Genomic DNA, 144,179 nt, shown 5'->3' on the forward strand with positions numbered 1-144,179 from the left:
TATGGCTCTGGGAAGGAGGGGAGCGAAAAACGAAAACACAAAAACGAAAAAGGGCCGCGGGGTGAAGGGGTTAAGCGTTGCAACTGTTTTGGTGTGGCTGTGTCCCCTTTGGGTGCGGAGACTCCGATCCATAGATTTTTCAGACCAAGCACTTGGATCCCCCATGGCATCTCCATCATTTATAAATCCCTTCTTTCACACAATTTTGCAGAGAAGCTTCCATTTATGTCCACCTGGGAAGATGCCCTTGCGTTTAGGGCTTCACCTGAGGATTGGAGCATGGCTATGCTGCATCCTTCCAAATTCTCTTCGTGCCTCGGTCACCTCGAACAAAGCAAAAAGATTCAGCTCCTATGGTATTTCTCTCCTGTTAAACTATCTAAATTCTATCCGTCCTCTTCCCCCTTGTGTTGGAAAAATTGCAACATGCCTGGTTCGTTGGCTCATATTTGGTGGAGTTGCCCTCTTGTGCAAACATTTTGGCGCCAGGTTGAGGCGGTCCTTGCAGAGGTGACCCATCTCCCCTTCAACTTAACTGGGCCCTTAGCGGTTTTAGGTATATCTCTTTTAGACTTCCCACCGACTCTTCAGCCTATTATCTCCAATGTCCTTGTTGCGGCTCGACAGTGTATTGCAAAGCACTGGAGATCCTCTAACATTCCTTCCAAATCTGAATTAATTTCCAAAATTAATTTACACTTTAGTTATGAGTCGATTACTGCAGACTGTCTCACTAAGAAGAATAAGGTCCTTACGTGGTGGGATCCCTGGGTCTCTTCTTCCTTCATTTCCTCCCCTAATCACCATCCCCCCTCTCCTTCCAGTTGACCCGACTGTTTGCCACTATAAATATGTATGCACCTTTGTTTGGTACTTTTTGCAATATCTGTTTCAATTGTGTTCGTGGATATTTTATATCTATGTTATCCTCTTCCCCTCTCCCCCTGTTACATTTTACTTGTACTTTATTTACTCAATAAAAATTGAATGGTTAAAAAAAAGATTGATTTCAGTGATCCATTGAGCCCTGAGACACAATACCATCCACGAGTTTATTTGAAAAACAAAACAATTAAATCTTTATGATACTTAAATCCAATTTGCATAATAATTTGGAACACAGTGTAGTATTAGAGCGCAGTAAGTCAGGAGAAAGAAAGTTGTCGATTAACCCCATGAGAGCTGGATCCAGCACTGAAGATGTGCTGCTACAGCATGATAAAAGATAAGGGTACGTGTCCACGTTCAGGATGGCCGGCGGTATCGTCGGAGCTGCGAAGCCCCGCCCCCTTCTGGGACGCGATGATGCCGGATGTGTTAACTGTACACATCCGGGATCATTGCACTCCTCACATAGGGCCCTGTGTTATGCCTTGCGGGGACGCAGCGTCCCCGCAAGGTACACGGAAATGCTGCGATCTGAAAAGACGCGCAGCATGTCCGGAGTCGCAGGGCCGCCGCGTGCGGGTTTCCACGCATAGTGGACACGGGATTTCAAAAAATCCCCTCCACTATGCTGGAACATCTGGACGCTGAGTGTTTGACGCTGCAGCTCTGCGCAGCGTCGAACAAGCAGCGTTTAGTGACCGTGGATACACACCCTTATATTGCTAAAATAAACACAGTGGATGTTTTCAGTGGCGCATAACAGCAAGATTTATGAAAAAATAAATGTTTATTGTAGTGGACAACTTCTTTAAGTTAACACTTATAAAATGTGACCCCTCGTACCTTCAAACCGTCCCGGAGGTGGGACTTTCCTTCTTAATGAGACGCAGCACAGCCATCATTCCTACCCCCTTGGCACCGTGCGCCGCCTCCTCAGCATTGTTTGAATCTGTCCCGGAGCCTGCGCTGTTATGTTATCCCTTGGCCATGCGCAGTTAGCGCTCCCCGTCTTCTGACATCATTTGGTGTCAGGCTGGCTGTGCCTGTGCGGCCGCCCTGCCCGAGATCACGCCCCGCAGTGCCTTATTTATTCACACTGCGGGGCTGGGATTCATGGGCATGCGCAGTCCATATCTTCACCTTTCACTCATCTCCTTCCGCCTTCTTCAGACTGTGCAGCATCACGGCTGTGGCATGTGATTAGGGATCAGCTGACGCGGCACAGTATGAAGAAGGCGGAAGGAGATGAGTGAAAGGTGAAGATATGCACTGCGCATGCCCATGGATCCCAGCCTCACAGTGTGAATAAATAAGACACTGCGGGGCGTGATCCCGGGCACGGCCGGCCGCACAGGCACAGTCAGGCTGACACCAAATGATGTCAGAAGACTGGCAGCGCTAACTGTGCATGCCCAAGGGATATCATAACAGCGCAGACTCCGGTACACAAACAAACAACGCTCAGGAGGCTGCGCCCGGCGCCAAGGGGGTATAAATGACAGCTGTTCTGCGTCTCATTAAGAAGGAAAGTCCCGCCTTCGGGACGGTTTCACGGTATGAGGGGCCCAATTTTATAAGTGTTTCGTTCAGCATGTGCAAGGAGCATAATTAAAAGAGCCACCTTTCCTTGTGCAGCATTACTGCTGCACAAGGTGGCTCTTCTAGTTGCTAATACCTGGGGGGGGTTAAAGGTTCCCTTTCAACTTGCTCCAATTAGGCCTCAGCCTACACTCTGCTTCTCCTTTATTTCCTGGGCTCCAACACCGCCAGTTGCTGCTCAGAAGTGTCTTTGGCATGGGTACTCCCTCCTGCCCAGCCCGATTCCAGCACGCCAGCTGTTTCCTGTTAGTGTGAAGGTCACTTTGCCTCCAATACATTGTCCTGTCGTGTTGCGGTCGGGTTAGCCGACTCTATGGTGCCTGCAGTTTAGGTGCTTCCTATGTGGGCTGCGGGAACTGGCAATCAAGGCTGGTTCCGTAGTGCCAATTGGACAAGCTCCCCCTGTAGGACTGTGGATTTGTGGTAACTACGGCGGCTCGCGGCCTAGCAACTTTTGTTTTTACTGTGGACCTTCTGCTGCCTATCTGAGTTCCAGCACCATTAGCTGATTCTTAGGAAAACAATCTTGAATAGGTCCCCCTGGTTCCAGTACCGTCAGCTGGTTCCGGGCAGAGCCTTTGGCTTAGGTGCCTCCTTCTGGGTGTCCGAGTCCCACTAACGTCAGGTGGTCCTTGGTAGTGCTTTCTGGCACGGGTACCTCCAGCTTAGTAACCGGGTTCCAGTAACGTCAGCTGGATGTAACAAAAAAGAATAATAGGAAGAAGATGAAGAAGAAGATGAATAAGGTGAAGAAGAAGTTGATGTAAAAGATGCTGCTGCTGAGGATGATGATGAAGAAAGTGTCGGAGAATTAAAAAAGAAGGTGAAGAGCATGGAATTAGTGAAACATCAATATCTGACAAAATATAAAAAATCTTAACATAGTTAATATCTTTGTAACTCCGAACATCTTTTAAAAAAAATAAATTTAATTCCTGCTATTCTATTTGATTGGGCTAAACCTCTGTGCCTTTAATGTCTCCTCCACCTCCCCCAATACATCCTACATTATTCTTAGTTGTTTTCCTTCATGTAGAATGAACCTACAAGGAAAGAAAAGGTTTTTTTTTAATTCCGATATTTTGGTCCCATTGACTTGCATTGCTATCAGGTATTGGTATCGGTGATATCTGATATGTTTTGAATATTGGACAATCCAATCCGATACCGATACTTTTCAATATCGTAAGGTATCGCTCAACACTATTGATGACCCCCCTCACTGTAATCTCCATACTGTATGATGGCCCCCTAGATAGCCTCCGTATAGCATAATGCACCAAATAGTCCACAATATAGTATAATGAACTCGCTATAGGCAGACTATAGCATAAGGCAGACCCCATAGGCAGACACTGTAATAAGGCAGCACCCTCATAGGCAGACCCTGTAATAAGGCAGTACCCACATAGGCAGACCCTGTAATAAGGCAGCACCCCCATAGTCAGACCCTGTAATAAGGCAGCACGCCCATAGTCAGACCCTGTAAAAAGGCAGCACCCCAATAGTCAGACTCTGTAATAAGGCAGCCCCCATAGTCAGACCCTGTAATAATGCAGCATCCCTATAGTCAGACCCTGTAATAATGCAGCACCTCTATAGGCAGACCATGTAATAAGGCAGCACCCCTATAGGCAGACCCTGTAATAAGGCAGCACCCCTATAGGCAGACCCTGTAATAAAACAGCACCCCTATAGGCAGACCCTGTAATAAGGCAGCACCCTCATAGGCAGACCCTGTAATAAGGCAGTACCCACGTAGGCAGACCCTGTAATAAGGCAGCACCCCCATAGTCAGACCCTGTAATAAGGCAGCACCCCAATAGTCAGACTCTGTAATAAGGCAGCCCCCATAGTCAGACCCTGTAATAATGCAGCATCCCTATAGTCAGACCCTGTAATAATGCAGCACCTCTATAGGCAGACCCTGTAATAATGCAGCACCCCTATAGGCAGACCCTGTAATAAGGCAGCACCCCCATAGGCAGACCCTGTAATAAGGCAGCACCCCTATAGGCAGACCCTGTAATAAGGCAGCACCCCTATAGGCAGACCCTGTAATAAGGCAGCACCCCTATAGCACCTGTGCAGCACGTTCTTTTCTGGAAGGATCAATTAATGTCTCCATGTGGAGGGCAAATGGAGTCAAGAAAAACAATGTGCTGGAGCAAACAAAAATGTAAAAGTGATATTTTAAAAACAAGACAGCAAGATCCTTCCCAAATTCAAAGTCATAAGGCAAAATATCCTCTTTGTGTATGAGAAAGGAAGCAGCTTATTCAATGCACGGCTGCATATTTTAGTCACTTTTTGATAAGGGGAGCACGAAAACGCAGAAAACTGAACAGAAAAAAGGAAATAATTCAGCTCACCCTTATGATGGTATTCTCACAGCCTATGAGAATTTTGATCCGAGCACGGAAACGTCTCTGCTTGACGCCAGGTACTTGTGCATGAAAATGAAGGTATCCAGCTCAGGAAATAAAATCAAAAGTCTTTATTTGGACTTTTTTTTTGTAGATATATCACAATATTTTGCAGATATATCACAATATTTAATACATTATGTTCTGTTCCACCTCTTCCTATACTATTCTTCTATCTACCTTGTTATCTACCTACAATCTCCAGCCAGTAACTGCACATCAGCCCATTAGCTCACTTATGCTACTTTCACACTAGTGTTGGGCTCGGCCCGTCGCAGTGCGTCGGGCCGAGGTTACCGACGCTAGCGTTGTCTCCGCCGCACAACGGGGGCAGCGGATGCATTTTTCCAGCGCATCCGCTGCCCCATTGTGAGGTGCGGGGAGGTGGGGGCGGAGTTCCGGCCGCGCATGCGCGGTCGGAAATGGTGGACAGTCGGCACAAAAAAACCTTACATGTAGCGTTTTTTTGTGCCGACGGTCCGCCCCTGCACGACGCATCCGTCGCACGACGGGTGTGACGTGTGGCAATCCGTCGCTTAATGGTAGTCAATGGTGAAAAAACCCATCCTGCAAACACTTTTGCAGGATGCGTTTTTTCTGCAAAGCGACGCATTGTGACGGATTGCAGTTAACGCTAGTGTGAACGTAGCCTAAGGCTATTCATTCCACAGCGGTGCCGATCACATGACCCATTAGCGCTCTATTTCTAGCTCTTACACAGGGATACAGTCTCACTCCATGCTCAGCACCTGCAGCTGTACCACCACCAATTGTAAGTTCTCTGACCAGCTTTGGACCTCTCTTGTCTATTCTCATGATTTTTGAACTCATGCACCTTTACAAATGAATTCTTACTTCCCCTTCTTTAGGTTGGATATTCACAGGGCGGCTGCCTCATGGCGTATACGTAATAAGGTTATATAAAGAGAAGAATTTATCTCCAGATAATTGGCTAAACAGGTCAGGTATAAGGGGTGAAGGATAGGGACTGGGCACCATGATTTTACTAATCTCTCTAAAATCCAAGCATCGACGCCGCCCTCCATCCTTTTACCAAAAAAAAAAAAAAACCCACGGTGACTGGAGAGGTGCATGGCCGTATATGACCCTAAGGGCTCCTTTCCACTTGCAAGAAACACGTCCGTGTCTCGCATGTGAAAACCAAGCTGTGGCATCGGCACTCCAGAGCGGAGCGTGCGGCTGCATAGCAATACATACAGCCGCACGCTCCGCTCCAAAGTGCTGGCGCCAGAGCTTGGTTTTCACATGCGAGACACGGACGTTTATCTCGCAAGTGGAAAGGAGCCCGGGTATGTGTCCACGTTCAGGACTGCATCAGGACTTGGTCAGGATTTTTCATCAGTATTTGTAGCCAAAACCAGGAGTGGAACAATTAGAGGAAAAGTATAATAGAAACATATGCACCACTTCTGTATTTATCACCCACTCCTGGTTTTGGCTACAAATACTGATGGAAAATCCCGACCAAATCCTGATGCAATCCTGAACGTGGACACATACCCTAAGGGTACGTGTCCACGTTCAGGATGGCCGGCGGGTACGCCGCAGCGGCGAAGCCCCGCCCCCTTTCTGGGACGCGATCATGCTGGATGTGTTAACTCTTCACATCCGGGATGATCGCTCGCTCCCATAGGGCCCTGTGATATGCCTTGCGGGGACGCTGCGTCCCCGCAAGGTGTACGGACATGCTGCGATCTGAAAAGACGCGCAGCATGTCCGGAGTTGCAGGGCCGCCGCGTGCGTGTTTCCACGCATAGTGGAGACGGGATTTCCTACAATCCCCTCCACTATGCTGGAACATCTGGACGCTGCTTTTTTGACGCTGCAGCTCTGCGCAGCATCAAAAAAGCAGCGTTTCCTGAACGTGGACACATACCCTTTAGGGCTCATTTCCACATGCGAGGCACACGTCCGTATCTCGCATGTGGAAACCAAGCTCTGGCGCCGGCACTTTGGAGCGGAGCTGTGCAGCTCCATATGTTCCTATGCGGCTGCACAGCTCCGCTCCCAAGTGCCGGCTCCACAGCTTGGTTTCCACATGCGAGATACGGACGTGTGCCTCGCATGTGGAAATGAGCCCTCAGCCGGGCACTGGAAGGGGGTAACTAAGTGAGATTTCAGCATTTCAGCTCCTGGTGTGGAGTCCATAGCACAATCATATGCCGCCATATACTAGACGTCCGGTAACTGGTGATAATTCCCTCATGTGTGGGGTCTATTTGTCTCCAGAGAAATCACACGTTACATTCCACACATAACACTGTGTAGAAAAGGCGGCGTGAGGTAATTGTGCCAGTAGTGAGGGGAAATAATGGCGGGAATGTCACTGACTGAGGAGAAGCTTCCATGTAGCGTCTGCACTGCGGATATCATTCCCTGAGGACCCTGATCATGTGACCCCCTCTGACTCCTCCCCACCTGTGACCTCATCACAGGTCCGTCCTGTGCACACAGAGCAGCCATATATGTGGAGTGCGGCTCTGCAGGTGGAGGTAAGTGCTGGAGATTCCCCATAACTGAGCGCAGGGGGCATTAACCCCTTCAGTACTGGGACTCTTTTGGGGTTTTTGTTGCCACTTTATAGGAATCATTGTATTTTTGTTCTATTTCCTGTAATTAATACATACCACCCAACTATGGAGGACAGGAAGTGAGGGAGCGGATTGTTCTCACAGTACAGGGCCCTTTCTTGGCCCCCCACACAGTATAATGCCCCTTATGCAGTATATATGATGCCCCCACACAGTGTAATGCCCCCAATATGCCCCTTTTGCAGTATATATGATGCCCCCACACAGTATAATGCCCCCATTATGCCCCTATAATCAGGTGACCGGATACAACACACCGACAAACACAAGGCGGAAGTAACCAATATAATTATTTATTTCCTGATAATGGGAATTGTGGTCACTATGACAACAGTGAATAATGCAGAACAGGGTGATTACGAGGTGAAATATCCAATATCAGATACACAATGAATTCTCCGCCTCACTCTCACTAATAGCAGCCTCTAACCACATGTGACTTTAGCTACTGACAAGGGGGATTTTCCTGACACATATAGTCGACAACACTCTACTCTGCGAACACCGGCCATAGCGGGGTCTCCGCCTCTTCCCGTTAGGCCATAAGTCCTCCTAATAAAGCCTATCAAGGCTCCCTGGGCCGCCTTCACTTCAGTCATCTTTCATCTTGTCTCTTGTACACCCTGGACCAACACCTGTACTGACTCAACATAATGAAAGGGAAAAAGGAATTAATCAGTGCTCACCAGAGTATCACAGGACCACGGGTGCCAGGTTCAATATGGCTGGAATCAACTTGTAAATGCAGGCAAAGAAGAAAATAAACAGCACCAGGTGATTTCCATAAAAAAAAATCACATTTGTCTTTTTATTTAATCCATAGTTTGCAAAAAGTTAAAAAGATACATGTCATTAAATGTCAAGGGGCAAACATCCCCCACACGTCTAACGCGCTTCAGACTTTCAGTTTTTAACTTTTTGCAAACTATGGATTAAATAAAAAGTGACAAATGTGATTTTTTTATGGAAATCACCTGGTGCTGTTATTTTTCTTCTTTACCTGTACTGACGTCAGTGCTGGAAGCAATGGCCCTGCTCACTCGAGCCTCCTGCTCTTCACTGCAAGCATGTACTACTGAGTGGACTCTCCTCACAGATCTTCGGTGCTTGACCAAAGGCGGATGTGTCTTGTGCCAAAAGAAATAAGAGCTGTGACTCTGCTCTTGCCTGGCATAGTTTGGACTCTGGGTCTTGACCGGCGCAGGTCAGGTTCTCAGGCCTCGACAGTCTTATTCTGGACTCCGGGTTTTGACCAGAACAGGTCTGGTTCTCGGGCCTTGGCTGACGTAGTCTGGACTCCGGGTCTTGACCGGCACAGGTCAGGTTCTCAGGCCTTGACAGGCATAGTTTGGACTCTGGGTCTTGACTGGTGCAGGTCTGGTTCTCGGGCCTTGGCTGGCGTAGTCTGGACTCTGGGACTCATCTGGTGCCACCTGGGTTCTGCCTCCACAACCAACTGCCTCGGGCACTTTACCATGGCCTGGTACCTCAAATTCCTCCCTAGCACCCCATTGTTTTGCTTGGCACCAAATCTGTTCTGGCTTTGGGGCTATGACCTTCATAATAACAGGAAACTGTGTCATCAAGGTCACATGATCTGGTGTACCTCATAGACTCTTTCTTCCTGAAACTCTCCGTTTTCCCATTGATTCCGCAGGGTCCCTTCTGGATGGCTGATGGCAGTTATTTTGTACAAATGCAGCACAGCCATGACGATTCATTCTCCTTATGACACGCCATTTTACACCCCTTATACCAGAGGTGTCAAACTGCATTCCTCGAGGGCCGCAAACAGGTCATATTTTCAGGATTTCCTTGTATTGCACAGCTGAAAATTTAATCACCTGCACAGAATGATTCCAGCACCTTGTGGAATGCTAAGGAAATCTAGCAAATTGCCTCTTCTGAGAAAAAAGAGGACTTTACTCTATAGCGCCACCTATTGGAAGTAGCGATCCTACAAGTCACAATCAACCCTTTAACGAGTCGTGCAATATGACTTAGGATAAAAGCCAAATCAGTATCTCAATTCGCAGACACGGTGTTTCGGGCTGTTGGCCCTCGTCAGTGCGAAGCATGAGAACTGATTTGGCTAGGTGAGAGGCTCTGGACATGGGGTCTAAGGGGTATCGTTTCTCCTTATGGAGAGTGACATACCATCTCTGGCTTGTCAAGGTAAGGAGGCTTATTCGCCGTGCAAAGCTCCTCTGGGAATTTAAATATGCAAATTGCCTCTTCTGAGAAAAAAGAGGACTTTACTCTATAACGCCACCTATTGGAAGTAGCGATCCTACAAGTCACAATCAACCCTTTAACGAGTCGTGCAATATGACAAGGAAATCTTGAAAACACTCATGGTTTGAGGCCCTCGAGGAATGCAGTTTGACACCTCTGCCTCATACAGTATATATGATGCCACTCACACAGTATAAAGTTTCCACAGTATTAGCATGTCTCACACAAAAGATATTTCCACAGTTTCACCGTACCCCCACACATTCAGGTGCATCTCACAAAATTAGAATATCATAAAAAAGTTAATTTATTTCAGTTCTTCAATACAAAATGTGAAACTCCTATATTATATGGAGTCATATAGGATAATAGAGTATAATAAAGTAGTTATGGATGTGACTTAACTAACATTGTGCAGTGACTCTGCTTTCCATATAGTGACAGATATTTCTTGTTGCTAAAACTGATTTTTTTTCAATTTGAAATTTTTTATTAAACATCTCTCATCAGTGCGATCATACAACATGGGTCATTCCATGTCAAGTGGACCAGTGGTCCTCACTCGACCGTCTCCGATTTTGCTGAAAATTTATAAGGATGTACATGTATGTTTGAAAAGAGGTTCTGTACATTTTTAGGGCCAGATCTCAAATACATTGGGCACTGTTGACCTTTCACTGGAGGTTCCACCAAGCCTGCGGCTTCAGCTAAGAGGATTTTGCAAACTTTGGCACATAGCCATTAGAGTTCTATACTGGCTGTGATGCTGAAATTTGGCATACTAGCTCAACTTTTGCTGCTAAACACGATAAAATTATTACCGGCTATGACAAAACAATATATTCAAACCCTTGCGTTGGTCCATGGTGGTTATACCACAACCAGTTCCCTAAGAATTGGTATTATAATCCTATTAAGAATTGTAATAATGCTGTCTTTCGAGAATTGGCAGCCCCATCGCCTAGGAGCCATGGCCGATAGCCGTGCAAGGCGATCCTCGGGCGGTCTCTTTATTGCAGGTTCCGAAGCCTGAGGGTGGGTGTCTTTGCCAAGGATCCCAAGCCTAATATTTGGTATCTTTTGTTGGTTCCCAAGCCATAATGTTCAGTCTAAGTGGTCTGGAATTGTTGCTGAACTTGCAACATAATCGGTTCAGAGAAGCTGTATTGTCGGCCCATTGCTGTTGCAGCTGGTGCTGGAATTATTGCAATGATTGAGTGCTCTGGAATCCAGCATGTATCATTTCTCACAGGCCAGTGAAAGAAGCTAGCTGGTCCATGAGGATGCATAAAATTTATTAATGCATCATGCTCGTCGACTGAAATTTCAGAAATATTTCCAATCCACCAGTTCCTATCGTAAATGCAGGCAATGTATTGCCCTGGCTGGAGGTTTGCAATTGGCACAAAAGGCATTTCTGATCTGACAGATCTATCTACATGGGCAATGAAAGATGATGGGTCATTTGACACCCTTGAAATGCGAACCTTTTGGTCATCAATTGGCACAACTGGTGATTTTCTCTTGTTCCAGCAATTGTATGTCCATCTTTGAACCTTTCCTCTTGAACTACCCGTATTTCATCAATTTTTTTCTTTTGGAACAAAAAAAACCTTGATTCCATGCAGTTGCTTGTTGCAAAAGTTGAATAAATCCACCGGGGTCAGTATTTGGTTTTTAGTTGGGCGTTGAAGACTGGTACGAGCTGTGTTATGACCTGGTGGTTAAGGAGCAACATGGGACGAGCTCTGGGGAGGTGGTATCTGTACTGACCGCAGTTCCTAAACCTAACACAACACTAGAAGTAGCCGTGGAATGTTCCTGTCACTCCCTAGACATCTCGTCACAGCCGGAGAACTAACTACCCCTAAAGATGGAAACAGGAAAGCTATCTTGCCTCAGAGAAAATTCCCAAAGGATAGATAGCCCCCACAAATATTGACTGTGAGTAGAGGGGGAAACGACATACACAGAATGAAACCAGGATTTAGCAAAGGAAGCCACTTCTAACTAGATAGACAGAATAGGAAAGAATACTGTGCGGTCAGTATTAAAAGCTAGAAAAATCCACCGCAGAGTTTACAAAAAATCTCCACACCTGACTAACGGTGTGGAGGGCAAATCTGCTTCCCCAGAGCTTCCAGCTTAACTGAATATTCAATACTGACAAGCTGGACTAGAGAAAACATAAAATGAGCTGAACGATTAAGTCCACAGCAAGTGGACAACAAATGAACAAGCAAGGACTTATCTTTGCTGAACTGGACAGACTATCAGGGAAATCCAAGGAGAGATCTGAATCCAACCAAGAAACATTGACAGCTGGCACTGGCTGAAGATTAGAGCCAGGCTAAATAGCAGAGCAGGAGAGACGATCAGTGGAAGCAGCTGCTAAAGCTAAATCCAAGGAGCAGCAGTTCCACTTAAAACCACCGGAGGGAGCCCAAGGGCAGAATTCACAAAAGTGCCATTTACAACCACCGGAAGGAGCCCAAGAACGGAATTTACAACAGTACCCCCCCCTTGAGGAGGGGTCACCGAACCCTCACCAGAGCCCCCAGGCCGATCAGGATGAGCCAAGTGAAAAGCACGAACCAAATCGGCGGCATGGACATCGGAGGCAACAACCCAAGAATTATCCTCCTGACCATAACCCTTCCACTTGACAAGATACTGAAGCTTTCCGCCTCGAAAAACGAGAATCCAAAATCTTCTCCACCACATATTCCAACTCCCCCTCAACCAACACCGGTGCAGGAGGATCAACAGAGGGAACAACGGGCACCACATATCTCCGCAACAAAGATCTATGGAAAACATTATGGATGGCAAAAGAGGCCGGAAGGGCCAAACGAAAAGATACCGGATTGATAATCTCAGAAATCTTATAAGGACCAATAAACCGAGGCTTGAACTTAGGGGAAGAAACCTTCATAGGAACGTGACAAGAAGATAACCAGACTAAATCCCCAACACGAAGCCGGGGACCAACACACCGACGGCGGTTAGCAAAACGCTGAGCCTTCTCCTGAGACAACGTCAAATTGTCTACCACATGAGTCCAAATCTGCTGTAACCTGTCCACCACAGAATCCACACCAGGACAATCAGAAGGCTTAACCTGCCCTGAAGAAAAACGAGGATGAAAACCAAAATTACAAAAGAAAGGCGAAACCAAAGTAGCCCGATTATTAAGGGCAAACTCGGCCAACGGCAAGAAGGCCACCCAATCATCCTGATCAGCAGACACAAAGCATCTCAAATAGGTTTCCAAGGTCTGATTGGTTCGCTCAGTTTGGCCATTTGTCTGAGAATGAAACGCCGAAGAAAAAGACAAATCAATGCCCATCCTAGCACAAAAGGACCGCCAAAACCTAGAAACAAACTGAGAACCTCTGTCAGACACAATATTCTCCGGAATGCCATGCAAATGAACCACATGCTGAAAACACAATGGAACCAAATCAGAGGAAGAAGGCAATTTAGGCAAAGGTACCAAATGGACCATCTTAGAAAACCGGTCACAAACCACCCAGATAACAGACATCTTCTGGGAAACAGGAAGAGAAACATCTGGCTGACGCAACACAGGGGCAGAAGTAAATCGGCGTTTAAGCTCCTGAAAGGCCTCAACAGCCGCAGAGGACCAATTCGTCACATCAGCGCCTTTCTTCGTTAAATGGGTCAGGGGCTTAACCACACTGGAAAAGTTGGCAATGAAACGGCGATAAAAATTAGCAAAGCCCAAAAATTTCTGAAGGCTCTTCACAGATGTGGGTTGAATCTAATCATGAATGGCTTGGACCTTAACAGGATCCATTTCTATAGACGAGGGAGAAAAAATGAAACCCAAAAAAGAAACCTTCTGAACTCCAAATAGGCACTTAGACCCCTTCACAAATAAAGCATTATCACGAAGGATCTGAAATACCATCCTGACCTGTTTCACATGAGACTCCCAATCATCGGAAAAAATAAAAATATCATCCAAATATACAATCATGAATTTATCAAGATAATTCCGGAAGATATCATGCATGAAGGACTGAAACACAGATGGAGCATTAGAGAGCCCGAATGGCATCACAAGGTATTCAAAATGGCCTTCGGGCGTATTAAATGCAGTTTTCCATTCGTCACCCTGTTTGATACGAACAAGATTATACGCCCCTCGAAGGTCAATCTTGGTAAACCAACTAGCCCCCTTAATCCGAGCAAACAAATCAGAAAGCAAAGGTAAAGGGTATTGGAATTTGACCGTGATCTTATTAAGAAGGCGATAATCAGTACAGGGTCTCAAGGAGCCATCCTTCTTGGCAACAAAAAAGAATCCCGCTCCCAACGGTGACGAAGAGGGCTGAATATGCCCCTTCTCCAAAGACTCCTTAACATAACTCCGCATGGCGGCATGCTCTGTCACAGACAGATTGAAAAGTCGGCCCTTAGGGAACTTACAGCCAGGAATCAAGTTAATAGCACAATCAGTCCCTATGAGGAGGAAGGGAACTGGACCTGGGCTCATGAAATATATCCTGGAAATCCGACAAAAACTCAGGAACTTCAGAAGAAGGGGAAGAGGATATTGACATCAAAGGAATGTCACTATGTACCCCTTGACAACCCCAACTAGTCACCGACATAGATTTCCAATCCAGCACCGGATTATGTACCTGTAACCATGGAAAACCCAGCACAACAACTTCATGCAAATTATGCAACACCAGAAAACGACAATCTTCCTGATGTGCTGGAGCCATGCACATGGTCAGCTGAGTCCAGTACTGAGGTTTATTCTTGGCCAATGGTGTAGCATCAATGCCCCTTAAGGGAATAGGGCTCTGCAAAGGCTGCAAGGAAAAACCACAGCGTCTGGCGAACTCTATGTCCATCAAGTTCAGGGCAGCACCTGAATCCACAAATGCCATGACAGAAAAGTACGATAATGAGCAAATCAGGGTACCAGACAAGAGAAATTTAGGCTGTACAGTACTAATGGTAAAAGACCTAGCGTGTTGTGATTCGGTTTGTGGGCTCCCCCGGTGGTCTCTTGTGGTACTGGTGTCTTGTGAGCTTTGCTTTCTCAGTTCACCTGTTTCTATCAGGATGTGGGAGTATCCTATTTAGCCTTGCTCCTCAGTCATTCCAGTGCCGGCCATCAATGTATCCTGAGTAGTGTTGAGCATTCCGATGCTGCAAGTATCGGGTATCGGCCGATACTTGCTGTATCGGAATTCCGATACCGGGATTCCGATACTCTTGTGGTATCGGGTATCGGAACAACATTAATGTTAAAATGTGTAAAAGAAAGAATTAAAATAAAAAATATCGCTATACTCACCTCTCCGACACAGCCTGGACCTCCGCGAGGGAACCGGCAGCGTTGTTTGTTTAAAATTCGCGCTTTTACATGGTTACGTGAAGTCCCGGCTTGTGATTGGTCAGGGCGGCCATGTTGCCGGGCCGCGGACCAATCACAGCAAGCCGTGACGAAAATACGTCACGGCTTGATGTGATTGGTCCGCGTCCCGGCAACATGGCCGCCATTAACCAATCACAAGCCGTGACGTCACGGGAGGCTGGACTTGCGCGCTTTTTAAAAAGCGCGCGTGTCCAGCCTCCAGTGACGTCCCGGCTTATGATTGGTTGCGCCGCGATCAACCAATCACAAGCCGGGAGGCTGGACACGCGCGCATTTTAAAATTTTAAAATGAGCGCTTGTCCTGCCTCCCGTGACGTCACGGCTTGTGATTGGTTAATGGCGGCCATGTTGCCGGGATGCGGACCAATCACAGCAAGCCGTGACGTAATTTCGTCACGGCTTGCTGTGATTGGTCCGCGTCCCGGCAACATGGCGCCGTGACCAATCATAAGCCGGGACGTCACTGGAGGCTGGACACGCGCGCTTTTTAAAAAGCGCGCAAGTCCAGCCTCCCGTGACGTCACGGCTTGTGATTGGTTAATGGCGGCCATGTTGCCGGGACGCGGACCAATCACAGCAAGCCGTGACGTAATTTCGTCACGGCTTGCTGTGATTGGTCCGCGGCCCGGCAACATGGCCGCCCTGACCAATCACAAGCCGGGACTTCGCGTAACCATGTAAAAGCGCGAATTTTAAACAAACAACGCTGCCGGTTCCCTCGCTGAGGTCCCGGCTGCGTCGGAGAGGTAAGTATAGCGATATTTTTTATTTTAATTCTTTCTTTTACACATTTATATGGTTCCCAGGGCCTGAAGGAGAGTTTCCTCTCCTTCAGACCCTGGGAACCATCAGGAATACCGTCCGATACATGAGTCCCATTGACTTGTATTGGTATCGGGTATCGGTATCGGATTGGATCCGATATTTTGCCGGTATCGGCCGATACTTTCCGATACCGATACTTTCAAGTATCGGACGGTATCGCTCAACACTAATCCTGAGTCATTCTGTTGCATGTACCTGCTCCCAGTCTGCTGACCAGCTAAATTGGACACTTTTGTCCTTAGTATATTTTTGTATGTTTTGTCCAGTTTGCAGTTATGTGATTCTCTGCAGCTGGAAGCTCTTGTGGGCTGAAGTTACCACTCCGGTGTCATGAGTTGGCACATGAGTTTAAGGTAACTTCAGGATGGTATTTGATAGGGTTTTGTCGCGAAGTCCACTATTGTATCCTTCTGCTATCTAGTTAGTGGGCCTCGCTGTGCTAAATCTGCTTTCATACTACGTGTGTCTTTTCATCTGAACTCACCGTTATTATATGTGGGGGGCTACTATCTCCTGTGGGGATTTTCTCTGGAGGCAAGCCAGGTCTATGTTTCATCTACCAGGGGTAGTTAGTTCTCCGGCTGGTGCGAGACGTCTAGCAAAAACGTAGGTACGTTCCCTGGCTACTATTAGTTGTGTGATAGGTTTAGCATCGTGGTCAGCTCTAGTTTCCATCACCCGAGAGCTTGTCCGTTTTTCTATGTGTCCTGATGTTCCCCTGCCATTGGGAACCATGACACTAGCGACCCTCTTAGTACGCTTAGGGCAATCAGAAATAACATGAGCAGAATCACCACAGTAAAAACACAGCCTATTCTGACGTCTGAATTCCTGCCGTTCTGCTCTAGTCAAAAACCTATCACATTGCATAGGCTCAGGACTCTGCTCAGAGGACACTGCCATATGGTGCACAACCTTGCGCTCGCGCAGACGCCGATCAATCTGAATAGCTAGAGACATAGATTCGCTCAAACCAGCAGGCGTGGGGAACCCCACCATAAGATCTTTAAGGGCTTCAGAAAGACCCTTTCTGAAAATTGCTGCCAGGGCATCCTCATTCCATTTAGTGAGCACAGACCACTTTCTAAATTTCTGGCAGTATAATTCTGCCGCTTCCTGACCCTGACACAGAGCCAGCAAGGTTTTTTCTGCCTGATCCACAGAATTAGGTTTGTCATACAGTAATCCGAGCGCTTGAAAAAATGCGTCTACATTAAGCAATGCCGGATCTCCTGATTCAAGGGAGAATGCCCAGTCCTGAGGGTCACCACGCAGCAGAGAGATGACAATTTTCACCTGCTGAATGGGGTCACCAGAGGAAAGGGGTCTCAAAGCAAAAAACAATCTGCAGTTATTTTTAACCCCTTCACCCCGAAGCCTGTTTTCACCTAAGTGACACGGCCAATTTTTACAATTCTGACCACTGTCACTTTATGAGGTCATAACTCTGAAACGCTTCAACGGATCCTGCTGATTCTGACATTGTTTTCTCGTGACATATTGTACTTCATGATAGTGGTAAAACTTCTTCGATATGACTTGCATTTATTTGTGAAAAAAACAAAAATTTGTCGAAAATTATGAAAATTTAGCAATTTTCAAACTTTTAGTTTTTATGCCCTTAAATTAGAGAGTTATATCTCATAATACAGTTAATAAACAACATTTCCCACATGTCTGCTATACATCAGCACAATTTTGGAAACATAATTTTTTTTTGTTAGGGAGTTATAAGGGTTAAAAGTTGACCAGCGATTTCTCATTTTTGCAACAAAATTTGCAAAACCATTTTTTTTACGGACCACCTCACACTTGAAGTGACTTTGAGGGGTCTATATGACAGAAAATGCCCAAAAGTGACACCATTCTAAAACCTGCACCCCTCAAGGTACTCAAAACCACATTCAAAAAGTTTATTAACCCCTCAGGTGCTTCACAGGAATTTTTGGAATGTTTAAAAAAAAAAATTGAACATTTAACTTTTTTTTTCACAAAATTTTTACTTCAAATCCAATTTGTTTTATTTTACCAAGGGTAACAGGAGAAAGTGGACCAAAAAAGTCGTTGTACAATTTGTCCTGAGTACGCCGATACCCTACATGTTGGGGTAAACCATTGATTGGGCACATGGCAGAGCTCGGAAGTGAAGGAGCGCCATTTGACTTTTCAATGCAAGATTTGCTGGAATTGAGATCGGAACCCATGTCGCGATTGGAGAGCCCCTGATGTGCCTAAAACAGTGGAAACCCCCACAAGTGACACCATTTTGGAAAGTAGACCCTCTAAGGAACTAATCTAGATGTGTGGTGAGCACTTTTAACCCCCAATTGTTTCACTAAAGTTTAGAATGTAGCGCTGTGAAAATTAAAAAATCATTTTTTACCCTTCGCCACGACAGCACCCCACATGAGAGAGAGGGATCCGCCCATAGGAACAGGAAACCTACAGAATAAAAGGAGGCGGTCCCCTCTCCTCCTCAGTTTAGGTTTCCTGTTTCTATGGGAACCTCGAAGTACCTGCAGAGAAGAGGATTCCTGGGCCATGCACCCGCCTGCGTCAGTCTCTGGTGGAACGGCAGGGGCTGCGGTACCAGAGGCAGCGTCGGGGGAGCCACTGTTTGCAGCCTCCCCCCTCGTCTGATCGTCGCCATGGTCCGGGTTCGGTGCCGCTGGGCCGCCCGGATCCATGAGGACGCGCGCGCTCAGCGGCCGGCTTCTTATCCAGCAGCCGCCGCATGGTAAGGAGGAGCGGCGCGTCTAACCCGGAAGCCGCTGGAGCACTTCCGGGTTGGGTCCGGGGAGGCAGGAGATTCGGCGCCAGATTTAAAAGTGCAGCGCTAGCGTCGGCCGGTGTGTGTAAGTATGGCTTCACCGGCCGATGTAGCGCACTTGTCTGCAACAGAGCAGTCTCCCAGTAAGGAGACAAGCGCCAGGAGCAGCACCAAAAGTGGAGATCGATCCCAGGAAAAGCGATCTGCCACCAAACAGAAAGGTCTTTCAGCTAAGAATCCGCCTCCAGAACCGGTACCTGTCAGCTTCACTGGGTGAGTTTTTAAAAGAGTCTCTTCCCATATGCTGATATATGTTCCTCCTATATCCCCTTCCTCTAGACTAAGAAAAGGACACATAAAACCAAACACAGAGAATGTGCCTTATGCTTGCAACCCCTCCCGGACTCATATACTAAGAGGTTATGTGCGGAGTGCATCGTTCTGACCTTACGGCAAGAAAACGTAATGACTCCATCTGACGTTAGAGCCATAATTCGGGAAGAGATGCATGGTCTGGCCCATACAAGTAGCACCAGTACCCGCCAGCCTAGCAGGTCCCGATCTCCAGTAAGCTCGGAGTCAGAGGTAGTGCAAAAATCCTCTGATGAAGAGGAGTCCCAGCCGAGTTCATCAGAATATGAAGGAGGGCTTTGTCTACCAAATAGCGGTGTAGACAGTTTAGTCAAAGCCGTCAGGAGCACGATGGGGTGCCCAGAGGAGAAGGGAAAGAAGTCAGCGCAGGACATCATGTTCGCGGGGTTAGGACAAAGGAAACGAAGGTCCTTCCCCGCCATACCCACAATTAAGGAGCTGGTTAAAAAAGAGTGGGAGAAACAACATACAAGAGGATTTTTACCATCCTCTGCTAAAAGACGCTACCCCTTCAGTGATGAAGAACTTAATTCCTGGCAGAAGGTACCAAAAGTTGATGCTGCAGTGGCTTCAACTTCTAAACAGTCGGTCTTGCCTGTGGAGGACTCAGGGACGCTAACTGATCCGTTAGATCGGAAAGCAGAAGCCTTGCTTAAAAGATCATGGGAGGCTAATACGGGGGCATTCAGACCAGCCATCTCTAGCACCTGTACTGCAAGGTCACTGCTAGTATGGACGGAGCAGCTGGAGGAACAAATTAGAAGTGGAGCTTCCAGAAATACAATTCTGTCGAAAATCCCTCTAATGAAAGATGCAGTAGCATTTCTAGCCGACGCCTCGGTGGATTCGCTACGCCTAACAGCCAGGTCAGCCGGCCTAGTAAACACAGCCCGGCGAGCACTCTGGTTGAAGAATTGGAAAGGGGACGCACAGGCCAAAGCAAAACTTTGTGCGATCCCCTGCCACGGTGAGTTCCTATTTGGGAAAGCTCTGGACGAGCTCTTAAATAAAGCAGGAGAGCGGAAGAAAGGCTTCCCTAACCAGTACCTTCCCTCTTACAGGAGAGCTTTCAGGAGACGCCCCTTCACCAGGAATAAACCCACTGAGCAAAGGGAGCGCTGGGAGGCAAAGGATCCAAAACAAAAAGGTGCTCTGTTTTCCGGATCCTATAACCCAAAACGTAACAAGTACCGTTAATTATGAAGTGGGCGGTAGATTGAAACATTTCGCTGCTAAATGGAAATTAATAACATCCAGTCCTTGGATTCTGGACATTATTGGGAATGGATTAAAATTAGAATTTGATAGAATCCCTTGGGATTCTTTTATTGTAACATCTCCGAGAGGTCAACAACAACAAAAAGCTCTGGAATCAGAGATCCTATCGCTTCTATCTAAAAAAGTATTGATAGAAGTTCCCCGGGAGCAAGAAGGGAGGGGGTTCTATTCCCCTTTATTCTTGATCAATAAACCAGATGGTTCATTCAGAACCATCATAAACCTCAAAAAACTAAATTCCTTTTTACGTAACCACACTTTCAAAATGGAATCCATTAGTTCTACCATCAAGCTTTTGTTCCCTAGGTGTGTCATGGCCGGGATAGACCTAAAAGATGCTTACTATCACCTTCCTATACATGCCGAACACCAGCAGTATCTAAGAGTAGCGGTCATCCTGGAGGGACAGGTTCGTCACTTCCAATATGTAGCAATGCCATTTGGGCTTTCTATGGCCCCCCGCATTTTTACAAAGGTGATGTTAGAGGTAATGGCTCATCTACGCCAACGGGACACTTTAATAATACCCTACCTGGATGACTTTCTAGTAATAGGGAATTCTGTAGCTCAATGTAAATTGCGGTTGTCTAACACAATCTCATCCCTGCAGGAGTTGGGATGGATTATCAACTTCGAAAAGTCCAGGCTGAATCCAGACACTACTCAAATGTTTCTAGGGATCCAGCTAGACTCAGTAAGTCAAAAAAGCTTCCTCCCGCATTCAAAGAAAAGGACTATACAGTCAAAAGTGTCAGAAGCGGTTAAAAACCCCTACATGACTCTAAGGAAGGCTATGTCCTTACTGGGATCATTGTCCTCATGTATCCCGGCTGTACCATGGGCGCAATTCCATACCCGCCAATTGCAGTATGAAGTATTGTCAGCCCAGGGACGGGAAGGACACCTAGAGAGTAAACTAACTCTCTCTAGAGATGTCATAGAATCTCTATCCTGGTGGCTAGATATGGGACACCTTTCAGGGGGTGTACCATGGATAATAGATCCATCCAAAATAATTACTACGGACGCCAGCCCTTCGGGATGGGGTGCACATATGGAGGATGATATAGTCCAGGATACCTGGAATCAGTCAGAATCATCATGTTCGTCAAATTGGAAAGAGTTAACAGCAGTAGGGAAAGCCTTAAATTATTTTCTTCCACAGATCCAAGGAGCAGATGTAAGAGTTTTCTCAGACAACTCCACCACAGTGGCCTATGTAAACCGCCAGGGCGGTACACGGTCAGGAAGTCTGATGACCATCGCAGGGGAGATCTTCCAATTTGCAGAGACTCATCTTGCGTCCCTAACTGCCCTACACATCAGAGGAATAGAGAATACCAAAGCGGACTACCTCAGCCGAAACAGGCTGCGCCAGGGAGAATGGTCCTTAAACAGAGCCGTGTTCAGACTAATAACAAAAGCATGGGGAATGCCTCAGATAGATCTATTTGCCACAAGAGGCAACAGACAGGTAGAAAGATTCGCTTCCCTGAACTCCATGGATCACCCAGACATGCTGGACTCTCTACACCATCCTTGGAACTTCAAACTGGCTTACGCCTTTCCTCCAATGTCTCTAATTCCGCTAGTGATCAGGAAGATCAGGAGGGAGCAAGCAAGGGTAATCCTCATTGCACCCTTCTGGCCAAAAAGACCATGGTTCTCCTGCCTCCAGAGCATGTGTCTATCCGATCCATGGATTCTTCCATTGGACAAGGATCTACTGTTCCAGGGGCCGTTTTTCCACCCGCAAGTGAAAGGGCTTCACTTGACGGCGTGGAACTTGAGCGGCAATTATTAACTTCAAGGGGTTTCTCAGAACAACTAGTAAACACCCTACTACTAAGTAGGAAAAGATCTACAACCCTGATATATAGCAGGGTATGGAAAAAATTCTTAGACTTTCATACAGTACCATTCACTAAACAGGTTCCGATAACACCTATTCTAGAGTTCCTACAAAAAGGTAGAGAATTAGGACTATCAGTGAACACCTTAAGAGTCCAGATATCAGCGTTAGGAGCCTTATATGGATATAATATAGCCGCTGATAGATGGGTCTCCAGATTCATTAAGTCTTGTGAACGGAGTAACCCAGTACACATTCCCCGTCTACCTCCGTGGGATTTAAATCTAGTGCTAGAAGCCTTAACCAGCTCCCCATTTGAGCCTCTAGATTCTATACCTCTAAATGTCCTCACATATAAGGTAGCCCTCTTGGTAGCTCTGACCTCAGCCAGACGTGTTAGTGACATCCAGGCCCTATCAGTAGACCCACCATTCTTACTGATATTCCATGACCGAATAGTCCTAAAACCAGACCCCTCTTACCTCCCTAAGGTAGCATCCACCTACCACAGGTCACAGGAAATATTTCTCCCTTCCTTCTTTGATTCTCCTGTAACCCCTGAACAACAGAAATTCCACACCTTAGATGTCAGAAGAGCCATCCTGACTTATATAGAAAGGTGTCAAACATGGAGGGAGAGTAGGGCTCTGTTTATCTCCTTTCAGGGCCACAAGAAAGGACATGGGGTCACGAGAGCTACCATATCTCGGTGGATCAGAGATGCTATCTGCTTGGCCTATACATCGAAAGGCGAGATTCCTCCAGTGGGTATTAAAGCGCACTCAACACGAGCCATGGCTTCCTCCTGGGCGGAACAAGCGGATGTCCCGATCCATCTAATATGTAAGGCCGCAACTTGGTCTACACCTTCTACCTTTTACAACCATTATAGACTTGATCTATCTTCATCGTCTGATTTGACCTTTGGTAGAGCTGTGCTTAGTACAGTCATCCCACCCGAGTAATAACTCTCTGAAAGTCTCTCATGTGGGGTGCTGTCGTGGCGAAGGGTAAAAAGCCGGATTACTCACCGGTAATGCTCTTTTAATGAGTCCACGACAGCACCCATTTACAACCCTCCCTGATTATGCACAGCCCTTTCTTTAAATTCACAAATAATGGTTGTATAGAGTTTTTAAGATATTTTGCTGAATAAGAATTAATACTAAAGCTTTTGCGGTTCCCTTTTTATACTCTGTAAACTAAACTGAGGAGGAGAGGGGACCGCCTCCTTTTATTCTGTAGGTTTCCTGTTCCTATGGGCGGATCCCTCTCTCTCATGTGGGGTGCTGTCGTGGACTCATTAAAAGAGCATTACCGGTGAGTAATCCGGCTTTTTCTTTCCACAAAATGATGTTTTAGCCCGCAATTTTTTTTCCCCAAGGGTAACAGGAGAAATTGGACCACAAAAGTTATTGTCCAATTTGTCCTGAGTACGCTGATACCCCATACATTGGGGGGGAACCACTGTTTGGGCGCACGGCAGAGTTCGGAAGGGAAGGAGCGCCGTTTGAAATGCAGACTTAGATGGATTGGTCTGCAGGTGTCATGTTGCATTTGCAGAGCCCCTGATGTACCTAAACAGTAGAAACCCCCCACAAGTGACCCCATATTGGAAACTAGACCCCCCATGGAACTTATCTAGATGTGTTGTGAGAACTTTGAACCAACAAGTGTTTCACTACAGTTTATCACGCAGAGCCGTGAAAATAAAAAATATTTTTTTTCCACGAAAATTATATTTTAGCCCCCACGTTTTTATTTTCCCAAGGGTAACAGGAGAAATTAGACAACAAAAGTTGTTGTCCAACTTGTCCTGAGAACGCTGATACCCCATATGTTGGGGGGAACCACTGTTTGGGCGCACAGGAGAACTCGGAAGGGAAGGAGCACTGTTTTAGTTTTTCAAAGCAGAATTGGCTGGAATTGAGATCGGACGCCATGTCGCGTCTGGAGAGCTCCTGATGTGCCTAAACAGTGGAAACTCCCTAATTCTAACTGAAACCCCAACCCTAACCCTAGCCCTAACCCTAGTCCTAACCCTAGCGCTACTTTCACACTAGCGTTTTTTTGCATACGTCGCAATGCGTCGTTTTGGCAAAAAAACGCATCCTGCAAAGTCATCTGCAGGATGCGTTTTTTCCCCATAGACTAACATTAGCGACGTATTGACACACGTTGCAACCGTCGTGTTGTGTCGGTTGCGTCGTGTTGTGGCGGACCGCCGGCAGCAAAAAAACGTTACATGTAACTTTTTTTGTGCCGACGGTCCACCATTTCCGACCACGCATGCGCGGCTGGAACTCCGCCCCCACCTCCCCGCACCTCACAATGGGGCAGCGGATGCGTGGAAAAACAGCATCCGCTGCTCCCGTTGTGCGGCGCTTGCACAGTATGCGTCGGTACGTCGGGCCAACGCAGCGCGACGGCCCCGTACCGACGCTAGTGTGAAAGTAGCCTAACGGGAAAATGGAAATAAATATATTTTTTAAAATTGTATTATTTTTCCCTAACTAAGCGGGTGATGAAGGGGGGTTTGATTTACTTTTATAGCGGATTTTTATGATTGGCAGCTGTCACACATTAAAAGACGCTTTTTATTGCAAAAAATAGTTTTTGCATCACCACATTTTGAGAGCTATAATTTTTCCATATTTTGGTCCACAGAGTCATGTGAGGTCTTGTTTTTTGCGGGACGAGTTGACGTTTTTATTGGTACCATTTTCGGGCACATGACATTTTTTGATCGCTTTTTATTCCGATTTTTGGGAGGCAGAATGAACAAAAACCAGCAATTCCTGAAATTCTTTTAGGAGGGGCGTTGATACCGTTCCGCGTTTGGTAAAAAAGATAAAGCCGTTTTATTCTTCGGGTCAGTACGATTACAACGATACCTCATTTATGTAATTTTTTTATGTTTTGGCGCTTTTACACAATAAAAACTTTTATATAAAAAATAATTGTTTTTGCATCGCTTTATTCTGAGAGCTATAACTTTTTTATTTTTCTGCTGATGATACTGTATGGCGGCTTTTTTTTTGCGGGACAAGATGACGTTTTCAGCGGTACCATGGTTATTTATATCCGTCTTTTTGATCGCGTGTTATTCCACTTTTTGTTTGGCGGTATGAGAATAAAGCGTTGTTTTTTGCCTCGTTTTTTTTTTTTTTACGGCGTTCACTTAAGGGGTTAACTAGTAATATAGTATTATAGGTGGGGTCGTTACGGACGCGGAGATACTAAACATATGTACTTTTATTGTGTGATTTTTTTTTTTATTTAGATAAAGAAATTTATGGGAATATTTTTTCTTTATTTTTTTATTTATTTAGGAATTTTTTTTTTATTTTTTTTTTTACACATGTGGACATTTTTTTTTTTTTTTTTACTTTGTCCCAGGGGGGGACATCACAGATCGGTGATCTGAGAGTGTGCACAGCACTCTGTCAGATCACCGATGTGACAGGCACTTTGCAGAGGCTTGCCGGCGCCTGCACTCAGCAGCTCTCAGCAGGCGCCGGCAAGCAGGGTCATCTCATGACCCGGAAGGAGTCCCACGGCCATCTTGGATCTGGGGACTCATCGCGCTGCTCCGGTAGGAGAGCGCAGGGAGCCCCCGTCCCTGCGCGATCCCCCTCTATGCCGCTGTCACTATTGACAGCGGCATCAGAGGGGTTAAATACCCGCGATCGGCGATAGCGCCGATCGTGGGCATTGCTGCGGGGTGTCAGCTGTCATATACAGCTGACACCCACAGCCGATCACCGCGGCGCTCAGCGCGAGACCGCGGTGATCGAGTCGCCGTACTAGTACTGCGGCTGTCAGTAATGCAGTGCCGGCAGCGCAGTACTAGTACGGCGCATGTCGAAAAGGGGTTAAAGTTCAAAAACTTGGATCTGTCCCCAAAAAACAAATCAGGAGTAGGAATTCTAGGCTCTAAAGCCGGAGTCTGAACAACATAATCTTGGAAACTCTGTACCCTTGCAGGAAGTTGATCCAGACGAGAGAACAGACCCTGAACATCCATGTCAGCGCCAAAATCCTGAACCACCCAGAGATTAAGGGGGAAAAAAAGACAAAACAGGCTGCAGAAAAAAAAAATGGCTCAGAACTTTTTTTTTCCCCTCTTTTGAGATGCATTCAATACATTGCTGGCCAGCTGTACTGTTATGAGTTGGTGGTTAAGGAGCAACATGGGACGAGCTCTGGGGAGGTGGTATCTGTACTGACCGCAGTTCCTAAACCTAACACAACACTAGAAGTAGCCGTGGAATGTTCCTGACACTCCCTAGACATCTCGTCACAGCCGAAGAACTAACTACCCCTTAGGCCGGAGACACACTGGTGCGAGATACGGCCGAGTCTCGCTGGTTAAAAGCAAGCTGAGGCACCTGCACTCCGTAGCGGAGCGTGCAGCTGCATAGCAATACATGGAGCCGCACGCTCCGCTCCAGAGTGCAGGTGCCACAGCTTGCTTTTAACCAGCGAGACTCGGCCGTATCTCGCACCAGTGTGTCTCCGGCCTAAAGATGGAAACAGGAAAGCTATCTTGCCTCAGAGAAAATTCCCAAAGGATAGATAGCCCCCCACAAATATTGACTGTGAGTAGAGGGGGAAACGACATACACAGAATGAAACCAGGATTTAGCAAAGGAGGCCACTTCTAACTAGATAGACAGAATAGGAAAGAATACTGTGCGGTCAGTATTAAAAGCTAGAAAAATCCACCGCAGAGTTTACAAAAAATCTCCACACCTGACTAACAGTGTGGAGGGCAAATCTGCTTCCCCAGAGCTTCCAGCTTAACTGAATATTCAATACTGACAAGCTGGACTAGAGAAAACATAAAATGAGCTGAACGATTAAGTCCACAGCAAGTGGACAACAAATGAACAAGCAAGGACTTATCTTTGCTGAACTGGACAGACTATCAGGGAAATCCAAGGAGAGATCTGAATCCAACCAAGAAACATTGACAGCTGGCACTGGCTGAAGATTAGAGCCAGGCTAAATAGCAGAGCAGGAGAGACGATCAGTGGAAGCAGCTGCTAAAGCTAAATCCAAGGAGCAGCAGTTCCACTTAAAACCACCGGAGGGAGCCCAAGGGCAGAATTCACAACAGAGCTGCCAACCTCTTTGCTGTCCCTGCAATCCCATCACAGGGCGACTTTCCATGACTGGTACCAAAAACAATTCCATTCAGCGCTGATATTGAAATCAGCATTGTGGTGGCACAAGTTGAGAAAAATTTTGAAATGTTTGTACTGGGCTGCAGATCCATCGCTGAAGTAGTGGATATGATGAATCCCATAGATGAGTCTTGAGATACTCCACAATTACTGTTAAGAAAGTGTGGACTGCAACTGTCATGTCGTGAGCAATCACTGATTTATGCACAAGCTGATGTTCTGCGCAGCTTCACCATTTAACTCCTTGAAGTAAATTACAAATGGGTGTACTGTAGCTTGACTATTTTCCCAGTGGAAACCTTGAATGGCATCTTGAACAATAAATGAGTAATTTTCAGGAAATTCCATAAGGATCACAAGCTTTCCAGGTCTCAGATTTTCCTTCAACGATTTCAGATAGCAACTTTGATGCTTGGCGATGTAGTGATGGCTACAAAGTTTAGAAATTTTCAAAACCAATTCTTCAATGAAATCTTCTATAGTCAGTTGTTTGGTATCAAGAGTTTCTCGATCAGTGTGAATCCATTGTTTGAACTCAATAATATCTTCAGGGTCACTGTTGACAAACACATTGACTAGAAATTCTTTTAAAACTTCAGGACCCGGGCATTTATAACAACGGCCAAGCATACAGTCCTTGGATTCAATTCCACAGACAATTTTGCATTTGAGCTCTTTGTAGTCATCATTGATTGGGCATGCTGCAAGCATTAGTTTGACATTTTGGTGAATGGTACACACACAAACGGAATGTGTTCCAGCAGATCCAACGGTTACGCACCACTTTGGCCGAAGCTCACAAAACTTGGAAAATCCAATTTGAGGGCCATTCCGATCCCGATAGGCAACAAACATTTCCCTCATATTGCTCAGTAATAGTCGCTTTTAATAATAGCGACTAATAGTCGCTAAGGCTATATCAGATGAATTTCGGTGTCTCTGAACGAATGGTCAAACAAGCATGAAAACTTAAATGTGAACATGGGAGCTTAGCCTTCCCTAGAGTCAAGTGTAGCAAGAAACTTTCTGAGGAAGTGAAGAAAAAGGTGCAGGCATTTTTTGAGGATGATGAATTCAGTCGAATGTGCCCTGGTAAAAAAGACTATGTGTCAGTGCGAATAGCAGGGTAATAAAAGCAGATGCAAAAGTGACTATTAGGAAAAGAAAGGAGATCCAGCTCAACGATGCAGTGAAAAATCCATAACTTTATTCACTTCCAATAGTATAGTGTAAGGATAAAACATCAGCGTGCAATAGAATAAAATCCAAGATCAACGCGTTTCCGGTGGCACAGCACCCTTAGTTCATGACTAAGGGTGCTGTGCCACCGGAAACGCGTTGATCTTGGATTTTATTCTATTGCACGCTGATGTTTTATCCTTACACTATACTATTGGAAGTGAATAAAGTTATGGATTTTTCACTGCATCGTTGAGCTGGATCTCCTTTCTTTTCCTGTTCGTCTACGCCTTGACACAGCGGCTCCGTGCTCCGAGTCCTTGGGAATGTCAGTATGGTGAGCTGGACTTTGTTTATTTCTCAAAAGTGACTATTACTGAGCAATATGAGGAAAATGTTTGTTGCCTATCGGGATCGGAATGGCCCTGAAATTGGATTTTCCAAGTTTTGTGAGCTTCGGCCAAAGTGGTGCGTAACCGTTGGAACTGCTGGAACACATTCCGTTTGTGTGTGTGTACCATTCACCAAAATGTCAAACTAATGCTTGCAGCATGCCCAATCAATGATGACTGCAAAGAGCTCATATGCAAAATGGTCTGTGGAATTGAATCCAAGGACTGTATGCTTGGCCATTGTGATAAATGCCCGGGTCCTGAAGTTTTAAAAGAATTTCTAGTCAATGTGTCTGTCAACAGTGACCCTGAAGACATTATTGAGTTCAAACAATGGATTCACACTGATCGAGACACTCTTGATACCAAACAACTGACTATAGAAGATTTCATTGAAGAACTGGTTTTGAAAATTTCTAAACTTTGTAGCCATCACTACATCGCCAAGCATCAAAGTTGCTATCTGAAATCGTTGAAGGAAAATCTGAGACCTGGAGAGCTTGTGATCCTTATGGACTTTGCTGAAAATTACTCATTTATTGTTCAAGATGCTATTCAAGGTTTCCACTGGGAAAATAGTCAAGCTACAGTACACCCATTTGTAATTTACTTCAAGGAGTTAAATGGTGAAGCTGCGCAGAACATCAGCTTGTGCATAATCAGTGATTGCTCACGACATGACACAGTTGCAGTCCACACTTTCTTAACAGTAATTGTGGAGTATCTCAAGACTCTCATCTATGGGATTCGTCATATCCACTACCTCAGCGATGGATCTGCAGCTCATTACAAAAATTTGAACATTTTTCTCAACTTGTGCCACCATAATTCTGATTTCAATATCAGCGCTGAATGGAATTTTTTTGGTACCAGTCATGGAAAGTCGCCCTGTGATGGGATTGGAGGGACAGCAAAGAGGTTGGCAGCTCGTGCCAGTCTTCAACGCCCAACTGAAAACCAAATACTGACCCCGGTGGATTTATTCAACTTTTGCAACGAGCAACTGCATGGAATCAAGTTTTTTTTTTTTGTTCCAAAAGAAAAAATTGACGAAATACGGGTAGTTCGGGAGGAAAGGTTCAAAGATGGACATGCAATTGCTGGAACAAGAGAAAAATGACCAGTTTGTGCCAATTGATGACAAAAAGATTCGCATTTCAAGGGTGTCAAATGACCCATCATCTTTCATTACCCATGTAGATAGATCTGTCAGATCAGAAATGCCTTTTGTGCCAATTGCAAACCTCCAGCCAGGGCAATAAATTGCCTGCATTTACGATAGGAACTGGTGGATTGGAAATATTTCTGAAATTTCAGTCGACGAGCATGATGCATTAATAAATTTTATGCATCCTCATGGACCAGCTAGCTTCTTTCACTGGCCTGTGAGAAATGATACATGCTGGATTCCCGAGCAGTCAATCATTGCAATAATTCCAGCACCAGCTGCAACAGCAATGGGCCGACAATACACCTTCTCTGAACCGATTATGTTGCAAATTCAGCAACAATTCCAGACCACTTAGACTGAACATTATGGCTTGGGAACCAGCAAAAGATACCCAATATTAGGCTTGGGATCCTAGGCAAAGACACCCACCCTCAGGCTTCGGAATCTGCGATAAAGAGACCGCCCAAGGCTCGCCTTGCATGGCTATCGGCCATGGCTCCTAGGCGATGGGGCTGCCAATTCTCGAAAGACAGCATTATTACAATTCTTAATAGGATTATAATACCAATTCTTAGGGAATTGGTTGTGGTATAACCACCATGGACCAACGCAAGGGTTTGAATAGAGCAGTTACCATTCATTGCGTATTAATAAATAACACCATGTTCAGTGGCATTTTTCATTTCTTCAACGGAGAGACTCCAAAAAAAAACCAATGATCCTTGTAGAGAAAAATGTGCTCTTTCTAATGATATCAGAATTAATATATTTTAGGGGTACCCTTTTTGAGAAATTTGACCTAAAAATAGGTAAAATTCGTTTTTTAAGTTTTTCATCATATGTGGGTATGAATATTTCCACAAATACATATGCTTTGACCGTGATATTGCAGCAATGCAAAGTCATGTAGATGTTTGGTGTACAGGGCAAAGCACCAGTTACTATTGGTTTTTGGTCTTAAGTTATATATGGGCAAAGTTTGGCATAAATTTTATGCGACGCGTTTTTCAAGCTACTTTGACACAAAATTGCGGCCGAAATATTGTTTTGTCATAGCCGGTAATAATTTTATCGTGTTTAGCAGCAAAAGTTGAGCTAGTATGCCAAATTTCAGCATCACAGCCAGTATAGAACTCTAATGGCTATGTACCAAAGTTTGCAAAATCCTCTTACCTGAAGCCGCAGGCTTGGTGGAACCTCCAGTGAAGGTCAACGGTGCCCAATGTATTTGAGATCTGGCCCTAAAAATTTACAGAACCTCTTTTCAAACATACATGTACATCCTTATAAATTTTCAGCAAAATCGGAGAAGGTTGAGTGGGGACGATTTTTAAAACTGGTCCACTTGATGTGGAATGACCCACATACAAGACTCTGATGGCTTTGGTGATGCCCTGTACTACTGTAGTGCCGTGTATCATCTGCTGTCAGTGTAATACTAACGGCCCCATACACATGAGATAAGTGTTGCCTGAACGGTCATTTGGCAGCCGGCCATCTCTCCCGACTCCCCATACACACAAATATTCCAGCTTTCCTGTGGTCTGTATGAGAGAGTCGCCTCCAAACTCCTCTAGCAGAGGATTATCTAGATCCTTCTATGGCCTGACATCATCTGTCGGGAGGCCGCCAAATACATTATATAGTCAACCAAACCCCCCGAAATCAGTGCTTTCATTCAGCTTTAGTCTAATGTGTATGGGGGTGTAAGATGGCCTGCCAGATGAGTCCTTGAGGAGAGATATACACTCACTGGCCACTTTATTAGGTACACCTGTCCAACTTCTTGTTAACACTTAATTTCTAATCAGCCAATCACATGGCGGCAACTCAGTGCATTTAGGCATGTAGACATGGTCAAGACAATCTCCTGCAGTTCAAACCGAGCATCAGTATGGGGAAGAAAGGTGATTTGAGTGCCTTTGAACGTTGCATGGTTGTTGGTGCCAGAAGGGCTGGTCTGAGTATTTCAGAAACTGCTGATCTACTGGGATTTTCACGCACAACCATCTCTAGGGTTTACAGAGAATGGTCCGAAAAAGAAAAAAAATCCAGTGAGCGGCAGTTCTGTGGGCGGAAATGCCTTGTTGATGCCAGAGGTCAGAGGAGAATGGGCAGACTGGTTCGAGCTGATAGAAAGGCAACAGTGACTCAAATCACCACCCGTTACAACCAAGGTAGGCCTAAGAGCATCTCTGAACGCACAGTGCGTCGAACTTTGAGGCAGATGGGCTACAGCAGCAGAAGACCACACCGGGTACCACTCCTTTCAGCTAAGAACAGGAAACTGAGGCTACAATTTGTACAAGCTCATCGAAATTGGACAGTAGAAGATTGGAAAAACGTTGCTTGGTCTGATGAGTCTCGATTTCTGCTGCGACATTCGGATGGTAGGGTCAGAATTTGGCGTAAACAACATGAAAGCATGGATCCATCCTGCCTTGTATGGAGCATCTTTGGGATGTGCAGCCGACAAATCTGCGGCAACTGTGTGATGCCATCATGTCAATATGGACCAAAATCTCTGAGGAATGCTTCCAGCACCTTGTTGAATCTATGCCACGAAGAATTGAGGCAGTTCTGAAAGCAAAAGGGGGTCCAACCCGTTACTAGCATGGTGTACCTAATAAAGTGGCCGGTGAGTGTATATCATTTCAGCTATTAGCTGTGGTGATGTGAGCGCGGAAGCATGCTCCAGAAATACAGTGCTGAGAGAGTTATTAAGCCATTCCAGGGCCGGGTTTTACGAGCAGTCATAAGAGATGGGTGGGAATGACTGCCCGCATATCCCAACCCCAGGGGCACGATTTGGCAGATAAAATGGAGGCCGAGTCTCTCTTTCAGTGTCTGGACCTTAATGTGTGGATCTCCTGTGTGTTTGTCTGTGCTAAAGAATTGGACACTATCCTGAGCAGGCGGACCCGTTGTATGGACTTTTTACTTTATGTTTTCACTTTGTGTTCTGGAAAAGGCTGTTCTTTTGTTTTGCTATCCTGAGCACTTTATGAAGTTTAAATAAACTTGCCTGGACATTGGTGCAATAGCAATTCCTGTGCCTACCTCAACCTCAGCCGAGTGAGTACAGACCTCTACAGAGGTTAGAAAGTAACTTATTGGACGCTACCTCTGGCCCGGCCTAATAGACCTTCACACATTGCAGCCCAGACACCATTATTAGGTATGTAATTTTTGTAGTATCTAGACCGCCCCATACTATCGAGTACTTGGGGGCGGAGGGCATTCAGCCGAACTCTCTCACACCTTCTTAGATGCCATGTTTGCTTTTCACAGCAGCAAGTGGTTAAACTGCCAGGGTTTTTGTTGCAGCCGCTCCTGTGCCCTCTCTGCGGTCTATATCTATGTTCTGGGGCCCAAAATAGTTAATTTGTAAAAAAAGGTTTCACTTGTTAAAAAATAATAAAATATGTTTCCTTCTTTTTTATGTTTTTTTTATTTTTACAAGAATTGTTGGAGCCAATTTTCTTTTGAAACATTTTAATATCTGATTTTTCTGGTGTTTTTCTTGCAATATAGGAAAGCCTAAGGCCAGAAATAAACCCCATAAACACTGTACATGGAGACTTTGGGATCAGATAATTTCTGTCCATGGTGTTTGTGGAAACAAAAAAGCTTTTATTAAAGCCTCAAACTTCTGTGTGTGACTCAGAGCTGAGATCTAACGTGATAGAAGATTGCAGTGCGGGGAAGACGGGAAACCTTCTGTAGGGATTGGCTCAGGTGAGCAATGGTAGGGCCGCAGTAATGAGGCAACACACAGGCTTCTAGTCCAAACTTCAGTGGTTTATTGTCACTTTAAACAGTCCGAGACAGAAAGTAAGAGAAAAAACAAACATACTCCAGCTTGGAGAACCACTGGTCTCAGACTCACTCTTACACGGGACGGGCTTAACTAAGCGGCTGCCAAGTCAGCGGCTTCCGCCAGGTGCCATTCCCAGGGTTGCTAATAGTCATATCATGAACCTTTGTGACATGTGTGGGAGAGAAAAACAGTTCAGGCTCCTTCCAGCCTAGTTCCATCTTGCTGGGAGAAATATATCTTCCATCCAGCACTACACCTTTTACTGCACCACATACCTTCCCTCTTTGTTCAACCCTATGGGGGTGGACACATGACATACAGTGAACTCTGGACAGGGCATCTGCATTCCCCTGTAGTCTGCCTGCCCGATGTTCTACTGAAAATTTAAAATTTTGCAGGGACAGAAACCATCTGGTGACTCGTGCATTTCTCTCCTTAGCTTGACTCATCCATGTAAGAGGGGAATGATCTGTCACCAAGCGAACTTTCTCCCCAGCAAATAATAGCGAAGAGACTCAAGTGCCCACTTAATGGCCAGGCACTCTCTCTCCACAATACTGTACCTGATTTCGGCTGGGGTAAGCTTTCGGCTCAGAAAACTAACGGGATGCTCTTCTCCGTTAATTTCTTGAGACAACACGGCACCAAGACCTACCTCAGAGGCATCGGTTTGCACAATGAACTCTCTTTTGAAATCAGGTGTAATCAGAACAGGTGTACCACACAGTACTGATTTTAACTTTACAAAGGCCTCTTCTAACTGATAATTCCATTGGACCATCACACTCTTCCTCCCTTTCAAGCAGTCTGTTAGAGGCGCGGACAATGTTGCAAAGTTGGGAACAAATCGCCTGTAATATCCCAGTAAGCCTAAAAAGGCTTTTACCTGCTTTGTTGTGAGGGGACGGGGCCAGTTCTGTATTGCCTCCACTTTGTTTATTTGAGGCTTAAGGACCCCTCTCCCAATGACATAACCCAAGTACCGAGCTTCCTCCAACCCTATGGAACACTTCTTGGGATTGGCTGTTAGCCCTGCTTGTCGGAGTAAATCAATCACCGCCTGTACCTTGGGTAAGTGACTTTCCCAGTCTGCACTGTACACAACAATATCATCCAGATAGGCTGAGGCATAACGGCGATGAAGACGGAGAACAATATCCATTAGCCGTTGGAACGTCGCCGGCGCGCCATGCAAACCAAAAGGTAATACCTTATACTGAAACAGCCCTTCGGGCGTTACAAAGGCCGTTTTTTCCTTAGCTGCCTTTGTCAGGGGCACCTGCCAATACCCTTTTGTAAGGTCAAGGGTTGTAAAATACCATGCCTGCCCAAACCGTTCTATCAATTCATCCACCCGGGGCATGGGGTAAGCATCAAATTTTGTAACTTCATTAAGTTTCCTGAAGTCATTACAGAATCTTAGGGTCCCATCAGGCTTAGGTATTAGGACTATTGGACTGGCCCAGTCACTTTGCGACTCTTCTATGACCCCTAATTGTAACATATGTTCCACCTCCCGGGATATGGCTTGTCGCCGAGCCTCAGGCACCCGATATGGCTTTAACCGGACTTTGGCCTGTGGCTCCGTAACAATGTCATGTTGGATTATGGAGGTACGTCCAGGGAGTTCAGAAAAAACGTCCGTATTTCGGCTAACAAACTCCCGGACCTCCTGAACCTGTTTAGGAGACAACGTATCTGGTATTTTGACTGCAGACCAGGCTTCTTCTGACTCACTCAGAGGTAACGGAGCCTTCTCTACAGAAAATGCAGGCAGCGGACTATCCCCCCCAAGGTAGTCTCTGTCTTTCCAGAATTTAAGCAAGTTAACATGATAAACCTGCTCTGGCTTCCTACGGCCAGGTTGGTGTACCTTTATAGTCTACCGGTCCCACCTTCTCCATAATCTCATAGGGCCCCTGCCACCTTGCTAGAAATTTGCTATCCACTGTGGGCACAAGTACCAACACGCGATCCCCAGGACTAAAGGTTCTTACCCGAGCCTCCCGGTTATAGACCCGACTCTGAGACTGTTGGGCTGCCTCCATATGTTCCCGTACCAATGGTAGGACTGTCTCCATCCTTTCCTGCATTTTTGCAACATGCTCTATTACACTCTTGTGGGGGGTTGGTTGGTTCTCCCAAGCCTCCTTGGCTATATCAAGTAAGCCCCGGGGATGTCGGCCATACAATAATTCAAAGGGTGAGAACCCCGTAGATGCCTGTGGCACCTCCCGTACTGCAAACAACAAATATGGGAGTAAAAGATCCCAATCCTTCCCATCTTTAGAAATGTTTTTTTTTAGCATGCTCTTTAGCGTTTTGTTGAATCTTTCTACCAGCCCATCTGTTTGGGGGTGATAAACTGAGGTGCGCAACTGTTTGACATTTAACAAGCGGCAGAGCTCTTTCATTATTTTTGACATAAAGGGGGTTCCTTGGTCTGTTAAAATCTCTTGCGGAATCCCCACCCTAGAAAACATTCCCATGAGTTCTTTTGCTATGAGCTTAGCTGACGTATGGCGCAGCGGAACAGCCTCAGGATAGCGGGTGGCATAATCTAGAACTACTAGGATGTGTTGGTGCCCCCTTGCTGACTTATTGACAGGACCGACCAGATCCATTGCCACTCTTTCGAAAGGCACCTCTATAATAGGTAAAGGCACTAAAGGACTCCGAAAGTGTGACTGGGGACTGGTTACCTGGCACACAGGACAGGAATTACAATACCGTTTAACCTCTTCATGGACCCCCAACCAGTAAAACCGCTGCAAAATTCGGTCTAGGGTTTTCTTTTGGCCCAAATGCCCTCCGAGTACATGCGCATGCGCTAGGTCCATTACCAGTTTACGATAGGCCTGAGGTACCAATGATTGTTCTACCATTTCCCCACGTACTTTCTCAACTCGATACAACAGGTCTCGGTTTAGCTCAAAGCGTGGCAATTTGGTGGCTGCCCCAGGTTGTTGGGGTTCCCCGTTAATAAACAGTAAATTTTCCCTGGCCCGAGTCAAAGTAGGGTCTCGGAGTTGCGCTGTACCAAAATTATCGCTCGATACATTTAAATCTACCAATTCAGGTCCTGGCGGTAAGTCTTCCACATCCCCGGCCAACACTTCTATGGGAGAATTTTCCCCCTCCTCCACCGAAGGGGAGGTCACCCCTACCGCCAACTCTTCTTCCTCTGGGCTACCAGGTTCATGCCCCAGTTCTGGAGAATGTAGCCTGGTTGTCACCGGTGTCGGCAGGTGTCCACTGGGTGAGACAACTGTGGGCCAGAGTACAGAAAATAAAGGAAAATCTCTACCAAGTATCACTTCATAATGTAAGCTAACCACAACCCCCACCTCATGGCACCGCCTCCCCGCTGGCGTGTTTATCACCACTAGGGCAGTGGGATAGTCTTTTAAGTCCCCATGTATACATAACACCCCAATTTTCCGACCAGTGTACTCGCTGGACTGAACCAGACTGGCTCGTACTAGGGTCACGAGACTCCCTGAGTCCAGTAGGGCCACAGCTGGGGTACCCTCCACATCCACCTTACACAAATGTCCCATATTGGATCCCTCTTGGATACCTGTAGCGCAAATCAGTTCGGCATAATGGGATTGGCGATACCCAAAGTTTGTCTCCATGGGCTCAGTCAGGTGGGGGCAATCAGCTCTCAAATGGCCAGGCTCCTGGCACCGCCAGCAGACTATGGGGCCTCTTTCTCCTCCAGATAAGTCATGAGTGGCCTTCCTGGGCTCTGCTTGTCGAGCTAGGGGTGGAGATTTAGGGAACCTTCCGGACACCTTCCGGGGAGTTCCTCCCTGGAGCTCTTTGGTGGCCCCATATCGCTCTATCAGATCCATCATCTGGAGCGCATTAGTAGGGGACGCCTGCCCGACCCATGATTGGAGGGAGCGGGGCAATCCCCTCCAAAATTTATCAGTCACTATGCGGTCCAGTATGGCCACGGGAGACAGAACCTCAGGCTGCAACCACTTCTGAAATAAGTGCAACAGGTCATAATATTGGGAGCGAGCTGGCTTAGAGGGGGTTAAACTCCCACTGATGTACCCGCTGGGCCCGAACCAACACATTTACCCCAAGACGTGCCAGTATCTCACCCTTGACGACTGCGTAGTCCTCCCTCTGCTCAGGGGATAGATCTTGATAGGCCTTCAAAGGTCCGGGAGCCAGAAATGGAGCAATGACTTCTGCCCACTGGTCCCGGGGTAGTCTCTCCCGCTCAGCTACTCCCTCAAACATTTCCAAGTACGTCTCGACATCATCAGATTTCTCCATTTTGGGGATCGCTGTACGAACCACTTTCCGGACATCATGGATTCCCCGTGAAGTTTCTCTTGTCTGCGATGCCGTGATATGCTGTATCAACAGCTGGTTGGTTTCCTGCTGCTGCTGCGTAGCCTGCTGCTGTTGTCGCATAGCATCCACAAGCACTTTTATTGTGGCCTCCATTTCTGCAGAGTTCCCCGACTTGGTCTGCGCCACTACTTTCACCCAGGACATAAGCTGGAGTAAAAATAAGCAAAAATAGCCTGGCCTCACTGCGTATGCCCGCATTCGAGCACCAAATGTAGGGATTGGCTCAGGTGAGCAATGGTAGGGCCGCAGTAATGAGGCAACACACAGGCTTCCAGTCTAAACTTCAGTGGTTTATTGTCACTTTAAACGGTCCGAGACAGAAAGTAAGAGAAAAAACAAACATACTCCAGCTTGGAGAACCACTGGTCTCAGACTCACCCTTACACGGGACGGGCTTAACTAAGCAGCTGCCAAGTCAGCGACTTCCGCCAGGTGCCATTCCCAGGGTTGCTAATAGTCATATCACGAACCTTTGTGACATGTGTGGGAGAGAAAAACAGTTCAGGCTCCTTCCAGCCTAGTTCCATCCCCAGGATAACACGTGCCAAACAAAAGAAACTATTACATACATTCCATAACAGTCCAAAACTTATCTTGCTGGGAGAAATATATCTTCCGTCCAGCACTACACCTTTTACTGCACCACACTTCATATAGACGGCCGGTGGGGATGGAGTCAGTGACGGACTCTGGACAAATCTGTTCCTAGAGCCGTAGTAGAAGATGAAGATGTCGTCCTCACCATGAAGTCGTTATTTCTCCTGTCACGTGTAATGAATATCTCCTGCAGTATTGCTAATGCCGATTCCAGGGTCGGTAAATGAGACGAGAATTAGCGTTATGGAAGATGAGTCTATGAGAAACGTATTCAGCTGCCGACTCCGAGGGAGAAACTGCTTGTTGTCTGTGGCCTAAATATATAGGTTTTATTAGTAGATGGAAAGAAGAAAACTAAATACTGTAAAATAATAAATCTCCTCATATGTTTCCCTTATTATCTCCGGTAAGTGTATTACACTGGATTTTTATGATGTTACATCGGCTCATCTTCTCATTCAGGTCTCTACAATATCGGATCCTCTCAGTGAAGATCTTCTATAGAAGAGAATTTTCCTGATTTACCCATCAAGGATGAATATGGACAGAGACAAGATGGCGGAGAGGATATTACACCTCACCCTAGAGCTCCTCTTCCGGCTTACTGGAGAGGTGAGAGATTCTGATGACGTCACATTACATCATTCTTATCTATGGGAATAACAGATGGACAGAACTGGAGAGGTGAGGACTCTGGAAATGTCTGTAGTGAGATTTATTAATGTGTCTCTCCATAACCAGGATTACACAGTAGTGAAGAAGACCTCTAGTGAGCGCTGTCAGGACCCTGTGTCTGAGGGATGGGAAAGACCCCTGAGCCCAATCACGGGGCTTCCAACTCACCCCCTGTTACATGAGGACATCAAAGACCAGAAGATCCTAGAACTCACCTACAAAATGATTGAGATGCTGACTGGAGAGGTGACACTGCTGGGAATGCTGGGACATTATACAGTAAAACTATGAAGGGATCGGGGGATGATGATATCATTGTATGTGTCAGGTTCCTATAAGGTATCAGGATGTCGCTGTCTATTTCTCCATGGAGGAGTGGGAGTATTTAGAAGGACACAAAGATGTGTACAAGGACGCCATGATGAAGATTCCCCAGCCCATCACCTCACCAGGTAATAGACAGGACTAAATACACACGGCCTATAATTATCTGTATGTAAATAATTAGTTCAGTCCCTGTATGTGTTTCCTCCAGAACTATCCATTAAGAGGACAACACCAGAGAGATGTCCCCATCTTCTTCTTCCACAGGACTGTAAACAAGAAAATCCCAATGTTCCTCAGGATCATCAGGTAGATGGAGAGCAGATGTCATGAGATCTCCCTTATGATGTGTAGATGGCTGTGAAGGTCTTGTGAAGGTCTTGTTTTATCCACTAGTATATACTCGAGTATAAGCCGACCCGAGTATAAGCCGACCCCTAATTTTGCCACAAAAAACTGGGAAAACTTAATGACTTGAGTATAAGCCTAGGGTGGAAAATGCAGCAGTTACCGGTAAATGTCAAAAATAAAAATAGGTACCAATAAAAGTAAAAATAATTGAGATATCAGTAGGTTAAGTTTTTTTGAATATCTATATTGAATCAGGAGCCCCATATAATGCTCCATACAGGTCATGATGGGCCCCATAAGATGCTCCATATTAAAATATGCCCCATATAATGCTGCATAAATGAGGATTATGGCCTCATAAGATGCTCCATACAGACATTTGTCCCATATAATGCTGCACAAATGTTGATTATGGCCCCATAAGATGCTCCATACAGACATTTGCCCCATATAATGCTTCACAAACGTTGCTTATGGCCCCATAAAATGCTCCATACAGTCATTTGCCCCATGTAATGCTCCACAAACGTTGCTTATGGCCCCATAAGATGTTCCATACAGTCATTTGCCCCATGTAATGCTACACAAATGTTGATTATGGCACCATAAGGTGCTCCATGTAGACATTTGCCCCATGTAATGCTCCACAAACGTTGCTTATGTCCCCATAAGATGTTCCATACAGTCATTTGCCCCATGTAATGCTACACAAACGTTGCTTATGGCCCCATAAGATGCTCCATGTAGACATTTGCCCCATATGCTGTTGCTGCGTTAAAAAAATAAATCACATACTCATCTCTCGTCGCTTCACTGCCGCCGCTTCGTTCCCCGTCCTCTGCAGTGATTGTTCAGGCAGAGGGTGGCGCGCAGACACTAATCACGTCACTCCGCCCTCTGACCTGAGCATTACTGCAGAGGACGGAACGCAGCGGTGGAACGGGGAGCAGGTGAATATCATGCACTGCGTTATACTCACCTGCTCCTGGCGCGGTGCAGTCCCTGGTTCTCCGGCGCCGGCAGCTTCTTCCTGTAGTGAGCGGTCACATGGTACTTCTCATTACAGTAATGAATATGCGGCTCCACCCCTATGGGAGTCCATATTCATTACTGTAATGAACGGTACCATGTGACCGCTCACTACAGGAAGAAGCTGCTGATGCCGGGTAACCAGGGACTGCGCCAGGAGCAGGTATTAGACAGCTGCTGCTCCCACTCCCCTGCCGACCCCTGGGTATGACTCGAGTATATACGGTATATGTTTTATACTTAGAATCATAGTTTCAGTTATATTCCATTGGTCCTCGTGTTTCCATATGCAAATGAGAATAAGGATGATCTCTCTACACTGTGACATCCATTCAAATATTTGTAGACTGTTATTAAGTCTCCTCTTAGCCTTTTTTTTTGCAAAATAAACATTCCCAAATCCAACCCCTTCGCGACATGCTCCATACTAGTACCTCTGCAGGAGGTGCTATTGTGCCCGGGGCAGTATTAGTACAGTGCCGCGAATACCGCGGCCTCACGGTGAGGGCCGCGGCGATCGCGTGTGGGTGTCAGCTGTATGTGACAGCTGACACACGGCAGCAATGCCCACGATCGGTGCTATACCGATCATGGGCGTTTAACCCCTTTGATGCCTCTGTCAGTAGTGACAGCGGCATAGAGCAGAGGTCCCCAACCTTTTTTGCACCAGGGACCGGCTTTAAGCCAGACCAGTTTTCCATGGCCCGGTGGGGGTGGGGCAGGGGCGGGGCTTTGGTCATATGGGGGTGGGGTTATGGAGGGATGGAGCTTAGTGCATACTTATCATATAATTATGACATTTATAATGAGAATGTGATTCAACTTACCATAGGTTCAGGAATGAGTGGGAGCACCATGCTTGTTTCCCTGGTGCTCTGCACCATTATTGCCCCATAGCTGTGCCATACAGTGCTCTGCACCGTTCATAATTGCCCCATAGCTGTGCCATATAGTGCTCTGCACCGTTCATAATTGCCCCATAGCTGTGCCATATAGTGCTCTGCACCGTTCATAATTGCCCCATAGCTGTGCCATATAGTGCTCTGCATCATTATTGCCCCATAGCTGTGCCATACAGTGCTCTGCACCATTATTGCCCCATAGCTGTGCCATACAGTGCTCTGCACCATTATTGCCCCATAGCTGTGCCATACAGTGCTCTGCACCATTATTGCCCCATAGCTGTGCCATACAGTGCTCTGCACCATTATTGCCCCATAGCTGTGCCATATAGTGCTCTGCACCATTATTGCCCCATAGCTGTGCCATACAGTGCTCTGCACTGTTTATTATTGCCCCATAGCTGTGCCATATAGTGCTCTGCACCATTATTGCCCCATAGCTGTGCCATATAGTGCTCTGCACCATTATTGCCCCATAGCTGTGCCATACAGTGCTCTGCACCATTATTGCCCCATAGCTGTGCCATACAGTGCTCTGCACCATTATTGCCCCATAGCTGTGCCATACAGTGCTCTGCACCATTATTGCCCCATAGCTGTGCCATATAGTGCTCTGCACCATTATTGCCCCATAGCTGTGCCATACAGTGCTCTGCACTGTTTATTATTGCCCCATAGCTGTGCCATATAGTGCTCTGCACCATTATTGCCCCATAGCTGTGCCATATAGTGCTCTGCACCATTATTGCCCCATAGCTGTGCCATACAGTGCTCTGCACCATTATTGCCCCATAGCTGTGCCATACAGTGCTCTGCACCATTATTGCCCCATAGCTGTGCCATATAGTGCTCTGCACCATTATTGCCCCATAGCTGTGCCATATAGTGCTCTGCACCATTATTGCCCCATAGCTGTGCCATATAGTGCTCTGCACCATTATTGCCCCATAGCTGTGCCATACAGTGCTCTGCACTGTTTATTATTGCCCCATAGCTGTGCCATATAGTGCTCTGCACCATTATTGCCCCATAGCTGTGCCATATAGTGCTCTGCACCATTATTGCCCCATAGCTGTGCCATACAGTGCTCTGCACCATTATTGCCCCATAGCTGTGCCATACAGTGCTCTGCACCATTATTGCCCCATAGCTGTGCCATATAGTGCTCTGCACCATTATTGCCCCATAGCTGTGCCATACAGTGCTCTGCACTGTTTATTATTGCCCCATAGCTGTGCCATATAGTGCTCTGCACCATTATTGCCCCATAGCTGTGCTGCTGCTGCTGCAATAAAAATAATAAAACACATACTCACCTCTCTTGAAGCTCCTCGGCGCCATCTTCCCGGCGTCTCCTGAGTCCCTGCACTGACTGATCAGGCAGAGGGCAGCGCGCACACTATATGCGTCATCGCGCCCTCTGCCTGCAGTCAGTGAGGAGAGAGAGACACCGGGAAGATGGAGACAGCGGCGCCCGGCGTGTGGAACCAGGACAGGTGAATATGAGATACTTACCTGCTCCCGGCGTCCCGCTCCTTCCCCCGGACAGCTGGTCTTCGGTGCCGCAGCCTCTTCCTCTGTCAGCGGTCACCGGCACCGCTGATTAGAGAAATGAATTATGCGGCTCCGCCCCTATGGGAGGTGGAGCAGCCTATTCATTTCTCTAATGAGCGGTCCCACGTGACCGCTGAACAGGGGAAGAGCTGCGGCGCCGCGGACCGGCTGAAAAACCCCAACGGCCCGGTCCCGGTCCGCGGACCGGCGGTTGGGGACCTCTGGCATAGAGAAGCATCGCAAAGGGAGGGGGCTCCCTGCGTACATCCCTCAGAACAATGCGATGCGATCGCATTGTCCTGAGGGTCTCCATGGGGACCCCAGCACCAAGAAGGCCGAGGGTTTCTTCCAGGTCCTGCAGGGAGGTGGCTTGCAGGACCTGAGAAGCCTCTTTCACTGCCTGACAGATCACTGATCTGATACTCTGCAATGCTAAGTTTCAAATCAGATCACTCAATCCACATAAAAAGCAAGTCCCCAATCAGATGTGTCATCTGTTAACGGAAATATAGGGGGCTTCTATGTTAGTAGTACAAAGGCTCTGGAAAAGCAAAATGGCTCCTGACCCGCCAAAAGAAATTCAGCAAATCTTCCCCTCCCAAACCAAATGCCCCCTCCCTTCTGAGCCCTAGTGTGCCTAAACAACATATAGCACCCACCTGTTTGGACTGTAATATGGTGCTACTTCCCTTCTTAGCTTTGCACTGTGCCTCAAAAGTAGTTTTCGACCACATATGGGTATGGGTAAACTCAGGAGAAATTGCAAAGCAAACTTTTGTGTCCATTTTCTCCTTTTGCCCTTGTGAAAATACAAAATTTGTAGCTAAAAAAGATTTTTTTTGTCGGAAAAATTAGATTTTTTTTAATTTTTACAGCTTACCGTATTTTTCGGACTACATGACGCACTTTTTCCCCCCCAAAAAAGGGGGGAAAATGGGGGGTGCGTCTAATAGTCGCAATGCAGGCTTACCGTGGCGTCAGAGGTGCGGTGGCAGAGGTGCGGCGGCAGAGGTGTGGCAGCAGAGGAACGGAGATGAGGAGGCGCAGTGAGCGGGGTCCCTTTTCCCGGTGAGGTGAGGCAGCAGAGCCGGGTGAATCCTGATGTTATCGGTGGGCGCGGCCATCTTCCTGAGGCCGTGCGTTCGCAGATGGAGCTCTGCTGCCCGGGGCTTCAGGAAAATGGCCGCGGGATGCCGCGCGTGCGCAGATGGGGATCGCGGCGGCCATTTTCCTGAAGCCCCGGGCAGCAGAGCTCCATCTGCGAACGCGCGGCCTCAGGAAGATGGCCGCGCCCACCGTTATCAACAGGATTCACCCGGCTCTGCTGCATTACCGGGCTGCTGCATCACCTCACCGGGACTTTGGACTCTGTATACTCCATCCTTTTGCTTCCCAGGATGGGTGCAGCAAGGTTCAGGAAGGATCTCGTGGGCACATGGACTGGAGATGATGGAGGTAGTGGTGTACATTGTGAAGCGAGTATTCCACAGGCGCTCAGATGTCTGAGTCCTTGCCGCTTCCCGGCGCTCCTCAGCACCGCATGGCACGGCCGGCTCTCCGCCTCCAGCAGGGCTCGCAGCAGTACAGAGGCGCTTTTCCCCCAGTGTTCGGTCATGGCGGCCGTGTCTCGGTAGCGGAGCTCCTCACTTATTACCGGCTTCTGAAATAATTATTGCGCTGAGGAGCGCCGGGAAGCGGCAAGGACTCAGACATCTGAGCTCCTGTGGAATACTCGCTTCACAATGTACACCACTACCTCCATCATCTCCAGTCCATGTGCCCACGAGATCCTTCCATCACCTCACCGGGGAAAGGGACCCCTCTCACGCCATACCTCTCACTGTGCCTCCTCATCCCAGCACCTCTGTCGGTAACCACTGCTGCCACCCTCCCATGGACACCAGGCCGTGGCGTCACCCACCTAAGCAGGAAGGGACCCTGCTCAGGTGAACGCCGTACCGCATCACCCCACCTCTGCCGCAACCATGCCTCCTGTGACCCTGCTCTGCCACCACCAGCCCTCAGGTAAGATACTGTAAATTCGGACAATAAGACGGACCCCCATCTTATAAAAAATATTTTTTTCTGCAATTTTCACCCCAAATTTGGGGTGCGTCTTATAGTCCGAAAAATACGGTAATATTATAAACGTCTGTGAAGCACCTGGGGGTTCCAGGTGCTCAATACACATCTGGATAAGGTCCCAAAGGGGTCTAGTTTCCAAAATGGTGTCACATGTGGGGGTTTCCACTGTTTAGGCACATCAGGGGCTCTTCAAACGGGACATGGCATCTGCTAATTCCATCAAATTTTGCATTCACAAAATCAAATGGCGCTCCTTCCCTTCCAAGCCCTGCCGTGCGCCTAAACAGTGGTTTTCCTCCACATATGGGGTATCGGCGTACTCAGGAGAAATGGCACAACAAATTTTATGGAGCAATTTCTCTTGTTACCCTTATGAAAATGCAAAAGGAGCTAAAAAAGATTTATTTGGGAAAAATGTGATTTGGTTTTTTTTTATTTCCACGCTATAAACTTCTGTGAAGTTCCCTAAGGGGTCTGGTTTCCAAAATGTTGTCACATGTGGGGGTTTCTACTGTTTAGGTGCGTCAGGGCCCAGGGGCTGGCTGGCAAATTTTAGCCTGGGGGCAAGCACAATGCAGTGGCCCACTGTGACGCGGACCGTGGCCCATCTCAAGGCTTGGGTCTCCAGTAGTAGCACTTGAGTATAGCACATGTGTGACAGAGGTACACCTTCTAACAACCCATTTCATAAAAATGGTTGAGGAACAATAAATACTTATCAATAGAAAAAATGCTCTGTTAGTGTATCACCACCGATAACGCAAGTAAGTGCTCAATTAACAAATGTATTTCTCTCATTTGCTTCACATCAGCGTATCAGCCAGGGGTCCTCAGCATACCATAACATTGCTGTTAGCGCAAATCCTGCCTTTCTGCAGGTCCCGCTCTCTGAACCCTCGGCACGCTATACCACCACCGTCAGTACATGCTAATACTAATTTTATTAAATTATCGGTAGTGGTTGTAGTAGTGCCTGTACAACCAGCCGATATTTCAGCCTCATATTTTTATTTTGGGGAAGAAAAAAAAAATATACAAAAATACATGACAGCAGATATAACAGGTATGTCTTTAAAGCACCACTACAGCATTTTTGTTCAGCTATCGAGTAGCACTTTAAATGTAAGCCCTCTGCCCCTGTCTTATTCTCACCCTGTAGTAGCTCCATCCTTTTTCAGTAGTTTGCCAGTCCCGTGGCACCATCTTGTGCCCATAACTTCTGACTGGCCAGTTACGTCACAAGCTCCCAATGTATCTCTAGGAGAGCCAGAACGATGCCAGAGTGAGTCTCTCAGAAATGTATTGAGTTGTGACCTCCGATACACTCCATGAAACACTGGATCTGCCAGAAGGTCACAAAGGAGCCCAATGGGAGCAACACTGGAAACAGATGATGATGGCAGAGGGTGAGTATAAAGCAGGGAGCAGGAGACTTACATTTAGAGCACCACTCCAGCACTGAAGAAAAACAAATTGCTAGAGCGGTGCTTTAAACACCGAGAATTCTCATACAGTTAGCAAAGATGTCATCAGAGCTGAACTTTCACGAATAATTTCCAGCACTTGAAACTGAACTAGTTCCAAGAGATCTCGCTCCTCAGACATGATCATAAAGGCTTCAAGCAGGTCTTGTCCCATTGTAACCCACAGTCCTGTCTTCATGAGTTTAAGCTTGCTGAATGCTCTTTCACATGCAACTTGTGAGAAAGATGGAGTCAGTAAGTGCTCATATGCCACAGTCAGAGTCTCATAGGCAGCTGTAGAGATTGTACTTCATGAGTAATCGGTGACAGCAGAGGAAGCAATTTTTACATGACTTGCATTTAATTTTCACAACGTCTGTAGGTACACCCCATTCACCTCCATCTCCTCCATATTCTTCTGTAGCTGCAGTTGTTTTTTCTGGTTCATCCAAGTGCACCATCAACTTAGGAAAGAGGTTTGCAAAACTAGTTCTGAGCTCACTAATAAGAGCTTCCTCATTAACTTTTGATAATTCAGAGATTCTTGTTAGGTTGCCTTCCTTGAGTAGGTTGGGGTCATTTTGAATATTTTCAAAAAATTTTGGCTGCAAAAATTGAGTATCAATTATCAACTGTTTATTTTCTGAAAATCTTTCAGTGAGGCTTGTCAAAATCTGATCTAAAATTGGCCTGTATACTTCCACACGAAAACGTTGTGTTTGACCAGCCGGCCGTTCATCAACCGAGCTTTCACCTGCCATTCTTTTCTTTCTGCCAGTCTTCTTCACTTGGATCTCTAGTTCAATCTCCAAGAATGAAATAATATCACGACTCGATATTAGATCATTCATTGTTAATGCAAACTGTGTATCAGTTTCTTTAATATGTTCACATGTTATCTTCTTAAGCTGGTCAATCGCATTTTCAATCATTGCCCATGCTACCATAAAGTCAAGGCTACTTTTCTGCAAATATTTTGAAACAGGCCCGATAACTTCAAAAATAGGAAGAAACACGTGTGCTGTTAAGGCTAGGTTAATGCAGCCCATTCAACACATGCGTTAAACGGGCTGCATTAACACAAGTGGCGAAATTCGATTGCGCTAGCGCAGATAGAGCTAGCAGATGCTCTATCAGCGCTAGGAGTGATGGACCCGGAAACGCTGCAGCCCGCGTCTCAGGGTCCATCACACAATGACGGCATATCGCTAGCGCAAGCCCATTTTGGGCGTGCGCTACCGATGCCCCCGAAATAGAGTTTAATGGCAGTGTTAACGGACTGCGTTACACTGTGTTATGCCACGGTGTAACACAATCCGTCTAACGGACTGCCTGGATGCAATGTGAACCTAGCCTAAAATGGTCTTGAACTCGCACAGCTTTTCATACCGGGATGCAGCCTCAGATGCAGTTCTTGAATCACAGTTGTGCATTTGTGAGATTAAAAATAAAACCTCAATGGCATCCAGAAAAAGAGATTGCTTCTCCCCAAATAGCCAATTAAGTTCCTTCTCCTTTGCCCACCATCTTGTTTCTCCAATTTTCTGTAATCTTAAAAGTTTTTCATGACCGTGGCGTTTTTGAAGTTGTTCTCCCCAAATGTTCATTCGCTTGTGTGAATCTCCAATAAAGGATGCCATGCGAATTAACAGCCCAAAACATTTTTTTGCCTCAAGGACCTCCCAACAATCGGAGATACAGAGATTGAGGATGTGACTGTAGCACCAGATGTAAATAGTCAGGCACTTCTTTAGCAATCTGTGCTCGTAAGCCTACATATGAACTTCACATATTTGCTGCACCATCAAATGATTCTTCAGCGATCTTATGGTAGTCAAGTCCAAGTACTTTGAAGTTAGCCATTAAGGCTATGTGCACACGTAGGAAATGTGGTGCAGAATTTTCTGCACTAAATCTGCATCTGCAGATTTGATGCAGTTTCTGTGCAGTTTCTGCGCAGATTCTATGCAGTTTCTGTGCAGTTTCTATGCAGATTCTATGCAGTTTCTGCACAGTTTCTGTGCAGTTTCTGTGCAGTTTCTGTGCAGTTTCTATGCAGTTTCTGTGCAGTTTCTGTGCAGTACAATGTAAATCAATGGGAAAAAAAAAAGCTGTGCACATGGTGCAGAAAAATCTGCAGCAGAAACGCTGCAGAACTGCACAAAAGAAGCGACGTGCACTTCTTTGAAATCTGCAGCGTTTCTGCGCAGATTTTTCTGCACCATGTGCACAGCTTTTTTTTTTCCCATTGATTTACATTGTACTGTAAATCACAGTGCAGTTCTGCAGCATTTCTGCAGCAGAAAAATCTGCTGCAGTTCTGCACCAATTCTGCACTAAATCTGCATCGTGTGCACATACCCCTAAGGCCATGTTCACACTTTGCGGGTTCCTCTGCGGGTTAATCCCGCAGCGGAATTGAAAATCTGCAGGGCAAAACCGCTGCGGTTATCCCTGCAGATTTATCGCGGTTTGTTCCGCGGTTTCCGCTGCGGGATTACTGCTGTACTATTGATGCTGCATATGCATCAATATGCAGCATCAATAGTAATGTAAAAAATAATAAAAATTGGTTATACTCACCCTCTGACGTCGCGATCTCCCCGGCGCTGCAAGCGGCTGTGCCGACAAGGACCTTCGTGACGTCACGGTCATGTGACCGCGGCGTCATCACGGTCATGTGACCGCGACGTCACCACAGGTCCTGTTCGGCACAGCAACTGAGACCGGACGCCGCGGGCAGCGCTGAGAGGTGAGTATAGCATGATTTTTTATTTTAATTATTTTTTTTACACCCAAATATGGTTCCCAGGGCCTGGAGGAGAGTCTCCTCTCCTCCACCCCGGGTACCATCGGCACATTATCCGCTTAACTTCCCGCAACGTGGGCACAGCCCCATGCGGGATGTTAGCGGTTCAATGCATTTCTATGGGTGCAGAATCGCTGCGATTCTGCACCAAGAAGTGACATGGTCCTTTTTTTTTCTGCAGAAAATCCGCGCGGATTTTCCACAGAAAAAAAGGATCGTCGGCACAGCGGGTTTTGTTTTCCATTAGGTTACATTGTACTGTAACCTACATGGAAAAAGGATGCGGACCCGCAGCTGCAAAACAGCTGCGGGTCCGCAGTAAAACCCGCAGCGTGTGAACATAGCCTAACAGTTCATGAAATCCTCGACCAGACGCATCTTTTACTGGAAGAACAGAAATGAGTCGTTCCTGAATCTCTTCATTTTTCACATACCTTAAGAGACCTGTTGCTTGATCTACAATCCCTGCATCTTGAGTGGAATCAACTTGGATGCTAAATCTCTTTTATTCAGTCGTCATGACAGCACTAACGAGAGAGGGGATCCGCCCTTCAGGGACAGGAAACCTACAGTGATAAAAGGGCGGCACCTCTCTCCCGCATCAGTTGGTTTCCTGTCCCTGACAGGGGACTCTACAGAGGCCTTTAGAAGAAAGGCGAAGAAGGAAGTTTTGACCCAGGTCCGACTCACCGATCCTGGAGGCGGGATGGCCCCTTCCCTGGTGTTGATCGCGACGCTGGAAGTGCCGCACCACAGGGGGCTGTGGGGGTAGGCAGCAGCACGGCAGGAGCAGCCTTCAGGGGGAGTGCTGTCTCGAGCGGTGTCCCATCGCCAGGTACAGGTAAGTACTATGTGGGAGGCCCTCCTGAACTGCGAACGCCGTCGGTAATTTAGGTGCTCCTCTGGTGGTGGTCCCCTTGGCGGGCACATCGCATCGGCGGCATGAAAGAGAACGGTGACCTTGCGGCCGGCTCTGGTGTACGGCAGCGCTAGCGCTTCCCCTCTGGCACCGGCGTTCTAGGCGGCACAGGCGCTGCGTTCGGCGTCCCGGAAGCGGCGCACCGGAGGTGACGCGTGTGAAGGGGCCGGGCTTAGTGCGGCGGCATTCGATGACGCTCGGCGCATGCGCAGTGCGTCTCACCGGTGAAAAAAACATGGCTGCGCCCGTCGGTCTCCCCTGAATAGACGGCGTGGGGTTTTTTCGTTTGGAAGTTGCGGCGGTGCTTCCTGGCTGACAGTGTGAGTGCCATTGGCGGGGGTCTCGGGAGAAGGAGGGGCCTCCCACAGGCCGTGTTGTACCAGGCAGTTCACCAGGATTGGCCGGCTGTCCCCCATCTGGGGGAGGTACCTTTAGGGGGCCGGCTTCTTAATGATTCAGTGGTGGCTTCCTCATGCTTCATATCCATTGTTACAATGGAGTCTCAGGAGCAGGATCCGTTGCCTTCTGAGCAACAGTGTCAACCCCTGGAGAAGCCCCATGCAGCAAACACCCAGCGACGTTCTAGTGGTCGTCCTGGAGGTAGAGCTGATCAATCTTCTAAAGCCGGAAAGTCCTCAAACCGGATGGATATTGCTTCGGTGGAGAGGGTCCCCCCGCAATCTTCGGTACCACTCAGACACTATAGGGGTAAGTGATCCTCGTGAAAGTTCACTTAGTGATTGTGTCTCCCCTTATTTCCCTTTCTTACATCAGGGAAAAAAGCGGTCCTCTAAGTCCAAGCACAAGGAATGTGCAGAATGTGGTATTCCTCTCCCAGACGAATACGTTAAAAAACTATGTGGTCCGTGTATCCAGCGTCTAATAGCGGAGGAGACACCAGATTTCACTACTAGTCTAAGACAAATTGTTAGACAAGAGATTAGAAGTTCTTCAAGATCTCAATCTCATAGTAGGGGGTCTAAAATAATAGACCCTGGATCCCCAAGTTCACGTGAGGACAGTGACTTAGGAGATCTAAAGTCAGAAGCTTCTCACACATCGGTATCCTCCTCGGACACTGAGTACGGACATTTTTGTTTTTGTTTTGACCGGATAGACCGCCTCGTAAAAGCGGTAAATAACACAATTGGAATTGAGCAGACGCCGCCAGAAAAATCCATGCAAGATGTCATGTTCAAAGGTCTGGACCGTAAATCCCGCAGATGCTTTCCGGTGGTAGAGAAAGTTAGCGCCCTAATTTCCAGATAATGGAAAAAAACGGAAAGGAAAGGTTCTCTTCCTCCATCCTTTAAACGGAAGTATCCATTCGAAGAGTCCGCATCGGCGACGTGGGATAAAGCCCCGAAGCTCGATGCAGCTGTAGCAAAGGCTTCCAAGAAATCCTCTCTACCGTTTGAGGATCTGGGAACTTTAAAAGACCCACTGGACAGGAGGGCAGATGTGTTTCTCAAGGGAGCCTGGGAAACTTCAGCAGGGGCTCTTAGACCATCGATTGCTGCCACCTGCACAGCACGCTCTATGATGGTGTGGTTGGATAGCCTGGAGGATCAGCTAAAAAACAAAACCCCGAGAGACGAAATGTTATCCACCCTCTCTATGATTCAGGGCGCTGCGGCGTATCTGGCTGATGCTTCAGCGGACTCGGCCAAGTTGGCAGCCAGGTCGGCCGCTCTTTCTAATTCAGCCCGTAGAGCAATCTGGCTGAAATGTTGGCAATGCAACATTCCGTGCGAAGGGGCGCACTTATTCGGTCCAGTGTTAGACGAATTATTGGAAAAAGCGGGGGATAGTAAGAAACGTTTTCCCTACCTTGGTAGACCCACTTACAGGCGTGGCACTAATAGGAGGTGGTTTGACCGAACAAGATCAAATAGAGATAAACCCAGATATGACGCCAATAAAAAGAAAGGTAGAGGCTATATGTTTAATTTCTTTCGAGACAACAGGAAGCCACAATGACTGGCGGACCGGGTAGGAGGCAGGCTTCTAGCCTTCTATCCGGAGTGGTGCAATATCTCCAATAGCCCGTGGGTCCTAAATATTGTTGAAGTTGGGCTAAAATTTGACTTTCAGATCATGCCTAAGGACAGATTTCTTATAACACCGATACGTTCTTCTCCCGCAGAACAGCTGGCGTTAGAGACCGAGGTCCAGGATCTCCAACAGAAAGGCGTTTTGGTGGAGGTTCCTGAAGTACAAAGGGGTAAAGGATTCTATTCTCCCCTCTTTTTGATTAAAAAACCGGATAATACCTTTCGCACAATCATAAACCTTAAGGGCCTAAATAGGTTTTTGTGGATCCCGTCATTTAAAATGGAGTCGGTCAAAACCGCAATAAAGTTATTGTTTGACAGGTGTTTTATGGTCGTCTTAGATCTTAAAGACGCATATTATCATGTCCCCATACACGTAGACCACCAGCGTTATTTAAGAGTTGCAGTCCTTTTAGGGGAATCAGTCAAACACTTCCAGTACAGAGCACTTCCCTTTGGTGTTGCAGTGGCCCCTCGGGTGTTCACGAAGATAATGGTAGAGGTTATGGCACATCTCCATGAGCAAGATATTCTCATAGTTCCATATCTGTATGACCTATTAATAATAGGAAATTCTGAATCACACTGCACGTCCCAACTACACAAAGTAATTGCAGCCTTGCAAAGGTTGGGGTGGATAATTAATTTTAAAAAATCGCGGTTGCAGCCTCTAGAGGTTCAAGAATTCCTGGGTCTCATATTGGACTCAAGGTTACAGGAATGCCGTCTACCTGTCGTTAAGTTGGAAAAAATCCAACAACAGATACTTAGAGTGATTAATAATCCGTTAATAACATTGAGGGGAGCAATGTCACTGTTAGGCTCACTCACGTCTTGTATCCCGGCAGTACTTTGGGCCCAGTACCACACCAGAGTCCTACAGTGGGAGGTTTTGTACAACACTCGTCTGTTGGGGGGTCGCTTGGATAGTTCTTTTTCCTTGTCTGATTCCACTATTCAGTCCTTACGTTGGTGGTTACACACTCCAAACCTACGTAATGGGGTTCCCTGGATAAACCACATATCGCGAGTAATAACCACAGATGCTAGTCCCACGGGATGGGGGGCGCATATGGGCGAATTGTGGGTCCAGGGGGTCTGGTCACACTCCGAACAGAATATGTCATCTAACCTTAAAGAATTATTAGCCGTAGAGCGAGCTCTGAGCCATTTCCTTATATCCTTGCAGGGCCATCACGTCAGGCTATTCTCAGACAATCAGGTAACTGTAGCTTACATTAACCACCAAGGGGGAACCCGATCGAGATCTTTAATGGAGGTATCGGGTCGTATCTTACAGATAGCCGAAAATCATCTACGGTCGCTCACTTCACTGCATATAAAAGGGAAACACAACGTCGTAGCCGACTTTCTAAGTCGCAGGAAGCTCGGGCAAGGAGATTGGGTACTCAATCAGGTCATCTTCGATCAGATCACCCATCGTTGGGGGTGCCCACAGATAGACCTCTTCGCCAACAAAGAAAACAAAAAATGTCGTCGGTTTTGTTCCCTAAACCCCAGAGACAATCCGGAGGCGGTGGATGCCCTCCTAATTCCTTGGCACTTCAAAATAGCCTACGCCTTTCCCCCGTTGAACTTGATCCCGATTGTTCTGAGGAAAATTCGGGAGGACAAAGCTCATGTAATTCTGATAGCGCCGTTCTGGCCCAAGAGGCCGTAGTTTCCTTGGCTGAGGAAAATGTCCATTTCTCAACCGTGGATTCTCCCAGAGCTCCCAGACCTCCTTTCACAGGGTCCAATTCTCCATCCACGAGTGGCCAGTTTACACCTGACGGCGTGGGATTTGAAGGGTCATTACTAAAGAAAAAGGGATTCTCAGACGGACTCATTAACACTCTATTAAAGAGCAGAAAAAATTCCACGACAAACATTTATGTTAGAATCTGGAGAAAATTCATGTCGGTTTCAGGATCAGTGATGGGTCAGAAAGCTAATATTCCTAAAATCTTGGAGTTCCTGCAAAAAGGTCTAGAGATGGGGCTAGCTACAAGCACCCTTAGGGTCCAGGTGTCAGCCTTAGGTGCATTGTATAATTGTGGGTTAGCTAAAAATTATTGGATTGCTCGTTTTATTAAAGCGGCAGCTAGGTCAAGACCCATCGTTAAGAAAAGACTAGCCCCATGGGACTTAAACCTGGTCCTCTCAGCGTTAACGGAACCCCCCTTTGAGCCTTTAGAATCTACTTCTATAAAAATTTTGTCCTTAAAAACAGCTCTTTTGATTGCTCTTACGTCTGCAAGGAGAGTTAGTGATTTACAGGCCCTCTCTAGATTGACTCCATATATGCAGATTAGGGAAGATAGGGTAGTATTAAGAACTGATCCCCTTTATCTTCCAAAGGTAGCGTCAAAATTCCACAGGCTTCAGGAAATAAATCTCCCCACTTTTTGTCCTAATCCTAAAAACCAAAAGGAACTCAAACTCCATACGTTGGATGTCAAAAGATGCCTCCTCAAATATATATCTTTAACAGATCCCTGGAAAAAAGATAATTCCTTGTTTATATCATATCAGGGAGTCAGAAAAGGGTTTAGAGTATCCAAAAACACCTTAGGTAGATGGATTAGGGAGGCAATTTCTTTGGCTTATTCAGCAGGTGGCCTAGAAGTCCCGGAAGGCGTAAGGCCTCATTCCACTCGGGCCATGGCAACTTCCTGGGCGGAGAGATCGGAGGTGTCGATTGAGGACATATGTAAGGCGGCCACATGGTCATCTCCATCTACTTTCTTTAATCATTATAGATTAGATCTTGGTGGCTCCAGCGATCTCACATTTGGTAGAAGGGTGCTGGAAGCAGTAGTCCCTCCCTAATACTCTTTCTCTGTAATTCTCTCGTTAGTGCTGTCATGACGACTGAATAAATACTCAAGCTACTTACCAGGTAGCGGTGTTTTTCAGGAGTCCATGACAGCACTCCTATATTCCCTCCCTTTTTCCACTGGTATGGCTTTCACCACAATAAGTATATTTTTATATATATATAAATTTTCTAAAATTTTAGTCACAAGGTGAATTGTGTTAGATACTTATGTGTTACTAATCAATGGAGGTCCTCTCATGCTCTGTAATCCAACTGATGCGGGAGAGAGGTGCCGCCCTTTTATCTCTGTAGGTTTCCTGTCCCTGAAGGGCGGATCCCCTCTCTCGTTAGTGCTGTCACGGACTCCTGAAAAACACCGCTACCTGGTAAGTAGCTTGAGTATTTCACCAATTCCACAAACTATGGCTTGTTTTACTCAATGACCCACTGCCATAACAACTTTATTAGCGGTCTCGTATGATAAAAAGTCACTAAACTTCCACGACAAACTGCAATTTTCCCGGCTTTTCCTCGTTTTTCTTTTTTCACTCTCTTGAATACTTTTTTCAAGTTGATTTTTTAATGGTACGTCATAATGGGATAACAGTAAGATCATTTCCAAAAAATGACCATGGTTAATTTCACTATTGTTAAGGTTGTAGAGTGACTGGTTGGTTCCATGGGCACGAAATGGCAAGCCTTGCTTCCCTAATAGTTTTATCACATCAAAAATGCGTTTCATGGCTTCAGTATTCTGAAGTACTTCCTTCTTTCATTTTGAAGCTTGAACTGGGTTTATTAACATGTCGATGGTTTTGTTTTTCTTTGCTATGAGTTATGCATTAGCGGCATCACAATCAGGGCCGTATTTAGAGTTTCTGCTGCCCTAGGCACTTTTAGCGCTGCCTCCCCCATTGGTGAGTATGACACTATCGGCAGTGACTTTGGCAAGAATCGCTGATGTGAAAGTCGCCTTTTGCAGCAGATCAGGCAGTTTTTTCACATCTGCCGCGTAACGGATCACTTACGGCAACACTGCGTTTGCCTTCATTCATTCCCTATTGGATTTGCAGCACTTGCTGTGATCTGGCAAATGCGGTACCATACCTCCCAACTTTTGAAGGGAAAGAGGTATAAAGATAAATTTTAGGCCACGTCTCTGACCACACCCATTTCACAACTAGTCACACCCATATCCAAGTCCCAACCAAACCCATTTAGCACTGCTGATCACACTGTTTCATATACAATAATTATAACCAAAAAAAAACATGGCCACACAATGCTCCATAATGTATAATGGCCACGCATGATGCTCCATACTGTATAATGACCCCACATGATGTTCAATACTGTATAATGGCCCCACATGATGCTCAATACTGTATAATGGCCACACATGATGCTCCATACTGTATAATGGCCACACATGATGCTCCATACTGTATAATGACCGCACATGATGCTCCATACTGTATAATGGCCGCACATGATGCTCCATACTGTACAATGGCCGCACATGATGCTCCATACTGTATAATGGCCGCACATGATGCTCCATACTGTAATGGCCGCACATGATGCTCCATACTGTATAATGACCCCACATGATGTTCAATACTGAATAATGACCCCACATGATGCTCAATAGTGTATAATGACCCCACATGATGCTCAATAGTGTATAATGCCCCCCTCCCATCTTGTATGCATGGCTCATCTTCCTCCCATCCCATATGCATGGCTCATATTCTCCCCTCCTCCTGTATGCATGGCTTATAATCCCCCCCACCTCTTGTATGCATGACTCATATACCCCCCTATGCGTGGCTCATCTCTCCACCCCCCCCCCCCCGTATGCGTGGCTCATCTCTCCACCCCCCACCCCGTATGCATGGCTCATCTCTCCATTTCTCGGAGGTGAAAAAAAAAATACCTTGCCCAGGTGCCGCTCCCCGCCCTAGGCACGTGCCCTCGAGTGCCTAGTGGCAAATACGGCCCTGATCCCCAATGGCTGTTTGATAATTCATGTTTTATAACAGCTTGGTGGCAGTGTCTAAAATTTGTAGAGTATTACAGCAAGGTAATTGTAGAGGTCACAAAACTTTAAAATATAACCTGTATTAGATCCCACTAAAATACCGTTGGGTATAAATATCCAGTCGGTCTTTAAATAACGATAAATACCAAAAGTAACACCAAACATAAATCAAACCGTTTTAAAATTTCCACGTAACAACCCTCCTATCAAAACAGAATGGGGTGTCTGTCACAATCACTTCCAAGTTATGCTCTATCATGCAAAAAGGCCCACTGGCCAAACAACACTTTAGTGGCTATAAGGCCCCAAACAATACCTCTATATCTATAATATAACGCTGGGAGCGTCACTCTGTCCGAAGCCTCTATAGACTGCGCAAGCGCCGGCGCAGTCTGGACCGCACAGAGCGACGCTCCCAGGAGATCGCGGTATGCGTAAGCGCTGAACGCACACCGCGATCTCCACCGGACAAGCAGGGACGAGCCACAGGAGGGTGAGTATACTTACCTGACCCGTTCCACCGACGCGCTTCCGGGCCGTGACTGTCCCCCTGCTCCCGGAATCGGCGCCTGCGCAGTCCGCGCTTTCCGGCGCCATTTTCTTGAAGACACTGCAATGGCGCCGGAAAGCGCGGACTGCGCAGGCGCCGACTCCGGGAGCAGGACAGCCGCACAGCCGCCGCGCCCAGCACAGCCACGCACAGCCGCCCACAGCAACGCACAGCCGCCGCACCCAGCACAGCCGACCATAGCCGCCCACAGCCACGCACAGGCGCCCACAGCCACGCACAGCCGCCGCACCCAGCACAGCTGCCCACAACCACGAACAGCCACCCATAGCCACGCACAGCCGCCGCACCCAGCACAGCCGCCGCACCCAGCACAGCCACGCACAGCCGCCGCACCCAGCACAGCCGCCGCACCCAGCACAGCCGACCACAGCCGCCGCACCCAGCACAGCCGCCGCACCCAGCACAGCCGACCACAGCCACGCACAGCCGCCGCACCCAGCACAGCCGCCGCACCCAGCACAGCCGACCACAGCCACGCACAGCCGCCGCACCCAGCACAGCCGCCGCACCCAGCACAGCCGACCACAGCCACGCACAGCCGCCGCACCCAGCACAGCCGCCGCACCCAGCACAGCCGACCACAGCCACGCACAGCCGCCGCACCCAGCACAGCCGCCGCACCCAGCACAGCCGACCACAGCCACGCACAGCCGCCGCACCCAGCACAGCCGCCGCACCCAGCACAGCCGCCCACAGCCACGCACAGCCGCCGCACCCAGCACAGCCGCCCACAGCCACGCACAGCCGCCCACAGCCACGCACAGCCGCCGCACCCAGCACAGCCGACCACAGCCGCCGCACCCAGCACAGCCGCCCACAGCAACGCACAGCCGCCCACAGCCACGCACAGCCGCACCCAGCACAGCCGCCCACAGCCACGCACAGCCGCCGCCCACAGCAACGCACAGCCGCCGCACCCAGCACAGCCGACCACAGCCGCCGCACCCAGCACAGCCGCCCACAGCAACGCACAGCCGCCGCACCCAGCACAGCCGACCACAGCCGCCGCACCCAGCACAGCCGCCCACAGCCACGCACAGCCGCCGCACCCAGCACAGCCGCCCACAGCCACGCACAGCCGCCGCACCCAGCACAGCCGCCGCACCCAGCACAGCCGCCGCACCCAGCACAGCCGCCCACAGCCACGCACAGCCGCCGCACCCAGCACAGCCGCCCACAGCCACGCACAGCCGCCGCACCCAGCAGAGCCGACCACAGCCGCCGCACCCAGCACAGCCGCCCACAGCCACGCACAGCCGCACCCAGCACAGCCGACCACAGCCACGCACAGCCGCCGCACCCAGCACAGCCGCCCACAGCAACGCACAGCCGCCGCACCCAGCACAGCCGACCACAGCCGCCGCACCCAGCACAGCCGCCCACAGCCACGCACAGCCGCCCACAGCCACGCACAGCCGCACCCAGCACAGCCGCCCACAGCCACGCACAGCCGCCGCACCCAGCACAGCCACGCACAGCCGCCCACAGCCACGCACAGCCGCCGCACCCAGCACAGCCGACCACAGCCGCCGCACCCAGCACAGCCGCCCACAGCAACGCACAGCCACGCACAGCCGCACCCAGCACAGCCGACCACAGCCACGCACAGCCGCCGCACCCAGCACAGCCGCCCACAGCAACGCACAGCCGCCGCACCCAGCACAGCCACGCACAGCCGCCCACAGCAACGCACAGCCGCCGCACCCAGCACAGCCGACCACAGCCGCCGCACCCAGCACAGCCGCCCACAGCCACGCACAGCCGCCCACAGCCACGCACAGCCGCACCCAGCACAGCCGACCACAGCCACGCACAGCCGCCGCACCCAGCACACCCGCCCACAGCCACGTACAGCCACCCATAGCCACGCACAGCCGCCGCACCCAGCACAGCCGACCACAGCCGCCGCACCCAGCACAGCCGCCCACAGCCACGCACAGCCCACAGCCACGCACAGCCGCCGCACCCAGCACAGCCACCCACAGCCGCCGCACCCAGCACAGCCGCCGCACCCAGCACAGCCACGCACAGCCGCCTACAGCCACGCACAGCCGCCGCACCCAGCACAGCCGCCCACAGCCACGCACAGCCGCCGCACCCAGCACAGCCGCCGCACCCAGCACAGCCGCCCACAGCCACGCACAGCCCACAGCCACCCACAGCCGCCGCACCCAGCACAGCCGCCGCACCCAGCACATCCGCCGCACCCAGCACAGCCGCCACAGCCGCCTACAGCCACGCACAGCCGCCGCACCCAGCACAGCCGCCCACAGCCACGCACAGCCGCCGCACCCAGCACAGCCGCCGCACCCAGCACAGCCGCCCACAGCCACGCACAGCCGCCCACAGCCACGCACAGCCGCACCCAGCACAGCTGACCACAGCCACGCACAGCCGTCGCACCCAGCACAGCCGCCCACAGCCACGTACAGCCACCCATAGCCACGCACAGCCGCCGCACCCAGCACAGCCGCCGCACCCAGCACAGCCGCCCACAGCCACGCACAGCCCACAGCCACGCACAGCCGCCGCACCCAGCACAGCCGCCGCACCCAGCACATCCGCCGCACCCAGCACAGCCATGCACAGCCGCCACAGCCACGCACAGCCGCCTACAGCCACGCACAGCCGCCGCACCCAGCACAGCCTCCCACAGCCACGCACAGCCGCCCACAGCCACGGACAGCCGCCGCACCCAGCACAGCCGCCGCACCCAGCACAGCCGCCCACAGCCACGCACAGCCGCCGCACCCAGCACAGCCACGCACAGCCGCCCACAGCCGCCGCACCCAGCACAGCCGCCCACAGCCACGCACAACCGCTGCACCCAGCACAGCCACCCACATCCGCCGCACCCAGCACATCCGCCGCACCCAGCACATCCGCCGCACCCAGCACAGCCGCCGCACCCAGCACAGCCACGCACAGCCGCCACAGCCACGCACAGCCTCCGCACCCAGCACAGCCGCCCACAGCCACACACAGCCGCCTACAGCCACGGACAGCCGCCGCACCCAGCACAGCCACCGCACCCAGCACAGCCGCCGCACCCAGCACAGCCGCCCACAGCCACGCACAGCCGCCGCACCCAGCACAGCCACGCACAGCCGCCTACAGCCACGCACAGCCGCTGCACCCAGCACAGCCACCGCACCCAGCACAGCCGTCCACAGCTGCCGCACCCAGCACAGCCGCCCGCACCCAGCACAGCCACGTCACATACAGCCGCCCGCACTCAGCACAGCCACATACAGCCGCCCGCACTCAGCACAGCCGCCCGCACTGATGGGGGCGCAGGATGGAGCAGCACGTGATAGGATGGGGGCGCAGGATGGGAGCACATGACAGGATGGGGATGAGGATGGAGCAGCACATGACACGGTGGAGTGGCACATGACAGGATGGGGGCGCAGGATGGAGCAGCACATGACACAGTGGAGCAGCACATGACAGGATGGGGGCGCAGGATGGAGCAGCACATGACACGGTGGAGCAGCACATGACAGGATGGGGATGCAGGATGGAGCAGCACATGACACGGTGGAGCAGCACATGACAGGATGGGGCGCAGGATGGAGCAGCACATGACACAGTGGAGCAGCACATGACAGGATGGGGGCACAGGATGGAGCAGCATATGACAGGATGGGAGCAGCACATACCAGGATGGAGACCATATTCCAATATAAATGCTCGCCACCCGGGCGTAGAACGGGTTCAATAGCTAGTTATTATATAAGTAACAGCGCGGCCAGTAACTGGCCAGTTTGCTCACAACAGAGGAGCTATGGATTCCGCGCTTTCATTCCCCACGATATATTAAACGGCTTGTCTCCCCTGAAGAACGGAGCCAAGGGAAACGCGTCGGGAGCCATTTTTTGGGGGGATGCTATAACTGGGGCTCTCCATTTGTCCTAAAAGAATCGGGGTATTGTATGGATGTCCTCTTAAAGAAAGCCTCCCCCGGAATTCACGGACATTTTTGGAACCCTATAGATACCTTCAATGCAAAACAAGAGTACAGCAACGCTGGGTGAGATCGTTCTGTTACTTATATAATAATATAGAGGTATTGTTTGGGGCCTTATAGCCACTAAAGTGTTGTTTGGCCAGTGGGCCTTTTTGCATGATAGAGCATAACTTGGAATTTATTGTGACAAACACCCCATTATGTTTTGATAGGATGGTTGTTACGTGGAAATTTTAAAACGGTTTGATTTATGTTTGGTGTTACTTTTGGTATTTATCGTTATTTAAAGACCGACTGGATATTTATACCCAACGGTATTTTAGTGGGATCTAATAAAGGTTATATTTTAAAGTTTTGTGACCTCTACAATTACCTTGCTGTAATACACTGAATTTTTGATCGGTAAAGTTTTGATTTTTGTTAAAATTTGTAGAGCCATCAGTAAAAGGTGAAGCAGCATTTGAAAAGCCAATGCATATGCTGCAGAAAAAGGCTTCAATTTTTCGATTTATCACCTTCAAGATTAGCCAAGAGCGCACAACATGATCTCCATTTTGTTTCCTCCGATAATAGAAATCTGCCTCCTTAAATGGGATGTGGTTTACTATTAAACATTTGAAAACCATAAATCGTTAAAGCAATATGGACATGGTGACATTTGATTGGTCTTCAAACTGCCAAAAGCTCCATCATTTTTAGTGGATAATGAAAATGATCATACATTTAGGTGCGACTTAAAGATATTCGAGCAGAAACCAGATGAACTTAATATGCTCAAGAAAATCCATGAACTCAAAGTAAAACATCGTGCAAAGATTGGGTGCTGTACGTTCACGCTTACAGCCACTACCATTATTGTTAGAATAATATTTGTAGTATCTTTCTTTAACATTGTGATTATGTTAAAGCATGCTATATCATATCCCTCTTAAGGTGCAGTTAGAGGGCCATATACAGTAAGTTGGACTGAAATTTGCCCACAATGTTACCATGGCCCGCAGCTCTCTGGAGCCGGGCACGACAGCTGCATATGTATCTGTATATTGTGGACAGATTTCAATCCGACTTATATGGCCCTTTGACTGCACACTTATGGTTACTGTAGAAGACTCAAAAAGTCTCATGCCAGAGAGTTATGTGGACCAATAGACTTACTGTTGAACCCATACAATGCTCTATGAACTCGGCTCTTGCAGGAGCTAGGCATTTCAGAGCATTCTTTTGACTAATCGGGGAACCCCAATGACTGGAAGCACAAAAGCCTTTGTTTGTATATGATTGATACTTTTTAAACATTTTAAGCCATAATTTAAGGAAATACATAAAGTAACAAGTAATTTATGTTAAAAACAAGTAAGAGTGACTGCATGTAGCCCTACGACCTACTGCCATTTTTAACCTGTCAGCTTGTTTTGCCGCTATAAGAAGCGGCCACTGATTTTCAGGGCTTATCTACAGCATTCTAGAATGCCATAGATAAGCCCATGATGTGACCTGCAAGATAAGAAAAATACATTTAATTATACTTGTCATGAACCGGGGGTGTTTGGTTGTGTAACGGTTCACAGCATGCTGCCAACAATATGCCACGAATCCCAGCAATATGTCAGGGATCCCGGGGAGAATACCTTTGTCGTCCCCACCTCTCACACCAATTTGTCACGCATTGGTGTGGTTTGGTTGCCCCCTGGTTCCTTCTGAAGGGGATTTATTTATATCCCACTCCCCAATTCCCGGTTTGGAACTTGCAGCTTTCCGGCACCCCCTTTACCTTCAGGTCAGATTAGGTACTGCACCTAGGGTAATTCGTCGCCAGAAAGGCTGCCTGCTATGTACTGGCTATTGGGCTCACTGCAGCCAGGGCGATTTAACTACTCCCACTCAGGCGGGAACAATAATTAACAACGCCGCCGTGGCTACAAAGCTTCCCAAATGCACAGAACAAAGTATGCTGCCACCAGCTCCGATTTTCACAAGGATTATCGGGTCCGGAGCCAACCCAAATCAGTAGCGTAATTCACTTCAGAGGAAGCAACAGTTCGTTTATAGAGCAGAAGACAAACTAGTAAATTATATATTTACCTCCATAAAAAGGTAGGCAGTGTTTACAAAGTATTAAAAAGATACAGTATTATAAAGAAGACAATTCATGTGTGCATTACAGATTACAAATAAAATAGGATTAACAATGAAAAGAGAACACTTACAGGTCGTTCAGATCATTTCATATTATCATGGCAGCCGTGTGCTCAGGAGATACCGTATTTTCTGCTGTATAAGACGACTGGGTGTATAAGACGACCCCCAACTTTTCCATATAAAATATGGAATTTGGGATATACTCGCCGTATAAGACGTGGGTCATCTTATACGCTCAGTCATCTTATACGGCGTGTGCGGATGGTTCCCAGGATCTGGAGGAGAGGAGACTCTCCTTCGGGCCCTGGGATCCATATACATGTAAAAAAAAAAGAATAAAAATAAAAAATATGCATATACTCACCCTCCGACGGCCTCTGGCTCTCAGCGGTGCAAGCGGCAGCCTCCGTTCCTAAGAATGCATTGAGCGTAGGACCTGCGATGACGTCGCGGTAACACGACCGGTCACGTGACCGCGACGTCATCGCAGGTCCTACGCTCAATGCATTCTTAGGAACGGAGGCTGCCGCTTGCACTGCTGAGAGCCAGAAGTCGTCGGAGGGTGAGTATATGCATATTTTTTATTTTTATTCTTTTTTTTTTACATGAATATGGATCCCAGGGCCTGAAGGAGAGTCTCCTCTCCTTCTAACCCTGGGAACCATCCAGGATCGCTCCCTGCGCACGCCGTACCCGGCGTATAAGACGACCCCCGACTTTTGAGATGATTTTCAGGGGTTAAAAAGGCGTCTTATATTCCGGAAAATACGGTACATCCAGGTACATTAGAACAGCTTTGCCGGGCTGTTAGCTCGTTTCCTGGGCCAAGACTAACTCACAACTCAGCAGGAATAAGATCTATGCCCTCTTGTCGTGACATCACTAAGTGGGCTGAGTAACGACATGCATTCCTCTTCTACTATTTTACATCTCTGAGCCTCCAGACACAGACATTCCTGGGTTAGTAAGGGATGGGGAACAAGTGGCTGTAGGAGATTGGTCCAGTGATTCTAGTGAGGGTTTTGAATTACACATACAAGCAGCAGGCAGAGAGAGAAAAAGGGGGGTCGGAATAGCCCACAGCGTGTGTTGTCAGCTTTAAGGGACTTAGCAGAGCTCACAATACACAATCAGATACCTCATGTTCCTGACAGGTTGCCCCAGTTCTTTCTTCAGGGATTTACCTTTATTGTCCCCACATCTCACACCAATGTGTCACGAATTGGTGTGGTTTGGTTGCCCCCTGGTTCCTACTGAAGGGGATTTATTTATATCCCACTCCCCAATTCCCGATTTGGAACTTGCAGCTCCCTGGCGCCCCCCTTACCCTCAGGTCAGTCAGGGAACTGCAACTAGGATAATTATTTGCCAGAAAGGCTGCCTTGCTATGTACTGGCTATTGGGCACACTGCAGCAAGGGCAATATAACTAGTCCCGCTCAGGCAGGAACTATAATTATCAAACGCCGTCCGTCCCTGCCAGTTTTGCCCAACCAGCTCAGAATGCTTTGCTGCCACCAGCTGCTATTACTATGATTAATAACGGGTCAGGAGCCAACCCAATCAGTAGCGTGATTTACTTTAGAGTACGTTGGGGGTAAGCAGGGGTGTAAGTACAACAGGTGCAGGAGTTGCAATCACACCCAGGCCCTGGAGCCTAGGGGGCCCTCAAAGTCCCTTTGGCCTATAGAAAAAGACTATTGCTATTAAAGATTTAAAATATTTGGGGCCCCGTTGGAGCTTTCACATGGAGGCCAGCGAGTTTCAAGTTACGCCACTGGGGGTACGTTTTAGAACAAGGAGAACAAGACTAGTAGATATTATAGCTTTTACTCCAAAAAGATGAGGCAGTGTTTGCAAAAAGTATAAAAAATATTACGAGATGAGACAATTATAGTATGCACAAAACAATTACAAAATAAAAGGGATTAAAGTTGAAAAAAACACTTACAGTTCTCTCATATCATGGCAGCTTATGTGGCTGGGGGGAAGGAGGACACATCCCAATGCATCAGAGCAGATTCGAACAAAGTCCAGCTCACCATAATCGACATCCTTGAAGACTCGGAGCACGGAGCCACTGTGTCAGGGCGTAACAAATCAAAGCAGAAATTAGGAATCCAGCTCAACGAGGTGGTGAAAAAAACTTCTTTCTTTATTCACTCGAAAATATATTCAGTGGAGGATAAAAACATCAGCGATTACAAAAGATAAAATGCGATATCAATGTGTTTCTGGTGACCAAGCACCCTTAATCATGATTAAGGGTGCTTGGTCACCAGAAACGCGTTGATATCGCATTTTATTTTTTGTAATCGCTGATGTTTTTATCCTCCACTGAATATATTTTCGAGTGAATAAAGAAAGAAGTTTTTTTTTCACCACCTCGTTGAGCTGGATTCCTCATTTCTTCTTTGATCACAGCAGATTGCAGAGTTTCTTTTAGCTGACTTCCTGGCCAAAAGACACGCCTAAAATGAGGCTGAATTTCATACCCTTGGCTCGTTACATCACTGAGGGACTGGATACTCCCCTTTTTTTGAAAGTTATGAAATATGGCTATTAGCCATAATTCCTGGGGGAGAAGCCCGTAGAAGGAAGACAAAACTATCATTTTTCTCAGCATGAAAGGGATGTTCAATTAAGTCTAAACATGATTTGACTATATGCCTCGGTTAAGTCGTAATCCACTACTTGGATTCTGCCGGTACGGGAAATTAGGAAACGCACTGGTGTGTAGCTCTATCGTTGCACATCCCAAATATGTAACTTTCACACCTATACCACTACTTGGGGTTGAGTTATTCCATCTTGAATAACTCTCATACACAAATGGAAGCACATGGCTTCAAACAAAGAACTGGTTTCTGCTAACCAACACATTCTTGAGGGAGGGGGGAATGAGTGGTATAGAATTACACAGAGTGAGAAGGAGAGCTTTCTAGGCAGTGAGAAGGAGGAGCTGTGGAGGGGAACCACAGCTGCAGCATGTGTACACAGACCTAATGGATGTAGCAGAGCTCAGTGTGCGTTATAATCTAGAATCAAATACGTCATATTTCCTGACAATACTCACCCGGGGGGCGGTCCGGTTCGATGGGTGTCGCGGGTCCGGATCCGGCGCCTCCCATCTTATGATTGCCGTCCTCTTGCTTGCTTAATGGTTCTTGGCATCGCATGCCTGCGCAGGAGTACTTACCTGCTCTGTTGAGGACAGAGGAAAGTACTGCCGTGCGCATTTGCCGGGAAAGGTCAGAGAAGCCCAGCGCCTGTGCACTGCAGTACTTTGCTTTGCTGTCAACAGGGCAGATAAGTATTCCTGGCCAGGAGTGTGATGCCAAGAACCATGAAGCAAGCAGGAGGGCTGCAATCATAGAAGATGGGAGGTGCCGTACCTGTGACACCCATTGGACCTGATGCATCCTCTCCGGGTGAGTATAATAAAACTTTTTTTTTTTCTCTTTCAGGTGGGATCGGGGGCTTACGTGCAGCATTATAGAATGCTGTAGATAAGCCCTGAAAGGCAGTGGCCATATCTTATATCAGCCAAAACAACTGACAGGTTCCCTTTAAAAAAGATGATATAACTTGGCATTTTTTTATTTATATTTTAAATGCCACACTTACAAAAGGACAGTAGATACCTGTCTTATAACCAGCTGATAAGAAATCAGGGTTGCCAATTTGATATTTTTTATTCTATCTGAATAACTTAATCAAAAGTCATAGACTTTTTTTGGCAGACAAATTGAAAACCGTAATGAATAAAGTATATCAGTTATTTCTATCTACAGCTTTGATATTATTGAAGACATTAGCAACATGCACTGTACCGTATATACTCGAGTATAGCCGAGAATTTCAGCCCATTTATTTAGGCTGAAATTGCCCCTCTCAGCTTATATTTGAGTCACACCCAGGGGTCGGTAGGGGAGGCGGAGCAGCAGCTGTGTAATAATACTCACCTGCTCCTGGTGCGGTCCCTGCAGATCCCTGGTTCCCCAGCGCCGGCAGCTTCTTCCTGTATTAAGCGGTCACATGGTACCGCTCATTGCAGTAATGAATATGGAACCGACTCCACTCCCATAGGGGTGGGGTCGCATATTCATTACTGTAATGAGCGGTACCATGTGAACGCTCAATACAGGAAGAAGCTGCCGGGCCCAGGGGAACCAGGGACCGCTCCAGGAGCAGGTGAGTATAACGCAGTGCGCGATATTCACCTGCTCCCCGTTCCACCGCCGCCGGCCACCGCTTCGTCTTCCGCTTCCTCTGCAGTGACGCTCAGGTCAGAGGGCGCGATGACATGATTAGTGTGCATGCCGCCCTCTGCCTGAACAGTCAGTGCAGAGGACGGGGAAGACGCAGCGGCGGCCATCGGCGTTAGAAGGTGGAGCAGGTGAATATAGTAAGTACCGGGGGCCTGAGCGACGAGAGGTGAGTATGTGTTTTTTTTTTATCGCAGCAACAGCAAATGGGGCAAATATCTCTATGGAGCATCTTATGGGGCCATAATCAATGTTTGTGCAGCTTTACATGGGGCAAATGTCTACATGGAGCTTCTTATGGGGCATAATCATTGTTTGTGCAGCTTTATTTGAGGCAAATGTCTATATGGAGCATCTTATGGGGCCATAATCAATGTTTGTGCAACTTTATATGGGGCAAATGTCTACATGGAGCATCTTATGGGGCCATAATCAATGTTTGTGCAGCTTTATATGGGGCAAATGTCTGTATGGAGCATCTTATGGGGCCATAATCCGCATTTGTGCAGCATTATATGGGGCATATTTTAATATGGAGCATCTTATGGGGCCCATCAAACTTTATGGAGCATTTTATGGGTCTCCTGATTCAATATGGATATTCAAAAACACTTAGCCTACTGATGTCTCAATTAATTTTTCTATTATTGGTATCTATTTGTATTTTTGACATTTACCGGTAGCTGCTGCATTTCCCACCCTAGGCTTATACTCGAGTCATTAAGTTTTCCCAGTTTTTTGTGGCAAAATTAGGGGTCTCGACTTATACTCGGGTCGGCTTATACTGGAGTATATGCGGTAATTTGTAAAATCACAATAACCTACGAAACCTCATCAAGCTTCAAATGACAGGACACACAAAAGGAAGAGGTGCTCTGCTTTTATGGACTGTCCAAGAATTTCTGGAAAGCTGGCGACCCTGATCTGTATTCTGATCACTTTTTACATACCACCTTATAAGACAGTCTCATTTGTTTTGGATCCTTTCCAGCTAAATTAAGCTCTTTCATCTTTTTCTCTCGAACTTTCTGAGCACCTCCTTTACCTGCTTTTGATTTTCCACTCTCCATATTTATTTATAAACTACAAACAACTACCACCATAGAAAAAAAACAAAATTAAACTAGATGGGTATTTCCTGAAGGAACTACAGATAGTGCTTTGGAATGGTGCCCGGGCTGCCCCTGCAAGACTTTCACACTTGGGTGCCCCTCAGGCGCTGGTTTGGTAGTTGTAGCCCCTCAGGGTTGAGGCCACTCTGGGTCCGATTTGGCGGGCGGCGCCACTCTGGGTCAGATTTGGCGGGCGGCGCCACTCTGGGTCCGATTTTGGCGGGCGGCGCCACTCTGGGTCCGATTTTGGCAGGCGGCGCCACTCTGGGTCCGATTTGGCGGGCGGCGCCACTCTGGGTCCGATTTGGCGGGCGTCGCCACTCTGGGTCCGATTTTGGTGGGCGGCGCCACTCTGGGTCCGATTTTGGCGGGCGGCGCCACTCTGGGTCCGATTTTGGCGGGCGGCGCCACTCTGGGTCCGATTTTGGCGGGCGGCGCCACTCTGGGTCCGATTTGGCGGGCGGCGCCACCCTGGGTCCGATTTGGCGGGTGGCGCCACTCTGGGTCCGATTTTGGTGGGCGGCGCCACTCTGGGTCCGATTTTGGCGGGCGGCGCCACTCTGGGTCCGATTTTGGTGGGCGGCGCCACTCTGGGTCCGATTTTGGCGGGCGGCGCCACTCTGGGTCTGATTTGGCGGGCGGCGCCACTCTGGGTCCAATTTGGCTGGCGGCGCCACTCTATGTCCGATTTGGCGGGCGGCGCCACTCTGGGTCCGATTTGGCGGGCGGCGCCACTCTGGGTCCGATTTGGCGGGCGGCGCCACTCTGGGTCCGATTTGGCGGGCGGCGCCACTCTGGGTCCGATTTGGCGGGCGGCACCACTCTGGGTCCGACTTGGCGGGTGGCGCCACTCTGGGTCCGACTTGGCGGGCGGCGCCACTCTGGGTCCGACTTGGTGGGCGGCGCCACTCTGGGTCCGAGTTGGCGGGCGGCGCCACCCTGGGTCCGAGTTGGCGGGCGGCGCCACCCTGGGTCCGATTTGGCGGGCGGCGCCACTCTGGGTCCGATTTGGCGGGCGGCGCCACTCTGGGTCCGATTTGGCGGGCGGCGCCACTCTGGGTTCGATTTGGCGGGCGGCGCCACTCTGGGTCCGATTTGGCGGGCTGGGTCCGATTTGGTGAGCGGGGCAATAATTATAATAAGACTATAGATAGTGCTTTGAAATTGTGCTGTGCTATCACTTTAAGAGCTGATATTATCTGCCAAAACTGTCCTGCTAGGGTCATGTACAGTTCGCAGGCGTTGGCATAGTAACTGGGCCTGACTGAGCATATCAATGAGCTAATCAGCCAGGTGGCAGGTACATTTCAAATCGCCTCAGAAACCCGGCCATTATATTATAACCTATGTGAAAATTTCCCTATTGAAAAGCATTACAATGAGGGGAAAAAACATTTTCAAACGCAAATTGCGCCAAAACTACAAATCCGATCGACACGAAAAATACTTAGCACACCTCTTGGGGACGCTGGCTTCGAAATGACACCTCACTGGAGTCTGTGAGTGAAGCGGTTCGGGCCGCATTATGTGCGGACTGAATAATAATAAGAACTAGATGGGTATTTCCTGAAGGAACTACAGATAGTGCTTTGGAATGGTGCCCGGGCTGCCCCTGCAAGACTTTCACACTTGGGTGCCCCTCAGGTGCTGGTTTGGTAGTTGTAGCCCCTCAGGGTTGAGGCCACTCTGGGTCCGATTTGGTGGCCCGGGTCACTCGGGGTCCGATTTGGGGGGCCGGGTCACTCGGGGTCCGATTTGGGGGGCCGCGCCACTCGGGGTCCGATTTGGGGGGCCGCGCCACTCGGGGTCCGATTTGGCGGGCCGCGCCACTCGGGGTCCGATTTGGCGGGCCGCGCCACTCGGGGTCCGATTTGGCGGGCCGCGCCACTCCGGGTCCGATTTGGCGGGCCGCGCCACTCCGGGTCCGATCTGGCGGGCCGCGCCACTCCGGGTCCGATTTGGGGGGCCGGGTCACTCCGGGTCCGATTTGGCGGGCCGCGCCACTCCGGGTCCGATTTGGCGGGCCGCGCCACTCCGGGTCCGATTTGGCGGGCCGCGTCACTCCGGGTCCGATTTGGCGGGCCGCGCCACTCCGGGTCCGATTTGGCGGGCCGCGCCACTCCGGGTCCGATTTGGCGGGCCGCGCCACTCCGGGTCCGATTTGGCGGGCCGCGCCACTCCGGGTCCGATTTGGCGGGCCGCGCCACTCCGGGTCCGATTTGGCGGGCCGCGCCACTCCGGGTCCGATTTGGCGGGCCGCGCCACTCCGGGTCCGATTTGGCGGGCCGCGCCACTCCGGGTCCGATTTGGCGGGCCGCGCCACTCCGGGTCCGATTTGGCGGGCCGCGCCACTCCGGGTCCGATTTGGCGGGCCACGCCACTCCGGGTCCGATTTGGCGGGCGGCGCCACTCCGGGTCCGATTTGGCGGGCGGCGCCACTCCGGGTCCGACTTGGCGGGCGGCGCCACTCCGGGTCCGATTTGGCGGGCGGCGCCACTCCGGGTCCGACTTGGCGGGCGGCGCCACTCCGGGTCCGACTTGGCGGGCGGCGCCACTCCGGGTCCGACTTGGCGGGCGGCGCCACTCCGGGTCCGATTTGGCGGGCGGCGCCACTCCGGGTTCGATTTGGCGGGCGGCGCCACTCCGGGTTCGATTTGGCGGGCGGCGCCACTCCGGGTCCGATTTGGCGGGCGGCGCCACTCCGGGTCCGATTTGGCGGGCGGCGCCACTCTGGGTCCGATTTGGCGGGCGGCGCCACTCTGGGTCCGATTTGGCGGGCGGCGCCACTCTGGGTCCGATTTGGCGGGCGGCGCCACCCTGGGTCCGATTTGGCGGGCGGCGCCACCCTGGGTCCGAGTTGGCGGGCGGCGCCACCCTGGGTCCGAGTTGGCGGGCGGCGCCACCCTGGGTCCGATTTGGCGGGCGGCGCCACTCTGGGTCCGATTTGGCGGGCGGCGCCACCCTGGGTCCGATTTGGCGGGCGGCGCCACTCTGGGTTCGATTTGGCGGGCGGCGCCACTCTGGGTCCGATTTGGCGGGCTGGGTCCGATTTGGTGAGCGGGGCAATAATTATAATAAGACTATAGATAGTGCTTTGAAATTGTGCTGTGCTATCACTTTAAGAGCTGATATTATCTGCCAAAACTGTCCTGCTAGGGTCATGTACAGTTCGCAGGCGTTGGCATAGTAACTGGGCCTGACTGAGCATATCAATGAGCTAATCAGCCAGGTGGCAGGTACATTTCAAATTGCCTCAGAAACCCGGCCATTATAACCTATGTGAAAATTTCCCTATTGAAAAGCATTACAATGAGGGGAAAAAACATTTTCAAACGCAAATTGCGCCAAAACTACAAATCCGATCGACACGAAAAATACTTAGCACACCTCTTGGGGACGCTGGCTTCGAAATGACACCTCACTGGAGTCTGTGAGTGAAGCGGTTCGGGCCGCATTACGTGCGGACTGAATAATAATAAGAACTAGATGTGTATTTCCTGAAGGAACTACAGATAGTGCTTTGGAATGGTGCCCGGGCTGCCCCTGCAAGACTTTGACACTTGGGTGTCCCTCAGGCGGTCCGATTTGGTGGGTTGGGTCAATCTGGGTCTGATTTTGTGGGCGGGGTAAATCTAGGTCCGATTCGGTGGGCGGGGTCACTTTTGGTCCGATTCTGTGGGCGCGGCCACTCTGGGTCCGATTAGGTGGGCGGAGCCACTCTGGGTCCGATTTGGTGGGCGGGGCACCTTAGGGACCAATTTGGTGGGTGGGGTCACTCGGTCCGATTTGGTGGGCTGGGCACCTCAGGGTCTGATTTGGTGGGCTGGGCACCTCAGGGTCCGATTTGGTGGGTGGGGTCACTCTGGGTCCGATTTGGTGGGCGGGGTCACTCTGGGCCCGATTTGGTGGAAGGGGTCACTCTGGGTCCGATTTGGTGGAAGGGGTCACTCTGGGTCTGATTTGGTGGAAGGGGTCACTCTGGGTCCGATTTGGTGGGCGGAGCCACTCTGGGTCCGATTTGGTGGGCGGGGTCACTCTGGGTCCGATTTAGGGGGCGGGGTCACTCTGGGTCCGATTTGGTGGGCCGGGCCCCTCGGGGTCCGATTTGGTGGGCCGGGCCTCTCGGGTTCCGAATTGGTGAGCGGGGTAATCTACTATATAATTGTCTAAGGGCACTTCCGTCTTTCTGTCTCACAACACCGCTACGTCATCATCTCGTGAGACCGCAATGCACTCTTGGGACCAGAGCGCGCAACAAGCATCGGGTACCGGCCACTCCAGGTGCAACAAGCATCGTGTACCGGCCGCTCTAGGAGGTGCAACAACCATCAGATACCGGCCGCTCCAGGAGGTGAGTATGTAACTTTTTTATTTTAATTCTTTTTTTTTTTTTAACAGGGATATGCAGTATACTATGTGACTGGACAATATACTACGTGACTGGGCAGTATAACTACGTGGCTCTGCGCTGTTTACTGCGTGGCTCTGCGCTGTATACTGCGTGGCTCTGCGCTGTATACTACGCGGCTCTGCGCTGTATACTACGCGGCTCTGCGCTGTATACTACGCGGCTCTGCGCTGTATACTGCGTGGCTCTGCGCTGTGTACTGCGCGGCTCTGCGCTGTGTACTGCGCGGCTCTGCGCTGTGTACTGCACGGCTCTGCGCTGTGTACTGCGCGGCTCTGCACTGTGTACTGCGCGGCTCTGCACTGTGTACTGCGCGTTCTGCGCTGTATACTGCGCGGCTCTGCGCTGTATACTGCGCGGCTCTGCGCTTTGTACTGCGCGGCTCTGCGCTATATACTGCGTGGCTCTTCGCTGTATACTACGCGGCTCTGCGCTGTGTACTGCGCGGCTCTGCGCTGTGTACTGCGCGTGTCCGTGCTGTGTACTGCGCGTGTCTGCGCTGTATACTGCGCGGCTCTGCGCTGTGTACTGCGCGGCTCTGCACTGTGTACTGCACGGCTCTGCGCTGTATACTGCGGGGCTCTGCACTGTATACTGCGGGGCTCTGCGCTGTATACTACGCGGCTCTGCGCTGTATACTGCGCGGCTCTGCGCTGCATACTGCGTGGCTCTACGCTGTGTACTGCGTGGCTCTACGCTGTGTACTGCGCGGCTCTGCGCTGTATACTGCGCGGCTCTGCGCTGTATACTGGGTGGCTCTGCGCTGTGTACTGCGCGGCTCTGTGCTGTGTACTGCGCGGCTCTGCACTGTGTACTGCGCGGCTCTGCGCTGTGTACTGCGCGGCTCTGCGCTGTGTACTGCGCGGCTCTTCGCTTTATACTGTGCGGCTCTGCGCTCTGTACTGCGCGGCTCTGCGCTGTGTACTGCGCGGCTCTCCGCTTTATACTGCGCGGCTCTGCGCTGTGTACTGCGCGGCTCTGCGCTGTGTACTGCGCAGCTCTGCGCTGTGTACTGCGCGGCTCTGCGCTTTATACTGCGCGGCTTTGCGCTGTGTACTGCATGGCTCTGCGCTGTGTACTGCGCGGCTCTGCGCTGTGTACTGCGTGGCTCTGCGCTGTGTACTGCGCGGCTCTGCGCTGTGTACTGCGCGGCTCTGCGCTTTATACTGCGCGGCTTTGCGCTGTGTACTGCATGGCTCTGCGCTGTGTACTGCGCGGCTCTGCGCTGTGTACTGCGCGGCTCTGCGCTGTGTACTGCGTGGCTCTGCGCTGTGTACTGCGCGGCTCTGCGCTGTGTACTGCACGGCTCTGCGCTTTATACTGCGCGGCTTTGCGCTGTGTACTGCATGGCTCTGCGCTGTGTACTGCGCGGCTCTGCGCTGTGTACTGCGTGGCTCTGCGCTGTGTACTGCGCGGCTCTGCGCTGTGTACTGCGCGGCTCTGCGCTTTATACTGCGCGGCTTTGCGCTGTGTACTGCATGGCTCTGCGCTGTATACTGCGCGGCTCTGCGCTGTGTACTGCGTGGCTCTGCGCTGTGTACTGCGAGGCTCTGCGCTGTGTACTGCGCGGCTCTGCGCTGTGTACTGCGCGGCTCTGCGCTTTATACTGCGCGGCTCTGCGCTGTGTACTGCACGGCTCTGCGCTGTGTACTGCGCGGCTCTGCGCTTTATACTGCGCGGCTCTGCGCTGTGTACTGCGCGGCTCTGCGCTGTGTACTGCACGGCTCTGCGCTTTATACTGCGCGGCTCTGCGCTGTGTACTGCACGGCTCTGCGCTGTGTACTGCGCGGCTCTGCGCTGTGTACTGCACGGCTCTGCGCTTTATACTGCGCGGCTCTGCGCTGTGTACTGCGCGGCTCTGCGCTGTGTACTGCGCGGCTCTGCGCTGTGTACTGCGCGGCTCTGCGCTGTGTACTGCGCGGCTCTGCGCTGTGTACTGCGCGGCTCTGCGCTTTGTACTGCGCGGCTCTGCGCTTTGTACTGCGCGGCTCTGCGCTGTGTACTGCGCGGCTCTGCGCTGTGTACTGCGCGGCTCTGCACTGTATACTGCGCGGCTCTGCACTGTATACTGCGTGGCTGTGCAATATACTTCGTGGACATGCATATTCTAGAATACCCGATGAGTTAGAATCGGGCCACCATCTAATAATTATAAGACTACAGATAGTGGTTTGGAATTGTGCTGTACTGTCACTTTAAGAGCTGATATTATCTGACAAAACTTGTGACCTGGTGAGCTGATGTAGATTTCATAGGCGTTGGCATAGTAACTGTGTCTGACTGCGCATATCAATGAGCTAATCAGCCAAGTGGCAGTTATTTTTAGAAATTGCCTCAGAAACCAGCCCATTATAAACGTATGGGGAAATTTCTCTATTGAAACGCATTGAAAGACTTTTTTCAAACACAAATTGCGCAAAAACTACAAATCCGATCGGCACGAAAAATACTTAGCACACCTCTCAGGAACGCTGGCTTCGAAATGACACCTCACTGGAGTCTGTGAGTTTAGCGGTTCGGGCCGCATTACGTGCGGACTGAATAATAAGAATAAGAAGAAGTTTACCACGGTGGAATAACAGTATAGTGCTTTGTTCCAAAGCACTATAATAATAAGAAGAAGAAGTTATCCACGGTGGAATAACAGTATAGTGCTTTGTTCCAAAGCACTATAATAATAGAAGCAGCAGCCCGGCTAAACAATAAAGCTCAATATGACATTTCAGCCATTAATTTACACTCAATAACAATATGGCTTAGGCCTGTTTCACACTAGCGTGTGTGATGGGAGAAGCTCGCACGAGTCTCTCACAACAACACCCGGTGCTGCCGCCGGCCTTCTTACCGTAGCGTGCAGCTGCATGTATTTCTGTGTGAGTCTCTCACATCAACACCCGGTGCTGCCGCCGGCCCTCTGAACGGAGCGTGCGGCTGCATGTATTTCTATGTGTGTCTCTCACATCAATACCCAGTGCTGCCACCAGCCCTCTGACCGGAGCGTGCGGCTGCATGGATTTCTATGTGAGTCTCTCGCATCAACACCCGGTGCTGCCACCTGCCCTCTGACCAGAGCGTGCGGCTGCATGTATTTCTGTGTGAGTCTCTCACATTTTCACCGGGTGCTGCCGCCTGCCCTCTGACCGGAGTGTGCGGCTGCATGTATTTATGTGTGTGAGTCTCTCACATCTTCACTCGGTGCTGCCACCGGCCCTCTGACCAGAGCGTGCGGCTGCATGTATTTCTGTGTGAGTCTCTCACATTTTCACCGGGTGCTGCCGCCTGCCCTCTGACCGGAGTGTGCGGCTGCATGTATTTATGTGTGTGAGTCTCTCACATCTTCACTCGGTGCTGCCACCGGCCCTCTGACCAGAGCGTGCGGCTGCATGTATTTCTGTGTGAGTCTCTCACATTTTCACCGGGTGCTGCCGCCTGCCCTCTGACCGGAGTGTGCGGCTGCATGTATTTATGTGTGTGAGTCTCTCACATCTTCACTCGGTGCTGCCACCGGCCCTCTGACCAGAGCGTGCGGCTGCATGTATTTCTGTGTGAGTCTCTCACATTTTCACCGGGTGTTGCCACCGGCCCTCTGACCGGAGCGTGCAGCTGCATGTATTTCTGTGTGAGTCTTTCACATCAACACCCGGTGCTGCCACATGCCCTCTCAATGGAGCATGCGGCTGCATGTATTTCTGTGTGAGTCTCTCACATCTTCACCCGGTGCTGCCGCCGGCCCTCTGATCAGATTGTGCGGCTGCATGTATTTCTATGTGAGACTCACATCTTCACCCTGTGCTGCCGTCTGCCATCGGACCGGAGCGTGCGGCTGCATGTATTTCTATGTGAGACTCACATCTTCTCCCTGTGCTGCCGCCTGCCCTCGGACCGGAGCGTACGCCTGCATGTATTTCTATGTGAGTCTCACATCTTCACACAGTGCTGCCGCCTGCCCTCGGACCGGAGCGTGCGGCTGCATGTATTTCTATGCGAGTTTCTTGCATCACACACGCTATTGTGAAACCGGCCTTAAAGGAAACCTAGCATGTCCCCAAAAGCTATGAAGCTGCAGATATGTGGTTACTCTGCCGGTTAGTAGCACCTGCTCTGATGCTGGGAGGAAATTCACCTTATTCCATCTGGCAGTCTCACTCTTTCAGTCACGTGGTTACTGCCGGCGTGGGTTCAGTCATCACTCTGTGTATAGGGAGCAGTGGCTGTGACTATTCCCGCTGCACTGACTGACAGCTAACTATGCATTAGAACCTGCTGTCAGTCAGTGAACATGCGACTGAAAGAGCGAGACTGTCGGATGGAATAAAGTTAATTTCCTCCCAGTATCAGAGCTCTCAGAGCACCCGTATAAACAGGGTGCAGTATACACAGGTACTATATACAGGCTGCAGTATACACAGGTACTATATACAGGTGCTGTATACACATATACTATATACAGGCTGCAGTATACACGTGTACTATATACAGGGTGCAGTATATACAGGTACTATATACAGGGTGCAGTATATACGGGTACTATATACAGGGTGCAGTATATACAGGTACTATATACAGGGTGCAGTATACACAGGTACTATATACAGGGTGCAGTATACACAGGTACTATATACAGGGTGCAGTATACACAGGTACTATATACAGGGTGCAGTATACACAGGTACTACATAAAGGGTGCAGTATACACAAGGACTATATACAGGGTGCAGTATATACAGGTACTATATACAGGCTGCAGTATACACGTGTACTATATACAGGGTGCAGTATATACAGGTACTATATACAGGGTACAGTATATACAGGGTACAGTGTATATATATGGTACAGTATACACAGGTACTACATACAGGGTGCAGTATACACAAGGACTATATACAGGGTGCAGTATATACAGGTACTATATACAGGCTGCAGTATACACGTGTACTATATACAGGGTGCAGTATATACAAGTACTATATACAGGGTGCAGTATATACAGGTACTATATACAGGCTGCAGTATACACGTGTACTATATACAGGCTGCAGTATATACAGGTACTATATACAGGGTGCAGTATACATGTGTACTATATACAGGGTGCAGTATATACAGGTACTATATACAGGGTGCAGTATACACAGGTACTATATACAGGGTACAGTATATACAGGGTACAGTGTATATATATATATGGTACAGTATACACAGGTACTACATACAGGGTGCAGTATACACAAGGACTATATACAGGGTGCAGTATACACTGGTCGTATATACAGGGTGCAGTATATATATGGTACAATATGCATAGGTACTATATACTGTACAGGGTGCAGTATATATATGGTGCAGTATACACAGGTACTATATACAGGGTGCAGTATATAAAGGTATTATACAGGGTGCAGTGTATATATGGAAAAATTCTGATAAGCATACTAGATGGTGGAGACAACCTAGATATTATATTATAAGTGTATGTATATACACACACACACTTGTCCAACATCATCTACCACAACACCACCTATGCATGGACATATGGACAACTGCAGTTTATACTATGCAAAACAAAAGAGGGACAAGCAGTCATAAAGTCCAGACAATACTATTTTTATTATATCAACAACATATAAAATACAGACAAACGATGCATGACTGGGCTAAAAAGATGACAATGGGGGGTCACCTACAACATACAAAAAGAAGCCCAAGGCAGGGTGCCACCTAACAAGCAATAATACTAATAGCATATGGGGAATGGCTCAGAGTACACACAGCTGTAAAGTGATAGTCTCCCGTACAGCTGGGAGGTATTGTATCCCCAGCACTGAATACTCCATATAGGCATTAGATATCCGGGCTGAAATAGGCCAGATACATTACCCGATGCCGATGGTCTGTAAAGTAGGGACACCCGTACACCCCGACGCGCGTTTCGGTAGTGTTCCTTCCTCAGGGGGCGCATGGAGAAACAGGGGGCAAGGCTGAATAAATAGGGTCCCTTCATACAGGCGGCACAGCAGCACATACCGTCACTTCCGCCCAGTCACAGCTAGCCGAGCGCTAGGCAGCCGGAAACACGTGGGGCCCCACGTGACCAGGCAGTCCGCGCACAGCCAGCAGAGAACCGATGATGAGAAGAGCGCATGCGTGCGCTTACTAAAAGTACAGTGCCGCCATTACAGAAAGGGGAAAGAGTGTGGGCAAAGAAACCGTGGAGCCGCAATAACAAAGCTGCACCCAGATATCCATCTATAACATACGTTATATGGTCCAAATGGACCAGAGGCTAATCCATTGCTAATCTATATAGATATAATTATCCATAGAAAACGATGCTGCGCAGCAAGAGGGAGCAAATATAAGACACCCCTGATGTCAAAAAATGCACATAAAAATATAGCATATTACCTCATCAAGAGAAAAAATAAAAAATGTAATACAAAATATCAGTATAAATATATAATAGTATATAGAGAGTAAGCATATTAAGTCAGACGTACAACTATATATTCATATGTCCATAGGGGGTACATTGTCTCTTCACCATACCCAAATAACAGCACTCAAATAGGCATTTCATATTCCCATAGTATGCTCTCTGCTCAACACACAGCAACTAGAATAGAGTTCATCTTTTGCTCCAAGAATCTTCACAGGCTCCAGATAGAACGAATGCCCACATCCCTATCCCATCAAACAGGGCCCTACAATCAAGGAATAGAAAGGGAAAAGGTTAAAACCAAATAAAATCAATAAGCATGCGGGTACATACCCCGACACAACAACGTGGCGACTAAAGAAAAGGCACATAACTAATGTTTTCGTTCAAACCCTTTGGGGAAACGGTGTCCAGGGCCCATATCCAGCGTGTCTCCAACTGACCCAAACGCTTAAACAGATTGCCCCCACGGATATTAATATTAAGTGCATCAATGGGCAGTTCCTCTGCTTTTTGACATCAGGGGTGTCTTATATTTGCTCCCTCTTGCTGCGCAGCATCGTTTTCTATGGATAATTATATCTATATAGATTAGCAATGGATTAGCCTCTGGTCCATTTGGACCATATATCGTATGTTATAGATGGATATCTGGGTGCAGCTTTGTTATTGCGGCTCCACGGTTTCTTTGCCCACACTCTTTCCCCTTTCTGTAATGGTGGCACTGTACTTTTAGTAAGCGCACGCATGCGCTCTTCTCATCACCGGTTCTCTGCTGGCTGTGCGCGGACTGCCTGGTCACGTGGGGCCCCACGTGTTTCCGGCTGCCTAGCGCTCGGCTAGCTGTGACTGGGCGGAAGTGACGGTATGTGCTGCTGTGCCGCCTGTATGAAGGGACCCTATTTATTCAGCCTTGCCCCCTGTTTGTCCATGCGCCCCCTGAGGAAGGAACACTACCGAAACACGCGTCGGGGTGTACTGGTGTCCCTACTTACAGACCATCGGGTAATGTATATGGCCTATTTCAGCCCGGATATCTAATGCCTATATGGAGTATTCAGTGCTGGGGATACAATACCTCCCAGCTGTACGGGAGACTATCACTTTACAGCTGTGTGTACTCTGAGCCATTCCCCATATGCTATTAGTATTATTGCTTGTTAGGTGGCACCCTGCCTTGGGCTTCTTTTTGTATGTTGTAGGTGACCCCCCCATTGTCATCTTTTTAGCCCAGTCATGCATCGTTTGTCTGTATTTTATATGTTGTTGATATAATAAAAATAGTATTGTCTGGACTTTATGACTGATTGTCCTCTTTTGATTTGCAGGGTGCAGTATATATATGGAACAGTATAGACATGTACTATATAAAGGGTGCAGTATATATGGTACAGTATAGACAGGTACTATATAAAGGGTGCAGTATATAAAGGTACTATATACAGGGTGCAGTGTGTGTGTGTATATATATATATATATATATGGCACAGTATACACAGGTACTATATACAGGGTGCAGTATATATATATATGGTACAATATACACAGGTACTATATACAGGGTGCAGTATACGCAGGTACTATATACAGGGTGCAGTATACACAGGTACTATATACAGGCTGCAGTATATATATATATATATATATATATATATATATATATATATAGTACAATATACACAGGTACTATATACAAGGTGCAGTATACACAGGTACTATATACAGGGTGTAGTATATACAAGTACTATATACAGGCTGCAGTATATATATGGTACAATATATACAGGTACTATATACAAGGTGTAATATATACAGGGTGTAGTATATACAGGGTGTAGTATACACAGGTACTATATACAGGGTGCAGTATATATATATGGTACAATATACACAGGTACTATATACAGGTACTATATACAAGGTGTAGTATATACAGGGTGCAGTATACACGTGTACTATATACAGGGTGTAGTATATACAGGTACTATATACAGGCTGCAGTATATATATGGTACAATATACACAGGTACGATATACAGGCTGCAGTAAACAGGTACTATATACAGGGTGCAGTATACACAGGTACTATATACAGGCTGCAGTAAACACAGGTAGTACATGCAGGGTGCAGTATATATATGCTACAGTATAAACAGTTACTATATACAGGTGCAGTATATATATTGTACAGCATACACAGGTACTATATACAAGGTGTAGTATATACAGGGTGCAGTATACACAGGTACTATATACAGGGTGCAGTATACACAGGTACTATATACAGGGTGCAGTATATACAGGTACTATATACAGGCTGCAGTATATACAAGTACTATATACAGGCTGCAGTATATACAGGTACTATATACAGGGTGCAGTATATACAGGTACTATATACAGGGTGCAGTATATACAGGTACTACATGCAGGGTGCAGTATATATATTGTACAGTATAAACAGTTACTATATACAGGTGCAGTATATATATTGTACAGCATACACAGGTACTATATACAGGGTGCAGTATATACAGGTGCTATATACAGGCTGCAGTATATACAGGTACTATATACAGGGTGCAGTATACACAGGTACTACATGCAGGGTGCAGTATATATATGGTACAGCATAAACAGTTACTATATACAGGGTGCAGTATACACAGGTACTATATACAGGTGCAGTATACACAGGTACTATATACAGGGTGCAGTATATACATGTACTATATACAGGGTGCATTATACACAGGTACTATATACAGGGTGCAGTATATATTAAACACACAAATTTTTGCATATCCCATTAAATTCTTTAGGAACAAAAATTAAATTGAAGTGACCAAAGAAAATATATTAAAATGATGAAATGTATTAATTCATACAAAAATTGATCAAAATGACAGGAACAAAAGGTACTGGATGGTGGAGGCTGTTTCATAAAGTCCACATGTTAATTTTTAATGACATAGAACATATAGCTTATATCAGTAATTGCCAATGATTATTTTTGGGCTTGATCCTAAGTAAAAAGGTACATGTGCAAAAAAGGTGCTCTAATGCTATAAAGTGCTTAGTGCAGAAAAATGTACTAACATTTCATTTGTGCCTTAAATACAATCATCATATGAAGTAGTAGTTGCTATTTCCACAATTAGCCATCAGATGGTTTTGTTATCCCATACTAAAACATTCTCCTAGCAAGTCAAGCCTTTATCATTAAATCAATAAATATCAGATAGACAATTTTAAAGGGAACCTGTCACCTCGTTTTTCCGCTATAAGATGCGGCCACTGCCTTTCAGGACTTATCTACATCATTCTATAATGCTGTACATAAGCCCCCGGTCTGACCTGAAAGATAAGAAAAGCAATTTTTATTATGCTCACCCAGGGGAGGTCCAATCCAATGGATGTCGCATGTCCAGGTCCGGCGCCTGCCATCTTTATGCGATGTCGTTATCCTGCTTGCTTCGTGTCGTACTCCTGCGCAGGCGTACTGATTTGCTCTGTTGAGGGCAGAGCAAAGTACTGCAGTGCACAGGCGCTGGGCCTCTTACCTTTCCCAGCGCCAGCGCATTGCAGGACTTTGCCCTGCCCTCAACAGGGCAGATCAGTACACCTGCACAGGAGCACAATGCGAAGCAAGCAGGATGACAACATCGCATGGAGATGGGAGGCACCAGACCCAGACCTCTGACACCCATCGGATCGGACCGCCCCCCTGGGTAAGTATAATAAAATTTGTATTCCTTATCTTTCAGGTTGGACCGGGGGCTTATCTGCAGCATTATAGAATGCTGTACATAAGCCCCGAAAGCCAGTGGCCGCATCTTACAGCAGCAAAACGAGGTGACACGTTCCCTTTAAGTATTCAACTGAGCAAATGCACTAATAAGACTGGTACAGACACTATCGTTGCATATATTCATGTTAATCTAATTCAGTTTGCTATTCAAAAAATGGCATAATACAACCCAAAGGTATCTGGGATAATATTGGACGTGGACACCACTTACCGCAGGGCACAGGCACTGAGCAGCAGGGACTGGAGTAGGAGTGGGACTCAGACTATCCTGTGGGCCTGTGGCAAACTGTAATGGCGGCCACTGCCTGTATTCTCAGCCTCAGATCCGGAGGGTCCAGAGGCGTGCTTACGTATTAGGCTGTACATGACAGGACTCTCTGAACCCCAGCTGGATCCAATCCCAGCATGCCACTGGGTGCCATAGCAACGCGCTCTCAGCCTGCAGTGAGTCCCGCCGGCCCCGCTGTCAGCTGTGTGTGGCCGGCCGCTCTCCACTACCGCGGGCCGCAGTCAGGTGTTCTTTCATTGTACACGCTGCAGGGCGGGCAGGTGCTAATTAAGTGGCTCGGGGGGCAAATGCTTCTGCCACCTGGCCCAGCCCGCCCCTGCCTACAGCACATTTCTTGGGATTCGCCATCAGGCCCACGGCTTTGAGCAAATCTACTACCGCTTGCACCTAGAACAAGTGGGTATGCCAGTCAATAATAAAGATGAAAACGTCTTCCAATGGGGGTCCCAGTACTATGTCCATTAACCTCTGGAACGTGGCTGGGGCCCCATGTAGTCCAAAGGGCAGGCCGACATAGTGGTACAGACCCTCCGGTGTTATGAAGTTGGTCTTTTCCTTTGCCGACTCTGTAAGAGGCACCTGCCAATATCACTTAGTCAGGTCGAGTGTGGTGACGTACTGGGCCTGACCCAGGAGCTCGATCAGCTTGCCTACCCTGGGCATTAGGTCGAACTTTGACACCTCAGTTAACTTACGGAAGTCAATACGGAACCGTTATGACCCAACCTGCTTCGGGATTAGCACCATCGGGCTAGCCCAGTCACTACGGGATTCCTCAATTACTCCCAGCTGAAGCATTTGTTTTACCTCACTCATGATCGCTTGTCTGCGGGCCTCGGGCACACAGTACGGTTTCATTTATACCGTCACGTGAGGCTTGGTGACAATGTCATGCTGGATGACATAGGTTTGACCGGGTAAACCCGATAATACATCAGTATTCCCTTTTACCAATCTCCGTACCTCTCGCTGCTGCTGTTTCGAGAGGGTGTCTCCTATCTTTACCTCTCCCTCGGCCTCCGTCTGGACCGATATCGGAGGGTCCCCAGATGATATGTTGGGAGTCGCCTCCGTAAGCATACACTCCCAGTCCTTCCATGCTTTCAACAGATTAATGTGATGCAACTGTTCAGGTTTTCTTTCACCGGACTGGTAAACTCGGTAGTTTACTTCACCCACTTTTTCCCAAACTTAATACGGCCCTTGCCACTGGGCCATAAGCTTGCTTTCGGTAGTGGGCACCAAAACCAACACCTGATTTCCCACGTTAAAGGAGCGAACCATGGCCTTTTTGTTATATACGCGGCTCTGTGCTGCCTGAGCATCCACCAAATACTTCTTTACTATAGGCATGACTGCTGCAATTTGGTCCTGCATGTTGGCAACGTGATCAATGACACTCTTATAGGGTGTAGGTTCCTGCTTCCATGTCTCTTTGGCTACATCCAACAGACCCCTAGAATGCCTTCCTTACAGTAGCTCAAAGGGTGAAAATCCCATGGAAGCCTACGGTACCTCCTGAATGGCGAACATCAGGGCAACAACATGTCCCAATTCCTTCTATCCTTAGAGACTACTTTCTTCAACATGGATTTGAAGGTTTTGTTGAAGCGCTCGACTAACCCGTCGGTCTGGGGGTGATACACCGACGTTTGTAACTGTTTTATTTTTTGAAGCTTGCGCAGTTCCTTTGTCACCTTGGACATAAAAGGAGTCACCTGATCAGTGAGGATCTCCTTCGGTAGCCCAAGGTGACAGAACATGGCAAACAACTCCCAGGCGATAAGTTTAGCTGAGGTGTGCCGCAGCGGTGTGGCCTCCGGGTACTTGGTGTCGTAATTTACGACCACCAATATGTGTTGGTGGCCCGGGCAGGTTTTACTGTTGGCCCCACGAGATCCAGCGCAATCCATTCAAAAGGTACCTCTATGATGGGCAGAGGTACCAATGGACTCCTGTAGTTCCCGGTAGGTGAGGTCATTTGGCACTCTGGACATGTGTCACAGTACCTCTGGACCTCCGCATAGACCCCAGGCCAAAAAAATGCTGCAGTATGCGTTCCTGCGTCTTTTTGGCCCCCAAGTGCCCCCCCAGCATGTGGGTGTGAGCCATTTTGAGCACCGTGCGAGGGAAGGATTGAGGCATTATCAGTTGTTCTACCACTTCATCCTGGATTTTGTCAACCCTATACAATAGGTCTTGGTTGACAGCCATGCGAGGAAAAAACGTTTCTGCACCTAGTTGCTGAGCCACTCCATTAACCTTAATCACCCTTTATTGTGCCCAAGCAAGGGTGAGATCCTGGAACTGAGCTGTCCCAAACTTACCAGGGGGTGCTTCCAGCTCAGGGATCAGTGGGGTCTCCCTGACCTCACCTGCCAATACCTCTAGGGGACACCTATGGGGTTTACACGGCAGGTGTCCCTGACTTGGGATCTTCGGGTTCCGTGCCCAGAATATCATATACCTTAGGAGGGTTAACCCTGGTCTCCACAGGGACCAGAACAGTGGTAAGTCTCTTCCCAATACAGTCCCATACGGAAGAGTCTTTACCACTCTGACCACGTCTTATCTCTCCACACGGGGTGGAAAACGTAACCTCCATGGTCAGGTACTCTCAGAGTTCCCCATGTATGCATACCACCCCCACTTCCCGTTCATTGGGGTTGTTCCCAGCAACAAGGGACCCATGTACCAGAGTCCCTAAGCTCCCCGAGTCCAAGAGAGCATCTGTCTGGTACCCGTTAAGGAGTACCTTGCCTACAGTGGTGGAGCACAATGGCTGGGCGAACATAGACACAGGACGAGTATACCCACAGACCATGAGTTCAGCTGTCAAGGGGCAGTTGGCATCCACATGTCCAGGGCCCAGGCACTGCCAACACTTGATAGCTGTGGCGCGACTGGACCTTGGGGCCGACTTAGGGGACACGGGACTGCTGTCACTCTCGCTCGGTTCTGATTGGCCCCAGTAGAGTGACATGGATTTTTCCCAGGCTCCTGGGGTGGTGGGGCCCAACGTGACAGCTGTAATGGAGCCATGTCCCGCATAAAGTCCTGAGTGGCCATGTACCACTTAATCAGTACCACCACCTGGTCCAGAGTGCCCGGGTCCCCACCCAATGCTGTGTGGCATGAAGGTATTAACCCCCAGTCGGGCAGGGATCTCACCTTTTAGCATGGTGTAGTCCTGGGAGTCCATCCGACTGAGGTTAAAGTAGGCCTCTAGCACTTCACACCTCAGGAATCGAGCCACCACTTTCATCCACTGGAACGTTGGCAGGTTCTCCCGCACTGCCGTGTGCTCATAGACGGTGAGGAAAGCTTCCACATCCTGGGGGATACATATCACCATTCACATATGAACCCCCCGCCTCACAGCCTCCATATATTAGTAATGTCACTTATGTCCCCTATATATATATATATATAATATCTATGTGCCCCCATATATTAGTAATGTCACCTATGTGCCCCCATATATTAGTAATGTCTCCTATGTGCTCCCATATATTAGTAATGTCATCTACAGGTGCTTCTCACAAAATTAGAATATCATCAAAAAGTTAATTTATTTCATTTCTTCCATACAAAAAAGTTAAACTCTTAAATAGAGTCATTACAAACAGAGTGATCTATTTCAAGTGTTTCTTTCTGATAATGATGATTATTATGGCTTACAGCCAATGAAAACCCAAAGGTCATTATCTCAGTAAATTAGAATACTTTATACCACCAGCTTGAAAAATGATTTTAAAATCCAAAATGTTGGCCTACTGAAATGTATGTTTAGTAAATGCGCTCAATACTGGGTCGTGGCTCCTTTTGCATCAATTACTGCATCAATTGGCGTGGCATGGAGGCGATCAGCCTGTGGCACTGCTGAGGTGCTATGGAAGCCCAGTTTGCTTTGATAGCGGCCTTCAGCTCGACTGCATTGTTGGGTCTGTTGTCTCTCTTGACAATACCACATACCGTATATACTCGAGTATAAGCCGAGATTTTCAGCCCAAATTTTTGGGCTGAAAGTGCCCCTCTCGGCTTATACTCGAGTCATGATCGGTGGTGGGGTCGGCGGGTGAGCACTGTCATATACTTACCTAGTCCCGGCGATCCTGGCGCTCCCCCTGCCTGTCACACTGTCTTCGGTGCCGCAGCCTCTTCCCCTGAGCGGTCACGTGGGACCGCTCATTAGAGAAATGAATAGGCGGCTCCACCTCCCATAGGGGCGGAGCCACCTATTCATTTCTCTAATGAAGCGGTGCCGGTGACCGCTGATAGAGAAAGAGGCTGCGGCACCGAAGACCAGCTGTCCGGGGGAAGGAGCGGGACGCCGGGAGCAGGTAAGTATGACATATTCACCTGTCCTCGTTCCACACGCCGGGCGTCGCGCCATCTTCCCGGCGTCTCTCCGCTCTGACTGTTCAGGCAGAGGGCGCGATGACGCATATAGTGTGCGCGCCGCCCTCTGCCTGATCAGTCAGTGCGGAGAGACGCCGGGAAGATGGCGCCGAGGAGCTGCAAGCAAGACAGGTGAGTATGTTTTTTTTTTTTTTTTTTATTGTAGCAGCAGCAACAGCTATGGGGCAATAATGGACGGTGCAGAGCACTATATGGCACAGCTATGGGGCAATGGTGCAGAGCACTATATGGCACAGCTATGGGGCAATGGTGCAGAGCACTATATGGCACAGCTATGGGGCAATGGTGCAGAGCACTATATGGCACAGCTATGGGGCAATAATGGACGGTGCAGAGCACTATATGGCACAGCTATGGGGCAATGGTGCAGAGCACTATATGGCACAGCTATGGGGCAATGGTGCAGAGCACTATATGGCACAGCTATGGGGCAATGGTGCAGAGCACTATATGGCACAGCTATGGGGCAACGGTGCAGAGCATTATATATATGGCACAGCTATGGGGCAACGGTGCAGAGCACTATATGGCACAGCTATGGGGCAATGGTGCAGAGCATTATATATATGGCACAGCTATGGGGCAACGGTGCAGAGCATTATATATATGGCACAGCTATGGGGCAACGGTGCAGAGCAGTGTATATATGGCACAGCTTTATGTGGAGTATCTATGGGGCAATGGTGCAGAGCATTGTATATATGGCACAGCTTTATGTGGAGCATCTATGGGGCCATAATGAACGGTGCAGAGCATTATATGTGGCACAGCTTTATGTGGAGCATCTATGGGGCCATAATGAACGGTATGGAGTATCTATTTTTAATTTTGAAATTCACCGGTACCTGCTGCATTTTCCACCCTAGGCTTATACTCGAGTCAATAAGTTTTCCCAGTTTTTTGTGGCAAAATTAGGGGGGTCGGCTTATACTCGGGTCAGCTTATACTCGAGTATATACGGTAGTTTCTCTATGGGTTAAGGTCAGGCGAGTTTGTTGGCCAATTAAGCACAATGATACTGTTGTTTTTAAACCAGGTATTGATACTTTTGGCAGTGTGGACAGGTGCCAAGTCCTGCTGGAGAATTAAATTTCCATCTCCAAAAAGTTTTTCGGTAGAGGGAAGCATGAAGTGCTCTAAAATTTCGTGGTAGACGGCTGCGCTGATTTTGGTCTTGATAAAACACAGTGGACCTACACCAGCAGATGACATGACTCCTCATCACTGATTGTGGAAACTTCACACTAGACCTCAAGCAGCATGGATTGTGTGCCTCTCCACTCTTCTTACAGACTCTGGGACCTTGATTTCCAAATGAAATGCAAAATTTACTTTCATCCGAAAACAACACCTTGGATCACTGAGCAACAGTTCAGTTCTTTTGCTCCTTGGCCAAGGTAAGGTGCTTCGGGTGCTGTCTATTGGTCATGAGTGGCTTGACACAAGGAATGCGACACTTGTAGCCCATGTTCTGGATATGTATGTGTGCGGTGGCTCTTGAAGCAATGACTCCAGCAGCAGTCCACTCCTTGTGAATTTCCCCCAATTTTTTGAATGGCCTTTTCATAACAATCCTTTCAAGGCTGTGGTTATTCCGGTTACTTGTGCATCTTTGTGCAACCTTTTGTGGCTTACCCTCCTTGTGGAGTGTACACACCAAAAAGGGATGCTAGACTGCACTAATAATATAATGTCAACTTTATTAAAGAACAGGTAAAACCGAATACATAAAAAATGAGACACCACAGAGAACAGACACAACTGGAAGGGATGGCTGGAAAATAAGTGGCTAACATAGAACAACTACCTCCCAATACGATATCAAAGCAGATAGTAATAGCACTCAACCAGTTCCAAAATATAACTACCGATATGGTGACTGAAAAAGTGCAACAGTGCAATCAATCAGACAATAAATTAATAAATATTCACAAATGTGAGGTAGTACCAAGTGGTATACTATATATTATATATTATAAGAAGTATGTAAAAAGCATCAGTCAGCAAAACGGAAAGTATATCATACATCCATTAGTACATACCAGGAGGAACTTATTTACCTAATAGATGCCACCAGCCAGGGACCCGACCACACCCAACGCGCGTTTCGCTAGGAAAGCTTCGTCCAGGGTTTATCCTTGTGGAGTGTGTCAATGGATAACTGTCAAGTCAGCAGTCTTCCCCATGATTGTAGAGCCTACTGTAACAGAATAAAGGACCTTTTTAAATGCTTAGAAAATCTTTGCAGGTGTTTTTGTTAATTATTCTAATTTACTGAGATAATGACTTTTAGTTTTCATTGGCTGTAAGCCATAATAATCAACATTACCAGAAATAAACACTTGAAATAGATCACTCTTTTTGTAATGACTCTATATAATATAAGAGTTTCACATTTTGTATTGAATAACTGGAATAATCTCAATCTTGAGATTGTGGGCCCAATTCCAGCTATTGCTGTCAGACATGTGATTTCTATCTACACCACAGTGTATAGGATAATAAAGTATAATAAAATTGTTATGGACGTGACTTAACTAACATTGTGCAGTGATTCTGTTTTCCCTATAGTGAAGGATATTTCTTATTGCTAAAACTGTGATTTTTTTTCACATTAAACCTTTTTTAAAACTTTTTTAAACACCTCTGATTAGTGCGATCATACAACATCCAAGCCTCTGATGGCTCCGGTGATGCCCTGTTCTACTGTAGTGCCGTGTATCATCACTGCTGTCAGTGTAATACTAACGGCCCCATACACATGAGATAAGTGTTGGCTGAATGGTCATTTGGCAGACGGCCATCTCTCCTGACTCCCCCACACACACAAATAGCTCTAGCGGAGGATTATCTACAGGAAGAACAAACGGATTAGCCTCTGAAATTCAGGATGCCAGATCCTTCTCTGCCCCAGCATCATCTGTCGGGAGGCCCAAAAATACATTACCATATTTTTCAGACTATAAGACGCACCTGATTATAAGACTCACCCCCAAATTTGGTGAAGAAAAAGAGAAAAAAATATTTTTATGTTAAATCGGGGTCTATCTTATAATGCCAGTGTCCGTCTTACAAATCATATGTCCCTTATCCTGGTATCTATATAACCCCAATCCTTGTGCTGGCACATGCCCCCCTGTGCTGCTGTCAGGCACATGCCCCCCTGGTCACTATATGCCCCCCTGTGCTGCTGTCAGGCACATGCCCCCCTGGTCACTATATGCCCCCTTTGCTGCTGGCAGGCACATGCCCCTCCTGGGTCACTATATGCCCCCCCCCTGTGCTGCTGACAGGTACAGCCCCCCCAGTCACTATATGCCCCCCAGTGCTGCTGGTAGGTACAGGCCCCCCGGTCACTATATGCCCCCTGTTGGCAGGCACATGCCCCCCGTGCTGCTGGCAGGCACATGCCCCCCATGCTGCTGGCAGGCACATGCCCCTCCCTGTGCTGCTGGCAGGCACACGCCCCCCCGTGCTGCTGGCAGGCACATGCCCACCTGTGCTGCTGGCAGACACATGCCCCCCCCCCCCTGCACTGCTGGCAGGCACATGATAAAATAACAAACACTTAACTCACCTTTCTCTAATGGCTCTGTGCTCACAGCTCCTCGGTTGCGCTTCCTGTTTCCCTGGCATCGGATCATGTGACCTGGGCACACAGTAATGTCATCACAGTGCTGTGCTGATTACATGATCGGATGTCAGCAAAGACACAGGAAGCAACCGAGGAGCTGTGAGCATGGAACCATCAGAGAAAGGTGAGTTAAGTGTTTGTTATTTTATCATGTGCCTGCCAGCAGCACAGCGGGGGCATATCCATGATGGGAGTTGGGGGGAGAGTGCAGGCACATGTAATATTCGCTGCTCCCCTGTGAATCAACTTGGCACAGGTTCAGCACCGAGGTGATGAACAGCAGGTGCAGTGAATATTACATGAGGCTAATGAGCGGGAGCACAGAACCTCCTGCTGTCTCAGCAGCCCGCAGGCAGCCCACCCCAGCCCCCTGACACCACTCCAGAGCCGCCCCCCTCCTCTACAGCACAGCACACAGATTCGGATTTTAAGACGCACCCCCCACTTTCCCCAAAAATTTTGGGGAACAAAAGTGCGTCTTATAGTCCGAAAAATACGGTATATGGTCGGCCAAACCCCCTAAATCAGTGCTTACATGTAACTTTACTCTAATGTGTATGGGGGCGATAAAAGGTAACTTATTGGATGCTGCCTCTGGCCAGGCCTATTAGACCTTCGTACATTGCAGGCCCAGACACCATTATTAGGCATGTAAGTATCGTAGTAACTAGGCCGCCCCATACTATCCAGTACTTGGGAGTAGAGGGGCATTCAGCCGAACTCTCACACCTTAGATGCCATGTTTGCTTTTGGCAGCAGTAAGTGGTTAAACTACCAGGATTTTTGTTGCAGACACCCTGTGCCGTCCCTGCAGTGTACATCTATGTTCTGGTGTTCGAAAGACATCATTTTTTTAAACAATTGTTTATTGTGTGAAAAAATAAAATGTGTCTTCTGCTTTTTCCATGTATTTTTCTTTTTACAAGAATTGTTGGAGCCAATTTTCTTCAGAAAATAAACACATATTAAAATGTTTCTAGTGTTTTTCTTGTAATATAGGAAAACCTAATGACAGAAATAAACCCCATAAAACACTGTACATGGAGACATTGGGATCAGATAATTTCTGTCCGCAGTGTTTGTGGGGAAAAAAAAAAAAAAAGCTTTTATAAAAGCCTCAAACTTCTGTGTGTGAATCAGACCTGAGATCTAACGTGATAGAAGATTACAGTGCGGGGAAGACGGGAAACCTTCATATAGAGGCCGGTGGGGATGGAGTCAGTGACCGACTCTGGACAAATCTGTTCCTAGAGCCGCAGTAGGAGATGGAGATGTCGTCCTCACCATGAAGTAGTTATTTCTCCTGTCACGTGTAATGAATATCTCCTGCAGTATTACTAATGCCGATTCCAGTGTCGGTAAATGAGACGAGAATTAGCGTTATGGAAGATGAGTCTATGAGAAACGTATTCAGCTGCCGACTCCGAGGAAGAAAGTGCTTGTTGTCTGTGGCCTAAATATATAGGTTTTATTAGTAGATGTAAAGAAGAAAACTGAATACTGTAAAATAATAAATCTCCTCATATGTTTCCCTTATTATCTCCAGTAATTGTATTATTACACTGGATTGTTATGATGTTGCATCGGCTCATCTTCTTATTCAGGTCTCTTCAATATCGGATCCTCTCAGTGAAGATCTTCTATATAAGAGAATTTTTCTAAATCACCCATCAAAGATGGATATGGACAGAGATAAGATGGCGGAGAGGATATTACACCTCACCCTAGAGATCCTCTTCCGGCTTACTGGAGAGGTGAGAGATTCTGATGACGTCACATTACATCATTCTTTTCTATGGGAATAACAGATGGACAGAACTGGAGAGGTGAGGACTCTGGAAATGTCTGTAGTGAGATTTATTAATGTGTCTCTCCATAACCAGGATTACACAGCAGAGAAGAAGACCACTAGTGAACGCTGTCAGGACCCTTTGTCTGAGGGATGCGAAAGACTCCTGAGCCCAATCACGAGGCCTCCATCTCACCCCCTGATACATGAGGACATCAATGACCAGAAGTTCCTAGAACACATCTACAAGATGACTGAGCTGCTGACTAGAGAGGTGACACTGCTGGGAATGCTGGGACATTATACAGTAACACTATGAAGAGATCGGGGGGATGACGGTATCATTGTATGTGTCAGGTTCCTATAAGGTGTCAGGATGTCGCTGTCTATTTCTCCATGGAGGAGTGGGAGTATTTAGAAGGACACAAAGATCTGTATAAGGACATCATGATGGCATTTCCCCAGCCCCTCACATCACCAGGTAATAGACAGGACTAAATACCCACGGCTTATAATTATCTGTATGTAAAGAATGAATTCAGTCCCTGTATGTGTTTCCTCCAGATCTATCCAGTAAGAGGACAACACCAGAGAGATGTTCCCGTCCTCTTCTTCCACAGGACTGTAAACAAGAAGATCCCATTGTTCCTCAGGATCATCAGGTAGATGGAGAGAAGGTGTCATGAGATCTCCCCTATGATGTGTAGACGCCGGTGAAGGTCTTGTGCTCAGTCTTTTATTATCCCCCAGTATTATATGTTTTATACTTGTGTAATGTGAACGGTGGAGATGGCAGGATTAGAGCTGATCATAGATGTGACTTCTCCATCTGTGACTTTTACAATATTTGTTTCAGGGTGAAGATCTGACCCGTATTAATACTGCAGAGACGTATGTGAGGGGTGATGAGTGGTGTAAAGAGGAGATTCCTACATATGACTACCCAGGTGAGTAGTAACCACTCAATGCAGAGAAGTTACAGATTCTTCTCAGTCACCGGCTGTGACTGCTTTATAGGTGGTGTAGTCTGACTGTATCACAATCGTGCGATCACCATTTGGCCTCCCGACCACAACATTCTCCTCCACCAAAAACTGTTCAAATGACTTTGGGTATTGAAAGCCTTTTTTGTAGAACTTACCACCTGGATGATCTACCTACCCCCTTGGATTAGAAGACACTGACCGTTACCTGCCCAGATCTGTAAACAACAAAGTCAGGACAGCGAATGTAGAATGTGCTGACAAGTTAGAAAATCACTTGAAGAAATATATTATGATGGGCCTGTAAGAGAGAGCGGAGGGTAATGATGCTGTTGGTTTCCTAGATCTCTGAGATCTTATTGGATGAATCTACCTTCTCTCCCTTCTGTGCTGCTGAATGTGCTCATGTGGTCCCTACAAGACCAGGTCCAGTCTTCTTGTCCAAACTTTGCTTTTACGATCGACAACATTAAATTTGCAGTGAGGCCAAGTGTGAATTTCTGTACAATAACAGCAGAGTTTCCCTTTATCCTGACTTTTAAATTTCTTTTAAAACCTTCTAACTTCAAACAGGATTGTGATAAACTACAGGAAAATCATTATACCTGTGCCATGATATATCTCTAAGCTGTGCATGGTTGATGGGTGTAATATACATTTATTCACACCTGCAGGAGATATGTTGACATTGTTCGAGCCATGGTTTCATGGATTCACTCCACGTCCTAAATAACATTATGTTTTCGATCCTAAGGAGTTCACCTTACTGCACAATCTCTCCTGAAATGGGGGCGCTAATACTTTCTCTACTCTTCTGGTCAGGACTCATAGTAGCTCCAATGGTCCACCATAAATGAGTGCAACTCTGGTTTAGTGTTGGAGTTCTTCCCTTGTACATACATTGTTGTTGGGGATGTAACATACTTTTTTATTCTTTGTCTTTTTTCTACCTGTTCATTCTGTATGATATTTTGATTGTGGTGGGATCGGCCTACCTCACTTATGTGAGTGTGTAACTGATAGTCTTAAAAAAGCTCTCCATCGCCTCTTCTAAATGCCAAAGATCTAAATTTAAAGTGAACCTGTCAGCAGGATTGTGCACAGTAACCTACAGACCGTGTCAGGTCGGTGCCGTTATACTGATCACATTGATACCTGGTGATGAAATCCGTCTTTTGGTTGTTGTTTAATCTTTATTTGTAGTTTTCAGTTAATGAGATTCTCGTGCTCTGAGGCGTGGCTGTGGGTGTGGCTGGGACTGTGGGCGGAGCTGTGGGTGAGGCTGTGGGCGGGGCTTTATGTTGTACTCTGATTACATATTCATCTGTATTGGCTTATGACAGGTCACTGATCCCTCAGTGACCTGCGCCCTTTTTTACATAATTCATATAATAGTGTTGATATTATTGTTGATTTTGCCTATAATATTGTGGCTATTATGAGGCTTAGAAAAAAATAACATCCAGCAAAATGACACCGGAGGCTCCTGTCCAGTAGCATCTATCTCTTACTTATAGATGCTACTGCGCAGGCGCCGCCATCGCCGGTGAGATTTTGCTGGATTGCTTTATAGAAACCCTGTTGCTTCTCAACAGCCTTTTGAGCCGCTACAGGTATGTGCATACGTTGCAAAATTGCCTGTGACAGTTTCTGCGTAGATTCTGGATCTCTTGGAAGAAAGCACAGGTAAAAATCCACATGGATTTGATGCGGATTTTCATGCTTTTTTTTTTTTTTGTTCGGATTTGCGTTTTTGAAAGCTAAATAAAGGAAAAAAAAGAATTGTGATGTCATTTCTTGTCCCACCTCTTCATTTACATACTCCATTGAACAATAATGTTTACACACACAGAAAGAAAGAGATAGATAAATAGATAGATACATATATAGATCTATAGATGGATAATACCAAGCCCGATGTTTAGGAGTAAACATAATAAAATAGTACATAAAAAAGTGAAATAAAGACACACACAAAATCTGCGTTAGGCCAGGGTCCCACTTGCGAGAAACTCGCAAGAGTCTCAGACCTTAATACCAGGCACTGCTGCCGACAATCGGGACTGGCGTGGTAAGCTGCATAGAAATACATGCAGCCGTACACTCCGATCCCGAGTGCCGGCGGCAGTGCCGAGTATTCATGCGAGAGACTCGTGCGAGTTTCTCACAAGTGTGACCCCGGCATTAAACGCAATATCTGTTTAATTTCTAAAAATAAAATGGCGTGGGCGCCCGTGCAATTTTCTGCACCATAGAGGGAAAGGCAGCGACTAGGGGCCGATGTTTATAGCCTGGGAAGGGGTTAATACCCATGGATCTTCCCAGGTTATGAATATCAGCCCGCAGCTGTATATTTAGTTTTTACTGGCCATTAAAATAGGGGCCCCCCAAAAAAAACTATGTGGGGTCCCCCTATAATTAATAGCCAGAAATGGGTAGGCAGACACCTGCCGGCTGATATTCGTAGCCTAGGAAGGGGCCATGGGTATTTCCCCCTCCACGGCTACAAACACCAGTTCACAGCTGCCCCAGAAATGGCGCATTATAAGATGCGCCAATTCCGGCACTTAGCCTCTCTTCCCACTCCCCTGTAGCTGTGGCATATGGGGTAGTAGTTGGGGGTTGATACCACTTTTGAATTGTAAGGTGACATCAAGCCAGCTTAGCAATGGAGAGGCGTCAATAAGATACCTATCCACTACTAATGCTATAGTTGTTAATGGGTTAAATAAACAAAGACACAGCCAGAAAAAAGTATTTTAATGAAATAAAACACTACACAGTTTTGCCATCTTTATTGTTCTGCCAAACCATGCCACGCCCTCGATCTCCTGCAAAAAAAAAACAACCAACACAAATACTCCCTGGTCTGATGCAGTCCATTTAATAACGACTGTCCCACGATGATCTCCCCTATAGAGCTGTCACATCAGCAGATGTGACAGCACTATAGGCCTCCAGTGACACACTGACAGGTGACACTGGCTCCTGCAGTGCAACACTGAAGAGGTTACCTGAGTTCAGGCTCTCACTTCACGGCAACGCTGCGTGAGAATGACAGTATGAACTATACTGAACTCACGGCGGAGGGACACAGTGCAGAGGATTACCTCCTCTCACTGTATCACCGGAGCCCCTGGAGAGCGGTCGCATATAACAGCTCTCCACGGGAGATCGTCATCGGATGCTCATTATTACATGGATTACATCGGATCAGGGAGTATACTGTTGGATTTTTATTTTAATTTTTTTTACAGGTGATCGAAGGCTTCGGAGACTAGGTGTATGGTCAGTATGTACTATATGTGTATGTTTTTTTTTTAGACTTGAACACAGTAGCTGGATGATGGTACTACTTCTGTCCCATTATCCGGCTTCCTGTCACTGTAGCAGGCATAGCCGGATGGGACTAGTAGTCCAATCGGAATATGCCTGCCCACACAAAGCCACACACACAGATACACACAACCATACACGCACAAATACACACACATACACAGATACACACACAGACACGCACATCTTCTCCGTACATAGTCTCCGCCCACACTCTTCCCCCTTCCGATCTGCAGTGTTTCTCACAGGAACATCCGCAAATCTTTTTTAAACCTGCGATATTGCTGCGGATTTGTCTGACACAATGGAAGTCAATGGGTGCAGAAACGATGGAAGTCCGCAAAAAGAATTGACATGCTGTGGGAAAAAAAAAGAGCATTTTCAAAATCTGCAACGTGTGCACATAGCCTAATGTTTTTCCATCGACAGATGATGGAACTGTTTGGATTTGTTTTTTGGGAGATGAGAATTGGTATTATTTTCGCCTACATAACATTGATTGGTTTCTTTTTATTCTATATTTGGGAGGCAGAATGAACAAACAGTTGAACACCACACACTACCGGTTCATCTAATAAGGTTTTCTATTAGACTGTGAACTGTCATTGTCTTGGTAAATAATTAAAGTTTTTTTTACATAGCTTGCCATTTTTATGGACAGTTTAATTAGAAATGTTCAAAAATATAAAACTCAAGGATATTTTATTAAAAAATAATTGTTTTTTATCTTGGCAGATGACTGTACCAGGAGATCAGAAGGACAGCTGACCTCTTTAATTTTTAAATATGATGATCTTGAGATCCTAAAAGATACAATTGAAGTGAATGCTATTACTCCAGTTATATCATCACCCCTTCACAGCAAAGATCTGTCAGCTGATCCTTTGAAACAGATCATATCTTCTGATTCATTACCGACTACTAAGGAAAATCAAAGTCACAAAAGAGGCATTAAAAAACAAACTGCTCCTAAAGCAAAGAAGTCATTTTCATGTTCAGAATGTGGGACATGTTTTAACACAAAAGCATATCTTGATACCCACAAGAGAACTCACACAGGGGAGAAGCCTTTTTCCTGTTCAGAATGTGGGAAATGTTTTAACCGGAAAGAGCTTCTTGTTAAACACCAGAGAACCCACACAGGGGAGAAGCCTTTGTCCTGTTCAGAATGTGGGAAATGTTTTAGCCGGAAATCTGTTTTGGTTAGGCACCAGAGAACTCACACAGGGGAGAAGCCTTTTTCATGTTCAGAATGTGGGAAATGTTTTAGCTGGAAATCAGATTTGGTTAGGCACCAGAGAACTCACACGGGGGAGAAGCCTTTTTCCTGTTCAGAATGTGAGAAACATTTTAACCAGAAAACACTTCTTGTTAGACATCAGAGAATTCACACAGGGGAGAAGCCTTTTTCCTGTTCAGAATGTGGGAAATGTTTTAACTGTAATGAACATCTTGTTAGTCACCAGAGAACTCACACAAGGGAGAAGCCTTTTTCCTGTTCAGAATGTGGGAAACGTTTTAACTGTAATGCAACACTTGTTAGTCACCAGAGAACTCACACAGGGGAGAAGCCTTTGTCCTGTTCAGAATGTGGGAAATGTTTTAGCCGGAAATCAGTTTTGGTTAGGCACCAGAGAACTCACACAGGGGAGAAGCCTTTTTCATGTTCAGAATGTGGGAAATGTTTTAGCTGGAAATCAGATTTGGTTAGGCACCAGAGAACTCACACGGGGGAGAAGCCTTTTTCCTGTTCAGAATGTGAGAAACATTTTAACCAGAAAACACTTCTTATTAGACATCAGAGAATTCACACAGGGGAGAAGCCTTTTTCCTGTTCAGAATGTGAGAAACATTTTAACCAGAAAACACTTCTTGTTAGACATCAGAGAACTCACACAAGGGAGAAGCCTTTTTCCTTTTCAGAATGTGGGAAATGCTTTAATTGGAAACAGCAACTTACTAGACATCAGAGGAGTCACACAGAGGAGAAGCCTTTTTCCTGTTCAGAATGTGGGAAATGTTTTAATCGGAAAGAGCATCTTACTATACATCAGAGCAATCACACAGGGGAGAAGCCTTTTTCCTGTTCAGAATGTGGGAAATGTTTTAATCAGAAAGAGCATCTTATTAGACATCAGAGCAATCACACAGGGGAGAAGCCTTTTTCCTGTTCAGAATGTGGGAAATGTTTTAATCGGAAAGAGCTTCTTGTTAGACATCAGAGAAATCACACAGGGGAGAAGCCTTTTTCCTGTTCAGAATGTGGGAAATGTTTTAACTGTAATGCAAATCTTGTTAGTCACCAGAGAATTCACACAAGGGAGAAGCCTTTTTCCTGTTCAGAATGTGGGAAATGCTTTAATCGGAAAGAGCATCTTATTAGACATCAGAGCATTCACACAGAGGAGAAGCCTTTTTGATTTTCTTAATGTGGGAAATATTTTACTTGGAAATCAACTTTTAATAAACATTAGAGATGTCACATAGAGGAGAAGCCATTTTTATGTACATAATGTTGGAATAGTTTTAAGCAAAATTAGATCCTCTTAAAGGGGTTGTCTCATGTCATTCCTCATGTTTGCTGACAAAAGGATAAAACTAAACTTTATTAATTCCAAATGTAAAACTATACCCATAATTCATCTCCTGAAGGTTAGTCAGAAGGTGACCAATAGAAAAAAACATTTAACCCACATCTCAGTATATAAGGTGAGGTGACATATACACACTCACTCTCCAAGCTTTCTGTCTTTCTGTGTTTTTATTTTATTAGAACCAAACATGAGGAATGAGAAGGGGTTGTCCAAGTAGTGGACAACCTTTTTAAACATCAAAAATCCCACACAGAGAGAAGTCATTATTAATTATGAGCGAGTGTACTCGTTGCTCGGGTTTTCCCAAGCACACTCGGGTGACCTCCGAGTATTTATGACTGCTCGGTGATTTAGTTTTCATTGCGGCAGCTGAATGGTTTACAGCTACTAGCCAGGCTGAGTACATGTGGGGGTTGCCTGGTTGCTAGGGACTATGAACAACAGTGATAAGCAGTTCTGCTGGAGGTAGAGACATTTCTTACTTCTTGTGTGTCACTGTTCTCCACTGCCCTTATCTAATCTTATACTTGGTTAACCTCATGCTGCCCCAACCCCCCTACTTACAATGTATGAAACTAAAAGTGAAAATGTGTTGCAAATTCTTAGTAGTAAAGCTCCTCCTCTAGACTAGATGTTTACTAGGTGTGTCTTCCAAGCATCTCACAGCTGCTACTCAGAAGAGGAAGACTGTAAGAAGTATTATCCTTTCAACAAACTTTGCATCAGTTAACAGTGAGTACATGAGAAATAACAGTATTACTGACCACTATATCAGTTGTACGGCCTGGCCATAATTTTCTACAATTGTTTTTAGGAAAAACAATTGTCATTTGGATTGAGAATGCAGAATTAAAAACCTGAGAATGTCAAAGAAGCATTACATTAAATCAGCTGTATTTGAACATTTCACCATCACTCAAGATAGAAAACATTATGTCTGTCAGTGTATGACAAATGATCCAGACGAAAACAAATGCTGTGAAGCCAAGATCAGTGCATATTCAGGCAAAGATAAAAATGCTCCTACCAGAGCTTCTAATCTAAAGAGACATTTACAGTGCTTTCATCCAGAAGTACTGAAAGCAGTGGATGAGAAAGACTGCATCCAAACCAAACTGCCAAACAATCAGCAGATTTGGGTTCCGGTATCATCTCTATGCTGATGACACCCAATTATACACTTCTTCCCCCGACATCACCCCTACCCTAATTCAAAATACCAAGGATTGTCTGTCTGCTGTCTCTAACATCATGTCCTCCCTCTATCTGAAACTAAATCTCTCCAAAACGGAACTTCTTGTGTTTCTCCCTTCTACTAACCTCTCTACCCAACATCGAAATTACCCTGGAGGGTTCAACCATAACTCCCAAGCAGCATGCCCGCTGTCTTGGGGTCACATTCGACACCGATCTTTCGTTTACTCCCTATATCCGATCACTCACTCGCTCTTGTCACCTGCATCTTAAAAACATCTCCAGAATCCGACCTTTTCTCACCTTTAAAACTGCTAAGACTCTTACTGTCACTCTTATTCATTCTCGTCTGGACTACTGCAACTCTCTTCTGATCGGTCTCCCTCTTAACAAACTTTCTCTCCAATCCATCTTGAATGCGGCAGCCAGGGTTATATTTCTGTCCAACAGCTTCACCGATGCCTCCATCTTGTGCCAGTCATTACACTGGCTACCCATTCGCTACAGGGTCCAGTATAAACTCATCTCTCACCCACAAAGCCCTCCACAGTTCTGCACCGCCTTATATCTCCTCTCTCATCTCTGTCTATCGCCCTACACGTGCCCTCCGTTCTACAAATGACCTAAGGCTAACATCCCCCTAATCCGAACCTCGCACCTCCGTCTACAAGACTTCTCTCGTGCTGCACCAGCTCTCTGGAACGAACTTCCCCAGACGATCAGACTGATACCTAGCCCCAACCTATTCAAGCTCGCTCTAAAAACCCATCTCTTCAAACAAGCCTACCACATCAACTACTCAGTAAACTAACTTTGCCCTGTTCCCTCCTTCCAAATATTATTCTAAATCTGCACCCTACTATTCATCTGTTTCCACACCCTCCATGCACATAACTGCACTTGATACTTGACTATTGCACTTAAACACATGGGCTGATGACCGGATCATGCAGCTTTATATGAAAATCCCTATTTATTATAATTGCCAGACCTGAAATAACAAGCACTTTTCACCTATTGTGTCCCCCCCATTTCCTTGTAGATTCTAAGCTTGCGAGCAGGGACCTCACTCCTAATGTCACTGTTTAAATTGTCTTAACTTGTATTGAATTTGTCTGTATATGTCCCCACTTAATTGTAAAGTGCTGCGGAATATGTTGGCTCTATATAAATAAAGATTATTATTATTATTAATGAACCAGTGCCCAGCTCTTCCAGCCAAACAAAGGAGCAGAGAACTTTGCAGCCATCAGTTGCAAGATATTTTGTCAGTGACAAAGTTACTGTGACAATGACAGTAGGTACATTTAAAAAAACAGATCATAGAGCTTGTTGTAAAGGATAGTGTGCCTATTTCATTATTTTCATGACCAGCTTTTATGTGTCTGAATGGGGAAATGGCCCGCAAGCTTGCTGTTTCTCTGGAGAGAGAGAGTATTAGAAAATTAGTAATCAAAGAAGCTTTTAAACAAAAGGAAGAACTTAAAAAACTCTCAAGGGACGCTTTCTGTTTCTTAAAATGGATGCCTGCACACGTCACAGAGTGAACTATTTTGCCATCAATGTCCGATTTGTTTGTGTCAAAAATGAAATAGTTACCAAGACATTGACAGTAAAAGACACCAAAGCTCATCACACCAGTGAGTTTCTCCAGGTCTTGGTGGAAAAGGTTCTACAAGACCATGAACTTAAAAAAGAGCAAGTTCTTTCTGTCGTAACTGAGAATGCTTCAAATATGATAAGTACTATTAAGCTAATGAATGAGAGTAATGATGGTGACCAGCAGCTAGAAGAACATTCTGGGTCCACAGACACAGAAATGTTTGAAATGGAGGAACACAGTATTGTAACTGAGGAGCAAACTGAAGTTGCTTCAGATGAACAGAAACATGATAGTTTAGATGATCTTGTTGAAACTGTCAATATGTTCTTTCATTCATCACATGCGCTGTGTTGTGCATACGCTACAGCTGGCTATAAGAGACAGTCTGCAAGAAGGACATGCTGCTGCACTGATTGGCAAGGTGAGAAAATTGGCTACTGTTGCCAGAACCCCTAAAGTTGACTCAATTTTGAAGAGACGTGCTGGAAAAGGGGCAATTATTGATCAAGCCACACGATGGGGCAGTACTTAATGATTCAGCGCTTGGTTGAACTGAAAACCTTTCTTGTAGACATGGCTAACCCTCAACTGACGCTAAATGAAAGTCAGTGGAATCAGGTGACTGAGCTGGAAAAATTGCTAGAGCACCTATTTACAGTGACTAAAAAATTACAAGCAGAGGACTTCAGGTATTTTCTTAAAGGAGTGGAAGAACCTGATGTTTCGCCTGTCCCAAAGAGGGTTAATTGCAATTGGCATTGCTACATCAATGAAACGGAGAGAGGAGCTACTATTACAAAATAACATTCTTTTGGTAGCTGTTTATGTAGACCCAGTGCATCGGATTCTTCTAGATGATCATCAGCTAACTAAAGGAAAAGAAGCTCTGTTTGAAATAGCAGTAAGGATGAAAGGGTTGCAGAACAGTCAGGAGGAACAAGAAGAATTTGGTCGTCCTGCCACATCTTCACCCTCATCAACTGATGAAGAATTTAATTTCGAAAAATATTTGGATCACAAGGACAGTGCAAAGCCTTCCCACATAGAAGAGTCATCCACATCAAAGAACACAGCCAGTACATTTCAGCAGAATTTTTCATGTGCACTAAAAGAAATTGAGAAATTTGACCGTTCATCAAAAATAACAGTGCAACAAGCGATTCCTCTGTATCCTGACATTGTCAGAGATGTTGCCCAAGTGGTTACTGCTTTGCCACCACTTTTGCCAAGTTAGTGTAGAGACGTTGTTCTCTGCTCTCAAAATAATTAGATCAGATTTGAGGGCATCCATGAAGGAGGATCTGACAGGCAATACTTTTTCTGAGGACAAATTTATAGATTTCTTCTTATTAACTGCATATCAGTGTTTATTGCATATTTACTTACAAGAGTTTATAAAAGTTTATAAAAGTTATTTGCTATATTCTAATTGTATTCTAATAAATATAGTTTTTGCTCTAAGTGGTCTGATTACTTATATGATGGTGAGAAACTGAATAAGCACGATGTTAATATTTTACAACAGTAAATTTATTGTTACGAATTGGCCATTTATGAAGGAGTCGGAGCCGGAGTCGGAACCTGATAAAATCCAGGAGTCAGAGTCGCAACTGTGGCTTACCGACTCCACAGCCCTGCTGGAGATACCTGGTTTTTATGTGGGGCATCAGCATCTATGTATTCTATGTGTGAGATCAGTGGCCCAAAGTCATTTAACCCTTTCATTAACGCCCTTTGGTGCCCACTTTGATGCCCATTTTTGTCCCAGTTTTATAAATTTTGTAACTGATTTTAAGTGTATTCACATCAGGGCACCTTGCTGCATTGTATGTTATTATTGTGATGCTTATTTTTTGTTGTTAAACCTATAAAAAACAAAGGAAAAAATTGCTGAATAAGAAACTGACGAATAAGAAACCAACTTCAGTCTCGTGATATATCACTTGAAATCAATTTATAAGGTCAATAGATCCTGTGCACTTATAAATGAACTAGCTATTGAACCCGTTTTACATTTATATTGGTATATGGTCTCCATCCTGGTATGTGCTGCTTCCATCCTGAGCCTTAATCCTGTCATGTGGTACTCACATCTTCTGCCCCAATCCTGTCATGTGCAGCCCCCATCCTGTGCCCCATTCCTGTCATGTGCAGCCCCCACCTTGTGCCCTCTTCCTGCTTTGTGTGCCTCCAACTTGTCATGTGCTACTCTCTTCCTGTGCCCTCATCCTGTCATGTGCGCCCATCCTGAGGCCCAAATCCTGTCATGTGCTCCCATCCTATGCCCCAATCCTGTCATGTGCTCAGATCCTGCACCCCCATGCTGTTATGGGCTGCTCTCATCCTGTACCCCATTATGGTATGTGCTGCCCCCATCCTGATATGTGCTACTCCAATTCTGCATCCCCATCCTGTCATGTGGTGCTCTCCTGCGGCCCCATCCTGTCATGTGGTGCTCTCATCCTGCCTCCCCATCATGTCATGTGCTGCTTTCATCCTGCGCTTCCATTCTGTCATGTGCTGCTCCCATCCTGCTTCCCCATTCTGTCATGTGCTGCTCCCATCCTGTGCCCCCATTCTGTCGTGTGCTACTCCCATTTTGCTCCCCCATTCTATAATGTGCTGCCCCCCATCCTGAGCCCCCATTCTGTCATGAGCTGCTCCGATCCTGTGCCCCGATCCTGTCATGTGCTGCTCCCTTTCTGCACCCCATTATGTCATGTGCTGCTCCCATCCTGCACCCCCATTCTGTCATCTGCTGCTCCCATCCTGCGCCCCCATCCGGTCATGTGCTGCTCCCATTCTGCGCCCCCATTCTCTCATGTGCTGCTCCCATCCTGTGCCCCCATTCTGTCATGTGCTACTTCCATCCTGCACCCCCATTCTGTCGTGCTGCTCCCATCCTGCATACCCATTCTGTCATGTGCTGCTCCCATCCTTCGCCCCCATCCTGAGATGTGCTGCTCCCATCCTGTGCCTCCATTCTGTCATGTGCTGCTCCCATCCTGCACCCCCATTCTGTCATGTGTTGCTCCCATCCTGTGCCCCATTCTGTAATGTGCTGCACCAATCCTGCGCTCCCATCGTGTCATGTGCTGCTCCCATCCTGCGCCCCCAATATGGTATGTGCTGCCCGCATCCTGCGCCCCCATTATGGTATGTGCTGCCCCCATCCTGGTATGTGCTACTCTAATTCTGTACTCCTATCCTGTCATGTACAGCTCCCATCCTGTGCCCCTATTCTGGTATGTGCTGCCCCAATCCTGTGCCTTATTCTGTAATGCGCTGCTCCAATCCTGCACCCCTATTCTGTAATGTGCTGCCCCAATCCGGAGCCCCCATTATGTCATGAGCTGCTCCCATCCTGTTCCAAAGAACTGAGGCGAGCTTCCAGGGCTGCTGAGCGCAGATGGAAAAGATCCCACTCCAACGAGCACTTCATCGCATTCAAACAGTCCCTCACTACTTTCAAGACCACACTCGCCACAGATAAACAAACCTACTTCTCATCTCCCATATCCTCCCTGTCTCACAACCCTAAACAGTTATTCAACACCTTCAATTCTCTCCTCCGTCCCCCAGCACCTACTCCCTCCCCACTTATTTCAGCTGAAGACTTTGCCTCATTTTTCAAGCAGAAGATTGAGAACATCAGAGACAGTTTTGGTCAACAACCCCCAGAGCCCTTCCTCCCGACTTCCCAGCCCTCCACCTCCAAAACCAACTTCTCCATTACAGAAAATCAACTCTCCACTCTACTCTCAAGATCGCATCTCACCACCTGTGCACTTGACCCGCTCCCATCCCAATTCATCCCAAACCTCACCACAGTCTTCATCCCAACCCTAACCCATCTCTTCAACCTATCACTAACAACTGGTGTTTTCCCCTCAAGCTTTAAACATGCCTCCATCTCACTTATCCTCAAAAAGCCCTCTCTTGACCCATCCTCTGTATCTAGCTATCGCCCGATATCTTCTCCCTTATGCCTCCAAACTACTGGAACATGTCTACCTTGAACTGTCCTCCCATCTCTCTTCTTGCTCCCTCTTTGACCGCTTACAATCTGGCTTCCGGTCACACCATTCCACTGAAACTGCCCTAACTAAGGTCACCAATGACCTCTTAACCACCAAGAGCAAGCGACACTACGCTGTCCTCCTCCTCGACCTGTTGGATGCCTTTGACACAGTGGACCATTCCCTATTATTACAGAACCTCTCATCCCTTGGCATCACAGACTTGGCCCTATCCTGGATCTCATCATACCTAACAGACCGGACCTTCAGCGTCTCCGTCACACACCACCTCCTCCCCTCGCCCCCTATCTGTCGGAGTCCCACAAGGTTCAGTCCTTGGGCCCCTGCTCTTCTCCATTTACACCTTTGGCCTGGGACAGCTCATAGAATCTCATGGCTTTCAGTATCACCTCTATGCTGATGACACACAGATCTACATCTCTGGATGAGATATCACCTCCCTACTAACCAGAATCCCACAATGTCTGTCCACTATTTCATCCTTCTCTGCTAGATTTCTGAAACTTAACATGGACAAAACAGAATTCACCATCTTTCCCCCATCTCACGCGACCCCCCCAACGAACCTATCCATTACAGTACATGGCTGCCCACTCTCCCCAGTCCCACAAGCTCGCTGCCTCGGGGTAACCCTTGACGCTGATCTCTCCTTCAAACCACATATCCAAGCCCTTTCCACTTCCTGCCGCCTTCAACTCAAAAATATTTCACGAATCCGTACATTCCTCAACCAAGAATCTGCAAAAACCCTAGTCCATGCCCTCATAATCTCTCGCCTTGACGACTGCAACCTCCTGCTCTGTGGCCTCCCCTCTAACACTCTCGCACCCCTCCAATCTATTCTAAATTCTGCTGCCCGACTAATCCACCTGTCCCCCCGCTATTCCCCGGCCTCTCCCCTCTGTCAATCCCTTCACTGGCTCCCCATTGCTCAGAGACTCACTACAAAACCCTAACCATGACGTACAAAGCCATCCACAACCTGTCTCCTCCATACATCTGTGACCTCGTCTCCCGGTACTTACCTACACGCAACCTCGGATCCTCACAAGATCTTCTCTACTCCCCTCTTATTTCCTCCTCCCACAATCGTATACAAGATTTCTCTCGTGTATCACCTCTACTCTGGAACCCTCTACCACAACACAGACTCTCGCCTACCATCGAAACCTTCAAAAAGAGCCTGAAGACCCACCTCTTCCAACAAGCCTACAACCTGCAGTAACCACCGATCGACCAAACCGCTGCATGACCAGCTCTATCCTCACCTACTGTATTCTCACCCATCCCTTGTAGATTGTGAGCCTTCGCGGGCAGGGTCCTCTCTCCTCCTGTACCAGTTATGACTTGTTTTGTTTAAAATTATTGTACTTGTTTTCATTATGTATACCCCTCCTCACATGTAAAGCGCCATGGAATAAATGGCGATATAACAATAAATAATAATAATCCTGTGCCCCCATCCTGTCATGTGCTGCTCCCATTCTGTGCCCCCATTCTGTCATGTGCTGCTCCTATCCTGCGCCCCCATTCTGTCATGTGCTGCTCCCATCCTGCGCCCCCATTCTGTCATGTGCTGCTCCCATCCTGCGCCCCCATTCTGTAATGTGCTGCTCCCATCCTGCGCCCTTATTCTGTCATGTGCTGCTCCCATTCTGCGCCCCCATTCTGTCATGTGCTGCTCCCATTCTGCGCGCCCATTCTGTCATGTGCTGCTCCCATCCTGTGCCCCCATCCTGTCATGTGCTGCTCCCATCCTGCACCCCCATCCTGTCATGTGCTGCTCCCATTCTGTGCCCCGATTCTGCCATGTGCTGCTCCCATCCTGCAGCCCCATCCGGTCATGTGCTGCTCCCATCCTGCGCCCCCATCCTGTCATGTGCTTCTCTCATTCTGCACCCCCATTCTGATATGTACTGCCCCCATCCTGCCCCCCCAATATGGTATGTGCTGCCCCCTTCCTGGTATGTTCTACTCCAATTCTGCACCCCAATCCTGTCATGTGCTGCCTCCATCCTGTGCCCCCATTCTGTCATGTGCTGCCCCCATCCTATCATGTGCTGCTCCCATCCTGCGCCCCCTTTCTGTTTTGTGCACCTCCATCTTGTCATGCGCTCAGAGGTGTAGCTAGAGGTTCAGCTAGGGGTTGGCGAACCATCTGAGTGAGCCCCTAACCCTTGATTACTACTATGGTGGCGCACTTTAATCATGGGTATAAGGAAACCTCAGCAGATGATCCTGCTGTAACCGAAATTAAATCAGTAAAGACCAACACTTCCGCCATATAGTGGTAGATACCAGTGCTGCAGAACATATAAGAGATTACAGTACAGGAACAGATAATGACTTACAGCTGATGTTCATTCTTATGAAATCGTTCATCTTTTCCATCTGGCCCAAACTGACATGAATTCTCCAGCCAGGACTCGGCTGCAGAGATTACAACAAAGACACATTTGAATGCTCATATTTCCATCCCCATCACCATCTATTCCCAACCTGAACAAACTCCTCATCCTGCTGATACCCCAATACTGAGCCGCTGCTGCCTTATGTGTCCCTATTACTGCACCTGATACCCAGTACTGAGCCACTGCTGCCATATGTGTCCCTATTACTGCACCTGATACCCCAATACTGAGCAGCTGCTGCCGTATGTGACCCTATTACTCCACCTGATACCCCAATACTGAGCCGCTGCTGCTGTATTGTACATTTTTTAAAATTTATCCTATTAGTGGCTTTCCATCCGTATTCTGCTAGATTGTGGAAAAACACTATATAGGATTACATAGAGGAACTTTTTTTGGCCTTGCAGCACTGTTTACGGCTGTCTGCACGGTCTTTGTGCGAGTGCAGCTCACTCTGTAGTCTGTTCTGCTGCCACAGCTGGTTGTAGTCAGCTCAGGGTGCGTCACTGCCTCATACCGTTCCATTGTCCATTTCTCAATTAGTGCAGCCTGCTGCACCTTTTTTCAAATTTATCCTATTAGTGGCTTTCCATCCGTATCCAGCTAGATTGTGGAAAAACATTATATAGGATTACATAGAGGAGCTTTTTTGGCCTTGCAGCGCCATTAACAACAAACAGTTTATAAAGTTCACTAAACACTACGCTTTAGAGTTGTTTAGGTCACATTAGCTCATATTAAAGTCTAGTCCACACTTGATAAAATTAGTGTTCCTTATATCTGTTAGCAGCTGTTCAGGAATAAGCACACTAAGCCCTTAGTACTTTTCTGCCTTTCTTTATCAGTCTACCAATATGAAGAAGGCAACAGGGAGTAAGGCACGTGGAGGTGGAGAAGGGAGAGGACGTGGGGATTCTGTGCCTGCTGAGGGCACCGGTGACTCATCATCCCCCAGTTTTAGCAGGGAACAGTCCTTCATACGCAGCTTTGTAGGAGCTAGCCGTGCCCCACTGCTGTGGGATGAACAAATTGAAGCAGTTGTCGGATGGATGTCAGCTAACTCACCGACTTCAATTAGTGCCACATCCTCTCAGGCACAGATCACTGAAGAGCACCCATCTGTCTCTTCACCACCTGCCAAATTGCCCAGGCAGTCAGAGAGGACAGGAGCCATCTCTACTTCTGTTCTCTGAATCTCTTGGCTTGGCAAAGAGGGGGCCAGCCAAGCAGCATTCGAGAAACTGAAGAAGAGGCAGTATGCAGTGATGCGCAACAGCTCTGTCTCTTTGAATCCGAAGAGGCGAGTGGGCTAGTGCCTACGGTCAGCACACCTCTGTACGCATCTGATGATGAGACTCAGGTGCCACTTTCAGGTGCGTACTGTGCTGCCGAGACTACCCCGGAGAAGCAGTTGGTGGAAGAGGGTAGTGTAGATGATGAGGTCCTTGACCCATCATGGCGTGAGGTACAGGAAGGTGGTGGGAGCAGCTCTGAGGAAGAGATTCCCTGTGCGGCCCAAAGAGGGAGAGGGAGGGGGAAGACTGCAGAGCCTGTAGCCTCCACTTCGGCACCCGTTAAGAGCTTGCCTCTTCCAAAAGCCAAAACGGGCGCTCCCAAGACTTGCAGTGCCTGGTCCTTTTTGGACACAGTTGCAGATGACATTTGCTTTGTCAAATGCAAGGTGTGTTATCAGAAAGTCAAAAGAGGGAAAAGTGTCAGTAACCTCAATACCTCAAATATGTGGAAACATGTGCGGACCAAGCATGTGGTGGAGTTACAAAAACACACAGAAGACCTAGGCCAACCTACAGCGGTACCTACCACCTCTTCAGCTCGTGTTGTTGCCTCTTCCTCCAGCTCACACACAGCTGGTTCAGCTTCCTCACAAGATCGCCATGGAAGAACCTCTGGCATTGTTGTCCAGAGACCCTGTGTAATTCCATCCACAGCACCACGTTGCCAGTCATCCTCACACACCCAGCCCAGTCTACAGCCATCGGTAGCACAGGCATGGGAGAAAAGATGGCCATTCTCGGCAAACCACCCCCGAGCACAGGCTCTGAATGCTGGCATTGCAAAACTACTGTCCCTTGAAATGCTGTCATTCAGGCTGGTGGAGACTGACACCTTCCGTAACTTGATGGCATTGGCAGTCCCACAATACAATGTGCCCAGCCGCTTTTATTTCAGCAAGCATGCCGTCCCTGCCCTGCAAAAGCATGTGGAGGGAAACATTAAACATGCGCTACTGAACGCCGTCAGTAGCAAGGTCCACCTCACCACCGATGCGTGGACCAGTCACCATGGACAGGGGCGATACCTTTCCTTCACTGCCCATTGGGTAAATGTTGTTGAGCCGGGTACAGATCGTGCGAGTGGCGCAGGACGTGTTCTGCCAACTCCAAGGATTGCAGGAATCCAGTCTGTACACATATACTCCTCCTCATACTCTAGTTCCTCTGAATCAGCGCTGCAGGAGCCGTCACAGTAAACCTCCACATGGACCTGTGAACGTTTACCTGTTACGACCGATATGAGCACAGCCATGGCCAAACGTCAACAGGCCGTATTGAAATTAATTTCTTTGGGGAATCAAAGCCACACAGTGCAGGAGCTCTGGAATGCCATCAAGCAGAAGAGCGTCGTGTGGTTTGTGCCAGCGAATCTCCAGCCAGGCATGGTAGTGTGTGACAATGGCCGAAATCTGGTGGCAGCTCTGGCCCTAGGCAAACTCACTCACATCCCATGTCTGGCACTTCTGCTCAACTTGGTCGTTCAGAGTTTTTTGAGGGACTATCCGGATCTTGATGCACTGTTGCACAAGGTCCGCCTAGTGTGTGCTCACTTGCGTCTTTCCAGCATGGCAAGATCGCGCATTGCAGCTCTCCAGAGCCGATTCTGCCTTCCGCAACATCGCATCATATGTGACCTACCCACCAGGTGGAATTCCACGTTACATATGTTGGAGCGGTTGTGTGAGCAGCAGCCAGCGGTAATGGAGTAGCAGCTGCATCAGGCGCAAAGAAGCCGCACTCCGCACCGTTCAGACTTCACAACCACTGAGTGGGCCACCATGAAGGACTTCTGCCAAGTGTTGCGGGCCTTCGATGATTCCACGCAGATGGCGAGTGCAGATGATGCACTAGTCAGCATGACTGTCCCTCTTATCTGCCTGCTTGAAGGAACACTGCAAGCGCTAAGGGATGATGTTGTAGAAGAGGTGCAGGATGAGGAGTCTCCAATTCCATCTGCTTCTGGACAGTCAGCGCAACATGGTTCCTCACAAAGGCCTAGGCAGGGGACACTTTGTGAGGAGGATGAGGAGGAGTCAATGGAGGAGGAAGACATCTGTCCAGAGGAGGGAGTTACACAATTCTCCAGTAGTCAGTGTGTAGAGCGAGGGTGGGGTGATGCAGAGAAGGCAGAGATCATGCCTCAAGCAGGGGACAGCGTTTCTTGGTCAGTTGGCAGCCTGCAGCACATGCTTGATTTCATGCTGCAGTGCCTGAGAAATGACCGCCGCATCGCCCACATTCTCAACACGGCTGATTATTGGGTGTACACCCTCCTAGATCCTCGCTATCGGGACAACTTACAAAGCCTCATAACACCATTGAACCGGGAGCGTAAAATGCGGGAGTACCAACACACACTGGTGAATTCTATCATCTTCTCCAGTCCAACTGAGAGCAGTGCTGCTAGTGCTTTACAAAGCAGCTCAGTGCATCGAGGCAGTGGAGGAAGCTCTGCACAAAGAGGGAGCAGAAGCAGTGCCTCAGCACAAGGCAAGACCAGTATGGCCCAACTATGGCACAGTTTTGTATGCCCGCCACAAATGTCTACACCATCACAGACGGCTCCAGTCAGCAACGTTTCCGTCAGATGGTAACAGACTACATGTCTTGCCCTCTCAGTGTACTCCCAGACGGCTCTTCCCCCTTCAAGTTTTGGGTCTCTAAGCTGGATACATGGCCAGAGCTTAGCCAGTATGCATTGGAGGTGCTGGCTTGCCCTGCTGCTAGTGTATTATCTGAACGCGTCTTTAGTGCCGGAAGTGGTGTACTAACAGACCATCGCATGCGACTATCCTCCGATAACATTGACCGGCTTACTTTTCAGAAAATGAACAAGACCTGGATCTCGCAGGAATTTACCACTCCTCTTCCAGATTAAATAATTGGTTGGCTACAGTATCCAGGTCTCCTGTTGTGTTCATGTTTCTACCACCTGAACTGTAATCCCTGGGCTTCAACACTGCCAGTTGCTGCTCAGAAGTGCCGTCTGCACAGTCAACACATGACCCAGTGTTATTGGGTTTCAGTAACGTCAGCGGATCCCCAGCTGTGTATCCGGCAATGTGTCCTGCGACCTCCACGCTGACACAACAGCAGAAATGAAAGGGAACCTGTTCCCCCAGGTGTTTGTAACTAGAAGAGCCACCTTGTGCCGCACTAATGCTGCATTTGAACAAGGTGGCTCTTTTAGTTATTCTCCTTGCACATGCTGAAGTTAACACTTATAAAATGTGTCCCCTCGTACCTTCAAACCGTCCCGGAGGTGGGACTTTCCTTCTTAATGAGACGCAGCACAGCCATCATTCCTACCCCCTTGGTGCAGTTCACCGCCTCCTCAGCGTTGTTTGAATCTGTCTTGGAGCCTGTGCTGTCATGTTATCCCTTGGCCATGCGCAGTTAGCGCTCCCCGTCTTCTTACATCATTTGGTGTCAGGCTGGCGGCGCCTGTGCGGCCGCCCTGCCCAGGATCACGCCCCGCAGTGTCTTATTTATTCACACTGCGGGGCTGGGATTCATGGGCATGCGCAGTGCATATCTTCGCCTTTCACTAATCTCCTTGCGCCTTCTTCAGACTGTGCGGCATCACGGCCGTGGCATGTGATTAGGGATCAGCTGAAGCCGCACAGTATGATGAAGGCGGAAGGAGATGAGCGAAAGGCGAAGATATGCACTGTGCATGCCCATGAATCCCAGCCTTGCAGTGTGAATAAATAAGACACTGCGGGGCGTGATCTCGGGCAGGGCGGCCACACAGGCTCAGTCAGGCTGACATCAAATGATGTCAGAAGACGGGCAGCACTAACTGCGCATGCCCAAGGGATATCATAACAGCGCAGACTCCGGTACACAAACAAACCGCTCAGGAGGCTGCGCCCGGCGCCAAAGGGGTACGAACGACAGCTGTTCTGCGTCTCATTAAGAAGGAAAGTCCCGCCTCCAGGACGGTTTCACAGTATGAGGGGTCCAATTTTGTAAGTGTTTCGTTCAGCATGTGCAAGGAGCATAATTAAAAGAGCCACCTTTCCTTGTGTAGCATTACTGCTGCACAAGGTGTCTCTTCTAGTTGCTAACACCTGGGGGGGGTTATAGGTTCCCTTTCAACTTGCTCAAATTAGGCCTCAGCCTACACTCTGCTTCTCCTTTATTCCCTGGGCTCCAACACCGCCAGTTGCTGCTCAGAAGTGTCTTTGGCATGGGTACTCCCTCCTGCCCAGCCCGATTCCAGGACGCCAGCTGTTTCCGGGTAGTGTCAAGGTCACTTTGCCTCCAATACATTGTCCTGTCGTGTTGCGGTCGGGGTAGCCGACTCTATGTGCCTGCAGTTTAGGTGCTTCCTATGTGGGCTGCGGGAACTGGCAATCAAGGCTGGATCCGTAGTGCCAATAGGACAAGCTCCCCCTGTAGGACTGTGGATTTTCGGTAACTACGGCTGGCTCGCGGCCTAGCAACTTTTGTTTTTACTGTGGACCTTCTGCTGCCTATCTGAGTTCCAGCACCATTAGCTGGTTCTTAGGAAAACAATCATGAATAGGTCCCCCTGGTTCCAGTACCGTCAGCTGGTTCCGGGCAGAGCCTTTGGCTTAGGTGCCTCCTTCTGGGTGTCCGAGTTCCACTAATGTCAGGTGGTCCTTGGTAGTGCTTTCTGGCACGGGTACCTCTTGCTTAGTAACCGGGTTCCAGTAACGTCAGCTGGATGTAACAAAAAAGAATAATAGGAAGAAGGTGACGAAGATGAATAAGGTGAAGAAGAAGTTGATGTAAAAGATGCTGCTGCTGAGGATGATGAAGTGTCGGAGAATTAAAAAAGAAGGTGAAGAGCATGGAATTAGTGAAACATCAATATCTGACAAAATATAAAAAATCTTAACATAGTCAATATCTTTGTAACTCCGAACGTCTTTAAAAAAAAAATTAATTCCTGCTATTCTATTTGATTGGGCTAAACCTCTATGCCTTTAATGTCTCCTCCACGTCCCCAATACATCCTACATTATTCTTAGTTGTTTTCCTTCATGTAGAATGAACCTACAAGGAAAGAAAGGGTTTATTTTAATACCGATATTTTGGTCCCATTGACTTGCATTGGTATCGGGTATTGGTATCGGCGATATCTGATATTTTTTGAATATTGGCCGATCCAATCCGATACCGATACTTTTCAATATCGGAAGGTATCGCTCAACACTAATGATGACCCCCCTCACTGTAATCTCCATACTGTATGATGGCCCCCTAGATAGCCTCCATATAGCATAATGCACCAAATAGTCCACAATATAGTATAATGCACTCGCTATAGGCAGACTATAGCATAAGGCAGACCCCATAGGCAGACACTGTAATAAGGCAGCACCCTCAAATGCAGACCCTGTAATAAGGCAGTACCCACATAGGCAGACCCTGTAATAATGCAGCTCCCCTATAGCCAGACCCTGTAATAATGCAGCACCCCTATAGCCAGACCCTGTAATAATGCAGCACCCCTATAGGCAGACCCTGTAATAAGGCAGCACCCCTATAGGCAGACACTGTAATAAGGCAGCACCCCTATAGGCAGACCCTGTAATAAGGCAGCACCCCTATAGGCAGACACTGTAATAAGGCAGCACCCCTATAGGCAGACCCTGTAATAAGGCAGCACCCCTATAGGCAGACACTGTAATAAGGCAGCACCCCTATAGGCAGACCCTGTAATAAGGCAGCACCCCTATAGCCAGACCCTGTAATAAGGCAGCACCCCTATAGGCAGACACTGTAATAAGTCAGCACCCCTATAGGCAGACCCTGTAATAAGGCAGCACCCCTATAGCCAGACTCTGTAATAAGGCAGCACCCCTATAGGCAGACCCTGTAATAAGGCAGCACCCCTATAGGCAGACACTGTAATAAGGCAGCACCCCTATAGGCAGACACTGTAATAAGGCAGCACCCCTATATGCAGACCCTGTAATAAGGCAGCACCCCCATAGGCAGACCCTGTAATAAGGCAGCACCCCTATAGCACCTGTGCAGCATGTTCTCTTCTGGAAGGATCAATTAATGTCTCCATGTGGAGGGCAAATGGAGACAAGAAAAACAATGTGCTGGAGCAAACAAAAATGTAAAAGTGATATTGTAAAAACAAGACAGCAAGATCCTTCCCAAATTCAAAGTCATAAGGCAAAATATCCTCTTTGTGTATGACAAAGAAAGCAGCTTATTCAATGAACGGCTGCATATTTTAGTCACTTTTTGATAAGGGGAGCACGAAAAAGCAGAAAACTGAACAGAAAAAAGGAAATAATTCAGCTCACCCTTATGATGGTATTCTCACAGCCTATGAGAATTTTGATCCGGGCACGGAAACGTCTCTGCTTGACGCCAGGTACTTGTGCATGAAAATGAAGGTATCCAGCTCAGGAAATAAAATCAAAAGTCTTTATTTGGACTTTTTTTTGCAGATATATCACAATATTTTGCAGATATATCACAATATTTAATAAATTATGTTCTGTTCCACCTCTTCCTATACTATTCTTCTATCTACCTTGTTATCTACCTACAATCTCCAGACAGTAACTGCAGTAACCCCCGTAACTGCACATCAGCCCATTAGCTCACTTAGGCTACTTTCACACTAGCGTCGGTACGGCGCCGTCGCGCTGCGTCGGCCCGACGTACCGATGCATACTGTGCAAGCGCCGCACAACGGGGGCAGCGGATGCTGTTTTTCCATGCATCCGCTGCCCCTTTGTGAGGTGCGGGGAGGTGGGAGCGGAGTTCCGGCCGCGCATGCGCGGTCGGAAATGGCGGACCGTCGGCACAAAAAAAGTTACATGTAACGTTTTTTGCTGCCGGCGGTCCGCCACAACACGACGCAACCGTCGCACGACGGTTGCAACGTGTGTCAATACGTCGCAATGCGTCGCTAATGTTAGTCTATGGGGAAAAAACGCATCCTGCAGATGACTTTGCAGGATGTGATTTTTCGCCAAAACGACGCATTGCAACGTATGCAAAAAACGCTAGTGTGAACGTAGCCTAAGGCTATTCATTCCACAGCGGTGCCGATCACTTGACCCATTAGTGCTCTATTTCTAGCTCTTACACAGGGATACAGTCTCACTCCATGCTCAGCACCTGCAGCTGTACCACCACCAATTGTAAGTTCTCTGACCAGCTTTGGACCTCTCTTGTCTATTCTCATGATTTTTGAACTCATGCACCTTTACAAATGAATTCTTAGGCTACTTTCACACTAGCGTTAACTGCAAACCGTCTCAAAACGTCTTTTTTGCCGAAAAAACGGATGCGTCAAAAAAGTGAAAAACGTGTGTAACGCATACAGCATTTCGATCCGTCGCAAATCCGCTAAACATTTCCGTCGAAATACTGGATGCATTGCATCCGTTGCATCCGTTTTTACCATCCGTTGCATCCGTTTTTACGACGGATCTGTTTTTAAAATGGGAGGCTCCCAAATTTGATTGGCTACTGGAAAATATGGAAAACTATATAGTTACTGTTTTTACAGCCCATCTTTGTGGGTTTTAGTTTTGTGGCAGCGATGGAAGGTGTTCTTGTGAGGATTGCGAGTTTGGTATGACATAATATTTGAGACGAATCGCCTGGATATCATAGTGATAGGATAGGATAGGATATGATAGGATAGGATAGGATCCTATGATAGGATAGAATCCTATAGCATAGGATATCATAGCCCAGGCCAGGTTTATATAGATTTGGGGGTGTCTGGCCAATTGGCAACAAAATCCAGCTTCTGAGCATGCTCAGTGTAAAAAAACGTATTGCAGCGCTGCATTGCGTCGTACGACGTGTCCCGACGCATCCGTCGCTCATAGGCTTCCATTGTAGCCAACGACGCATGCCGCAGGATGCGTCGCGACACGTTTTTTAGGCGGAGACAAAAAACGTTACAATCAACGTTTTTTGCCGACGACGTGTCGCCAAATTTCGACGCATCCGTCGTACGACGTACACGACGTATGCCAATCCATCGCAATACGTCGCCAATACAAGTCTATGGGGAAAAAACGCATCCTGCAAACACTTTTGCAGGATGCGTTTTTTCTGAAAAAAGACGTTTTGAGACGGTTTGCAGTTAACGCTAGTGTGAAAGTAGCCTAACTTCCCCTTCTTTAGGTTGGGTATTTACAGGGCGGCTGCCTTATACCTCACAGACTGGCCATGCTTCTTATGCATCACTAGGGGACACAATAGCATATGTTCCCTGCACAGTGGTAAATATACATTTTGCTACATTTCATCTCTTGATAATTAAATATGAGGACATACTCCAGTAGGATTTCAAAGTCAGGATCTTCACTCATCTGTCATTTGCTAACTCACCTTCTCTGTTACAAACATTGGATTGCCGCAGGACCTCTTCCTCTTTTGCTTTCTTCTCCCGATCTAATTTTTAACTCTAGCTGTTTGAGATATGCCGTCCTGGGGCTTTATTTATTACTCCAGCAGCAATACACTTAGACATATTCTTCCAAGTCAATTCTTTGTACATACTGTATAAAATGCATATATGTATATATATTTGTGACTCAATATTTTGTATAAACACTTCACTGTATTTATTTCTATTTTTATTTCAGCGACTATGTGACTAAGGCCACTAAGGCTACGTTCACATTTGCGTTGTTGGGTGCAGCGTCGGCGACGCGACGCAACCGACAATGCATGTACACAACGCAGCGTTTTACGACGCATGCGTTGTCATAAGATCCTACAGATCGGGACTTTCGGCGCAGGGAAAACGCTACAAGTAGCGTCCCCTGCGCCCTGTCTTGTGCGTCTATATGACGCATGCGTCGTAAAACGCAGTACAACGCATACCGGCACATGTCCATGCGCCCCCCATGTTAAAGATAGGGGCGCATGACGCATGCGTCGGTATGCGTCGACGACGCTGCGCCGAACAACGCAAATGTGAACGTAGCCTAATTTGGCCGAAACGTTTTGATTGTCGCTACGAATCACTTGTTGCAAACAAAATTACACTATTAAGCATACAACTTCATTTTGACAAGTGCAGTATTTTTCAGAATCATATATTATATACAGGGCAGATGACACACAGGTACATACTATATACAGGGGAGAGGACACACAGGTATATACTATACACAGGGGAGAGGACACACAGGTATATACTATATACAGGGGAGAGGACACACAGGTATGTAATATAGACAGGAGAGAGGACACACAAGTATATACTATATACAGGAGGAGATGACACACAGGTATATACTATATACAGGGGAGAGGACACACAGGTATATACTATATACAGGGGAGAGGACACACAGGTATATACTATAGACATTAGAGAGGACACACAGGTATATACTATAGACAGGAGAGAGGACACACATGTATATACTATATACAGGAGGAGATGACACACAGGTACATACTATATACAGGGGAGAGGACACACAGGTATATGCTATATACAGGGAAGAGGACATACAGGTATATACTATATACAGGGGAGAAGACACACAGGTATATACTATATAGAGGGGAGAGGACACACACAGGTATATACTATACACAGGGGAGAGGACACACAGGTATATACTATACACAGGGGAGAGGACACACAGGTATATACTATATACAGGGGAGAGGACACACAGGTATATACTATATAGAGGGGAGAGGACACACACAGGTATATACTATACACAGGGGAGAGGACACACAGGTATATACTATACACAGGGGAGAGGACACACAGGTATATACTATATACAGGGGAGAGGACACACACAGGTATATACTATAGACAGGAGAGAAGACACACATATATATACTATATACAGGAGGAGATGACACACAGGTATATACTATATACAGGGAAGATGACACAGGTATATACTATATACAGGAGGAGATGACACACAGGTATATACTATATACAGGGGAGATGACACAGGTATATACTATACACAGTGGAGATGACAAACAGGTATATACTGTATACAGGGGAGAGGACACACAGGTATATAGTATATACAGGGGAGAGGACACACAGGGATATAATATATACAGGGGAGATGACATACAGGTATATACTATATATAGGAGGAGATGACATACAGGTATATAGTATATACAGGAGAGAGGACACACAGGTATATACTAAATACAGGAGGAGAGGACACACAGGTATATACTATACACTCACCGGCCACTTTATTAGGTACACCTGTCCAACTTCTTGTTAACACTTAATTTCTAATCAGCCAATCACATGGCGGCAACTCAGTGCATTTAGGCATGTAGACATGGTCAAGACAATCTCCTGCAGTTCAAACCGAGCATCAGTATGGGGAAGAAAGGTGATTTGAGTGCCTTTGAACGTGGCATGGTTGTTGGTGCCAGAAGGGCTGGTCTGAGTATTTCAGAAACTGCTGATCTACTGGGATTTTCACGCACAACCATCTCTAGGGTTTACAGAGAATGGTCCGAAAAAGAAAAAAAATCCAGTGAGCGGCAGTTCTGTGGGCGGAAATGCCTTGTTGATGCCAGAGGTCAGAGGAGAATGGGCAGACTGGTTCGAGCTGATAGAAAGGCAACAGTGACTCAAATCGCCACCCGTTACAACCAAGGTAGGCCTAAGAGCATCTCTGAACGCACAGTGCGTCGAACTTTGAGGCAGATGGGCTACAGCAGCAGAAGACCACACCGGGTACCACTCCTTTCAGCTAAGAACAGGAAACTGAGGCTACAATTTGTACAAGCTCATCGAAATTGGACAGTAGAAGATTGGAAAAACGTTGCTTGGTCTGATGAGTCTCGATTTCTGCTGCGACATTCGGATGGTAGGGTCAGAATTTGGCGTAAACAACATGAAAGCATGGATCCATCCTGCCTTGTATGGAGCATCTTTGGGATGTGCAGCCGACAAATCTGCGGCAACTGTGTGATGCCATCATGTCAATATGGACCAAAATCTCTGAGGAATGCTTCCAGCACCTTGTTGAATCTATGCCACGAAGAATTGAGGCAGTTCTGAAGGCAAAAGGGGGTCCAACCCGTTACTAGCATGGTGTACCTAATAAAGTGGCCGGTGAGTGTATACAGGAGAGAGGACACACAGGTATTTACTATTGTAAAAGGATGGGATTCCCTCCTGAAATTACTCAACCTTATGTATCAAAAGGGGGAACTCTCCTTACACCTCTAATGAGTTCCCATAATAACTATTGACATCAAACTTGACTATTAATAATTAATATACACTAAATACGCCTCAACGTTATCTTTTTTCTTATACTATATACTAACTGAAACAAAACAGTGTAACAATAAAGGATATTTATTACACACACACACACAAGTCTGCAGTCTATAACATACATATATATTTATACCCAAGCTGGCGACTATAAATATATACATATATATACAAATATACGGATATTACAACTCTAATACAGTAATATCACTACAATATACAGTGATATCCCAACAGTATCACACAGTAATAACCCACAGTATCCAGTAATATCAATATCACCACAATATAAAAACCCACAATTAACTGCCCGATTACTCAAATCACACATACAATATCAGCCCTCCCAATCTATAGCTTACTAACCCTAATGCCTTAGAGGTTACAGGGCCTAGTAAGAAAAGGGGATACAGAGTATACTTATCCACCATGTGGTTCCATGATCATTCCAGCCAAAATCAAAGAGCCTCCAAGCACATGTGTTGTCCCTAATATGTGACCAGCTAAAAGAGGTGTGTCCAGCCCCAGGTGTGGGGAATGAGGTCACAAGTCTATTGTCCACTGGCAAATGTACATCCCCCTGTATATACACAAAACCACAAAACATGCATTAAACACATCTCAATATAAAGATATACATTTTCGGGCACTTCCCTTCTACAACTATATAAAGGGGAGAGGACATACAGGTATATACTATATACAGGAGAAGATGACATACAGGTATATACTATATACAGGGGAGATGACACACAGGTATATACCATATACAGGGGAGATGACACACAGGTATATACTATATACAGGGGAGAGGACATACAGGTATATACTATATACAGGGGAGAGGACATACAGGTATATACTATATACAGGGGAGATGACATACAGGTATATACTATATACAGGAGATGACACACAGGTATATACTATATACAGGGGAGAGGACATACAGGTATATACTATATACAGGGGAGAGGACATACAGGTATATACTATATACAGGGGAGATGACATACAGGTATATACTATATACAGGAGATGACACACAGGTATATACTATATACAGGAGAGATGACACACAGGAATATATAGTATATACAGGGGAGATGACACACAGATATATACTATATACAGGGGAGATGACATACAGGGGAGATGACACACAGGTGTATACTGTATACAGGAGGAGATGACATACAGGTATATACTACATACAAAGGAGAGGACATACAGGTACATACTATATACAGAGGGATGACACACCTGTATATACTATATACAGGAGGAGATGGCACACAGGTATATACTATATACAGCGGATATGAGATACACAGGTATATACTATATACTGGAGGAGATGACATACAGGTATATACTATATACAGGAGAGATGACATACAGGTATATACTATATACACTCCCTGACAGAAGTTATGTCGCTTATCCATGTTATGTAAATAATAGCTTAAAACCTGATGTGAAATTCATCCATTGGTTGTATAAATTATTCTTTTGAAAGCTGAAACCCTGCGAAATGTGATTTAGGTTAAGAAAATAAATTGGCAGAAATATTGATCAGTTAATGGACACAGAACTTTGGAAAGACAAAAGTTTTGTTGCCCACAGAAAGTAATGTGATATTCAAACAAATTAACTTAACATACAAATATATATTGCATAACATTGGTGAATGAAGTTGTGCTATTAGCGTCATATTTAATATTTTGTGTGACTTCCATGAGCTTGAAGGACTGCATCCATGCGGTTCAACAATGATTCAATTTATTAATGAAGTCATCAGGAATAGCAAAGAATGCAGTCTTGCATGCCTCCAGTGTTCATCAAAATTTTTTGGGTTTGTCTTCTAAGCTTCCTCTTTCATCCTACCCCAAACATGCTCAATGATGTTCATGTCTGGTGACTGGGCTGGCCAGCCCTTGAGCACCTTGATCTTTTTTGCGTGGAGGAACTTTGCTGTAGGGATGGATGTATGAGATGGAGCACCATCCTGCTGTAGAATTTGACCCCTTTTATGATTTGGAATATAAAAGGTAGCTAATACTTCTTGATATTTTAGGCTATTGACACTGCCTTCCACCTTGCAAATGTTTCGCACACCCCCATACTGAATGTAACCCCAGACCATGATCGTTCCACCACCAAAAGTAACTGTTTTCTGGGTGTATTTTGGATCCATACGGGCTCCAGTAGGTCTCCTACAGTATTTGAGGTGGCTGTGGTGTAATTTTACTGAAGATTCATCAGAGAAATCCACCTTCTGCCACTTTTGCAGCGTCTATCTGTTTAGCAGGCTGTGGGACTTTGCAAATGCCACACGGTTTTTTATTTGCCTTTTATTTAGTGCTGGCTTCTGGGCACTAATTCGACCATGGAGGCCATTTCGAGACAGAATCCTTCAAACTGTTCTACTTGACACAGGGACTTGAGGAGACCAGGCCTGTTGGAGCTCTGCTGCAATGGAAGAGGGATTTGCTTTGGATTTTCTAACCAACAAACGTTCCTCCTGATCAGTTGTCTTGCGGGGTCTTCCGGACCTGGGCTTGTCAAACATCTCCAGTCTCTTCAAATCTTTTTTAAATTCTTTGTACTTGACGCTGAGACACATTAATGGTGCCAGCCACCTCTGCAGTGGATCTTGTCTTCAGCCTCTTGATAATCCAGGCTTTGGTTGCAGGGTGGATTTTTGGCATGTTGTCAGAGCTCAAGTTGCAGTTCAAGTGAAGGTCTGGGGTGCTGGGTTTCTTTTTATACACAAACACTAATTAAGGCTACGTTCACATTAGCGTCATGCGACGCAGCGTCGCCGACGCAACGCACGACGCATCGGAAACGCGCGCAAAAACGCACCTTTTTTGACGCATGCGTTGGACGGATGCGTCGTAAAACGCTGCGTTTTTGGTGCGTTCTTGTTGCGTTTTACAAAAAAACGCAGCGTTTAACGACGCATGCGTTGTGAAACAATGATGTAACAATTTAGTGTCTAGACAGTAGCTAAACACCACCAATGAATAGAAGAGGGTGGGTCTAGTGTTTAGACAATAGATAATGCCACCAATGGGTAGATGAGGGTGGGTATTAATGTAATAGTGGTATATATACCCCGGCATAGATTATTTCCAACCATAGAGCATCAAGATGGATCGTCCCATGGAGATTATCTACCTCAATTTTGAGCTGGAATTAGCCCTTGCTATTGCTTATGCTACTGCCTGTCATGAACAGAGGAAAAGGGACAAACTACGGAGAAGGAGTCATCGGCGTTTTTGGCTACACCCTATAGTGGAAGTCCGAGAGAGTCGTGGAGCCTATCATTGTCTGTTTGGCGAATTAAATGAGAACCAGGATAAATACTTTGAATACACAAGGATGTCACAAAACAGCTTCCGATATCTGTTGCGTCTGGTGGAAGGAACCATTTCCAGGCAGGACACGCAGCTCCGTAAATCGATTTCCCCCGAGGAACGTCTGCTAGTGACTCTACGGTACGTAATGCAATGTGAAGGATTTATATGTTCTTGCCATTTTTTAACCCCTTCACCCCGCGGCCCTTTTTCGTTTTTGTGTTTTCGTTTTTCACTCACCTCCTTCCCAGAGCCATAAGTTTTTTATTTTTCCGTCAATATGGCCATGTGAGGGCTTATTTTTTGCGTGACGAGTTGTACTTTTGAATGACATCATTGGTTTTACCATGTCATGTAATAGAAAACGGGAAAAAAAATTTCAAGTGCGGCGAAATTGCAAAAAAAGTGCAATCCCACACTTGGTTTTTTTTTGTTTTTTTTTTGCTAGGTTTACTAAATGCTAAAACTAACCTGCCATTATGATTCTCCAGGTCAGTACGAGTTCATAGACACCTATGACTAGGTTATTTTTTATCTAAATGGTGTAAAAAAAAATTCCATGCGGTAGTTAAATGCCGCTGTCTGCATTTGACAGTGGCATTTAACAGGTTAATAGCCGCGGGTGAATAGCGATTTCACCCGCCGCTATTGCGCGCACATGTCAGCTGTCCAAAACAGCTGACATGTTGCAACTTTGATGTGGGCTCAGCGCCGGAGCCCACATCAAAGGGGGAGACACGGCATGCACAGTACATGTACGGCGCATGTCGTGAAAGGGTTAAAGTAACGTGTTTTGAATTTGTGGGGTGGGGGATTGTAATTAAGAATGAAAAATTCTTTCAAAACAATGTAATTAATTACATTATTTTTTATTTTTCTTCTTGTCAGTTTCCTTGCTACTGGAGAGACCTTAAGATCCCTGCATTTCCAGTTTCGGATTGGAGTCTCCACACTGTCTGGTATTATTGCCGACACATGCCGTGCATTGTGGGACAACCTCCGGGAGGAGTTTTTACCCATCCCTACAACAGAAATATGGCAGGCCAATGCCCAAAAATTCGAACAAATGTGTTCCTTCCCTAATTGTATTGGAGCAGTTGACGGGAAGCACATTCGTATTTTAAAGCCTGCACGAAGTGGTTCGCTGTTTTTTAACTACAAAAAACACTTTTCCACCGTCCTCATGGCCATTGCAGGTGCTGACTGCAGGTTTCTTGCCGTGGACATTGGAGCATTTGGCCGTGCCAATGATTCACGGACATTTAAGGAGTCAGACATGGGCCAAAGATTATACGAGAACAATTTTAATTTCCCCCAGCCACGACCTCTTCCCAACACCGAAGGACCGGCCCTGCCATTTGTTGTGGTTGGGGATGAGGCTTTTCAAATGAGTGGCAACCTACTTAAACCGTACTCCAGTCGGGGGTTGGACCGCACCAAAAGTATTTTTAATTATAGACTGTCCAGGGCCAGAAGAACTGTGGAGTGCGCCTTTGGCATCCTGGCCTCCAAATGGCGTATCTTAGGATCCGCTATAAATTTGAAAATTGAGACAGTGGATGAGGTGGTGAAGGCGTGTGTGGTTCTCCACAATTTTATTATTGATAAAGAGAGAGTCAACGTGGAACTCGATGAACCCATACCAAATCCATTGCCTGATTATGAAGCTCATCCTCTGCGGACAACTGTGGAGATTGCTCATATGAGGGACCAATTTGCTGCATACTTTGTTTCTGATGTTGGCCGTGTTTCATGGCAAGATCACATGGTTTAATCTTCGTGTTATTATGATGTCATGTAAACACTGTTGTGTCCATGTCATTTAACCATCCTATGTATGGTTATTATATGGTTATTGTTATAATTTCCCCTAATTGTATAATGCGTTGTGTTTTGAAATAAAGTTCTTGTGCCTTTCCGTTTTCAAAAAACAAATCTCCCATACGTTTTTCCATAGTAATAGAATTGTAAAATCCAATTTTATTGAAAGTAATGTGTGTCCCAAAAAATTTGTCTGTTCCACAGTTTTGGCGTATAACATAATCGGCTCCCACCTTGTCAACCATTTTTAATCCTGCAGACTATTTGCATATGGAACCTGGCTTGACAAGGAGGGAGATGATCATGTTTGCAAAACTGTACAGAGTGAACACTATTGTACTCAGGATGCTAGAATACGTCCAGAGTCAAATAGTGTCGACACTGTGAACATTGCTTCCACCTCACCTGACCAATATTCTTAACCCCTTAAGCCCCGAGGGTGGTTTGCACGTTAATGACCAGGCCAATTTTTACAATTCTGACCACTGTCCCTTTATGAGGTTATAACTCTGGAACGCTTCAACGGATCTTGGCGATTCTGACACTGTTTTCTCGTGACATATTGTACTTCATGTTAGTGGTAAAATTTGTTCGATATAACTTGCGTTTATTTGTGAAAAAAACGAATATTTGGCGAAAATTTGGAAAATTTCGCAATTTTCCAACTTTGAATTTTTATGCCCTTAAATCACAGACATATGTCACACAAAATACTTAATAAATAACATTTTCCACATGTCTACTTTACATCAGCACAATTTTGGAACCAAAATTTTTTTTTGTGACGGAGTTATAAGGGTTAAAAGTTGACCAGCAATTTCTCATTTTTACAACACCATTTTTTTTTAGGGACCACACCTCATTTGAAGTCATTTTGACGGGTCTATATGATAGAAAATACCCAAGTGTGACACCATTCTAAAAACTGCACCCCTCAAGGTACTCAAAACCACTTTCAAGAAGTTTATTAACCCTTCAGGTGTTTTACAGGAATTTTTGGAATGTTTAAATAAAAATGAACATTTAACTTTTTTTCACACAAAATTTATTTCAGCTCCAATTTGTTTTATTTTACCAAGGGTAACAGGAGAAAATAGACCCAAAAAGTTGTTGTACAATTTGTCTTGAGTACGCTGATACCCCATATGTGGGGGTAAACCACAGTTTGGGCGCATGGCAGAGCTTGGAAGCAAAGGAGCGCCATTTGACTTTTCAATGCAAAATTGACTGGAATTGAGATGGGACGCCATGTTGCATTTGGAGAGCCCCTGATGTGCCTAAACATTGAAACCCCTAACAAGTGACACCATTTTGGAAAGTAGACCCCCTAAGGAACTTATCTAGATGTGTGGTGAGCACTTTGACCCAACAAGTGCTTTACAGAAGTTTATAATGCAGAGCCGTAAAAATAAAAAATCATATTTTTTCACAAAAATGATCTTTTCACCCCCAATTTTTTATTTTCCCAAGGGTGAGAGAAGAAATTGGACCCCAAAAATTGTTGTGCAATTTGTCCTGAGTACACTGATACCCCATATGTGGGTGTAAACCATTGTTTGGGCGCAGGGCAGAGCTCGGAAGGGAAGGAGCGCCATTTGACTTTTCAATGCAAAATTGACTGGAATTGAGATGGGACGCCATGTTGCATTTAGAGAGCCCTTGATGTGCCTAAACATTGAAACCCCTAACAAGTGACACCATTTTGGAAAGTAGACCCCCTAAGGAACTTATCTAGATGTGTGGTGAGCACTTTGACCCAACAAGTGCTTTACAGAAGTTTATAATGCAGAGCCGTAAAAATAAAAAATCATATTTTTTCACAAAAATGATCTTTTCACCCCCAATTTTTTATTTTCCCAAGGGTAAGAGAAGAAATTGGACCCCAAAAATTGTTGTGCAATTTGTCCTGAGTACACTGATACCCCATATGTGGGTGTAAACCATTGTTTGGGCGCAGGGCAGAGCTCAGAAGGGAAGGAGCGCCATTTGACTTTTCAATGCAAAATTGACTGGAATTGAGATGGGACGCCATGTTGCGTTTGGAGAGCCCCTAATGTGCCTAAACATTGAAACCCCCCACGAGTGACACCATTTTGGAAAGTAGACCCCTTAAGGAACTTATCTAGATGTGTGTTGAGCACTTTGACCCAACAAGTGCTTCACAGAAGTTTATAATGCAGAGCCGTAAAAATAAAAAATCATATTTTTTCACAAAAATGATATTTCACCCCCATTTTTTTATTTCCCCAAGGGTAAGAGAAGAAATTAGACCACAAAAGTTGTTGTGCAATTTGTCCTGAGTACGACGATACCCCATATGTGGGTGTAAACCATTGTTTGGGCGCATAGCAGAGCTCAGAAGGGAAGAAGCGCTATTTTACTTTTCAATGCAAAATTGACTGGAATTAAGATGGGATGCCATGTTGCGTTTGGAGAGCCCCTGATGTGCCTAAACATTAAACCCCCCCACAAGTGACACCATTTTGGAAAGTAGACCCCCTAAGGAACTTATCTAGATGTGTTTTGAGAGCTTTGAACCCCCAAGTGTTTCACTACAGTTTATAACGCAGAGCCGTGAAAATAAAAAAAAATTTTTTTTTCACAAAAATGATTTTTTAGCCCCCAAGTTTTGTATTTTCACAACGGTATCAGGATAAATTGGACCCCAAAAGTTGTTGTCCAATTTGTCTGGAGTACGCTGATACCCCATTTGTGGGGGGGGACCACTGTTTGGGCGCATGACAGAGCTCGGAAGGGAAGGAGCGCCATTTGGAATGCAGACTTAAATGGATTGGTCTGCAGGCGTCACGTTGCATTTGCAGAGCCCCTGATGTACCCAAACAGTACAAACCCCCCACAAGTGACCCCATATTGGAAACTAGACCCCCCAAGGAACTTATCTAGATGTGTTGTGAGAACTTTGAACCCCCAAGTGTTTCACTACAGTTTATAACGCAGAGCCGTGAAAATAATATTTTTTTTTTTTTCACAAAAATGAAATTTAGCCCCCAGTTTTGTATTTTCACAAGGGTATCAGGATAAATTGGACCCCAAAAGTTGTTGTCCAATTTGTCTGGAGTACGCTGATACCCCATTTGTGGGGGGGGGACCACTGTTTGGGCGCATGACAGAGCTCGGAAGGGAAGGAGCGCCATTTGGAATGCAGACTTAAATGGATTGGTCTGCAGGCGTCACGTTGCATTTGCAGAGCCCCTGATGTACCCAAACAGTACAAACCCCCCACAAGTGACCCCATATTGGAAACTAGACCTCCCAAGGAACTTATCTAGATGTGTTGTGAGAACTTTGAACCCCCAAGTGTTTCACTACAGTTTACAACGCAGAGCCGTGAAAATAAAACATATTTTGTTTCCCACAAAAATGATTTTTAGCCCCTCCAAATTTTTATTTTCCCAAGGATAACAAGAGAACTTGGACCCCAGAAGTTGTTGTTCAATTTGTCCCTAGTACGCTGATACCCCATATGTTGGGGTAAACCCCTTTTTGGACGCACGGGAGAGCTCGGAAGGGAAGGAGCACTGTTTTACTTTTTCAACGCAGAATTGGCTGGAATTGAGATTGGACGCCATGTCGCGTTTGGAGAGCCCCTGATGTGCCTGAACAGTGGAAACTCCCCAATTCTACCTGAAACCCTACCCCTAACCTCACCCCTAACCGTTTACTGAACATTTTCTGACAGTCATAAGTGCCACGTATTTAAGAGCCACGTATTTAAGAGCCACGTATTTCAGTGCCACGATATTTCAGTGCCACGTATTTCAGTGCCACGTATTTCAGTGCCACGTATTTCAGGCACTGAAAAATACGTGGCACGTAAATACTTCAGTGCCACGATATTTCAGTGCCACGATATTTCAGTGCCACGTATTTCAGTGCCACGTATTTCAGTGCCACGTATTTCAGGCACTGAAAAATACGTGGCACGTAAATACGTGGCACGTAAATACGTGGCACGTAAATACGTGGCACTTAAATACGTGGCACTGAAATACGTGGCACTTAAATACGTGGCACTTAAATACGTGGCACTTAAATACGTGGCACTTAAATATGTGGCACTTAAATACGTGGCCACTGAAATATCGTGGCACTTATATACGTATATACGTATATAAACGTATATTTCAGTGCCACGTATTTCAGTGCCACGTATTTCAGGTTAGGGGTAGGGTTAGGGGTAGGGTTAGGGTTTTTTGTTTTTTTCTTGTTTTCTTGTGTTTTTCTATAAAAACGCATGCGTTTTACCGCGTTTACATGCATTTTTTCACACACGCGGTTTTTTAAAAAAACGCATGCAGATAAAAACGCAAGTGTGAAACCAGACTTAGGGTATGTGCACACGTTCAGGATTTCTTGCAGAAATTTCCTGAACAAAACCGGAAATTTTCTGCAAGAAATCCGCATTTTTTTTTTTGCGTTTTTTTTCCGTTTTTTTCGCGTTTTTTTAGCATTCTGCAAGCGTAATTAGCTTGCAGAATGCTAAAGTTTTCCAAGCGATCTGTAGCATCGCTTGGAAAACTGACTGACAGGTTGGTCACACTTGACAAACATACTGTTTGACAAGTGTGACCAACTTTTTACTATAGATGCAGCTTATGCAGCATCTATAGTAAAAGATAGAATGTTTAAAAATAATAAAAAAAATAAAAAAATGGTTATACTCACCCAGACATCTCATCACCGGCGTCCGGCTCCTCTTCCTATAGCTGGTCTGTGCGCACAGGACCTACCGTGACGTCACGGTCACGTGAGCGGTCACATGACCGCTCACGACCAATCACAGGAAAGTGACGTCATCGGCTAGGTCCTTCGCCGCACACCAGCTAAAGGAACCGAACGGCAGCATGCAGTGGAGGCGGGAACACTGCGCGGGACATCGATGGTGAGTATAGGACTATTTTTTATTTTATTTCTTATTTTTTGACCACTTATATGGTGCCCAGTGCGTGGAGGAGAGTCTCCTCTCCTCCACCCTGGGTACCAACCGCACATAATCTGCTTACTTCCCGCATCGTGGGCACAGCCCCGTGCGGGAAGTAAGCAGATCAATGGGCTCCTAGGTGTGCGGAATCCCTGCAATTCCGCATTTTTAATGAACATGTTGCTTTTTTTTCCGCTATGCGATTTTTTCGCGGAAAAAATCGCAACATTTGCACAAAAAATGCGGAATACCTTGTAAATAATAGGAGGCATATGTTAGCGTTTTTTTCGCGTTTTTATCACGTTTTTATAGCGAAAAAACGCGAAAAAAACGCTAAAAATCCTGAACATGTGCACATGGCCTCAAAGACGCTTTATAGCAAAAAAGTTTTTGCGTCTCCACATTTTGAGACCTATAATTTTTCCACATTTTGGTCCACAGAGTCATGTGAGGTCTTGTTTTTGCGGGACGAGTTGACGTTTTTATTGGTAACATTTTCGGACACGTGACAGTTTTTGATCGCTTTTTATTCCGATTTTTGTGAGGCAGAAAGACCAAAAAACAGCTATTCATGAATTTCTTTTGGGGGAGGCGTTTATACCGTTCCGCGTTTGGTAAAATTGATAAAGCAGTTTTATTCTTCGGGTCAGTACGATTACAGCGATACCTCATTTATATCATTTTTTTATGTTTTGACGCTTTTATACGATAAAAACTATTTTATAGAAAAAATAATTATTTTGGCATCGCTTTATTCTGAGGACTATAACTTTTTTATTTTTTTGCTGATGATGCTGTATGGTGGCTCGTTTTTTGCGGGATAAGATGACGTTTTCAGTGGTACCATGGTTATTTATATCCGTCTTTTTGATCGCGTGTTATTCCACTTTTTGTTCGGCGGTATGGTAATAAAGCGTTGTTTTTTGCCTCGTTTTTTTTTTTTTTTTTCTTACGGTGTTTACTGAAGGGGTTAACTAGTGGGCCAGTTTTATAGGTTGGGTCGTTACGGACGCGGCGATACTAAATATGTGTACTTTTATTGTTTTTGTTTGTTTTTTTTAGATAAAGAAATGTATTTATGGGAATAATATTTTTTTTTTATTATTATTTATTTAGGAATTTTTTATTTTTTTTTTTACACATGTGGAAATTTTTTTTTTAACTTTTTTACTTTGTCCCAGGGGGGGACATCACAGATCGCAGATCTGATAGTGTGCACAGCACTCTATCAGATCCGCGATCATACTTTCATCGGAGCAGGCTGCAGCTTTCATCTGCAGCCTGCTCCGACCCGGAAGTGCTCCCTGCAGGACCCGGATACAGCCCCTCGGCCATTTTGGATCCGGGGCCTGCAGGGAGAAGACGTTCGGTACGAGGTGAGTACATCACCTTGTACCGATCGTCTCAGGGAAGCCCGCAGGGAGCCCCCTCCCTGCGCGATGCTTCCCTGTACCGCCGGTACACCGCGATCATGTTTGATCGCGGTGTGCCGGGGGTTAATGTGCCGGGGGCGGTCCGTGACCGCTCCTGGCACATAGTGCCGGATGTCAGCTGCGATATGCAGCCGACACCCGGCCGCGATCGGCCGCGCTCCCCCCGTGAGCGCGGCCGATCGCGTATGACGTACTATACCGTCACCGGGAATTAAGGCCCACCCCACCTCGACGGTATAGTACGTCATACGGGATTAAGGGGTTAAGGTACATTAATAAAACTATTATCCTACGATACCGACCAGTGATACGACTGGACCGAGATCGTTGTTTAGTTGTCGCGTGGTTGCTGGAGAGCTGTCACACAGACAGCTCTCCAGCAACCAAAAAAGAGCAAGTCCCGTGTAATCTGGGTAATGTTATGAAGCGCTTTGCCACACTCACCATGTTTACCATTGTAAATGTAATTTAAAAAAAAAACAAAAAACCTTACACTCCGGTGTGTGAAACGTCCATTGCCGGCAACTTCCCGTACTGTGCCAGCCCGAAAGCACAGCACAGCGTTTATTATTAAGTCAACGGTGTGCTCAGCTTTACGGGCGGGAATCACAGTGTCAGTGCGGACAGATGACGGCGAAGGACGTGGTAGACACCGTTTTATATTTGTGGGGTATTGTTCACTTTTTATTGGAGTGTTTAAAACAGTGCGCTAGTAACCCAATATTCCCTTATTTAAAACAAAGACATCGCTGGATCGTTCTAAACTCGCCGATCCAACAATGACAGCGTCTGATCAGTTACCCAAAAACAATTCCAAATCATTCGCTGACACCAAAAAACACACAGCAGGGGCTCAATCGTTTTTACGATTTCAGAAAAGATAACGTTGGTTACACACAAAAAACAACTTTATCTATACTGAAATCGTTGTCTGATGGTACATTGTAAACTTGACATATTGAGCAATGCTGTTTGTATTTGTAACATCCGAGTACAATGAGCGACAGCCCTATAAACAATGAAAAAAAAAATTTTATAAATATTGTCAGACATTGCACATCAGGTGTTACAAAGACAAGATTTGTGTATACGGCGCAAGGTGTGATTTGGTGCAAACTTTGAGACAATAAAAACAATTTCTTTTTTAAAAAAAAATAACATTTATTTAGGGTACAAAAAAAAAAATTGGGAAAGGTTATTAGGGGGTACCAACATCCGCAACGAAAGGGGATTGATATCCCACACTTTTTGGGGGTGTTGAGGAGACCGAGGCGGAGGACGAGGGGGAGGAAGCAGCATAGTCTATGACACTAGACGGGATGCCATCAATCCAGCCACTGGATGTTGGCGAGACTACCAGAGCAGGAGATGAGGGAGGAGGAGGGACGACCAGTGTCCTTGGCTGGCTACTCCGGCTCCGGGTAGACCCAGGCTGTGTAGATGGTGTACTCCTTGTAGACCCAGGCTGGGTACTGGGTGTACTCCGTGTAGACCCAGCCTGGGTACTTGTTGTGCTCCGGGTCGACCCGGGGTGTTTTCTGGTGGTACTTTTGGGAGCAGCCATAGCCAAGGTTGTAGTGCTTGTCGTCGTCGTCGTCATCTTCTTCTTCTTTTTCCTCCTCTCTCCCTCTGGGTGTGGGTCGGCTTCCCGTCTGTGTCCCCTTGAAGGCCTGTCATGCTCTGAACTTTCGGGGTCTGTTCTGTGGTGGCGGTGGCGGTGGCCCTCGGCACGCGGAGCTCTGTGGTGGTGCTCTGCAGCAGGAGTCGGAGTCATGGCAGCCAGCGATGGTACTGCGGGCATAGTTGTCGCTGACTGCATGACCCGAGCCTGCTGCAGAGCACTGACATATACATTGTTGCAGCCCTGCATGACCGAAATCTGGAGTTCCGGCGTAAGATGTTCAACCATGCCCTTGTGAATGGCATTAAAAAAATGTTTGGCCGGCCTCGAGAGCTCCGTTTCGATGTTTTCAAGACGACGTTCGAGATTGCACATTTTATCGCACATCGCCTTGAAACCATTCTGAAATACGGTGCTCAGATGTAAAAATTCGGGCATGACCTCCCTGTCCGAGGCCCGCTGACGCTGTCGGGAAGACCTAAAGGAAGGAGCGACAGAGGCCTCGGCCAGGGGAACATCTGATGGACCGGCTGCCGGTTCGCCAGATTGGGGTGGTGCAGACCTGCTCTCGCTGTGGGATGGCTGCGACTGTTCAGATGGCGCTTCACAAAGTACCGCTCCAGAGGGTCGGACAGTCTCGCGGGTGCTGCTGTGTGTTCTGTGAAAACATAAGGAAACCTTTAGTATACTAAATATCACATTTAACATGCGTCATTAATTAACTTTAACGCCAGATATCCATTGCCGCCATTAATATTAACCTATTTTTAATATTGACACTGCATATGCACCATCAATATTAAAAAAAGGTATTTATTTAATTCACAATAGTCACCCATGGTTGTGGTTTGCAACGCCACACAATTATGCTTAAGTTGGAACTGCCATGACGTCACGGTCATGTGACCGAGACGTCATCACAGGTCCTGCGAGCTGAGTAACCATGGGAACATAACCTGCTTTGCAGTGGAATGTATGCCGTATCGATTATATTTTACTTTTTTGTGTCTAAAAAATCGCGGATACACCTGGATAGCCACTATACTACTCCACTATTAAATATTGGCTGGGCATGTCCAATCTACTGTGTTCTGTATACTTCTGATTTCAGGGAAATAAATAGTAAGTCAAGCTCACCATTGTAGTAATCCCAGAAGGGAGGCGCTGCTGTGTCAAGTGTGAGAAGACCAGAAATGAATAAAAAATTCAAGGTCAACGAGGCGTGAAAAGTAAAAACAAAATACTTTATTCACTTCAATCAGAAGCCGAGGATGAAACATCAGCACAATACAATAAAAACACTATGTACGCGTTTCAGGTCTGATGTTCCCTGTCACCTAAAACGCGTAGATAGTGTCTATTGTATTGTGCTGATGTTTCATCCTCTGCTTATGATTGAAGAGGATAAAATTATGTATTTTTTACTTTTCACGCCTCGGTGAGCTTGCCTTTTTTTCTTCCTTTCTATACTTGGTACTTGCCAAAATAAATGGCTGGGCAATAAGCTACGTGGCTGGAATGTAGTATGTGAATAGGAATGTTATAAAAACTAGGTGTGTGCATAGGTACTATACTTACTCTCTGCTTCCAAGGACCGGTCGCAAGAACTGCAGTATACGGTTGTACTTGTACACCGAGGTCCTTGAAGCGGCAGCACCACTACGAGTCTGTCCCTCCTTTTTCAGGCCCCTCTTGAAACGGTCCTTCATGGAGCGCCATCTGGTCTTCAATTGTTTAACTGTGTATAAATTAAAAAAAAAAAAAAAAGGTTTTAGATAATATTTTGAAAACGATTACGCAACCGTGTGCAATCCCAATAGAAGACATCACAGACGGTTGTGTAATCCTGGCATGATGGGTCACAGCAGCATTTTGTAAATACTTACGGAAACTAGCTTTGGCCTTGGGTGAAGCGCTGTCGAAGCCATCCCACAGCGATAGTGCCACCTCTATCCACAGACGGCGCAATATGCCCTGGTCCGCGTGCCGGGGGTCACGGCTGTCCCACAACGGGCCCCGTTCTTCAATGGATGCCACCATCATGTCAATATCCAGTGGTTCATCCACGGCCCGTTGTGAAACCTAGAAAAAATGGAAAATATTAATGTTTGAAAGATAAAAAAAATTGTCCCTACCTCCTCCACCGCCACCTACTACACACAACACCACAACCTCCCACCACCCCCCATACCTGCAAAAAAAAAAAATTAAACAAAAAAAATGAATAGGTTTGAAAAAAATTCTTACTCTCTGTGCTGCAACCACAGCTTGGCCCCGTGGTCCCTGCTCCTGCTCCCTCTCTTCCTCCTGGTTCTCCTCCTCACTTGAAGAAGCCTGCAAAATAGTTTACCAAAAAGTTGAGTGACCCATCTACAAATGACAGCGAATAGTAAGCAATAGTAGATCATGTACTCACCGCACTCCTCTGCGGTGGGGTGTTGCTCGAGTCGCTGCCGCTGGCCATGACTAATGCAATTCTGAAATAAAGAACAAAATAACATTGATACTATGCTCCTATGCACAATCCAGCAATAAATTAAAAAAAAAAAAAAGTCATTTAAACCACAAAGAACATTGCACTCCAACTGAACTAACGCTGAGCAAACAACACTGCCACATTGATTAAATTAAAGAAACAATGGCAGAGACAACCCAATGCCAGAGTACAAAAGCCTAAAGATAAGAAGACTAATCTACAACAGACCCAATGTAGTAATCCCAAAAGTGTTTTTTTTTTTTTTTAAAGTACAGTATGCACGGAGCAACACAAAAAACACAATATTTTTTTGAAAGTAAAAAATTAACAACCCCGAAAAATTAAGGGCAGAAACATTAATAACAAACCATACTTTACAATAAAACCGACAGGGCCGGAGACAATAAAAGGGCCAATACACGCCATACCTCACAACCATAAACATACAACGATGTCTTTACACAACCACAGTGCTGAACATAATACACAACTTGCAATAAAAAATTACTAAATGTAATAAAAGGGCTCAGAATCATTCTATACTACCATACTTTACAATAAAACCGACAGGGCCGGAGACTATTAAACGCCATCATATAACGCAAGAATAAAACATCACAACTGAATACAAAAAACACCACCAAACCAAAAAATGGAAACGAAAAATCTATCCTGGAAAGAACAATAATCAAGGCCGCAGACCATGAAACGCCATCGTATACAACGCCATACATCAGAACCAGACCAAAAATACCACAATATCCTAACCACAGTGCAGAATATAAAACACAACTTGCAAAAATAATTTTAAAAAACATGGAGAAAATGCACAGAATCATTCTATACTTACATCTCTGGACAGCGGATGAATAGAAGTCGTCTGGTGTTCTGGAGATGTGCCTCTGGTGTCTTGCCTCAAGATGCTGCAGCAGAAGTGACAAACAATCCAACATTTTCTTTATATATGTGGGATGTTTTTCTCACTGTTTGCACTGTCTAGACATTGTCTAGACACTTTTTTGTTTCATTTTATCTAACGACGCATGCGTCGCACAACGCACGCACGACGCACACCCGCGACGCAAGTGCGTCGTCAATAGGTTTCAATGGTAAATTGTAACGCATTGACGACGCACGAGCGACGCAAGTGCGACGCGCGCGTTTTTTGGACGCAACAAAAATGCTACATGTAGCGTCTTCGACGCCGGCCAGGTGCGGTGAAACGACGCATGCGTCGTGCGTTTTACCGAAAACGCACGACAACGCAACGCATGCGTCCCCAATGATAAAGATAGGGGAGCATGACGCATGCGTTGTCGTGCGTCGGCGACGCTGCGTCGCATGACGCTAATGTGAACGTAGCCTAACTGATCATTTACTGAGCACAGGTGAGGATGTAAACTAGGATTGGGTGCAGTATATGACCAGGCGACAAAACTTTTGTCTTGCAAAAATCTAACCATTCTGTGTCCATTAACTCAGCAATATTTCTGCATTGAAGCCAATTTATTTTCTTAACCTAAATCACATTTCAGAGGGTTTCAGCTTTCAAAAGAATAATTTATACAATCAATGGATGAATTTAACATCAGGTTATAAGCTTTTATTTACATAATATGGATAAGCGACATAACTTCTGTCAGGGAGTGTACAGTAAATTCCTGTATGTCATCTCCCACTGTATATAGTATATAACTGTGTGTCATCTCCCCCTGTATATAATATATACCTGTGTGCCATCTCCTCTGTATATAGTATATACCTGTATGTCATCCCCCTGTATATAGTATATACCTGTGTGTCATCTCTCCTGTATATAGTACATACCTTTATGTCATCTCCCCTGTATATAGTATATACCTGTGTGCAATCTCCCCTGTATATAGTATATACCTGTATGTCATCTCCCCTGTATATAGTATATAAAGTACAGACCAAAAGTTTGGACACACCTTCTCATTTAAAGATTTTTCTGTATTTTCATGACTATGAAAATTGTATATTCACACTGAAGGCATCAAAACTATGAATTAAAACATGTGGAATTATATACTTAACAAAAAAGAGTGAAACAACTGAAATTATGTCTTATATTCTAGGTTCTTCAAAGTTGCCACCTTTTGCTTTGATGACTGCTTTTGGACTGTACTGTACCTGTATGTTATCTCCCCTGTATATAGTATATACCTGTGTGTCATCTCCCCTGTATATAGTATATACCTGTGTCATCTCCCCAGTATATAGTATATAACTGTGTGTCCTCTCCCTTGTATGTAGTATATACCTGTGTGTAGTATCCTCCTGTATATATTATATACTGTACCTGTGTGTGTCATCTCCTCCTGTATATAGTATATACCTGTGTGTCCTCTCCCCTGTATACAGTATATACGTGTCATCTCCCCTGTATATAGTATATACCTGTTTGTCCTCTCCCCTGTATATAGTATATACCTGTGTGTCATCTCCTCCTGTATATAGTATATACCTGTTTCATCTTCTGTATATAGTATATACCTGTGTGTCTTCTCCTCCTGTATATAGTATATACCTGTTTCATCTCCTCCTGTATATAGTATATACCTGTGTGTCATCTCCGCTGTATATAGTATATACATGTGTCATCTCCTCCTATATATAGTATATACCTGTATGTCATCTCCCCTGTATATAGTATATGCCTGTGTGTGTCCTCTCTCCTGTATATAGTATATACCTGTGTGTCTTCTCCACTGTATATAGTATATACCTGTGTGTGTCCTCTCCACTGTATATAGTATATGCCTGTGTGTGTCCTCTCACCTGTATATAGTAGCTACCTGCATGTCATCTCCTCCTGTGTATAGTATATACCTGTATGTCATCTCCTCCTGTATACAGTATATATCTGTGTGTCCTCTCCCCTGTATATAGTATACCTGTGTGTCATCTCCCCTGTATATAATATATACCTGTGTCATCTCCTCCTGTATATAGTATATACAGTACCTGTATGTCATCTCCCCTGTGTATAGTATATACCTGTATGTCATCTCCCCTGTATATTATATATACCTGTATGCCATATCCCCTGTATATAGTATATACCTGTGTGTCATCTCCTCGTGTATATAGTATGTACCTGTGTGTCATCTCCTTCTGTATATAGTATGTACCTGTGTGTCATCTCCCCTGTATATAGTATGTACCTGTGTCCTCTCCCCTGTATATAGTATATACCTGTGTGCGGTCTCCCCTGTATATAGTATATACCTGTGTCATCTCCCCTGTATACAGTATATACCTGTATGTCATCTTGTCTTTATATAGTATATACCTGTGTCCTCTCCCCTGTATATAGTATATACCTGTGTGTCATCTCCTCCTGCATATAGTATGTACCTGTGTGTCATCTCCCCTGTATATAGTATATACCTGTGTCCTCTCTCCTGTATGTAGTACCGTATATACTCGAGTATAAGCTGACCCGAGTATAAGCCGACCCCCCTAATTTTGCAACAAAAAACTGGGAAAACTTAGAAAAATATTTAGAATTGAGAGTCCTCAGTGGTTGATACCTTTTAATGGCTAACTGAAAAGATGGTAACAAATTGCAAGCTTTTGAGACTACACAGGTCTCTTCATCAGGCAAAGACTAAAACAAGTTCTGAAGAATCACATATTTATGCACAACAGCATAGAGAAAAAAAAAAAAAAGGGAAAAACCATGGATAAGACAAGTGACATGAAGCAGAATTACCATGGGTGATAAACAGTTATGTCCATAGATATTGGGCCAGTTCTTAGATAAGGATTGTTTTATTGGGGTCTCATTCTGTTGTGATGACCCCGCATGGTCTGAGGGGCAAGTTCCTTAGTTGATGTAAAAAGACATAAATCCGTGCGATGTCTTAGTTGATGTCTTTTTACATCAACTAAGGAACTTGCCCCTCAGACCATGTGGGGTCATGACAACAGAACGAGACCCCAATAAAACAATCCTTATCTAAGAACTGGCCCAATATCTATGGACATAACTGTTTATCACCCATGGTAATTCTGCTTCATGTCACTTGTCTTATCCATGGTTTTTCCCTTTTTTTTTTCTGTGATGTATTGTGCATAAATATGTGATTCTTCAGATTTTATTTTAGTCTTTGCCTGATGAAGAGACCTGTGTAGTCTCGAAAGCTTGCAATTTGTTACCATCTTTTCAGTTAGCCATTAAAAGGTATCAACCACTGAGGACTCTCAATTCCAAATATTTTTCTATCTACTGGCTAACACGGTACCCAGATATATTTCTTTCCTGTGGGAAAACTTATTGACTCGAGTATAAGCCTAGGGTGGAAAATGCAGCAGCTACCGGTAAATGTCAAAAGTAAAAATAGATACCAATAAAAGTAAAATTAATTGAGACATCAGTAGGTTAAGTGTTTTTGAATATCCATATTGAATCAGGAGCCCCATATAATGCTCCATACAGTTCATGATGGGACCCATAAGATGCTCCATATACAAATATGCCCCATGTAATGCTCCATGCAGTTCATTATAGCCCCATAAGATGCCCCATATAATGCTCCATGCAGTTATGGCCCCATAGATGCCCCATATAATGCTCCATGCAGTTCTTTATGGCCCCATAGATGCCCCATATAATGCTCCATGCAGTTATGGCCCCATATAATGCCCCATATAATGCTCCATGCAATTATGGCCCCATAGATGCCCCATATAATGCTCCATGCAGTTCTTTATGGCCCAATAGATGCCCCATATAATGCTCCATGCAGTTATGGCCCCATAGATGCCCCATATAATGCTCCATGCAGTTCTTTATGACCCAATAGATGCCCCATATAATGCTCCATGCAGTTATTGCCCCATAGATGCTCAATATAATGCTCCATGCAGTTATGCCCCCATAGATGCTCCATATAATGCTCC

General features: G+C 46.8%; 2 protein-coding genes across 4 annotated transcripts; one reads left to right on the forward strand and one right to left on the reverse strand.

Moving 5' to 3' along the window:
- The first annotated feature begins 7,228 nt into the window (after positions 1–7,228).
- On the forward strand, positions 7,229–104,176 carry LOC143767934 (uncharacterized). Of its 3 annotated transcripts, none has more exons than XM_077256466.1 (11): positions 7,229–7,426; positions 39,461–39,610; positions 39,740–39,919; positions 40,002–40,125; positions 40,209–40,306; positions 94,695–94,844; positions 94,974–95,153; positions 95,237–95,360; positions 95,444–95,541; positions 95,736–95,826; positions 99,934–104,176. In XM_077256466.1, exons 2-11 carry the CDS (start codon positions 39,533–39,535, stop codon positions 101,616–101,618), a joined length of 2,808 nt encoding a protein of 935 aa, XP_077112581.1. In that variant the 5' UTR covers positions 7,229–7,426; positions 39,461–39,532; the 3' UTR covers positions 101,619–104,176. The 3 variants fall into 3 exon arrangements, with proteins under 3 accessions (XP_077112581.1, XP_077112582.1, XP_077112583.1); XM_077256467.1 differs by lacking the exon at positions 7,229–7,426 and adding an exon at positions 33,624–33,945; XM_077256468.1 differs by lacking the exons at positions 7,229–7,426; positions 39,740–39,919; positions 40,002–40,125; positions 40,209–40,306; positions 94,695–94,844 and adding an exon at positions 33,627–33,945.
- Positions 104,177–136,327: 32,151 nt separating this feature from the next.
- Positions 136,328–138,823, reverse strand: LOC143766702 (uncharacterized). The gene is made up of 3 exons (XM_077254560.1): positions 138,661–138,823; positions 138,353–138,512; positions 136,328–137,432 (listed from the first exon to the last, which is right to left on the reverse strand). Exons 1-3 carry the CDS (start codon positions 138,815–138,817, stop codon positions 136,352–136,354), a joined length of 1,398 nt encoding a protein of 465 aa, XP_077110675.1. The 5' UTR covers positions 138,818–138,823; the 3' UTR covers positions 136,328–136,351.
- Positions 138,824–144,179: the final 5,356 nt, after the last annotated feature.

The sequence above is a fragment of the Ranitomeya variabilis genome, chromosome 4 (assembly GCF_051348905.1).
Source record: "Ranitomeya variabilis isolate aRanVar5 chromosome 4, aRanVar5.hap1, whole genome shotgun sequence".
NCBI lineage: Eukaryota > Metazoa > Chordata > Amphibia > Anura > Dendrobatidae > Ranitomeya > Ranitomeya variabilis.

Excerpts from the sequence above, each read along its gene's own strand:
- LOC143767934 (XM_077256466.1), top strand. The coding sequence starts at position 39,533 with ATGAATATGGACAGAGACAAGATGGCGGAGAGGATATTACACCTCACC. Across the intron at positions 94,845-94,973 it reads TCTTCCGGCTTACTGGAGAG|GATTACACAGCAGAGAAGAA; the intron begins GTGAGAGATTCT and ends CTCCATAACCAG. Across the intron at positions 95,827-99,933 it reads TCCTACATATGACTACCCAG|ATGACTGTACCAGGAGATCA; the intron begins GTGAGTAGTAAC and ends TTATCTTGGCAG.
- LOC143766702 (XM_077254560.1), bottom strand. The coding sequence starts at position 138,817 with ATGATGGTGGCATCCATTGAAGAACGGGGCCCGTTGTGGGACAGCCGT. Across the intron at positions 138,513-138,660 it reads CAAGGCCAAAGCTAGTTTCC|TTAAACAATTGAAGACCAGA; the intron begins GTAAGTATTTAC and ends ATTTATACACAG. Across the intron at positions 137,433-138,352 it reads CCGGTCCTTGGAAGCAGAGA|AACACACAGCAGCACCCGCG; the intron begins GTAAGTATAGTA and ends ATGTTTTCACAG.